Genomic DNA, 121,896 nt, shown 5'->3' on the forward strand with positions numbered 1-121,896 from the left:
ATCCTATTTTCAGCTCATTGATATTTCTGTAAAATCCCTCGTTCTGAATGAAACCTGCAATCAACAAGACTCAATACATCAGCAGCAGGGGCTGACGACGGCGTGGAATTCCTTATCGCCGTGCTGACCGACAGAGCTCCACGTGCCAAATAGCCATTGACGGCAGGTTTCAGTGCGTTTAGACAGCAAAATGTGACAACCTCTCCCTGCTTGTCAGTGCTTGGGCTGGCTCCTCAGTGGTGCAGTGCTTGGGCTGGCTCCTCAGCGCCCTCCCCCCTTGACTTCAATAGACCAAGGGGGATCTATGCCAGCCCTTTATTTGCACCTCTTGAAATGTATTGGTTCCTTTACAGACGCTTTATTCTCCCGGAATTGCTTTAGCTAGTGAGCGCCAAGGCAGCAGTTTTCAGCCACGGGACGCACATTCATATTGACATATTTTTATTCGACTGTTTTAAATAGATTTTGCATAGACGTGAATAATTTATAAAAAGCCGCCAGGAAAAAGTTTTCCCTGATCCCCCAGTCCCTCCGTGAGCAAATCTTAATGGAACCAACCACTGCTGAGTGTTGGGAAGGAGGCTGGCTCGGCAAGTGCTATTGTGTCCCCGGAGTGGGTCTCTGCACAGGTGTCCTCAGAATGGTGGCGTTTGTAAAATAGTTGACGTCACGTAGTCATGGAAACCTGTTAGTCCTGCCGGTAACTAACCACATGTCCAATTTTGATCTCTTTTGTAGTTCCTCTTAATTACAGCTGAGGGGTGCGTGAAAAACCCGGCGCTGGAGCAGCCCTTGCTCTGGGATCAGCCAACCCAGAACTGGACCATTGATCGTTTTGCAAATGCCGCGTGCTTCCTGGCCCTCTGGCAACCATGCGGCACTCTGGGAATGTCCAGGCCCTCAGTGACTGGGGACAGAGCTGGTCCCCTGGAGGTCACTGTTCTAAACTGGGCACAGGTGAGTAATGACCCAAGGTCACTGATATCAGATCCAGAGCCAATGGGGAGCCAGTTGGTGGTCTCAGCCCAATACTGACCAAACAGGTGTCCTCAGAACATAAAGTCACCACAGCAATTGACTCCAGTCACCATGAGGGCTGAGGATAAACTGGACCATAGAGCTGAGCAACCTGCTTTCTCCTGGTGGAGCTCCCTGCAGGACTGGGGCTCAGATCCCTTCTGAACACCACCCACCACTCTGTTCCCGGCCCTCTGCTCACTGGGGCCAAGGGCTAGGAACAGTAACAACATTTAAATTGCTGTTCTACCCTGTAGATCTGTCCCAGTGGGGGCTCAGGGTCAGAGCCACTCAGCTGAAGGACGGAAGGTGTTTCTGTGAGCCCCCTGGAGCCAGCCCAGCTCTGAGAGCGTGATCTGGATTCTCGTGCGCACCGTGCAGCACGTCCGCAGTTTGCGGTGTTCCAGTTACACGGGTGGGAGCCCAAGAAGGGCGGCCAAGCTGCACAGAGGCCACGGAGGGTCTAATTTGCCCTGCAGAACCTGTGATGCTGGTGATGATGCACGAGATGGAGAGACCGTAGCTTGGCTCTCTGAGCCCAGAGCACTTGGCAGGACAACAGCTGTTCACTTGTATGCCGAGCCCAGAGGGTTGTGGTGTCAGTGAGGCACAGGGACCCCATAAGGGTTTGTACAGACATGCCGGGACCTCATCAGCGCTGTCTATCAGGGCAGTGAGTACAGAGATTCCTGAGCACTTTAGATGACTTAAGATTCCTGTAACTTTAAGATTATTTCGACTGTCAACTCTTTTGGCTGGGACCATCCCTTTGTTCTGGGGTTGTGCAGTGCCTGGCACGTGGGGGCCCCTCAGCTTTACCGCAGTACAGATAATCAATGGTAATAAGCATCACAACTCAGCCCAGCAATTGGGTCAGGAAGAACTATCCTGAGAAACCCTGGGTCAGGAGAGCCGAAAGTGCAGTGGCAAGAGCTGTTCTGCCACTAGTGTAGCAGTGTCCTGAGGAACCCTGTCTGGTCAGTGCGTGGAGGAGCCTGCATCCTGCCCCCCATGTCTGAACAGAAGAGGGATGCCCCAACACCAATAGACGTCTCCATGCCACAAAAGATGCCATGATCTGAGTTTCTTGCCAATCTTCTCCCTTCTCCCATCCCTCCCACCCCAGTTCTACTACAGTATGTATGAAGAGTTCCCAGCTATTGTCAAACATCCAGCGAGGGCTACGGTTACAATTCAACCAATAGTGAAACACCAAGGCAGATCAGGGCAGCTGCATCCCTCTGCATGGAGGTCATAGGGCAGGGGCCTGCACCACTGTCATTATTTCAGCCATGGAAGAGGGCAGGGTCTGGGTGGCTAGAAAGGAAGGTTGCTGGTTACAGCATTCGGGTTCCTTGGCCTTCAGAGAGCCCTTTCTTTATCCTATACCTGCAAAGCTCACAGGGCTGGTTCCCTCCAGGAGAGAATTGAGCCACTGAAGTCAAACTGATCATGTGCTTCTTGTCCAACTTGCCACCCTCTTCTTGGATGCTCCCGTTTTCAGCCGGTTTGTTTGTGACGGGTGTGGGGTCTCCGTCTCTCACAGAAAGGGCCTCCCGGCTCAGTGGAGCGATCTGGCATGCTGAGCTGTAATGATCTCTCAGCACAGTGTTCTGTTATGGTAAAAGAAAACAAGGTATTATGCAAAAATAGCCATTGTGGTGCTACGCTTCCATGTATTGCAGGGGAGGTGATGCAGGGGGAGAGAACAACCAGGATTCCTTAGAGAATAAACAAATCAAGAGAGGGTTTGTCCTTTGAGCTCTCCCCAGGGATTTGGGGCAGTCACTGTTCTCTAAGGAGCCAGTCTGAGAACCCGTGTACCAAAATCTCCCACTGATTTCCACTGGCATTTTGGGGGTTGTAGGTAACCCAGGGCTGGTAACACCTTAGTGAAAGCACAGCTGCTACAGCAGTTCATGAATAGAGTCCATGGTCTGATTGAAGAGAGCGCAGGAGATGCTGGAACAGACGAGGTTGGAATATCAGTGGTTAAATATAGCTGATAGACAAGAACAAAGGCAAACAAAATATAGGTGACAATGCAGCCGAAGTTACTGAGGAGCTGCAAACATACCTACCACTCCTCCCGCTGTAGCAAAAGATTATATCAGGCCAGGCCCTCAAGTGGTGCAAATCAGCATAGCTCCATTGCCCAGGGATATTTTAAGGAACTAGACCAGCTAATGTAAGAAACATGAGACCTGTCAATCCTATGTTCTCATATAGTGCAGCAGAAAATATGGGGAGGAAGGGTCAAACCACAGCCATTACTGAAGCTAAACTCCCATTGATTTAAGTGGTGGGTTTGCCTGAGTAAGAACTACAGAATTGGATACAAGAGTGTAAAACTGGTAAAAATTATCAATGTGCCAAAGGGCCTATTTTCCTTTCAGTGTTACTATTTCGAGACGGGCTTTGCACTGCGGTAGGAGAGTTTATAAGCATTTACATCCACCATTCCACTTCTCTCTCTGCAAAATATTCCCTGAGTTATTTGTTTCTCAATGTCAGTGTTCCCCAGCACTGAACCAAGCCACAGAATTTATGTTGGTAATAAAATTTGTCATGATGCCAATCAAATTGCAAAAAGTGTAATGACCTTTTATTATAGTGCAATCCCTTTCCTAATAACATTTGCTCTGCAAAAAAATTATTTTGCTTTCAGATGGTTTATTGGGGGCAGCCCATAGCCCTTTGCTACAGAAAGAAATAGGAAGAATGTAAACCTAGACAGACCCTTAAAGGATAATGCAAATAGAGAATTCTGAAAGTTCACTATAAGAACTGGAAACACGTACACACCTGCTGGTTTATAATGGTGCCATGTTTTTTCATAATCTGAGTAAACACAGTGCATTTTGGGTAAGTTTATTTGTACCTTTTGCAGCCTACCTAGTAAAATGACTAGTCATTTTAAAATAAGTCAATCATAACTTCGGACAGATTTCCCCTGGAAGACTGAATTGCAGAGTCTTTGAAGTTATTATAATGTGTCCATTATTAGTAATGTAAGGAGACTGTTGCTTTCTAACAAAATCTACAAAGAATGAAGCCATAGCTGTTTATCAGACAGTGTGAGAGCAAAGTAGAACTGCTGCTTCTGATGAGAAGTAATGCTAGGTCTATGTATAGATACATCAATCCACGGTCTTTACGGAACCTGCCACGCCAGCCCTGCCCATGATATAAGCAGGAGCAAATGAATGTAGGATGCAGTGGTCAGGCTAGCATTGAGAATACATTTTCACTTAACCTGAATTGTTCCAAATCTACCTAACATAGCAGGAATGATGATGATAAATCTCACGCTCTGCCTTGTAACAGCTTCACCCTGCACAAGAGCACAGTGTACGCCTGTACTGATATCAAACCTCTATAAAGAGAACCTGTTAAAACACCAGCACTATAAAGTTGGTCCCAGCATTTCAGTGCTATGCTCTAAATGAAATGCTTCCTCCGCTCCCCCTCCTGCCTTTGATCAAAGGATGGGTCTTTCTTATGGCTCCTCTCTCCTGGTGTGGATTTCCAGGCTGGAGGTGGAGAAGCCCAGTCAGTGTGACACTCCCCTCCTTGGAGCTGTCATGAACAATAAAAAATCCTTCCCTTCTCAAACTTCTTCAGCTTGAATCCTGCAGGATTTGCATCAGAGGCAGAATGTCAGAGCAGAACTCTCCAGTTCAAGGGGATAGCCTTCCCAGGCAGGATATACAAACAAACCCCAGCCACACTGCCAACCCTGTGTTGCTCATGACCCAAACGGATTCCCGGGACAAGTGGAGCAAAAAAATGGATTTTCTTTTATCAGTGATTGGATTTGCTGTAGATTTGGGCAACGTCTGGAGGTTCCCTTATATCTGTTATCAGAATGGAGGGGGTAAGGACACAGCTTTACTTTTTTAATTCTCTTCTAAAGAAAATAAAATGGCTTTTTATTTTTCAATTTTTAAAAATTTATTATTTCTTTCTTTTGTTTAGCTGGTTCTTACAGCGTTTATTGTGAACCCAGAAAGTGAATGACAAAACTTCTGCTGGGATTTGTCTCTCTTTTCTGTTTTACCAGTTCTTATTTTAAAGATATTTCCAGCAACGCTGATCCTCATGAGATTAGAGGTGTGAATTTATGAATATGGGAGGGGAAGTGCAATTTTTTTGATTAATATACAAGTTTTTTTTTAAAAAAATGGAAAATGACGAATGGGACCAAAAAGATCAAATCCTGTGTGGTTGTTGTTAACTTTGCAGTCTTCCCAGTCTGTGAAACTGATCACTTGGGATGGCTTGCACACTTGGGATGGCTTACATTTTAAGATCATCATTTCAAATGTCCAAAACATCCTTGCTTTACGATTACTGTGCAGGATTACAGGTGTAGGGCTAGCACAGTTATGGGCTTGAAAAATAAAGGCAAAGAGCTCCTTAAGGAGCTGTCCATGGTACTAGCCTTCAGAACTAAATAAACCAGACTTCAGTAGTTCAACCAATTAATTAAACATTCCAATTATTTCTTCCTGATAGAAATAATTACCTGAAAGTTCAAGACAAACCAGAATCCTGATTTTAGAACAGGTTTCCAGCAACTGATGAGCAAACAAACTGTTTTAAATAAACAAGAGTAGAAAAATCCTTTTTAAGAAAGTGAAAATGTGGAAATGAAGACTTTGTGTTGTTTGCAAAAGGCACAGTGGATTTAATTGCCAAAAGCCATGGGCATTTGGGTATCACACCTTAATGCATAGCAAATTAGAAAAAAATAATTAATGCCATGCTACACACTGCAGGCTGGATTCTGATCTCAGTTTCAGCCACGTAGATCCAAAATATCTACACTGAAGTCTATGGAGTTATTCTGGATTAACCCCCGTGAAACTGAGGGCAGCCATCAGTTCCTAGCTAGTCAATTTGGCCTGAGCATATTTTCCTTAAATGTGCCAAGTAAATATAAATGTAAAAGCCATTTAATAAAACTGTCAAAACAATCACAGGGTGTCTTAAATAAAGGAAAGAAGAGGAAATGGCACAAAGAGAGAAGTAGAGAGAGAGAGAGCACACATCAGATATGATTGGTTCGTCATTTATGCTCCTAATATACATTAATAAAAGTAATTGTGTTTTAACTAGCTTTCCTTCCCCCCAGACATTCTGCTTTTATCATACAATAGAACTTACAGAACTATTTGCAGTCTCATGAAAAGGCCATTATCTAAGCTCTCCTTCCAAGACCAACCCTCTGCTTTCATAAAAGCCAGTTTCTGGGCTTCTCTCCCTCAAGAAAATTGAGTGTTGTATAAGTTGTTACAGTTGTGGGCTGCAAGTTACCTGCAAAGTAAGAGGAAATTCTGTCCACTGTGAACACTTTTCTTTTTTTATTAACATTTAAAACACTCCTTGAAAGTAACGACTAGCAATGTCAGCTAGCACAGTCTTGTTTCATTCAGGAGTTTGCAGCCTTTGCTTTCCTTGCACAGAGAGGTGCGCAGCATTTGTTTTCTTCCTTGGCAAATTATCAGATTTTATAAAGAGCAGGATAGAGAGACTGTCGTGAACCAGGTCTCAATCATTCTATGCCTCTGTTTGCATTTCATGCAGCTATTTCTGCTGACTTCCAGTATGATGCACGTGAATTGCTGCAGCACTACTTGTTGGGGGGTTTACTGCTCCTGGCAGGTTATCAAATACATATTTCAAGCAACAGGCTGGTTAGCCTAGTTTCTAGTTGCTTTAAGAAGTGCTCTGGGGTCCTAGTTGTACATAAAAACATAAGAATACAAGAGCGGCCAGACTGGGTCAAACCAAAGGTCCATCTAGCTCAGCATCCTGTCTTCAAACAGTGGCCAATACCAGGTGCCCCAGAGGGAATGAACAGACCAGGAAATCATCACGTGATCCATCCCCTGTCGCCCATTCCCAGCTTCTGGCAAACAAAGGCTACGGACACCATTGTACACAGGATTGTTTGTGCCTCTCCAATCTACAGCTGTAAAGGGTGGAGTTACAGTCACTGAAAACAGCCAGTCATTAAACAGCCTCATCCCCCTTTGGCCTAATGGACACTCTGACACCGCTGGGGCTGATAGTGCAGCTTTAGTGACTAGTGTGTGAACTCTGTGGTCAGAAATCCTGCTGGGAAAGGGTGACGTGGCTTCTACAAAAGGTAGTCAGTGGCAGCGGGTGCTAGTGTTTGGGCACGGTATGCCAGTTTGTTCCTGCTCAGTTGTCGCAGTTTGCTCATGCTTGAAAGGACATGGTCAGAAGAGAGAGCGTGGTTTTGAAGCATCCTTCCCCAGGTTCCCAAGTGGAGCTGAAAGAAGTGTGGGGCTGCCGTGTACTTTGTCAGGGTGCTGGTTGTTGGCTTTCTGCTGTGCACAGCATAGGCTGGCAGCCTTCCCCTTTCAAACCGTTTCACTTTCCCGTTCTCTTGCCCTTGCCTGACGCCACTGAGTTTTGGAGTCAGGCTTTTGACCCCATGAGGGAATCTATAAGCCCATGCTCCTGTGCACAGAGCTCCAAAAAGGGATGGAGCCAGAGCTCCCCCCTCCTCTTACCCTTCTGGGGAGTAATAAGCTGCATCCTGCACAGGTTCAGCCTTTGCAGGCCTGGAAGCTCTGGGTGGCATTCTGTATCTGCAAGGTACAATGCTTCCCTTTGCTTCCCCTGCTCAGCACAGCTCCGCCCTGCCCCTCACTCTGGGCTGTGCCAATAATAACCAAGCTCTATATCCCATCTGCGCTAGTGCCCACATGGCAATGCCTGTTCTGATTGTAATTGAAGAATTCAGAACAATTCTTCCATTCTCCTCCCCCTTGAGACCCAGCATCATCGGTTACATCTGCAACCTCACGTTACCACCACTATGCTTTACATTACAGTTGTGCTCAGGATCAGGCCGCGTTGTGCTTGGGGCTGTACAGACATCTAGCACGACACTGTCCCTGTTGCTGGCTGCTGCGGTAGCTCAAGCCAGCCTGAAGTGGGGCGATGCTGGGGATGAATAGCCATGAATTCCCTTGGGATCCAGGTCACTTTCCTTCAGTGCCTTCACTTGCATGGATCTGACACCACTGCAGCCTTTCAGCTGCTGAGCAGGCATCTTCGCCCTTGTCCTCTGGCTTTCTGGGGGTCAGTGTGACAGTGATGTCTTGGAAAATGTGTTTAGTGAGTCCTTGTTTTATAGACCAGGCCAGAACCAAATTACTATGGTGAGAGGCTGTTCTTGGATTCCCAGGCTGAGCCTGCAGTTGCAGGAGGCTTGGATAGTTCCAAGAAGTAACCAGATTTCTGGATGCTGATGCAAGCAGGAACCCAACACCTTTGCAGGTTCACCCCCGCCTAGTCACGTACCTTCCTGAGCAGAAGGAGTTAAATGTCCCTTGTTCACATTCACAGGAGCTCTGGTGATGCCCACATCTCCCTACCTGACCCCTTGCCAGTGGCCATTCATCCAAAGGAAAACCCCACATGTGCACTGGGTAGTATAAAACAGCCCTTTCCTCAGGTATAGGACTTTCAGAGAGAGGAGCCGTGGGGGGTAAATTAACTAATCCCAGTAGGGTAATCTGATGAATAGAGAAAGCAGTTCCAGTTAGAAATAATCCAGTGGGCACAAGTCTAGCCCGAGTAATTACTGCATCGTCATGAATAATGCAAATTACAGCATTAATTATTGAGTTCATTGAGTGATGATACATATTCATTTGGATTTTCTACGTAGAGCCTTTAAAACCTGAAAGGTGCTTAATATCTTATTCTCTCCCTTCTGATTGTCTGCACGGCCCAGTGTTACAGCCAATCCATCTGTTCCTGGCTAAAAGGGGCCCCTTTATGTACAAGTAATGACACCATCGCACACAAGCTTCAGAACATCCAACCACTCATAAACGCCAGTGTATTACCACAGCTCATAGGGAGAAAACGTTGATCCATTGGCTCCGTTACACACACGCATGTACCCAGATAGTGTTGTCGAGAATTTGCAGTATGTCTCACAGACACTGAGCCCACTCAGTAAACGATCTCTCATCTACATTCCCACATATTGCATGGAGGACGGGCCAAATCCACCTTTAGTGTAACTCCACCAACATCAAGTCCCTGGGGAGCTGGGGGATCGGTACATACCTACCTGTTTGCAGGCGGGTCTGCTACATAAATGGGTCCCTTGTTGTCAGCATTGGGATGCTGAGGTGGGCTCTGTAGGAAGAGGTTTCTTCCAGTGCTTCCATGAGAGGTGCAGAGCGCTTGTGCACCCAGTCCTGTATCAGTGGGGTAGCAGGAAAACCACAGCTGCAACTTCGGGTTGAAATCCTGGCTCTGCTGAAGTCAATGGAAAAACTCCCATGGACTACAGTAGGGCCAGGATCTGAGCTCAGGTGCCCACCCCGTGCTCAGAGAGGGGCAGGATTGGTGACTCCGTCCTGGAGCCTGGACATGCTGTTTCAAATAGATATTCCCAACTCATCTGGCTGGCTTGTGAGTCTCCCTTTGCTGCTGTGGATGCCATGATGTTCTGTGGTAGCTTTGGCTCTCTCGCTGCAGGGGCCTTTCTCATTCCTTACACGCTGATGGCCATCTTTGGAGGAGTACCTCTCTTCTACATGGAGCTGGCCCTGGGACAGTTTCACAGGACAGGAGCTATCTCCATCTGGAAACGCATCTGTCCCATCTTTAAAGGTAAGACACCTCACCCTGGAAACTCAACATTCACTTAGCATTAATGGGTTGTGTCCTCTGCTTTGCCAAACTGAAAGAAATTAAGGTAAATAAGAGTCCTGCTGCAGGTAGGTACGTTCCCTTGTGAGATGAATTTGCAGTAATATTATAGCTCACAGATAATGCCTCTTCCATGTCGCAACTGCCCCTCCCTCCCTGCACACAGAGCCTTGCAGCACACGGCTGTCCAAGCTCCCCAGCTCCCTGACCCCACTCCCGGGACCTCTTCCCCTTTCCACAACCTTTTCCCTTGCTCCTCTTAAAGCAGCAGTGTCCAAAATATGGAAAACCACAGAAATAAGGTAGCTGTCACAATAGGGCAAATTCATCCCAGATTAACTGGCCTGACACAACTAATGCTACTAGCAGTGCCTGGGAATAAAGCCCCGATCCCTGGAATCCAGTGCTCTGTGTACAGCTTTCACTCAGTGCCATGGAGTTACGCAGGGATGCCATGACTGATGTGGAAGAGAACCAATACACATGGACTGCCTGGCTCCCAGGGATCCCATGATGTGCTCCTCTAAAGACTTTGCCCTTCTCTCCACACAGGCATTGGCTTTGCTATTTGCATCATCGCCCTGTACGTCTCCTTCTACTACAACACCATCATCGCCTGGGCCCTGTACTATTTCTACTCCTCCTTCACTGGTACCCTGCCCTGGACAAGCTGTGACAATCCCTGGAACACCCCCAACTGCACCAACTACTTTGGAAAGAGCAACGTGACTTGGACCACCTTCTCCAAGTCGCCAGCGGAAGAGTTTTATACGTAAGTGTATGTAAGTGAATTATGTGACTGGGCTAGGGGGAAATCTCTCGCTCGTTGGCATCCAATCACCACAGCGCCTCAGCACGAGGGCCTGCTATGCAGAGTAGCAGAAGGAATGAAACTTGGCATTTCCATTCAGGCACACACATAATAACACTGCTTTATATTTTCACTTGGGACTCTCAGCAAGATTTACAAACATGGCTCCTGCTGCTCCATGCGGTGGGTAAATCCTATTACCCACATTTCACATACAGGGAAACTGAGGCATAGACCGGTTACGTGATTTGCCAACCCGAGGCCCTTATACATAGTGAGCCAGGGACTGGGTGAAGAGCAGCATGTAGGAGTCCCAGTTCTCGGGTTTCAGCCTTACCGTCTCAACCATGGTTCTTACAGGTCTGTCACAGCTCAGCAATGTTCCTCCTGGGGAAGGGCATTCTGGACTGTGCATGCCCAGGGAGGGTGTCAGATTTGACCATTACATCAGCCTCCCAGTGGACGATGGCTCAGCATTCCCCTCTCTTTCTTGTATTAGTGACTAAGCCGCCAGGGGTTTTTTGCCACAGGAGGAAGGTCCTTGAGATTCAGAAATCCAGTGGCCTGTATGACGTTGGCGGGATCCGCTGGCAGCTTCTCCTCTGCCTTTTTCTCCTCTTCACAATTGTTTACTTCAGCCTGTGGAAAGGAGTGAAAACCTCAGGGAAGGTAAGGAGGGCTCCCACACCTGTTCTTCCTGTCAGCGTCTGAATGTTTAATAACATCATATTTCAATGCAGAGGCATCATACAGCTAACACAGAGCCTGGTGCATTAACCCTCAGGGCCTGCCGTGTAGATACACACCCCTAGCGCTCTGCATCTCACAAGCAAGCACCTCAGCAGAGGAGCTTGGTACAGCGCACTCACTGCGCTTGTGATCTGCTGTAATGGATGGGACTCCCTGGCAGAGCGGGGATTGCACATTGCCGAAGGTCTGCCTCCCAAGGATTGTTCACACATTAAATCTGGGAGTTATTTCTGTAATAAACACATGTGAGAATCCTGGCATCTGATCCCTGGCAATCTGCAAATAAAGGAAAAAAGGCAAAATTCATCCAACAGATTGTAACTCATATCTGCTCTGCCATCATGGCACAGTCCATAAGAAATGCAGGTGGTTTTCTCCTGCAGTCTGTCTGCCTCATGTCCTCACTGCCCCAAAGCTTCCAACAATGTTACTCACTCCAGTCCAGTGCTAAATACAGTTCCTTTCAACAATTTAAGGTGCCCTTGAAACTGGGCACTCCTTGTGTGCCAAACGCCACAGCGGGGTTCTCTCTGTACACTATACTACAGTCTGCAAAAGAATAAATGGGAAGCAGAAGGAAAAAAACATACCTCCTGGACTGATTTCCAGCCGTGCTGAGTAGAGTTATGCAAATAACTGATATTTCGGTTCAATGGCAAGTAAAAAAAAAAATTCACTCCAACCCCAAAATTAAATGTTTTGAATTTTTCAGTGAATCAAAAAGCTGAAAAAAAATCATGTGGGGTTGAATGAAATGTTTTGTTTGATTTCAAGTATTTAAGGTTTTGTTTTAATTAAAAAAAAAACAACAAAATTGAAGGAACTGTCAAAACAAAAAGTCATTTTGAATTGAAAAATTGAAACATTTTGACTTGCTCAGAAGCTGTGTCTGTTTTTTAACTGAAACAATTCAGCCAAACCAACACAAATTCCCCACACATTTTGGTGTTGCCGAATCTGCATTTTTCATGGACACAAGATTTTGTGGAACGCTTTGGCTCGCTCGTTCGGCGTGCCCACTTGGAGTCAGTGGGGGCTCGGCACAAATCAGGCTCCAGATAAGCACATAGCATAGAATGTTGTTAGGATCAATTAGGGCAACCTCTGTTCCGACTGTTCTATCTGAATGATCAGTGCATGCACAGCCCCTGAGCAGCAAACTTCCCTCACCTACTCTCAGGTCACACCTGGGAATGCACAGGTGTAAGATCTCAGTCTTGCAAAGACTAAATTTGGTCATCTATCCATTTCCCTACCAAAGTTGTTACTAAGTCCCCCCACAAGCTGTATGTATCATCCTTTCTCAGCAGCACAGCAGCACCTGGGAGGCGTGAAATTCTTTCCTACATTTGCCAAAGGCAATGAGCGAACCCATTCTAAGCTGACCGCACTACTGATCAGTGAGCCAGGGGCAGAATCCAATGTCACTGAGGTTTGGAGAGTCATTTTCTGACCCCCCAGCTGAGCGATCATCCAAACAGTGGCCACTAAAACTGAATTCCATTCATCTCTCACCAGCTCAGACACAAAGATGGGAGGCTGTTTGACACAGAGCGTTGGTGACGACCCTGCAAATATCTGCATTAATTCTTTGCTGGATGTGACCTAGAGGAGTGGCCGGTATCTGTCTCTCCTGTCACTGAAACCCTTGTCTGGTCTCTCCTTCCAGGTGGTGTGGGTGACAGCTACACTGCCTTATATTGTCCTCCTCATACTGCTGGTTCGGGGAGCTACTCTGCCAGGGGCTTGGAGAGGGATCGTCTTCTACCTCAGACCCAACTGGGAGAAGCTCATGAGCACTGCTGTAAGTTACACCCAGCAGATGCCCATCACAGGCTCTGACCTGCTAAGGAGCACTCCTTGCTGCTGGAGGTTTGTTATATTTAGTGATGTGTACAGGATCCACCCGAGAGCCTGGAGGATGCTGAGGCAGGTTCAATGCTCCGTTTCATTTTTATATTTAAAACCATTTATGTGACGTCAGAGCTGGCTTGACAGCCCTGGAGACATCAGGCCTCTGCCTGTCTATCCCAGCATGGACAGACACAGGGTAAATGCCACACATGTCAGCCCAAACTCAACAGTCTTGGCTACATGAGGGACAATCAGAGGTGTAGGATCTCTGCCAGCACCAGCCAGGCTGGAGGCTGTTGTGTTGACTGGGCACAGACCTTCTTCTGCCACATTGCCTTGCCCTGCTCTGAGTGTGACATAATGGTAACGGCGGCCTAACTACACTGCCCTTCCACTGCTGAAGCCACAGGCTGGGGCTATGTCATGGGGGGCCTTAAAGAACATAAGAACGGCCACGCTGGGCCAGACCAATGACCCATCTAGCTCAGTATCCTGTCTTCTGAAAGTGGCTGGTTCCAGGTTCTTCAGAACAGGGCAATTACCAAGTGATCCACCCCCTGTCATCCAATCCCAGCTTCTGGAAGTCAGAGATTTAGGGACACCCATGGCATGGGGTTGCATCCCTGACCATCTTGGTTAATACCCATTAAGGGATCTATCCTCCATGAACTTATCTAATTCTTTTTTGAACCCAGTTCTACTTCTGATCTTCACAACATCCCCTGGCAAAGAGTTCCACAGCTTGACTGGGCGTTGTGTCAAGAAGTACTTCCTTTTGTTTGTTTTAACGCTGTTGCCTACTAATTTCATTGCGCGGCCCCTGGTTCTTGTGTTATGTGCAGGGGTAAATAACACGTCCTTAGTCACTTTCCCCACACCAGTCATGATTTTATAGACCTCAATCATATCCTCCCTTAGTCGCCTCTTTTGTAGGCTGAACAGTCCAGTCTAAAGGCAAGGACAAAGACTTCTAAGCAATGTGGTAGAGAAGGGGGGACTCAGAGGGAGGGGCTGATGTGATCAGAGCAACCAATCAGGGAGATGACGCTAGCAGCAGTGTTAAATGTGCTTAATGTGACATTAATTGCACCTGCTGGATCTCCCATCCTCCGACATGATGGTACATCTGCTGTATACACCTCAGCAAGCAACTGCCTTTAAATGCCACCCCAACCCTCCCAGCTGCCAGTGCTTGCGGATTCATTTGGCAGAGACTCCCAGCGCAGATCTGAGAACCAGAGAGTAATGGGTTCATTATTCCTTCAGAAAATAGAGGCGCACTGGACAAGCTCTTGGAAATGTAAATCTTTAATTGAATTACCCATCTCATTTGCCGTCAAGTGTTATTTATGTTGTGTTTTCGCCCCATCTTTGTAAAGCTGGCCTGACAATAGACTTCCTGTCTGTAATTACTGCAGAGCTGCACTTGAGAATTTTCATTAAAGGTAATCAGGGATATACTTTCCAATTAAAACCTTTCATAACAGATACACGGCCAATCATGCTGCAGCCATCACGTTTTCCAGGAACTGTGAGCAAGCCACTGTAGCTGGATGCCAGGAGAGGGTTTGGGTGCGCTGCAGTTTCACATCCTCATCCCTTCTCTCATCCTGATTTCTCTGCTTAGATTGCAGCTGAATTAGGTGTCACTGCTCAAGTTCTCTGCTACTAAATTACCCGTGGAAGTACACCTGCTTCCCTTCACCCTAGAAGAGCTGTCTCCCCAACTCCTCCTTGTGTCTGGGGTCTCCTTCCAGGAGGAATTGGGGAGCCAGGGCAAGCAAGGGAACCATATCCAAGAAACAGTAGTCAGGAAAATGTATTTAAATAGGGGTCGCCAATGTGACACACAACCCCAGGGCTCGTCTGCACTGGGACCTCACATTGTGTTAAAGCCGGTCCCTGAGCTGCATGGGATCTATTACATTTACACACATAACACCCGTCGGCACTGCGAGAGTGGTGCAGAGGGGCCACAGTGTAAACAAGAATCTAGCATGGAGCGTTCAGCACTGAAGCAGCTGGTTGCTCCCTGGGGCTAACCACGACCTGCTGACGTGATATCCTGCCTATACTCGGTTGCGTGTACCATGTTAGTTACCACCACTCCTCTGGGCCACGCTCCAGAGTGATGTAATTGCCCAGCGCAGACGGGCCCAGCGAAGAGCAGACACACATATAAGGCACAGTGCCACAGGCACCCTGGCCAACCTGGAATTTTTTCTGCTCTTTCAAAATGAGGCAAAAGGCAAATTTCAGAAACAGATGGTTAGGCCTGCACTCCATTACACACAGCCTGGGGGTCAGAGAGAACGCAAGGGAGCTGACCTATTTGTGGTGCCCACATTCACACCCCATGCCGCTGTCTCCCTGAGAGCGGGAGGCGGCCTGTGTGTGTTTGGGAGATGGGCTTCCTGGCCGGATCACGGCCCCTGGGATCCACCCATTCTCCTGCCTCTAACCCAACATCTCTGCTTGTTTGGCCAGGTTTGGGTTGATGCTGCTGCCCAGATCTTTTTCTCTTTGGGCCCTGGATTTGGTGTTCTTCTCGCGCTCGCCAGTTACAACCATTTCAGCAATAACTGTTACCGGTAAGAAACCGCGGACTCTGCCCTGGCAGAATAGCCAGAAGCAGGGATGTGAGCTGAGCCTCCCATGTGCAGCAGAACACACAGAAAACTCCCCCACATCTCTGCACAGGCTAGCACGGGGCAGACTCCCTCCCGTGGGCCTGCCCCTTGTCCCCTCTTCTTGCCTGCAGATGAGAATTCTAGTCCTTGGGCTCCTCACTGCCTCCGGTGCAAATGGGAGAGCCAGAGGAGCAAGTTCTTAGAACGGGGTCCCCAGTTCATCTCTGCCGGGTATAAAGGTGCAGGTGCAAGTTTTGAAGGCACAAATTGCCCCTGCAGAAGGGCGGCTGGGCCTCTGCCTGAGCAAAAATACCCCTGAAAGTGCCAGGCCTATGTGATCACGCAGTGCGCCCCGAGCCACATCTGGCAGGACAGTGAGCCCAAGCAGTGGGATGGGAGCCTCTCCAGCTTCCCTCCTGTTCCCATGCACTGGGGGGAAGGGTATCAGCAGCCACTGCTCTGCTGCCTGGGAATGCTGCTTCTAAGCAGTCAGGCACCTTCTGGAGGATTCCCAGAGGGCACTGGGGGCTTTCATGGGATTGCTCAGCTGGGTGGGTCTTAGAAATGTCTCTGCCTTCCAGAAAGAACTGGTTTCTACGCTGTTTCTGCACATATCAGTAACACCCCCAACAGGCAGGGCCAGCCGCCCCAAATCACTCAGTGCTCTCATCCCAGCACCAGGGGAGACCATGCTGTCGCCTGGACAGAGGGCTGCCTCAAACCAATTGTCACTGCAGGATCCAAACTCCCAGATGTGCAATCTATGGGAACCTTCCTGAAAGAGGAGTGGCCAGGCACGCCGGAGCGCTAATCCCAGCTCTAACAGTGTAAAGCCTACTCCGTTCTGCACAGAGCAGGAGCAGCCCTCTGGCTCCTGGCTGGTTGTCAGTGTCCCAGAGACTGGACTCCCCAGGTGCAATCCAAATCCCAGCACTTATGCCTGTGGGTGCTCTACCCCCTGGTGCTTAAGGAAATTCTGTCTGGCTCTTTGTTCATTCCTAAGTAAGCAGAGTTGTCCTTCCCAAACATGAATTCTGCCTCCAGAGCTGGAAGCAGCAGCAGTCCTGGCCACTCAGGTGCATGGGAATGAATCCCTCTTGTGCCTCATGAAGTGAGCAAACTGAACCTCACGTTTACAGCTCTTACTCTTTATGGTTTCTTTGGGGAGGGGGATAAGGGGAAGGCTTTGGGCCTCTGGGTACTGGGGCTAGAAATGCAAATGCAAAAACAGGTTGTGAAATACCTTGTCCTTCTAGTCACCCGCTCCTGTTCTGCCTTCCAGAGACGCCATAGTCACCAGCGTGGTGAACTGTCTGACCAGCTTCCTGTCAGGGTTTGTCATTTTCACAGTGCTGGGCTACATGGCTGAAATGAGAGATGTGGAGGTGGAAGATGTAGCAAAAGATAAAGGTTTGCCTCCCTTACACCTGTTAGCCTTGGAATAGCCCTTCCCCTTAGCCCTGGCCAGCTGTGGATATCAGCAAGCTGCCTGTCTGGAGCCATGCATTAGGGACTGGAGGGTGAAATCAGCGTACTGAGCATCAAGAGCTGAGTTATGTCCCTTGCTTTGCTATATGACCCTGGGCAAGTCACTTCCCCTTTCTGTGCCTCAGATGTCCCCATCTATTGTAAGGAAAGACAATTCTCACCAACCTCACAGGGCTTAAATGATATGTGTCAGTACAGTGATCACTGCATGAACGTTTAGATTCCAGACCATGACTCAGGTTGGAGCTTTCCTAGAAGTGTCAAAGCGCTGGAGTCACACAGCTGCAAGTGGGGGCAGAATATGTCCTCTGCAAGCTAACAAACGTGGGGTGGTGACTACAGAGACAGTAATGGCCAAAGTGAAATGATTAGACTAAGCAAGAGCGAGGTCAACTGGGCAGTGGAATAACCTGCCACAGGAGGGGATGGAATCCCTTGCAATCCAGGAAGGGAAATCCCAGACTGGTAATGCCTGGCAGGGATGAGTAAGGGCAAGATTTTCACAGACATTTATCTGCCACTCATGCCTTTGAAAATCTCCACCTAAATGTTTTTCTGGCATGGGAAGAAAATCATCATGAGCAGAAGGCAGATGCCCTGGGGCTTTCATAACACAGACTATTTTCATAGCAACCGGATGGAAGGAAATAACCTGATGTTCCCTTCTAGGTCCGAGTCTCCTTTTTATAACCTACCCTGAGGCCATCGCAAATATGGTGGGTTCTACCTTCTTCGCCATCATATTCTTCCTCATGATGATCACTCTGGGGTTGGACAGCACGGTAGGTACTTTGATTTCCCTATGGGGCGAGAGCAAAATGATCCAAGAAAGTCATGATTATATGTTCCAGACCCCTCGCTCCAAGAAGAGTTACTTTGGAGGGGGCAGGAACGGTAACAAAGAATATGCCGTCTGTACCTCTCTAAATATGACCCAGGTATGGATGAACTCAGCATGTCTTTGATTCCTCTCTGTTCAGTAAGGGCCTGATCTTGCTTCCCCCAAAGTCCACGTGAGTAGAATATTGGCTTCAAAAGAACTAGGACTGGGTCTTGAGCAATACTCCCTGCAAGCTGTGGGAGCAATGCATGCTCAGCAAGTTTCAGGATCAGGCCCCATTGCTATTTGGTGTTGCTTGGCCTATCAATGTTCCTTACAAGCCCCCAAGATGCTAGAAGAACTCAAGCTTTGGTAGAGCTGGTTAGGAAAATGAGAACATACAAAAGTGTAAAAGTTTTCACTAAAAAAAAGGTTTTCATGTTCTATAAATTTCATTTCATCTGAACATTTATTATAAGATTTCATGATTTTTTAAAAAATGTGAAAATAAACCACGGTGAACCATGGTAAACCATATTCCCCACAGTTGATAACATCTGTGCAGGAAATTGTAAATCAAACCCTGGGGAAGGGGTTAATTTTGCTCTCTATTACATGAACCAACATACACATTAATGGGATTGCACCAAGAGCAGAATTTCACCCTGTGCTTTATTTTTCTGGCTCACCCAAATGTCTTATCTGGCTGCTTTTGCAGTTTGGAGGCCTGGAAGCAGTGATCACAGCGGTAATGGACGAATACCCTCACATCCTAGCAAAGCAAAGGGAGCTGTTCGTACTTGGCCTCATCACCATATGCTTTCTAGGCTCTCTCACCACTCTAACGCACGTGAGTAAGCCTGAGCCACATTAGATGCCACCTCCTTCCTCTGCAGGCCCAACATCACAGGCTTTGCAAAAAGTTCAGCCATGAAAACTGGCTACAACGAACATAGAGCCCAGTTCAGATAATCGTTTCCAATCAGAATGACTTTGCATTTGTCAACATTGAATTTCATCTGCACCACCCAGTCACCTGGCTTGGGAAGATCTCTCTGGAGTTCTCCACAACCTTGTCCACCCTCAACTGGCTTGGTTAATTTTGAGTCACTTGCAAATTTTGCTACCTATGCCATGTCCCAGATAATTAAAAAGCATACTAAACAACAGTCCTAGCCCAAACCTGAGGGAACCACTATGGGTTTATGCCCATTTATTGCTATTGGTTTTGTTTATGTCTTTTAGCCGGTTCATAACACGGCTGTACCCCTCAGCCCAAAACTAATTATTTTTCCTTGAGTGTGGGACTTAGTCAAAGGCTTTGAGAAAGTCAAATAAGCTTGATCAACTGGCTCCCCATTATTGGCTATTTTGCTGACACATTCAAAACATTCTAGTCTTTTGAAGTGTCCCTGTTTTCCTTTTCAGAGCCCATCCTGCTTTGTTGGTATGTTCCTGTTAGGTGAGGGGCGGGGGTGTAACAGAACTCTTCTCTCCCTTGTTTCACATCTAGCTCCTCTTAACTTCTCCCAGCAGATTCCCTTTACTGACTCCCTCAATCAGTCAGCTCCATGACTGGCACCTGAGCCCATACCTAGAGAGAGAGAAAAAAGTCTCCCTCACTTGCTTCTTAACCCCTTCCCGCCCAAGGACCACATGGGGCTTGTTGGTGTCAGTGTGAACAGAATGCTTGAGAAAACTAGTGCAACAGAAGTGGCTAAAGTTCAGCATTGCACTTCCCATGTAAGAGCCAGTACAATCACAGCCTGCTTGTGTTTGTCATTCCAGGGTGGAGCATATGTTGTCAAACTGCTGGAGGAGTTTGGTGCCGGCTGCTCAATTCTGGCAGTGGTGTTACTGGAAGCAATAGCTGTGTCGTGGTTTTATGGTAAGGAGAAAAAAATCCCTCTCCATCACTAGGTTTATATTATGCACCAGAATAACCTACAGTCATGATCCTGCAAAGACTTACACGGGTGCTTTACTTTATGCACATAAGTTCCAGTGACTTCAATGGACTCCTCATGTATAAATGTTTATATGTGCATGAATCGTTCAATGGCTGGGGCCAACAATGACCACCTATATGTGGAGCAGTTCCCAGCACTTTCATGAAATTCTTTCAAAATAAGTCCTCTGCTCCGCATGTGCTGCCTGATTCCTCCCTGCTGTGAGAGTGACACCATGTCTGTGATTTTCCTGCCCCCCATACAGGAATTCAGAGGTTCTGTAATGATGTCAAAGCCATGCTGGGCTTCACCCCAGGGATATTCTGGAAGGTCTGCTGGGTTGCCATCAGCCCTGCCTTTTTAGCAGTGAGTATATTTGTCCCAAGGAAAAAATTAAGTTTACAACTTTCCTTTAACTTTCTATCAAGCAAGTCCCTCTCTGGGTTGCTGGAGCTCTGGCATGCAGCCTGACTGAGCCTGTGACCCAGAGATGCCCATGCACAGTTTCCTGTCCAGTTCATGGTGACAGAGAAAACCACTTGGATGTGTCAGGGAGAAAGACTGCTTATGGAAAGTCTCCCCTTTGTTTGTGGTAGCAAGAAATCAATAGGAAACTCTTAAATTGAAAAGGGAGCATGACATGCTGTCTGTACTCACTGAGACTGCGTATTTGTCAAACAAAAGGCCATAAGGTATATGCTCAGGCTCATAAGAGTCTATGTACCATGGGCCAAGCTCACAGATGGCAGCTGCAATTCAGTTAAAGTCAACACAATCATGCCTGCTTACACCAGCATTGAATTTGGCCCTATCATGTCCCCCTTATAAAATAAAGCTGTTGACACTATAGACTGCAATGTACTGTGGCTTAACCTGCCAAGTTTGCTATTTTAAATGCAACTCCAGTGCTATGCTTTGTACTGGATCCATCACCTTTGAAGTGCTAACCTTTCACTGGACTTCAAAGAATGCCCCATCTGTAAAACGAGGAGGATATTCATATTACCTACTTTGCACAGGGAGAGGGATTGTGAGGATTAATTAACATTTTAAGCACTTCGAGATTCTAGGTTGTCATCAAGGCAGAAGGAAAATGATTTAGTTATACCAATCAGACATGTGACTGGAGTGCAGTTTTCTTCATCTGATGAAACCCCACAAACAAACTAGATCAGTGTTAGGAATATAATTCTGGGAAATGTCAGTTTAAAATCCAGATTGGCCTTTGAAGATTAGATTACAAATAGTAGAGAAATAAGAGCATCAAATTAGGCTGCACAATAAACTTTGATTTACAGTGGGATTGGTGAGATGTTGTACACTGATTTGATTTAATTGGAGAGCTGGTTCAAGGTGATGCTAGTATAATCATGAACAAATAATTCCAGGAGGAAAAAACCTAGTGATGCTGTTTTAAATGGCTTTTTATCACAGTGTGATCTACCACCACTTTCTAAATTCTCCCAAACGCTACTGCCCCTCCAGTCTGCATTTTATTTTCCTTTCTTGCCCTTGGAAGTTTTAAACAAACTCCTAGACTTCCAAGGCGTGTGTGTGTGTGTGTGTGTGTGTGTGAGAAAGAGAGAGTTTGCAGTGAATGTTCTGATGGTGCCATTAATACAGCAGTATCTGTTCACATTATAAGTAGCAAAGTATCACACTGAAATCACAGCTTCTCCTCCAGCAGCAAACACTAACAAACTAGAATTTCTAAATTCAATCCCAGGCCGTTCCCCTTTAATAGGAGACACTGACAGTCTGCAGAGCAGTTGTAGTTGCTGAGCTCCCACCAGGCTGCATGAAGCTTGTGTACAAAATACCACCCATCTATTAACATTCCTGGGGGAGTGGCACAGGGGACGGATCCTGAAATGCAGGCCCAGTAAAGGGACACTCCCAGGGCAGTCTGAATGGGATAAGTCTGGTCTCAGTCAAATTCCTGGTGGACAGACGGCCACATCACAAAACCAGCCTCACAGCTGGCACCTTATTGGCAGTGCAGGCAGAGAGGCCATTGGCTGAATTGACCCTGGAGACTGAACTCTTCTTAGGTCAGGGAGCAGGCACATGGGTGGGGCAGAATGAGGAAGCTGGCACTGCTGCTGCCTGGCCTGGAACAGTTCTGGAGAGAAAGACAGTGAGTCCGTCTCCAGGATTGCCAGCACAGGACCTTCCCTAGCACTAAACCCATTTGCAAATGTACCTAAAAGACATTAAACTCATAAAGCCGAGGGCTAAATAATCCACCCTAACTGATCCCCTGGGAATTCAATGAGGTTACACCAGGGATGAATGTACCCCCGTGTGCTGGAGGAGCTGGCATAGTACCTTGCACTGCAGAATGTCCCATGACTTGCTGGTGGAAGGGTGGGGGAGTCCTAGCTGGCCTAAAAGGAATCTGCCTAACCACTGGCCTCTTTAGCTTTTCATCGTACAGACGATTTGCCACATCGTGTGATGCAGTGCAGTGGCACATGTCATAGGAGGAGCCCTGTCCTTTTCTGACATTTCCCTAATTAACCAGTTCCCTCTTCACAAGAGACACCAGGCCAGATTCATCCCTGGTGTGAATCCACTGAAACTGGCTGAGGGGTGGTTGTGGAGCATGTGACTTGTTGCGCTGTTCCGTGAATGTGCTCACCTGATGTTGGTTGTGTTATCTGTTAACAGTTTATAATAGTCAGCTCTCTCCTGGACCAACCGCCGCTCATGCTGTTTGACTATCGCTATCCCGAGTGGAGTATCTCAGTGGGGTACCTAATAGGAGCATCGTCCTTCATCTGTATCCCTTTCTACATGGTGTACAAGCTGGTCTGGACTCCTGGATCCCTTAAGCAGGTCAGGAAGAGCTGAGTGTCACGCATCACAATCCTGTGTGGGCCAGATATTGTGGGAGCCAGTGTTCGGTGCAGCACATTTTGAAAGACTTGAAAGGGGTCAAATCTTCAACAGGCCGGCAGGGTCTGGAAGCTCTGTAGAAAAGTTCTGCTCGTCCCCTAGTGACTGTGTTCATGTGGCAATTATATCATGACAGATGAACTGGTTTTAAATTGGCCCAGGCTAGCACTGTTGGCCTGCCCAGCTTAGATCAGCAACAGTCATTTTAAAGCCTTTCTCGAGGCCTGGCTAGGGGACCATGGGGCCACATCTGGAATATGGATCTAATGGTTATCCCTGGTCTACAATGGCCAGAACTCCTCCCTGGTGTACCCCATTGACTTTAATGAGTGAACTTCGCCCACTGGGTTTATATTGCATTAGCCTGAATCTTTCTAAAACCATGAGGACAAGCAGTTCCCCTAACAGGCTTCAATCCCACATCACACTGTAGTGACCAATCTGAGAGCAGCTCAGTAGGTTCCAAAGTCCCTCACTCCTCCTCAGCTGAGGGAAAGACCCCATCTCCCAGCCACAGGGCTCCCGCACCTCACGCACAATTACATCAGGGGCCGTCCTGACAGAAGAGAGGCATGTCAGCATTAACCTGAGAGCACAGTGCACCCGCTGAGCTGTTGTGCCATCATTTGTGATTGGCTTAAACTGCAGCAGGCACCATGGTGCCATCAACCACGTGAGAATCACAAGGATGTACCCAGGCTTCTGGCATTTCAATGGCATGTGAGAGAGGCAGAGAAACTGCCCAGCTTTTGTCCCAACATGGCACCAGTTACATTAGCCACCAGAGCCATAGGTAACCCCTGGCTTTTTCTTTGCTTGTATCCTCTAGCGTCTAGCAGTGTGTATTCGACCAGAGAAAGCCATACGAGACCAGCAAGTGGATTCAGTATGTATGTCATCAGAGCCATAGTCCTACGGAGCACACCAAGGGACATTGGACTGCTGTTCAGCTTTACTGTTATTTACCAAACCAACTAAGAGACAGGGAAGAGAAAAGCTGCCATCACTGTTTAAACTGCTCCCCTGCTTCTCTCCCCTAAGAGTTGTACACACTGGCCAAAGCTCACCACAGGGTGTGGAGAACACACCTAATCCACCGTCTATGGGCCGTGTCCTCCTACCATAGCAGCTGTACACAAACCAGCACCTCCATAAAAGCCTGTACTGTCCTGGTCTTAATAATGGGCTCGATCCAATCCCCATTGAAGGCAGTAAGAATCTTTCTGCAATGAGAGCTGGATTGACCCTTATACATAAAATTTTAGTCTGAGTGGAAGCCTGATTGTAATAGAATCACAGAGATGTAGGACAGAACGGGACCTCAAGAGGTCATCTAGTCACACACCCCCATGCTAGTTTGGCAACACCATTTATTAAGTGGGTTGTGCTCCCAACTCCCCTATGACTATGCCATTGGTAAGCCCCAAAGTTGCTTATTCTTCCACATCTGCACCGCCTGCTTAAATGTTAGTTACACCATTGCAGATGTGGTTCAGCTTCAGTTGAGGGCACAACAGACCCAACAGAACCGCTGCCTTTGGAAGCACAACAATTCCCAGGACCCAGTCTTCTGCCTCCTTGTCTCTGTTACAGCGCATCTGAGCATTCCACAAAGTGGAGCTGCTTGGATTGCCATGCCTGGATGTCCCTGTAGCCATGGGGAGAACCACTGGTTGAAACTCTATCCTGTGTCACATTTAAACCTAAATCCACTTCCCTCCCATCACTCTTCAGGATTTTCCCAGCTGGGTTTCTTGTTATCAAGGAGATCTGGTTTAGAGAAAGGGTTTGCCCTTCCTCCTCAACAGCCCTTCCTCCTCCGTCCTGCAGTGGGGTTCGGCTGCTACTTCATTAACATTGCGCCACGACCTGGCTGCTAGATCAGACAGGTGCAGACAGTGGACTGTGAAGGAGGAACCTGTTCTTCACACACATGTCAGGGGAAAGAACAGCCAGGTGGGGAGAGTAAATGGATGTGTGTGTACATAGTCTTTTTTTTTTCTTCAATATTCTGAGCCAAATTCAACTGGCAACCAGCATGGTAAGTTCCATATTAGATATAAATTAGCCAGAAAATAATGGTAAGGCGTAGAGGAATGTAACTTGCATCAACACGTAGGCAGGTATGCAAACCTAGAGCTACTGACATGCTGAAGGAGCCCAGGAGTGTGGTGTATCATCGGAGAAACAACATAGGAAAGCATAAGACAAGGAGAGCACTTGATGGTGATCACAGTTACCCTTTCTACATCCTGAGTAATTCCACTGACTTCAGTCAAACTGCTCTAGTTTTACAGCAGGATAACTAAGATCACAATCTGGCCCAAAATGCTGCATGCCAAATCAGCACAAGTTACCCTCCCTTGCAACTGACATGCATTTGCTAGCCCCTGACACAGTATCCCCTGAATGTGGCAGACAGACTTCCGTGGGAGGTGCACCTGGGTCTGGTATCAAAGTCCCCTTTCAAAGAGAAAACAAAGCACAAGGAGCAAGTATAACTCACAAAACAAGCTCCTCTCATTGTTCACTTGTTTGAAAGTCATGATGCTGAATTCAAAACCACTTGGGTTCTAGCTACACGTGGGATGAATTCCTTATTGCTAATTCTGGTTCTGAGATGACACCCTAATCCTTTGGGCCACACAAAGAAGGGACACATAGCTGTGAATACAATTCATGAATCATTTATAAATGCTTGCAGTCTCCTTGTTCAAACGTACTAAATGTGGCGTGCAAAAGCCGCATGACTGCTTATTTAACACGTGACTGATGTGGAAAATAAATGTGACGTTGAGTGTTATGACATAACCCTAGTTGTGGATGTAGAATCTGAAGTTTTGTTTTCCTAAAAGCAAAATGCCGTCAGATGATCTTAGAATACCTCACTGGGTTTTTTTTTGTTTTGTTTTGTTTGTTTGTTTTGTAAGTGTATTAAAGAGTTGACTAGCTTCTACTGTGGATCTAGATTTGGACGCACTACTGGTCTGCGTGGGTTTCATTGGGGAAACTGTGTGTGTTAGAGATAAATTGTGCCATCACATATCTATAACCCTGCTTGCAGTTGCTGCTCTGCCTTAGCACTGAAATAGTATTCTACCAAAATCAAAGCCAGTTAGGGAAATTCTATTTAAAGGTGAACCACAAAGCTTTAATCAGCTAACTAAACATGCCTGGCATAACAACACTTAACAGCTATGTAGTACGCTTTTCTCCATAGATCTCAAATCACTTTACAGAGTCTCAGAATCCCCACTTTACAGATGAGGTACAGAGAGGGGAAGTGACTTGCCTATACAGAGCCAGGAACCGATCTCCTCACTCCCAGTCTGGTGCCCTGCTGAGGCGAAGCTCAGCTAAGATCATTTCCCTTTTTACTAACCTTCCAAGACCTGAGTTCAGGGTTCCATATTTTATCCTACGACTGACAACATCCTAGTTACCTAAAACAGCTCTCCCTACACTGCAAGAAGTGGCTGGGAGATCACCAACTACAGCAGAAGAGACAGCATCGCTAGGCTTAGTGTGGTACGTAAAGACCAGAATGCTCTTTAACTATTTTCTTTTAAAAAGTAAATGTAAGAAAACCTATCAAAACCTAGGACTTTGTAGTTATCACTATGTTGCATTTTGGGACTCCCTGAAATTCCACAATGACAGTGCGGACAGAATTCAGATCCTCCTGCTCCAAAAACTCAGGTCCCTACAACTTAGGCTAAAGGAGAATCTCCATTAGATGTTAGCAGTATAGGATCTATGACACTCAGTTGAGCAGTTCTGAATCCATCCAGTAAGACAGCAGTGGTACACATGCTGATTGAACTAACCTCGTTATCTCTAGCTTGCTTCTTGCTTGCATATATATACCTGCCCTGGAAAATTCCACTACTTGCATCCGACGAAGTGGGTATTCACCCATGAAAGCTCATGCTGCAAAACGTCTGTTAGTCTATAAGGTGCCACAGGATTCTTTGCTGCTTTTACAGATCCAGACTAACACGGCTACCCCTCTGATACTAGGGTTATATTGTTACCCAGACTACATGTTCATCCCTGTGGGAAACTTTTCTTTTATCTAGCCTCTGCCCTTGTACAGAGTGTATTTAATCTGCAGAACAGGGTGCATTTAACTCCTTTACTGGGACTCTGTGTATATAGGTGTTTCTACAGAGTCCATCACAAAATACCCACAACTCCTCTTCCACCAAACTCATTCTTGTCGGTGCCGACTTTCCTCTGCGCAGCTGGTGGATTACGCTTGGATCCATGCTTCATGGCTTAAGCCAATCACTAACTATTAGAGATCAGGAGGAGACCTAATGGGGGGGGGTGGAGGGGCAAATGATCCCATAGCTGCTACTGCAGGGTTCTTACACCTTCCTCTGAAGCAGCTAGCGCTGGTCACTGTCAGAGACAGGATGATGGATGAGATGGACCTTGGATATGACCCAATCTGGCAATTGCTATGTTCTTAAGTTTCTGTGAATGTTCAGTAGCATTCAACCTGGGTGTAGCTGGAATTTTCAGCAGCACAAGGGATCTGTTCTACCTGCACAGGGCAGCCAAGAGATTAAGTCCATGCCTTTCTCTTTTAATCCCATCTCTTCTGTAACCTGTACCATTCCCACAGGTTACAGATAAACTGATTGGATGGAGGTGAATAGTTGTAAAGTTAGAGAAGGCATCTATCTTCACTCTGTGTTTCTGTTCACACAGATTGCTTCATGCTCTGAGTAATATCAAGATATGGTGGTTCACACACAGGAAATTAGAAATGGAGAATAAAGTCAGGATAAAACTAAAAAGTCTTAGAAATCTATATGGATTCAAGCTGTATCAGCCTTTTGTCTGAACACATGCACTTGGACTGTTGCTTCATTTGCCTTTATCTGTGTAAAAGGTACAGAGATCAACAGAAAGGAAATTGAATGCATCTCTATCCCTGTCTCCAGCCAGTAGGTTGGATATAAGAGTGGTTTCTATCGCCTTGCTGCTTTCCGAGAAACACAGTCTGCCTTAGGAAAACTAGCTCCTTACCTCAAAGGGTTGTCTCATTTCTTTAGATAAATGAGACAAGCTTAAAACTTCCCTTGACACAACCCGAGTTTATCGGTATCATGCTGTCTCCTTACAACCAACTGGCCATTTTTTACCAGAGCTGGGCAAGTAATGCAAGAAGCAATGCTAGGAATATGCATTTGGATTTTTTAATGAATTTGCTTCAGCTGCATTCGTGTCCTTTTTGTGCTTGCTCCCCATAGACCTTTAAGCCAGTGCATTTTACTGGCAAAACAGTCAAGGAGAGAGGAGGCTGAAGCCACATGCGCCAATACCGAAAGAGATGGAACTCAACATAGGCAGGCGGCAGCTACTCGCGCTCTCCTCCAATCTAGGGTCAGAAACAACAGGGTGTGACTTACCAGAGTCGCATATGCCTAGCACATGTAGAGGCCCTGTGAAATAATAGAACAGACTAATAGAGCAAGCTCACAAGAATGACCTGCAATCAACAGCAATGAGCCACGCACAGCCTGAAGTCCAGCTGATCAGAAGGGGAGTGAAAGTGAGAGAGATGAAGACTAGGGAAATGGGAGAAAGAAAGAAAAGGGAGGAAGAGGGACGGGGAATGAGGAAGGAATGAAGGGGAAATGGGAAAGGAAGGAAATGGGGGAATGAGGAAGAAAGGAAGATGGAGGGGGATGAGAAGGAAGGAAGGGGGAGGGAAGGGGATGAAGAAGGGAGGAAGGGGGATGAGAAGGAAGGAAGATGGGGGATGAGAAGGAAGGAAGGAAGGAAGGGAGAGGGGATGAGAAGGAAGATGGATGGGGGGATGAGAAGGAAGGAAGATGGGGATGAGAAGGAAGGGGGAAGAGGGAGGGAGGAAGGAAGGAGAGGGGATGAGAAGGAAGGGAGGGAGAGGGAGGAGGGAGGGAAGGGAGAGAGGGAGATGAACGGGATGAGAAGGAAGGAAGAGGGGAAGGAAAAAAGGAAGATGAAGGGGGATGAGGAGGGAAGGAAGGAAGGTGAAGGGGGGATGAGGAGGAAGAGGGAGGGGGATGAGGAGGGAAGGAAGCGGGAGAGAAGGAAAATGAAGGGGGATGAGAAGGAAGAAAGGGGGAAGAGGGTAGGAAAGATGGAGGGGGGATGAGGAGGTAAGGAAGATGAAGGGGGGTGAGGAAGAAAGAAGTGGGAGAGAAGGAAGGAGGATGGAGGGGGATGAGGAGGGAAGGAAGATGAAGGAGGTGAGGAGGAAGAAAGGGGGAAGAGGGTAGGAAAGATGAAGGGGGATGAGGAGGGAAGGAAGCAGGAGGAAAGGAAGGAAGACGAAGGGGGGTGAGGAGGAAGGAAGTGGGAGAGAAGGAAGGAGGGGGATGAGGAGGGAAGGAAGGAAGATGAAGGGAGGTGAGGAGGAAGGGGAAGGGGGAGGGGGATGAGGAGGGAAGGAAGGAAGATGGAGGGGGAATGAGGAGGGAAGGAAGATGAAGGGGGGATGAGGAGGAAGGAAGCGGGAGAGAAGGAAGGAGATGGAGGGGGTGAGGAGGGGAGGAAGGAAGGAAGATGGAGGGGGTGAGGAGGAAGGGGAAGGAAGGAAGATGAAGGGAGGTGAGGAGGAAGGAAGCGGGAGAGAAGGAAGGAGATGGAGGGGGGTGAGGAGGAAGGGGAAGGAAGGAAGATGAAGGGAGGTGAGGAGGAAGGGGAAGGAAGGAAGATGAAGGGAGGTGAGGAGGAAGGGGAAGGGGGAGGGGGATGAGGAGGGAAGGAAGGAAGGAAGATGGAGGGGGAATGAGGAGGGAAGGAAGATGAAGGGGGGATGAGGAGGAAGGAAGCGGGAGAGAAGGAAGGAGATGGAGGGGGGTGAGGAGGGGAGGAAGGAAGGAAGATGGAGGGGGTGAGGAGGAAGGGGAAGGAAGGAAGATGAAGGGAGGTGAGGAGGAAGGAAGCGGGAGAGAAGGAAGGAGATGGAGGGGGGTGAGGAGGGGAGGAAGGGGGAGGGAGGCCGGGGAGTGGGAGAGCGGAGCAGACAACCCAGCGCCCCGCCCCGCCCCGCTTATCCGGGCCGGGCCGGAGGCGGCGGGCGCCGGGAGGATGCTGCGGCGGCGGCGGGCGCGGCCGGGCTGGGGGCTCGCGCTGCTGCTGGCGCTGGCAGGCCCGGGATGGGCGGCGGGGCCCGCGGAGCGGAGCCGGGCCTACGCCGTGCTGCGGAGACAGAACCTGGGTAAGGAGGGGCCGGGCCGCTCCCCGCCCTCGGGCCCCAGCCCGGCTCCCGCCCCGGGAAGGGCTTGTCGGGCTGCTACGCCCCGGGCGGGGCCGGACTCCTGGGTCCCGTTCTCCGCCTGGCTGCGTGACCCTGACAAGCCCCGCACCCCGGGGCGGACGGGCCTTCTCCAGCCGCCCGCGGGGCTCGGGGCTCGGGGCGCCTCTCCCGGGAAGGGGCGGGAGGCGGCTGGGCTGGTCCCAGGCTCCGGGCAGGTAAGTCGCCTGTGGAACCGGGCCTTGAGGCGCGCCGCTGTCTGCCCCACAGCCCCTTGCAGTCGCCAGGCCTCGCTCGGTCCTGGTGATCGCCCCGCTGAGCTGCCCGGGCTGGGACCTGCGGGGCAGGGGCCTGGCACCCCCTGAGCTGCGCAGCGCGCCAAGCCTTGGGGAGCCCCATGGCCCGTTCTGCCGCCCTCCGGGCCCCGCGGGCATGTCCATGCCGGGGAAGTGCCGACCCTCTCGCAATAGGATGTTTCCAGTTTGGGGGATTACAGGCTTTGATATTTTTTTCCTTTCAGAAAATTGATTTTGTTTTGTTTGTATTTTATTATACATATAAAATAAAGTCAAAATCCAAACAAAACATTTTGCTTTGGACTAAAGTAATTTTCTTCCTGAGTTTTCTTTAGTAGAGAATGTTGAATTTTGCAGGGTTGAGTCCTAATTGGGATGAAAACATATTGGAAAGTCTCAAAATAGTCCACAAAACATAACTTCTGTTCTCCACACAGCTGTAGCACTGACCCATTTTTCACAGTGAGGAAGGAAGGAGAGGCCAAGGCCATGCTGGTGGGTTTTCCTCTCCCTAGCTGTGAGGAAAACCCACAGCTGCTATTGTCGTCTGCTATTTCCTCTTCCCTTGTGGCTGCTAGCGCCAGAGCTAGCCTAGACAGCCAAACGTGCTGCTGATGATTTGATTGTTAAACCTCTTGAAATGATGTAAGCCTCAATGGAAGACATCAGAAGGTCCTGCAGAGCAAAGGCCTAGGTACAGCACAGGCACCTGCAGGGCAAGCTCCCCTCACCCTGTGTTGCAATGTGCCCCCAATTCTGGAGAGACCAACTCCAGTGGGTGTCTTCTATGGCCTACTCCTTGATATCTCTGAGATGGCTGAAGTCAGGGGACTCATATGTTGATGTCCGGTTCTGTGACATGGGCGGCAGCGGTTGCTCAAGCTGTACTGAGAAGAGTCACACTGAGGAGCCAGATATGTATTTGGTAAATACATACAATCTGCGATGGACAACTTCCCCTTGTTGACCTCACCTCAAAACCTGCAGACTCATCAGTCTGTGCCCTGGGGGAATACAGTCTAATGTTCTTGAAGCTGGATGATGTAAATCACCCTTGACTGACTGATTCCTTCAAGTTCAAAGTTCTGATATTTACAAACTATGGCAGGAGTTCCTTTGTAGGTTTGTGAGCAAGGGAAACACCATATTTTGACATTCTTGGAACAAAATGTTTTGTTTCCTTTTGAAATAACATTTTGTTTTGTATTGCTTTTATTTTGTATTAGATTTTATATTATAACACTTAAAAGTCAAAAGGAAATTGAAATGTTTCAATTGACCTCTTTTTTTTTTTTAATTTTAATTTTCTATAAAAATTTTTTAAATTTTCAGTTTTTTTTCCTAACTGGAATGAAAACAAATTTCAAAATCCTGAAAGCCTCCATGAAATGGAATTTCCATTCTCCACACAGCTCTGCTTATCTCCAAGTGGGTGTGGGTAGCAATTGCAAACTGAGGAACAGGTTGGATAAGTGAACCTGAGTCAGCCCTATGACAAGGCTGGTCTGGTTAGGAAGGGTCTGATGTATCCAAGGCTACCCCAGCCTAGGTTCTCACCTTCTGCTGAAACAAAGAATGTGCCTACCTAGGGGAGTATCTAGCTTGCTGAGGGGAAGGTGGTGTGTGCATGCACCACAGAGCTTCAAGTGGGGAGGAGATGGGGATAGCTCAGTGGTTTGAGCATTGGCCTGTTAAAGTTAGGGTTATGAGTTCAATCCTTGAGGGGGCCACTTAGGGATCTGGTGCAAAAATCTGTCAGGGACAGTACTTGGTCCTGCTATGAAGGCAGGAGACTGGACTCAATGACCTTTCAAGATCCCTTCCAGTTCTATGAGACATGTATATCTCCTTTAGTGGTTGCAGGCCCACTGTGGGTTGTGATCCTAAGAACCAGGGCCGGCTCTAGACCCCAGCACGCCAAGCGTGCGCTTGGGGCAGCTTGCCGCTGGGAGGGCAGCAGGCGGCTCCGGTGGACCTCCTGCAGGCGTGCCTGCGGAGGGTCCGGTCGTCCGGCGGCTCCAGTGGACCTGCCGCAGGCATGCCTGCGGCGGAGCCGTGGGACCAGTGGACCCTCCGCAGGCACGTCTGCAGGAGGTCCACTGGAGCCGCGGGACCGGTGACTGCCAGAGCGCCCCACGCGGCGTGCCGCCCTGCTTGAGGCGGTGCAATTGCTAGAGCCGCCCCTGCTAAGAACCCCCAGTGCCAGCCAACAAGGGGGTTACAAGAATATCTTGATTCTAGTATGTACATTCTGGTTCACCAAAGACTGTTGTAAGGTCTTAAATGAAAGCCAGGATCACATTAGTCATTAATGTCATTATTAGTTGTATGTGCAGATATTATGCCAAGAGTTATGCATGTACACTGAAAATGTGTTTAAAAACCTGTATCAAGGCAAAGTTGACCAATAGGTTTTCTGTTTGACACATTGGCTGCACATCTACATACAAAATCAACAGGTAAGAAGCAGGACAAAGGAAAAACACCTTTTTTACCATCTCTGAGTACAAACAAAGAACTTTGGGAATATAAGTAGAAGACAACAAGACCTTTATCCTGCATCTTGAAAGTAAATGGTCAGCATGTTTACATTCATGAAAACAAGATCTCTGCCTACCTTGGTGGAAGATGTTGAAAAAGACTTTGGGTTAGATAGATCTTCTTTAGACAGTAGGTTAACATGTTTAGTCTCTAGAAAGAGTGTTATGATTTTGTTTTATATGTAACCCTTTTGTTTCCATTATTCTTACTCATTATCTCTTGAATCTTTGGTAAACTTACCCTCAGTTTCAGTAGAAATGTATCTCGGTGCTGTGATATTAAGTTATGATCTGATTGTAAGATGAATCAACAGGGGCAGCTCTAGGGATTTTGCTGCCCCAAGCACGGCAGGCAGGCTGCCTCCGGCGGTTTGCCTGCGGAGGGTCCGCTGGACCAGCGGACCTTCCACAGGCACTCCTGCGGGAGATCCTCCGAAGCCGCAGGACCAGCAGACCCTCCGCAGGCAAGCCGCGGAAGGCAGCCTGCCTGCCGCCCTCGCGGCACTGGCAGACCGCCCCCTGCGGCTTGCCCCCCCAAGCACGTGCTTGGCGTGCTGGGGCCTGGAGCCGCCCCTGTGAATCAGTCAGGCTGGTGGGTTTAGGGACTGGGGTGCACCTACAAGGTAAAGTAAGGGCTGGCATTGCCCAGAGGAGATTTTGTTCAGGTGGCTAACAGGCTGGTGGTGTCAGGGAGCTGATACTCAGTTAAGGGCAACAAGTTTCCCTCTCACAGAAGACAGGCAGGCAACAAGGAGACTCGCAGTCCTGGGTACCCCAAACACCATCACAGGATTAGTAACTGAAATTCTTCTTTAGCTCAAGTAGCTCTATGGGTTGCATTAGGGGTTGTCTGAGCCAAAGTTTTTGGGTTCTATCCCTCATGCCCACCTGTGTCTATATAGCTGAGACCCCTGCTATTCCATAGCCTTAAAATTCATCCCTTGTTGCAGAATTGGGCTCCAGAATCTTTGATTTCATTTAAAAAACAGTTTCTAGCCCTCATGGTTATTGCAAAAATGACCTCAGAATGGTAAGCTGAGACAGTGCTGTTTTCCTGAGTTTGAAGATGGCCTGAAACTATAACCTGGAGAGCCGTGAGCTGCCCCATTCATCTAATTAGGTGGGGACTCTGGAACCTAAAGATATGTGGCATTCTGAAAACTGAAAATGTAGAGATAGTATAAGACTAGATTTAAATATAAAAATTACTCACAGCTGACGTACTGATGGATTTTTTTCACTCCAGTTGCATTCAATAAAAACTCCATTCTAAAAATATATTGAAGTTGTCACAGAATTGAGGTCCAGTTTGCTGCAGACAGTGTGGGTGCTTGAGTAGCTGGTGACTGTCTGTATACATACAGCCATGGATGCATTAATCTAACAAGCTGTGTCTTACAGCTGCCCAGTTTATATGTTTGGCAGATCTGGTAGTCCCAGGTAGCCCTGATCTAGAAATGCAGTAGTTTTCATCCTCCTTGAGATGGTAGCAATGGCATCGGGGTCACTGGAACTGGAAACTGATCTCCCCAAGTTTGGGATCCTCTCAGGGCCAGGCCTGTTCATCCACACCAGTGAGTATCCAGCATAAGCATCCCATCTTGTTGCTAGTTTAAACAGCAGTTAGGGGTGAGTAGAAAGTCTCATCTAGTTATCAGATTAAAATCAGAAGTGAACAAGGGAACAAAACTATTGTGGAATAAAAAGGATGCCAGCCGCTCAAGTTGTGTTCTGTTCTTATCTCTCTCTGGCTGTTGCGTACATTAGATGAAAGGTTTCTGAAAGCAGAAGCCTTTGTGTTGTATGTGCCAGTGAAGTAATTTTAAAGTTTCGTTTGAAACATTATCTCTAGGAAATACATTGTTGATAAGGAGATGTTCTTCATGTGACAAATTGTCTAATAGCAACAATCAAATAGACTGTGAAAAAAATGAGCATCTGAAAATGAGAGCAGCAAGTCGGGAGGAAAGATAATATGCTAGTAGTGAGCAGGGGAAAATACAAGTTGGTTATAAATTTTCAACTACGGCTGTTGGAGCCTGTAGGAGAACTAAGTGTATGTTACGTGCCCATAAAGCTTCACCTGTGAGGGAAGGAGGGGATGGATAGGATTTTCTAAATTGGGATGACCATATGGCATTATCCAATAATTAAATGCACCCCCTATTATATGGATTAAAAAATGGATAACTTGTAGTTCTCTAAAAGTAATCGTATATGGGGAACCAGCATTCTAGTGGTGATGTTTCTAGAGGGGCCTAGTAGGGATCAGTTCTTGGCCCAGTGATATTCAATATCTTTTCCAGTGATGTGGAGGAAACCGCAACACGATTGTTGGTAAAGTTTGCAGATGACACAAATTGGTGGAGTAGTAAAAAAAAAAAAAAAAAAAAAAAAAATTGTAAGGGCAAGTCGGGTCTATAGAGCCATCTGGATTGCATGGGAAAGTAGGCTCACTTGGGACAAAAAGAGGGACTGTGACTCTGAAAAGGACTGCAAGGTTGGGGATCGGGAGGAGGGTAGTCCTGGTGGATAATCAGTTAAACTTGATCTTGCAGTGTGATGTGGTATCTGAGAGCAAATGCAATCCTTGGCTGTATACGCAGGGGAATATTGAGTAGAAGTTAGTAGATGTTATTACAACTGTATTGGGCATTTGGGAGACTGTTACTGGGGTAGTGTGTCCAGTGCTGGTGTCACCACTTGAAAAAGAATGTTGACAAATTGGAAATCCTTCAGGAAAGGGCTACAAGAATGATTCGAGGTCTGGAAGACTTGCATCACAGTGAGAGACTAAAGATCAGTCTTTTCAGCCAATCAAAGAGAAGGTTCAGAGGCGCTATGAGTATCTACTGGAGAGATTTCTGGTAGTAAAGGCCTCTTCATTCTAGCAGACAAAGACACAAGATCTCATGGCTGGAAGCTGAAGCTAGACAAATTGAGGCTAGACACAACGTGCAGATTATTTAGTGTAATTAGCCATTGGAACAGTTTACCTCGGGTATGGGTTCATTTTATCACTTGAAGTCTTTAAATCAAGACTGGCCCTTTCTAAATTCTATGAATTAATAAGTACTAAAATCCTGCCTCTGGCCACCCACTCTCAGTAATCACACATTATTCCAGATGAACTCAAACAAGCAGCAGTTTATTTTGCTTGATAACGCTATCAAAAAATACAAGCAAGTGTTCTAAGGCAAGTGGGTGGTGGGGCATGTTCAGAGTGACTAATGGCCCATGTGTGTGCACCAGGCGTACGTTTCACAAACACTGGTGAGGGCAAATGTTCACATGCAGCTTTAAAAGGGTGAAAATCTGGCCAGAAATGCAAAGGCAAATTAAGGGGGTGGTCCAACTCCCATTATAGACCAGGGAAAAACTGACTTCACTGGGAATTGAGTGATATCTAGGGACTCCTGACAAATTCACAGCAGGACCTTTGATGTCACCAGTTTGGGATATGATACACTAAATCGGAAGATAAACATACACCCACGTAACCTTTTCCCTCTTATATTTGCACCTATTCAACACATGCCATTTCTTCCCTCTTGCAGTGCTCATGGGGAGCATCTTCAGTATCCTGTTGATCACCATGATCCTGATGGCAGTATGCGTCTACAAGCCCATTCGACGACGGTAGCAGAGCGGGAAGAATCTGAACGGATTGGTCACCTTCCTTGTGGAAATTTTGAGATCAAATCCCTGGCGCTCGAAAATGACCTGTGCTGTGCAGCAACTGTAAATCCAGCCTGATTTGTAGTCTGAGTTCTGGCTTGTAAACGACTACAGTTGCTTAGTAAAGAGACTGTGAGAAGTATTTTTTTTTCTCTAACATGTAATGTAATCAGTTGTTTCCCTTGCAGAAGCATGCCTACAACTGCTTGGCTGCTCTCAGACACCATAGCTAGAATCTGAAAATCTCCTCCCAGATCTCTAGCAATTAGTAGCTCAACTGAGGTCTGTCTCTTCAAACATGGATGCCTAAAATTAGACACTTAAATAAATGTGGCCTCAGTCTGGCAAATTTTATGTCGGTAACTAATTCTAAGCACTCACATTTGAAAATGTTAGCTGTGAACTTCATTTAGTATTTGGCCTAACTCTGATAGGAAAGGCTAGGAATATGTGAAGTATTTTACTTTGGTATTGCCCACAGGAAGACACGACCACTTAGACTTGCTGTATTTCTGAATTCTGTTCTCAATTCCTGGGTGGGAATGTGACATGAGTAACCCTCGTGATACTCCTTAAACACAGCCTCTAAGTGATCCTAACATGAAAACAATGTACTTTAGATAATGTGGTTCACGTGACATTTTTGGCAGCAAGGCTGATTACAATTTCAGCTGTTTTGAATGTCGAAGTTTTCTCAGTCTAGTCTGTCAAATACCCAGTGGACTACAGTGTGGTGGTATCAGAAACAGAGTTAAATGGAAAGCTTATAACTTTTTTGATTTGTTCTAAAAATCACAATTTTGCAAGCAGGCAAGTGCATTGGATTCTGATGTATTGATTGGTTTTGCAGTCTTAAGGAATGGAACTCTCCACTCAAGCATGAAGTCTATCAGGTTTCTAGAGTGAATCTTATAAAAGTCAGTCAAAAGACAAGGGCTCTAGTCATGAACTTGGCTTTGTAGGGTTGGCCTATGCACACATTTGAACTGAAATAAAAGTGTGAATTAAAACTGATTTCATTATTTTGGGGGCATGTTGGTTTGTTACTGACATTAGCTGCTTTTATTCTGAAATAAGTGTCTACACTCAGACTTACCAAAATAGCCATGTTGGTTTTTGGAATCCGGTCCAAGTTTTTTTTGTAGACCAGACCCCAGGGCTGAACAAATGTTCATGTCCTTAACTGTGTAATAGGTTTGGGCTCAGTAGATAAAATGACTAACAGTGTAAACTTCAGCCCCTTAGATATTTCCAAGAAAGTCAGTCAGGGTTGAGAGCCTGCTTTAATAAGATTGAGGGACTGTCACTTTCAAAACCTTGTGGAAGTGTTGTGTGTTTAAGTTATGCGCAGCTCTGTTATGTGCATTGTACGTGGTAACTGTTTACAGTGGGAAATCCCACTTGCACATAAATGCTGCTATTTTATTTTGCACTGGTATAAGTGTTAGTTGGATTTTTCTTGTTTGTTATTTAACAAAGGACTGCTTTGGTGGTGGTAATTTATTTTAGAATATTTTAATTTCACATGAGGAACAACTCCCTGCATCTCTCTTCTATTGTTTTCAACTTTCTATTGTGGCTTACGTAAGTAACAACTGCTGGCTCCATTTTATTTAAAGGGGTGATGTGATGGCTGGTGAAAGAAGTGATGACTCTTTGCTACTTGTCTGTATTGTAATAAGATGATGCCCTGGTGTTTGTACCCTGCAATTCCCAGCCTTTAAGTAAAATTTGAGCTAAAGTGAGAGTAAACTGGTGGTAAGTTTTAGTTCTTGCTGCTCCTTTTCAATTTTGTAAACTGTATCAGCCGAGTCATCTGTCTACTCCGTCTGTCTTCGTTTCACCTAAGGTTACACTTCCATCTTCGCTAGTGTGGCAGTGAGGGAAAGTCCAGCTGCACTCAAGGTTATAGGCTTGTAGCTACAAGTCTATATCTGCTTGCTTGGAGTGATATTTTTGTTTACATTCCCCACTCCCAGCTACCTCCCTCGTTGTACAAATAAAAAGCTAACCCAATGAGTCTGTCGTGTGTGTACAGATATTCTGCACGTTATAAACTCTGCCACAGCTCTGTGGAAGGACTTGGCAAGCTGCCCTGCAGCCATTACTGACAGTCACTCTACAAGCAGTGACAACCCCAGGGTGAGTGAGGATTACCAGATAAGACCTTATGGGCTCATCTACATAGGGACACTCAAGAAGGTGAAGACCACATTAACTAAAGATGTGAAGTTACTGTGTGGAAGTTGAAATGTAGGAAGCCCTTGTATGGATATTTAGAAGTAAAGTGGCTTTAGTTTGTTGTAACTTAAGTCACAGTGAACTAAGCCCATGTCATTTCTAAGCCACAGTCAAGTAAGCCCACCTACAGGTTCAATTCACTTTAACTTCACACTTTAACTCAGTCACTTTCCTGAGTGTCCCCATGTAGATGAGCCTTAAGAGCTTTTTAGCTGTAACAAGCTACAATGTGGCCAAAATTCTCAAAGATGTCCACTATTTTAGGGTGGCATGTTGAGTGGGCTTGGGACAGCCAGGGTGTGAGTTTCAGAGCTAAGCACCTACAACCTCTTGTGACTGCATTTGGAGTACTCAGCACTGGTGAAAGTCAGGTTCTTGGTGGCTCCAGTGAGGCACCCTACATTAGAAAATGTGTGAATTCTTTTCCAGGAGAAGTTGGAGAACATTCATCTGCAGCACTGCATGACAGTCTATCCCCCATGGTCACCTGTGCTGATCAGCTCGCTACACTGGCCAAACAGGAAATGAAATTCAAAAGTTTGTGGGGCTTTTCCTGTCTACCTGGCCAGTGCATCTGAGTTGAGAGTGCTGTCGAGAGAGGTCATAATGGAGCACTCTGGGATAGCTCCTGGAAGCCAATACTATCGAATGGCGTCCACACTACCCCAAATTCGACCAGCAAGGTTGATTTCAGCGCTAATCCCCTCATCAGGGAGGAGTACAGAAATCGATTTTAAGAGCCCTTTAAGTCGGCAAAAATGGCTTCGTTGTGTGGACGGGTGCAGGGTAAAATCGATCTAACTGCTAAATTTGATCTAAACTCGTAGCGTAGGCCAGGGCTCAGAATGTAACAGCACTTCTGAATTTTTCTGTTCCTCTGGCGCAACATACGGTACTTGCTGTACATGTTGCCCTCAAAACCTACCTGTCTCCCTTGATGGGCTCGTCCTCTCAGACTGTTTGTCTGAAGTATACTGAGGCTGAATAAGTCAGTACCCTGCTCACAGCTCCTACCAGAATAAACTGAGGAACTACAGCCCTGATTCAGCAAGGCACTTAAGCAGACCTAACTTTAAGCCCTTGAAGTAAATGATACTGAATGCGTGCCTAAGTACATACTCAGACCCTCCTGAATCAGAGTCTTAAGTGAATTACAGTTGATCCTGCTAATAATAATTGTCCTGTTCACTATGCTTTCCTATTGCAGTCATCAAAAGATAGCAATTCAGACAAATAAAACTTAGTTAGCTCCCTAATGGTAGACTGAACTCTCCCCTACATCAATACAGTAATGCAGCAACTGCACATCTTCCTGATACTTTCAGGATATCTAAATGCAGTAGAAAAGTGTCCATATTAAACTGTTCAGAAGAAATTACAAATATACCTAAGTGCTTGAAAGACAGCAGAATAGCACCAACAATTTGTCCTAAACATTTAGCCTCATTTTCAGGGACAATTATAGGCCTAGTGTAGATCACATGGAGATTCAATCACTGTCAAATTACAGCATGAATTTTAAGAGCAGAGTTAATCTGGATTTATAATCCATAAAAGATGGTTACAGCTTTAATGATTCATAGCTTTTTAGAGAATGGTACGTACTTTCTAAATAAGCTCTGTAGAAAGTGAGAACCACGTAAACTATTCATAAATATATATTTGCCCTTTTAAAAAAATGCTTCTGTAAACATCAACTATAATATGCTCTACTTTACTGTTCTACTCCTATCGCCTTCACATACAAGGATACTTGCAGATCTCACACAAAAGGACTATATTTCTAAGGGTCTAAAATCCTTCTCATTTACTCGGAGAATATTTGTACTATACAAAGGGTTTCAAAACAGAAGATTCAAAGTTACCTATAAATGTCAGAAAATGTCTGCATGGATTATATGTGTCAGTTTTAAACTACTTAATAATCTTAGATCAACACTGCATATTTGATAGCTTTGTATATGAAAATGTCTCATTTAAGCAAAAAAGTACATCAAAAACATAGAAAAGTTAAAAAAAATTTAAATATCAGACTTCAGTTACTGTGCTTCAAGGTAGGAGTTATTAAATCATTAATATGCACTGTGGTTTCAGACAGCTGCACAGAAAAAGAAATGCACTGAACAAACAGGCATTAAACTCAAAAAAATCAAACTGTGTGAATGAACTAGATTTATATCATTTAGAGGAAGCCTTTAACAAACTCAGGAGAACCCAAGGCTTAACAATCTTTGATTTGAGAAAAACAATTTCTATCCCAATAGAGCAAGGAACTTCGCTATTAGAAACATGCAGCAGCCACACAAGAAGTTGTGATCTGTTTTTTTTAAACACCGTAAGAACATACAGTGAATTACATGAGCAGGTTACCCAGCTGATGCTTTTACTAATTAGTAACTAGCATTTAAAACAAAAAAGCTAGACAGATGTTAACCTTGGACTTTTTTCAGAGGAGGGATAGTAGCAATTTTCCACCATGACATTCAATTGCCTTAGCCATGAAACCAGTTCTCTCCTGGCAGTTCCCTGCCTCACTCATCGCCTGCCTTTGAAACTTGGAAAGTTCAAAAATCCTGAGTCAGACCCCTCCCAAAATTATGAGACAGAAAAATAAAAATAAAATTGTTTTTTGGTCTGTTTTTGAACCCCCAATATGCCTGGATGACAATGACAGAGAAAAGCGATTTGAGTTCTCACCAGAAAACCCAATTCAAGATCAAATTCTAGATTTGTATGAAGTGCTGCCTCATGGTACAGCACCTCCAGTTTCTCCCCAAACCCCAGAATCCTAGTTTATTTTGTGCCCTTTGCATGCCAATCCTTGCAATTAGCTATGCCATCCCAACCTTCGTCTCAACTTTGCCCACCCCCCAGCTCATCACCGCCCTTCCTGCAGCTCCAGGGGTTTTTCACCCTTCCATTAGGGGGAGCTCCAGGGGCTTATCCTCTCTTCCCCTTCTCAGGCCTGCTGTTGCAAGGATGGAGAGGGGCAGAGCAGACTGATCCTTTGCTCACAGGGGGAGCAGAGCTGCTGGGCTGTTTCTGCTCCCCCTCTCCGGTGCTTTGAGAATGCGGTCAGCTGGCCCCTTTCCTACCCCAGAACTCCTCTGGCTCATGAGAGAGCTCTGACCTGCCTCTTGCAAGCAGCCCTCATTGGCTGCTCATCCCAGGAGGTGGCAAAGTGGGGAAGGAGAGGGAGTTCTGGACAGGATTGAGAAAAATCAGACAAGTGCTAGAAATTGCGTCATTGTGTGAGTGGCCCCAGCAGGGGCTAAAATAATGTTACAATTAATTCAGAAGTGCAGGCACTGCTAGTGTTCATCTCCTCTTTCCAGCCAGTCCCGGGCCCAGTCGTTTCCTAGTCAGATTCTGTCCCAGCACTCCAACCCTCCTGATCCCAGCTCCTGTCTCAGTCCCCTCCACACATTCCACGGAGGGTGTTTTCTTTTCTACATTCGCTGGGCACCCCAGCAAGAGAGAGTCTCCCTGGTCTCAGCTCTTGGGTACAGACAGTTCCACTGCAGTCACTGGTGGAAGTAAATGCAGTGAAAGTCCTGCTTAATTCCTTTAGCCCAAGGTAAAAATCAAGCACACTCAGTGCAGAGAATGTAGCTGCTAATTAATGACAAGCCTCTACTGTGTATGTAGGAATTGCTGTTTTTTCAGATGCTTATAACCTGGGCAAATTTGGCCAGATTTTGCCGGGAGCAGCAAGTATCACAGCCCAAGCCTACATCCCTGCTCCAGAGCATGGCAGCAGTAGAGCTGCTCAGTTAAATGATTTTAACAGTTTTACCAACATTTCCCCCCTCCCACAAGCTTGGTTCTCAAAAAGCAATGAAGCTTAAAAAATAAAACAGTAATTTGGCCTGAGGCAGACACCAGGCATGGTAAGTTTCAGTCCAAATGGTCACAGTTGTACAGCAACTGAAAACAGCATTTTATAATGGAAAGTATTCAGCAACCTGACCTATGGTTGTTGGTGCCAGCTCTGCCTAGAATAAAATTTATGTGCTTAACAAAGAATTATTATCCCACCAGCTTCCACTCCCATTTGGGAAGATTCTTCAGTGAATAGGAAGCAAATACACATTTCGTTTATGGTGACCAAAGCACAAAAAATAAATTGCTGGGGGGAAGGTGGGTTTGAGATCTTGTTTTTCTATTAGTAATCAGAATGCCAGACAAATGCTCTTAAAGGGAGCAATGCTCTTTATTTCCACATGAGGAAAAAAAAACCTGAATTCTTGTATCTGTTATTTCACAACTTGTCACAACGCTAACGAAAGGCTTTAGTCCCTCAGGTAGGTTTGACAGTTACAGCAATTCTCTTTTCAAAGAGAGGAGCAATAATTCCAATGTATAGCTGCTTATGGGTAAGCAAGTGACAGTGTTACTCCTAATCCCAAATAAACTATTTAGGGATGAAGTCAAAGTTTTATGAAATGCAAGCTGCATAGTCTGAAACAAACATGGCACAGATTATACTGGCACAAGTGTGCATACAAGGAATTTTAATCTGATTGCTACATAAACAATGGATGATTATATGGTATACAATTGAGTTCTAAATTACCTTTTACTGATTATGATCATGTCAATTTTATTGCAAGTTAGACTGGTTAATAGTATGTCACAGAGCCAGAGGCAGCCCTGTGTTTTGCCTGAGTAACAAATGCAGGATAAGACCACATGTACCATAGGTTTCTTTGCACTTCTGCCAGCTATAAGTAGGAAATATTGCTCAGTAAGATGTTTCACTGCAATAAGGCTTTCCTATGGTTGTACAGTCTGTACTGGAGGAGTGCATTTAACAATCACAGCATGTATGCTGTGTACATTTACACAAGAACAAAAGAACTAAAAATATATAGTATGAATAAAGACCTGAGAAAACTTGGTAAAAATACACTCCTGTATTGCTAATGATACTATTCCCTAAGAGTGTAATTGTATTGACTTGGTTTGTCTTAAAAATCAATAAAAAGATTTAGATAAAAAATATGTATTCACATGAAGGATTTACATTTGACTTTTAAAAAGCAATATTTATATTTCCCTTTGAGATGGCAGAACTTACTTATAGGCATACATTAAAATTTCATCTAATTTCTCTGTATGAATTCAGCACCCTACCTCCAAATAAGTGTAAATTTCTTTCACAAAAAAAGTAAATCGATCTTTTAAAAAAGCACCTATTTCTATGTATTTCCTTGCTGTCTTCTTTGATTGTGTGAACTAAGCTGGTCTTGAATCACTAGAGAAACCTATATTTGAATGAACAGGTAGTCCCTTTTCAAGGGAAAAAAAAAACTTCTATTAGCTATCTTTTTTGCCCTTGGCCAGAAAGCATTAGTTTAATCTTGAGTGCACCTTTAGCCTGAATTAACTCAAGTTTAAAAATCAACCATATTGATAAGCACCGCTGCATTTTAAATGCTCAGGAACTGAAAAGAGAAAATATCCTTAGCCATGTGCACCCAAACCTAATGGAAACCACTCGCTGGAGTGAAAGACTACTTCACACATTCTCCTCTCTATTTAGAAAAGAAACAGGGACTGGCATTCAATTACTAGGAAAGACTGAACAGATTAATATGCCTTTGGTAGGTAATAAGGAAGTTTCTCTTCTGAACTCTCTATGTATCAGGTTCTCAAATATCGCTGTGCTCCTACATAAAGAACTGGACACCTTGCCTGGGCTATATAATATATTTCTCTCTCTCTTCCCTTTATGAAATTTTTGAACAGGATATGGCCTGGGAGCCAAATATAGCTCCTGGAATTCTACCACAGCCCTCACCTTTAATCATGGAGGTAGCAGCCCATAGAAACTACAGGTGTCCGCACACAACACGCCAGGGCACTTGGGTCAAGCTAGAGAACTGCATGCCCAGAGCTGTAGCATCTCTGGGCCACATCTCTATGTTAAAGGTGACAAGGACGTCCTCTACTTATGCAACCCAAGAGTGGTCCTCAGGCTCCTAGCTACTGCAGCCCTCAGTGTCACATACATTGAGGCACCTCTCTTTTAGAGGTTTGAAGGAGGAGTCTATTTTTCTGTGAGAGAGCGCTGCAAAGCTTGTTGAAATTCTTCCTCCTCCTCTTCACGACGCCGTTTCTCCTGCTCCTGCTGCTCTCTGACAGACAACTCCATGGCAAGCTGTAAGTCTTTATCAAAACTGGAAGACTCATTTGGAGTGCTAACATGGGGAGTACTTGAACTCATAATATAGCTCTCCTGAAGTGCCCTGGTGAGAGAGAGAAACAGTTTCAAGAGCTGAGAGGTACATATCCCATTTGACTTCATTTTCTTCCTATCAGTTTTTGAGCAAGGTCTCCAAGAGACTCTCCAACTGCCAGATAGCCTCCCTTTCCTGAAGGGGAAGAAAGCAATCCCCAGGACAGCTACAGAGAGGATTGTGTTCTAGGAAGTAGTCATGCAGTTTCCAAACATGAAATCCATTTTTCTATGAAAGTTCCTGAGAGCCTGCTATCGAAGATCTGCTCCCTAATGGCTGTTTTCAGCAGCCTCTAAATGTGCACTCACCTAGTTTATAAGCACAACCTTCTGCATGTACAAAGCTGATAGTGAGATGATATTCTTTATGCATACACAAATGCTTGTTTGCATCTGCAAGAGGAAGAATCTAAGATACTGCAATCTATTTTCAGAGGGCCATTACAAATTTGCTCCTAAATTTGTAGGTAACAACAGGTAACTTAAGTTTGGGAAAAAACAAAAATTCTCAAGTGTCCAGGGTGTGGTAAATAAGTGTGAGGACACTTGTTAGAGGGGTGACATTAGCAGCTGTTGCAGGAGAAAAAGAGAATCTTCAATTCTGGTCTAGTTAGATAAAGGATCCTTTGTTCTGAGGGTGCTCAAGGGCTGGTCAAAGAAATCAAAACTCCAATCCTTAGACTGATCTAGCAAGGCCATATTCTACTATACAAGGAGAACAAGGAGTTTGGTGGCACCTTAAAAACTAACAGATTTATTTGGGCATACGCTTTCGTGGGTAAAAAAACCTCACTTTTTCTTGAAAGCTTATGCCCAAATAAATCTGTTAGTCTTTAAGGTGCCACCGGACTCCTTGTTGTTTTTGTGGATACAGACTAATACGGGTATCCCGATACTATACAGGGAGACTTGTTTGAGGTTCTTCTTGGAGACTAGCAGTACCACAAAGCATGTGATCTGGGGTTCTGTTCTTCTGCTGTGCCTTGCCTTATATGCCAGAGTACCGCCAAGTAGGAGAACACAACGTGCAGCATGCCTGTGGGCTACTGCTGGAGGTATTTACACTCTGGCCCAAAAATTTGGCCTATTGCGTTTAAGAATTTTAGAAAAGTTGAAATTACCTTTGATACTGTATATTAAAGTCCTGTGCATAAGCAACTGCTCCATTGGAATGCATTCCTAAGGCTTCCTGGGGAAAAGGGCCACAGTGATTCAGGAATTAGCAATGCAAGTCATATTTGAAAGTCATTTCTAAGTCAGACATGAATATCTCATTGATATTTGCTGTGACAAGTTTCAAAAACTTTCTGTGTTTAGATTCTTTTGAAAACTTCAGTATTACAGGGATCTGTCATCCATTCCTGTAGAAACTATAAATACCTTGGTATGAGTTTAGAGACGTGTCTTTCTATATACAGCTCATGTTAAAATAAAGAAATATTGCTTTGGTGGATAATATAAAGCTGAAACAAGAAGCTAACTCTGTATTAGGTGTACAATTACTTTGGTGAACTGGTACTTCATTTTTAAACTAGCCAAGTAAATTTTTCCAAGTCAAAACCAGGACTGAGGTAAAAGGAGACATACTATACTGTATCTAGAAAAAGAAAGAACATTGAACAGCTGGCAGTACAGACTTACTTTATTCCCACTGGACTCCAACAAACTCTGCCGAATAGCAAACTGCATTATTTCATTATCTTCATCTTGCACACGCACGTTCCTACCATCATGTTGAGTGTGATAAGATTTGGGGATCTCAAACACAGACTGGTCGACCTCAAAGCTAGAGGCTGTAGAAGCTAAAAATATAGTTAAAGATATACTGTATTGTACGCTTACAGCTTGTTAATCCAAAAATCAACTCCCAAAGCCCACTTTCAATTACATAAATAAGCCAAAACAAGACCCCAAGAACATAAGAATGGCCGAACTGGGTCAGACCAATGGTCCATCTAGCCCAATATTCTGTCTTCCAACAGTGGCCAATGCCAAGTGCACCAGAGGGAATGAATAGAACAGGTAATCATCAAGTGATCCATCCCCTGTCACCCATTCCCAGCTTCTGGCAAACAGAGGCTACGGATACCTCAGAGGATAGTTTTGCATCCCTGCCCAATAGCCACTGATGGACCTATCCTCCATGAACTTATCTATTTCTTTTTTGAACCCTGTTATAATCTTGGCCTTCCGTTCAGATGAACCACCCATAGTATATCCATCATATGTGAATGGGGTCCGGAGAGGCTTACATAGCAGCCAAGGTACAGGAATAAATAGAACATAGATGAACATGGTGCCAGCAAGTTTTGCAGCAGGGAAAACCGACATGTGGCACCAAAGAACTAAGCAGGCTACACTGAACTTTGATAAGTAAAAACAAAAGAGAGGCAAGTTTGCCAAAAAGTTAAGAAACACGAAGTGCAGCCAACCTATCACTAAGGCTGACGACTCCTAGCAGAAGAGTTTGTCAGCAGCTCACAGGGGAATGCATTATACATCTGCAATGTTGTTTCCCCACTATTGTGCACACCCTCCCCATTGTAGCCCTTTCTATATAAGCATGGAAACAAATCCATCGCTGACGATTTACCATTGTACTTCTTTCATATGCAGTATTTGTATAAATGATAAAGGCAAGAACATTAGTCTCCAGTACCCAAGGAGTTAACCTGGAACAGGCAATTGAGTGGGGGTTTTGAAGTGAGAACGGTTATTCTGATTGGTGAATACACATTCCAGCCACTTAGATATTTTACTACACATATGGCTTTCCAGATCAGTTACAGTAAGAACTACAACCTACTGTAGTCTCTTCAGTTCAAGCCGTACAGCCTACGGGTTTGCTTTATTCTATAAAGCCCATTGCTAGGAAGTACACAAACAAAGCCCTCACATAAACCCACCAGAGCTTTACACCTTCTTACCCAACTCACACTCTGCACCTTCAGCAGTTTGTGATGAAGTTTCCTCAGCTGTCCTGCAGCCATTAACATTTTCAAATGTAATTCGAGCATTAAGCACATGAAACAAGGGAATTTCTGTAAATGGAAGAAGTACAAGATTTCTGTGACACACAGCAGAGCCACACACTTTTCCACAGTTACAGCAGCAGCAATGGGGTTTTTATACATGCTTAAAGAGATAAATTTCACAGATGTTATGTAGCCGCACAGTGAACTGCACCTCACTTTACCACAGAATAAAATGTCAGTGGTCAGTTTGTCTCATAACTTAGCATTGTGCAAGTGAAGTTTTTAGACACATTATATTCACAGAACAGTCAACCAACCCACCTCCCCACAATACACCCAGTGCTGATCACTGCCCTGCACTCTTCACAGGGACACACCTTGATGTCATTCGGAAGTTGCAGCTAGTGTAGAATGCAGTGGTGGCCCCTTTATTAAGCCACAGCTCTATGAAGAGAGCATATCACACCTTGCTTCTTGCCTGCAGTGGCCACCTCAGTGAAGTTTAAGATGATGATTTTGACCTATAAAGCCCCAATTATTTGAGTCCCAGCTTTGTGTGGAGAGAGGTGGTCTCTTGAGATACTGAAACAGTTGCAGTTATGCAAGGCACTAATGCTAATAGACGGGACTAGCAATAACTAGTTCTTAGCAACCTATCTTTGCCTTTGGAATTCACTTCCCCGCTTGGTCCTTCAGAGTTTAGATTTAAGGACCATCCAGACAGACGGTAAGGCTCAGCTGTTTTCCCAGGTTCTCTGACTGGGAGATGGGTGGGCTGACAGGTGGCATTTTTAGGAACTGAACTGTATATTAATTTTTGTCCCTGTTTTTAAACTTTTGTGCTGTGGTTGGAGAACACGAATAGAAGCAAAATGGAAATGAAGAAAGAGTCTAAGTGCAAAAGATTGCTGAACAGTACCAATTTTGACAGGAAATCCAGGTGGAAATTCCAAAGTGATGAAGTCTTTAAGTCTAGCAAAATGAGCACTAGCTCTGGCCATCAGATCAATGATTGGAGTGACCTGCTCCATGAGAGAGAGGGGGAATTCTTCACACATCCACAAGGTTGCTTTAAACCTGTAACAGCGAGTTATACATGAGGATATTAGAAGAGTTTTCACTTTTCTACTATACATGTGGCAAAATACACATAGTATTAGGCTGATGACAATACCACTAGGGTTGGAAAATGAATTATATGGCTCTGGCACATCCTGGGATACATAGCTTCTTTTTGAAGCTGTGGCCTAGCTGAACTATAACCCAGGTAAGCAGTAAGGACCAAGAATAATTACCATCTGAATGGCTTAGAACACATGCAGTGAGAAGGTGGTGTCAGTCCAGTTTCCAGCAGAGAGATGTGTGCATCACAGAAATCAAACCTCATAACTGTCCCACTTGGAGGTCTCAGAAGCTGAAGACCGAACTGCACACCCAGTCAGACTTGAGGCACAGTATGGGAGAAACTAGTGTTGGCACTCTCCATGTTACGTCTGGTTTGCTGATAGACTTCAGCCTCCAGAGCCCTCAGACAGACTGGCACCATTCACTTGTATAAAGGGTAGGATTTTACTAAATGGTCCACATTCACCTAACTCTCCTCCCACTGGTTTTATAGGGAGCATGGGCAGGCCAAGACTGAGTGCTTTTGAAGATGCCACCCTTAATTCAATCCCCACTCCCTGCACAAAATGAATTGTATTAGACATTTACAATATGATTTCTAAAAGCAAAACACTGGAGGAGAATCAAAGCAGGTAGACCTCAAACAGGAAGAGTTTAAGACAAGCATTTCAAGTTATACATTAACATTTCTCACTTCTGTGTTCTAATAGTGACTTCTTTGGGTCTTCCTATGTCTCTATCTTTCAGATCGAACTTCGGGTCAAAATATTCCTCCAGAGTAATGGCTGTAGGGTTATTCATTGTGGCATACTCTGTTTTGAGGTCCTGTAAAAATAAACAGTACATAATAGGTAGACATCAACCCCTCCTACAGAAAGCTTCAGCTGGTATCTCAGATTCTAGTGCAATCTAAGTGACAACTGCATAAAGCAGCACATTTCACCTAAATTGAGAGTCAGCAGTGAAATGAACACACAGATACAACAGACTAAAAGACAGATCTATACATTAATATAGTGCTTTTCATGCAGATTGTAGATCTCACAATGCTTTACGAAGACAGGAGAGTCTACCTACAAAAATGTAGCCAAACTAGAATGGTGTAAGGATTTAATATGTCAAAGTTAGAAACTATGAAGAAGAGCTCTGTGCGGCTCAAGAGCTTATTCCTCTCACCAACAGAAGTTGGTCCTATAAAAGATATGACCTCACCCACCTTGTCTCTCTAATATCCTGAGACTGACATGGCTACAACTACACTGCATACATAATATAAAGCAGTCCCAGGCTCCGCATTATTCAGAGCAGCCAGTATTATGGCGGGGACTTCAAATTCCAAGAAGGCCAAGTACCTAAGCAAGATCCTTAGCAAAACCCATGGCAGAGCCATCAGCTGGTAAATCAATTACCTACTCATCTTCAAACCCATACAGATGTAAAAGCATTTTCTCTTATGCAGGGCTGGTAACATCAATAATTCACACTCTGAATAGAACCCAAGGACACCTCCCATTTCTCAAAGTTGCTATATGCTAGCGTGCTGCTGCAGCATTTGTACCCCCTGCCACTTCTTTGTAGTGCTGGGTCACCAGTGAAACATCATATCTTCAATCCAAAACTGCTGCAGGTCTGCATGTTTACAGTTTCAGTACATTTGGTTATTCCAGTTTTCTTGGGGTGTGTGTGGAGGCGGGGGGTAAGAACAGAAGCCCATGTTACTTCTCAACACTGCGTGACTGCTTTTAAAGTCAGTGATGAGAGAAAGATTTTACTCACCTGCGCACCATACTCATGCTCTACAGTACCAAGAAAAGATTCCAGTGGATTTCTGTCAGCTTGAGAAAAAAAGATAGGGAGGGAGAAGGAATAGGCTCATTAGCAGAGTTAATTAACACAGAAGTGCACATGCATCCATCTCAGGCTCTGTGACAAGGGAAGCCCCAGCTCCATAGTGAAAAGAAGATGGACAGAGCCTTGTTTGCTCTGCTCATTCAATGGGGGACAACAGTGGCGAGGCTGGTTTTTGATGAACCCTTTGCTAGAAAAGCCCAAGATTTAAGAATAAAATAGGGGATGGGATGATGATTTTAAGGACACTAACATCAGGGGCATCTAAAATGTATCACTGTCCACCATGCCTGTTTCTGGGAGTGTCTGAAAACTGCTGAGAGGCAATTGTTCCCCCCCACAAGATTATGGTCTTGTTTCCACCTTCTACTATAATCTCAATATGCACCCCAGAATTAAGAGTACAAAAATAATGCAGACATCTTATAGTTTTTACCCAGGTAAAAAGAACAGCTAGGAAGTGAAAATACAGAGGCTTTCATGGCAGAGAATATGCAGGGACAGAAAATGAAACCATGGGGAAGGGTACCACTTTTTGCGGCTTTAGAGGAAACTCTGTTGCTAATTTTCAAACACGTTTTCCCAATAAATAGAATCAAAACTACAGAGAATCATTCACACTTACATTAGAACTTCAGAGAGCCAAGTAATAAGCCACCTCAAGTATACAGCAATTGGAATTAGCCTCAGTGGGTTCAGAGGCAAGTGAGAGTAACCTGCCTGGTTACTCTTCACCAGGCATGTGTTGTGCACAAAGGTTATGTCCTGCCTCTTTGTACAAAGATCTTAACAAAATGTTCTATTTAGTTTCCTTTAACCTATGGGAAATTACCTTTATATCTTTTTTTCTCTTCTTCTGTCAAGTGTTCTGTTCGGATTTTTGTGACTACATTCACATTGTTTGCCGTATAGACCTTTAAAAAGGATATTATTATCATCATCTATCATATGTATTAGTGTCTTGCCTAGGGGTTCCAGTCATAGACCAGGGCCCACTGACAACTATTAAGGATAAGAAAAGCAGCATCTTTAAAGATATCCAAGCAACAAATTCAAAAAGTTAAACCAAGAGGCAGAGGAAAGAGGAGGAACAAGAATCTGTCTACCGTTAATGCATCAGAAATCAGTAAAACATGATTGTGTGATCTGTCTATTTATCTCATTTTTCCATTAAGTGCTGAAAATGTTACAAATATGTATTGTTATGTCATTACGTTGACAGAGTCCCATGCTAATGCTGAGCTAGACAGCCATCTGCTGGGCAAGCTGCTAGAATCAATATAAAAATATCTATCCAAGAATCCATTAACAAAGGAAAACTAGCTAGCATGAGTCATCATTTAGGTCCAATCCTACAGCAGCAAAAATCAAAGGAGTTTTGTCACTGACTCCAGTGAGAACTGGGTCAGGCCCTTTCAGAGACTCTTGGGAGAAGATACAGGTGCTTGCAGACAAATTTCCTGTTAATGAAGTTGGTTCCAGCTGAAAGATTGGATAGGCACTTTAAACTGAGGAAGTGTAGAATCCCCCATTTGTGTGTTAATTTTGAGGGAGGAGGAACAGGGAAGAGCAGATAGGCTGCGGCTGTGCTCTCTTTCTACTTAAGAAGTCACTGATAAGATTCTGCAGATGGAATTATGCAACAACTAGAAGGAACTCCAGCTCTCACGGGTGCACGCTCATACTTAGGAGTGGTTCCGCAGCAGTGATATGATTCAATCCTTGTTGGTTTGACCCTAAGCAACCAGAGGGGCGAGAAGGTTCCACTTACGGTACCAATTTTTTGACCATACCAGAGCTTCAAATGAATTCAGTTACACATGGGTCGATTGTACAGGTTTAAGCCACTACACTTTAACAAAAAAACAACAACAACAAAAAACACCCAAAACCCCACCACATTAAAAGAACAATAAGTCTGCAAAGACCTACACTCACAAGTCAAGAAATGCCAGAACCTTAAATTGGCCCTCTTGAGCATCTACATTATGTTACAATTTAATTACATGGTCACATACCACCCGGGATGGAAGGTGCTTATTGAATGGGAGGCTATTCATTGTTTATTTTAATCCTCATTTAATGTACAGTAAATAATGCAGTAGACTATATACCATCCAAATCCTTCACCAAACAAAGGTAACTTAGAATTTCTTCATACGTTTTCCGTGATTCTCTCATTGCAGTATCTTAGTTCTTTACAAAGATTAATGAATTTATCTTAACAACCCTGTGACCTGAGTGGGCATTACCCCCATTTTACACATGGGAATCTAAAGCACAGGGCAATTAAGGTCGGAAACGTCAACAAATTTTGAGTGCCCAATTTGACAAGTCAAGGAGCTGATTTTTTAGAGTACTTAGAGAGTGCTATGTTCAGAGTACCTCTCCCACTGACCTCAGTTGCAGTTTTGAGTTCTCCGCTCTTTTGCAAAAACAAAAACAAACAAAAACTAAATAAAACCTCTGGACATCAAGATAGGCACTTGAAAATGAGGAACAGTTAGTGACTACCAGTGAAAAAGTTTGTTTACTTGACTTGCCATGTGATGCTGTGGACTCTGTGACAGAGGCAGGGATAGAATCCAATTCTCCAGAGTGGTGTTCAACCGCTTCAGCCTGTTTTCTCTTCCTGCAGTTCCCTGCCCTCATTCACCACGAAGTGGGTATTCACGCACGAAAGCTCATGCTCCCAAACGTCTGTTAGTCTATAAGGTGCCACAAGACTCTTTGCTGCTTTTACAGATCCAGACTAACACGGCTACCCCTCTGATACTATTCTACACAGGTTCTTCTACCATGCTCATCACCATAGTATCTGAATGCCTACAGCAATGTGACTAATAATGGGCACATAACTGGTCCCTCATCCTCTCCCCAGAGGAAGGTGTGCGTGCAGGGGACGACTGTGTTTGGAATTTTATAATACACACCCCTACTGATATATTTATTTTAGAGAAGGCAAGGTCAAAGTAGTACACTTGCACTGAAAATGAAAGGTGGTGAGATTTGGACTGTCCTTCGTTTCTGGGAGAGTTCATTCCACAGTCTTGGGGCAATCCCAAGAAAGCTCTGTCTACTGCACAGATGCACTTTACTCTTATGGTAGAAAGTTACATTGTGCCAGAGGAGTGGAGTTGTCAACCATGGTCTTCATCCCAGAGCTTGAGTTATCTTTTAGAGACCGTGGGTCCAGGCCACTGAGTACCCTGAAAATAAGGACCAAGACCTTAAACTTGACTCAATATTTTCTAGGACGCTAGCACCAGAAGCTGAGGATGGGTCTGATGTGTTCACAGTGTTGCTGAGGAGACATGATGCAGTGTTCTGTATCAACTGGAGTTTCCTAAGCACTGAAGGCTTCACGTGCAGGAAATAGTCCAAACGGCTGTAGTCCAAATGAGGTGACAAAGGCATATATAATGAGGCCAGGTCACTGTCCACCAGTCTCCTAGCCAATGGGAGATGGTAGAAACAGTTACTTGCATATGCTGCTATGACAGAACTTCACATCAGTGATGAATTCAGGAGTCTCCTAAGCTAGAAGACAGAATTGACCAATTGTGGGTATGTACCTTCAAACAAAAAGTGACTGGACCAGGGCTGTGAATCATTCAAAATGCCTTCCTCTGCCCACCAGCACAGCTTCTGTCTTGCTTCTGTTCAGCTTCAGCCAGCTGTTCTTTGTCCTTGGATTTCACCCAAGCCATAGGCAGTCTTTGTGGCAACGGGATGGGCATGTGGTGAAGGAAAACTAGAGCTCCATTATCCGCATATTGGTGGCACTGGAGTCCATGTTGCCTTACCGGCTCACCTAATGGCTGCGTGTAGATGATGAATAGGACTGGAGAGAGAATTGATCCTTGTGCAGCTCCACAAGGGAGGGGTCAGTTTCCCATCACTACTCAAAGGATGCATCCCTCCAGGAAGAACTTAAACCATTTTAAACACATTACATTGACTGCTACCACCTTTCTCAGGAGAGACAACAGTATCTTTATATGGTCAACAGCAGCGAATGCTGCAGAGAAGTCCAGATGAGAGTCAACATTTCAACAGTGAATGAGAGATGACAGGTGGAGTGGGCATGGGATGGAAAAGGGCTTTGAATTGAAGACAAGTAGCTTACATTTGATGCCAGAGAGAAGGAGAACTAGTGGAGGGATGCAAATAGATGGGGGCAAGGTGGTCAAGGTGATGGCTGGTAAATTATCTTTGCAGCAAGATTCTGAATGGATCTGTGCAGGGCAAGATTGCTTTTGCCAAGACGAGAAACAAGGATTTTCTATTAACAGCAGATCATGCATTATTCCCGATTCATTCCCAGAGCACAGTCCACCTTGTGCACTGGATCTTGCAGAAAATAAATGTAATCATGTAATTTTAGATTAATCGTCATGCATATGCACAAAGACAAATTAGGGATGCAGAGGCCTTACCTATGGCATTTCCTAACTTCTGAGTGCTTGACTTTGCAACCTTAATGTTTTTAATACAATTTCAGTTTTGGGAAAGCTTAAGCTGGGGGGGAGGGGAAGTAGAGATTCAATCATGTTTAAATATATTGACCCTCCATATTGGTCATCCGCAGAGTTGGGATCTTCAGCTCAAGTAGTGGAAGACTCTGCTATGGATCTACTGGAGTAACTGGAGCAGAAGAAGGTTATTATCTTCTCCTAGACCTGCCACTAGAGCGGATGGAGACACTTTGCTAGCGGGTTTCACAGCTACTTGACAGACAAAGGAATGTAGATACGCAGAAACAACGAGCTCAATTCTAAGTTCTGGAGAAAGCATTCTCTAGTGGTTATACCATTCTGCCTTTCTCCCCAGCAGTCTCTCTCTGTCTGCTTTTGCTCCTACCTCCACCTCCTGAGCTCCTGCCCCTTTATCTGCTACAATCTCCATGGTGTCTGTCATCCGATGTTCCCCTCCACCCCTTGCAGCTCTCACCCACAGACACTCCTCTTGCTATTTGGTACCCTCTCCAAGACTTGTCACTCCCAAAACAGATCTGGTGGCAAAACCACAGAAGTTACAGATACCAAAGCAAGCTATAAAAATCCAAGATACACAGGGGATACAGAAGATCACAATTCTAATTCAATTAGCTAGGAGATATCTTAGTTGTAAATAATTGGTTTTTACCTTTGCTTCATAACCATTAACACCTTCTGCTTTCTCTGTCCTCCATACCCAAAATCCAGATGTATTTCTGATAAAGAGTAAACACCACAATTATCTATGCATTTGCAGTTTATATTTAGCCCCAGGCCGCTGTTTTCCCTAACAACATTTCACCTGAATAGTGCTTTGAGAGGTACCAAAAGTAACAGCTCTAGAGAAAAGGTGCAGCAACAACATAAGCTGTCCCTGCAAACACCAACACTCTTTTCCAACACAGGACTCAGAGTATTTTAATTTCTGTTCACATTCAGACTTTGCCTTAATTGCAGAGACCAATGAACCATGACTTTAGTTTGTGATGTGAATGCCTGACCAGCTAGGAATTGGGAGTTTCTGGAAACCATTGCATCATTTCTATCACTATTAACTTGCTGAGCTTTATTTCAACTAGCAACGTGTAGCTGACAGTTGGGGGACCTGGACTGGTAGAGCTGAAGAAACATTTATCTATGAAATGTCAGGTAATGTTTTCAAACGCTCCTAAGTCCCATTTTCAAAATGAATTTAGAAACTTAGGAACTTAAGTCCCATTGAGAGTCTGTGAATCTTAGAACTTAAAAACTTTAACATGTTACCCCTTAAGTACATCTCAGTATTCAAGAACAAAAAAAACAAAAACAAAAAAACCCAATCTTTACAGATCTAGTGGAATCAATTAGTGAGCTTTGATAGCTGCTGTCCCTCAATGGCTGCAATTCTGCATCCATGTTTTGACAAACTCTTCTTCCTTGCAGTAAAAAACCAAACCAAAACAAAATCCACATCTTCCAGCAGTTATAACTGCTTTATAGCATCCCAAAAATGTGCAGCACAATCGAGATGCTTTCTAGATAAAACAAGCTCCTTTGACCATACAGATTAAACGTCAGATAAACTAATGTAACAAAAGGAGGAATACGGTTATAAGTAGTTTGCTGTATTCTCTAATTGATAATATTTAGAAATATTCTTATAGACTTATATGATTAAACTAAAGCCAGAGTAGAATGAATAAGTCAAGAAAAGCTGTAAACCCTACTATTGGTTTTTCAATACAGCACATATGCTTCACAAAATAAGCAGGAACCACCGGTACATATCTGAAATCAGAAGATATAACCCTTGCCTCACTAATATGGGAAACCATATCTTATGGTGCAAATAGACTTCACACCAAATGGAAATTGTTTGCCAGACAAAAAGTAATGAGCTGAGAGGTTATAAAGTGTCTATACGGAACAAGATAGGCAGTTATTGTTACATCCCATATTATTTTTAAGATACATATTGCAAGACTTTTAAAAACTACATTGCAAGTATAATAATCTTGCATATTTCATATCTGGAGGATTTATTCATTAAGAGAAGCTTAAATACCTTACCTTTCAAAAGCAATATTTTTAGTATCAAGGCACGTATTAATAATTGGAGACGTAAGGCGTCTTTCCACCTCCTTTCTTTCTGGCATCACAGAGCCCAAAGTCAGACGCTTCATTTGTTGAGAGATTTCAAAACGCTCTGTCGTGACAACTTTGTCATCATGGTTTATCTCAATTAGTTCTGCCCAGCCTCCAGTATCTGTTGAAAGGATATATTTTATGGAGTACAGACTTCAGAACAAACCTTCAGGATGAAGAGCTGACCAAGACACACACTATAGACTAAAGTGAGGATTAAAGCTGCCTTGCAAAGTTTTAATCACTCACTTACCTAGGGCAAGTTACTAGACACCAACATGGTAAGGATGTGCAAGCAGACTGTGTGCCTGCCCAAGTCATTTTTATGATAATTTTGCATAATGGAATTAAGAGACTCTAATAATGAAGCTTCAGGCCTCCAAGAAGAAAAACACAGTGGATTTCTTTTTTGTTTTTGTTGAGAGTGGGAGAGAAGGGTAAAGTCAAGTTCTAGTGATTCATATTTGCTCCAGAAGATTTTTCTTAACAGAAAGTCCAATCACTTTTGCTTAGCCCAGTGACCTGATAGCCCAGAAAATGCATTTCCCAGCACAAATAAGTCTGTGAAAGCATGCAAAAATAAAGCTTATAATTACGTGTGTCCTTTTAGTAACACTAGGAATCTGTCAGGGTAGTTTGCGTACTAACTGATGATCAATGAATCAAATGTACTCAAGCATTTACCTTCTCCCTTGAAAATTAAGCTACGTTTCCCTCGTTCCCAGCTCATATTTTCAAAGCCCAATAATGTGATATCAACGCGTAACTTAGCTCCGCTTTTCCAGATGCGACAGGTATCATTTGGACACACTCTGGAAACGAGTGGAACTATAAAAGAAACAATGACACACACACATGCAAATATAAAAATCCTTAACAGAGAGGACAAATGTAGGAAGACTAAACTCAACCAGAAGTTATGTGCTTGGTGAAAATGTTATGGTCTCTGTTATGCAGGCCATAAAGTAGATGATTATAATGTTCCGTTCTAGCCTTAAACCTATGAATCAATGTCTAGATAACAAAGAACAGAGAGATTATCAGGACTGATTCTTGATTTATTGATTAACACAATAGGGAAACGAAACATGAGAACAGACCAGTGGCCTGACGCAATTTTGTATCCTGCCTCATGCAATGGCTAAATATGTAGTGGTCTGGAGAAAGTCAAATCACCTGTAATGCTATTTTGCAGTGTAAAGGAATAAGTTTCCTGAATATTTTATGTCTTGATGCATAATGTTTGTGTAACTGTCTTAACTTATATGTATCCCAAAAATCAGGATGGCCTTAGAAGAATCTTCAGCACAGTACTCCTTTTTTTTTTAAAAAATATTTAAACAAGAGATATTTGAAGGAAGGGTATAGTTTGTGCAGCAGGCTAAGGTGGTCAGAAGCAATCTTCAAGACTTCAGAGACTTTTTGGGTTGAAGGAAAAAAAATATGGGTTGGGAGAGAGTAAGGGCTTGACAATTGTGTTTTCTTTGCAAACATACTTTTTATTTCAGCAATTTTTTAAACTTAGAGGTAAGAAAGATGTAAAAAATCCCCCAAAAAACCAAACTTACCCCAGCTAGTGAATTCCCATTTCATTTCCACATAAAAATCAGAAGTCTAGTGTAGAAACAAAGTATTCAAATGAACCACCAAGGGAGAGAACACTAGATTAATATTCAGTACAGCATGTCAAATGTACATTTTAGAAACAAGCGAAAGTAGAGGTTTTGAGATGCTCCTGATAGAAAGCACAATGAAACCAACAAGTATGAATTTTACATGTGCTGATATTTGTCATTTAATTTAAATTAATGGGCACAGAGTGTAACACTGTTCCGCAACAGTCTAATGCTATCATTGTTTTCTACTGAATTACTCTTCATTTGTTATTCTACTACAAAAGCACATAACTCTCAGCCTTTGACGTAAGAAGAATAAGCATCCTCCTCCAAGACCCGAGATCATTAATAAAAACAGAGAAAACTCCATAGTCTCCCACATGATTATGTAGAGCCGATAGGCACAATTTTGAACTGAATAATGCATCATCCTGACTTTAAAGTTGCCAATTTAAGTCAACTAGAACCAAACTAACAATTCGTCCAGCTGCAACTGACCAGCATGCCATTCAGGTCTCACTAAGCATTTACCTCATTAATTTTTTGGAGTAATTCAGGAACCCCTCCAAGTGTTGCAGACGTTTGGTGGTAGTCTCGATGCTGCAGTATTAGGTATGCCATCTCTGGGTCTCCTGTGCTTACAGCCTCATGTAAAACTGCAAGAAACCCAAACACAGGCAAGGTTTAATATTAACAAAAGCAAAGTGAATGCTGCAGCCACATCCCACGGTCCTAAGGTGACATTTATAGAGACAGATTTTAGACCCTCAATGTTTAAGGTGAAAACGATTAAGTGCCTGTGAGCTGATCTCTTACCTGTCCATCCCTGTGCATTCTCTTTGGTAACATCTGCCTTGTGTCGAAGGAGGACTTTGGCAGACTCTATATATCCCAAGGAAACAGCGAGGTGCAGCAAGGTCCGACCCCGTGGATCACGCTGATCGACATCCTGTTGAGTAATCAAGAGTTAGTGCAGCTTCAGCATTAGCTATCAAATGTAAAATCAGAACACATTTAAGAAAGTTAAAACAAACATTTTCAGCAATAAGCTGTAATCACTCAATATGTATTCCTACAGAACAGTTTGTTGCTTGGAACCACTTATCCTACATGACTTGCTTTGATACTGCTATTGAATTGCCTTCTTAAAAGCTTGATCCTACCGCCCTACTGAAGTCAAACAGGAGTAGAATTGGGCACCATAGAAGTGATTGTGGTAAGGGAGGTATGTGTCACCATGACAAGAAAAGGGGAGGGAAATGAGAGGGAGGAAGAGGGGAGAAACAAAAACAAAAACATTCTAGATTATTCCTTCCCCCTCTCCCTCCCCCTCTCCCACTTCTTTATGAACAGTTTCTTTTAGGAGGAGTAGACAGTGCTCCATTCTTTTTATTTTGTACCATGGGCAGTCACCAGTTAAATGGCCACTGGAGGGTGTAATGGAAGATATCCAACATGTTGGAATCAGCAAAAAAATGTAAGAGCAGGTGACAGTTTACAATGCACATTTTGTATTTTTTTGGTGAGAATATGGACGAACATGACAATTAAAAAAGCATCTATTTGACTGACACACAGAACAATGAAGAGTGAGTGCATTCTCTACAAGTCACTAAGAAATGGAACTACACAAGGCACAAATATCCAAAACATGCAAGCACAACATACTCATACCTTACATATATTTTTCACTACTAGCTTTAGAGATTTGAAACAGAAGAGCATCTATAACTAAAGGAAAATGGGAAAAGTCAAGAGTGGGCTCAGAAAAGAAAGTTATTACATAACTTAACATGGTTATTTGACAGCATTATGTTTAAAACACCAAGTAGTGAACATAAAGGAATCTGAGTTAAACCATCCTCATCTCATTGCTGCAGCTCATATGATCTTCAATCCTACTTTCTCCAAACTGCAATGCCTATTGCAGTGACCAAAATATAAAGGACTTTGGAACCGTCTTATCTCAATTTCTTTGCTACGATTATCCTGTAGCTGTATATTATAGCCATTTATCATTTCATATGCTGACTATATCCAGCTAGAGTTTCTTTCCATCCCTCAGACCCTATCAAAGCACATCCGCCACACACAGCAAGCAGTTTCTCCTGAAGATGTAAGAGGAAGTGTACTCCCAGAATGCCTTTTAAAACTTTCACTTAAGAGAGATGTTTCTAGGCTTGATGGAATATGTCTTTCCAACCCTTCATATGTTGTCTGTCTTCTTGTATTATAAGCTCTTTGGGACAGGGAACAGGACTACAGTGTGCACAAACAGGGCTTTATGCATTGTGGGTGATACCAGAATACAGATGATAAAAATAAACCGAGGCAGTAAAATCATATTTGTTGTTACAAGTGTTTATTTTAATACTGCTATAACCTTAAAAGAGAGAGATGAACACCCCAACCAAGGGTTCAATAATATCTATAGAGAATCCCTTGGTACAGACTGAAGATTATATGAATTAGAGACAGTAACAGCATTCCAAGATTCTCAAGAAACAACACAGGTATGCTTTAAGCCAATATTAGTGTTTCATAGTGTACAACTGGAGTTGTGGATGACCATCAGGATTTGTGTCAGAAGGTAGCATTAGCTGATGAGTTCAGAACACATACTCACTATCTCAGGCACAATACAAGCAAATAGGCTATGCTTCTACCAGTGTGTACCCTGCACTACTGAACCTCAAAGTTCAATCTGTGTATTCCTAAAGCAGCTATAACCATAGTACCTGAGTTACACTAGCATGTTTATTGCTTGGGATTTGATGCAGATTTTTGAATGTTTCTCCTACTGCCTTTCTTTTAACTCTGGTACTTTCATCACAGCTCTTGGCTGACTACAGGATTTTTGTGTTCTCTGTTCTACAGTGAGCCATGATGATCAGCTATTTTCTACCACAGTTGTGGTTCTGTATTCTAAAAAGTGCAAAGCTGCTGGGCTCCTATGTTCTAAGGCAGCCAGTGAAGCTCAGAAGACTACACTTGAAATAAGCCCTTTGTGTTTTAACAAGGAAGGAAATTACTGCATTGACAATCTTTGCAAAGAAGTTATCTTAACACCAGATCAGTACTAGGGGAAGGAAGATAATGGCTCAACACAATATAAAGAAAGAAAAATAAAACCCCTCAATTTTCAGTGAACTGTTGGCTCCCTGAGGGTGCCATTCTGATTTAAAAAAAAATCAATTTGTGTTTCATCTTCAGCAGTAGCTGACATCCCTTCTGTGTGTTGGTTTCCTCCTCTCTCTCTCCCCCCAGCTAGGTGGTACTTATCTGCTGCTTTTCTGGCAAAAAGCATTAGTGCCTGTCACATCTGCCTGTCTTTTGGCCCTGATTCAAATGATTTCTAACATTTTCCTGACAGCTACAGAGTTTTTTACAATCCATCTGTATCTCTCTCAATGCCTTGAATCTGGCTATATTGAAAGACAGTCAAATATTTAATATGCAGAAGTTGCATGACAAAGGGTATATTCTCTGTGCCTTCCTGAGGTGATCCCCTTTTAATCACAAAGAGCTGTAAAAAACAAACAAAAATAAACCCCTAATAAGTTTAACAAAGAGAAACTTAACTAAGATATAAAGTTACTTTCTACGTCCTCACGTCACACAAAATGCATATAGATGATCTATTATCTTGATCTAATTATCAGTCCATCATGTCCTGTACTGTGCCTTGGGCAGTTTCAGAGGAGGACAACCCCTATCTCTACAAGAAGTCACTGCACCACATGTTGGTCTGGTGCCCATTTTACCTTGCCTTCCAGCTCTTTATCCAGCTGTTTGTAGTCATTATTCCAGACTAAGACGTGCAAAGGAAACTTGCTACGAGCCTCGCATGGAGAGCTCATCTTGCCACGTATTAGAGGGCTCAACCCTCCCTGGGGGGGTGGGGGTGCCTGCCCACTCTGATCTCCCCCTCTTTGTTTCTCACAGGGCCCTTACCAAGCCCCTCAGCCCTAGCCCCACAAGACTCTCTCCCCACTGACTCCCACCCCCTCTGGTGCCTTACAAATACCCTCCCCACATCAACCCCCCTCGAACAACCCACATGCCAGCCCCTCACCCTCTGCTCCCCCAACAGGCTCCAGCCACCAGCCCCCTCTGCCCCCCCCCCAACAGGCTCCAGCCACCAGCCCCCCCTCTGCGCCCCCAACAGGCTCCAGCCACCAGCCCCCTCTGCCCCCCCCAACAGGCTCCAGCCACCAGCCCCCTCTGCCCCCCCAACAGACTCCAGCCACCAGCCCCCTCTGCCCCCCAACAGGCTCCAGCCACCAGCCCCCTCGCCCTCTGGGCCCCGCTCCCCTACAGTCTCTCCCCCTCCCTCCCGCGGTGCTCCCGAGCCCCCTCCCCTGACCTCTCACCCTACCGCTGACCTTTCCCCTCTGCTGACCCCAGCCCCTCGCTTTCCTTCTCTCCCTAGAATGTTTCACACCGGCCAGGGCAGCGGCCGGAACGAACCACTGGGCTCCCGGAAGAGGGTAGGCGCCCGGCTCCCACAAGCCGCTCCGGGACCAGTCCCTTGCCCCGCTAGCGAGCCCGGGGGGGGGAGTTACCCCTTACCGCCCCCCCTTCTAGCAGGCAGATGGACCCTTCCTTCCCCCAGGCTCGCCCATTGCCTGGCGGAGGAAAATACACGGAAGTGGGCGCTCTTCCCCCGCCCTATCAGGGCATTGGTTTCGCCTGAAGGCTCCGTAATCAAGTGGGGGGGAGTGACCCTTCCTAGTAGTTCCGTGCGGCCGAGGTCACCGTTTTGGCTGAGGGTTGTATCACGCACTGACTCCCCGGCCGCCATCTTGGGGTAGGGCAGTGTGAGGCTCCCCCAATCCGTTTCGTCTCGGCTGCCATCTTTGGTGTGGGCAGCAATGCTCTCCCATCTGCAGACACAAACCGTGCGTGACGGCAACTTCCTTTCTACCCGTGCGTCTCAGGTTGCCATCTTGGAAGAGGGCAGCTGGCCAGCCTGGGCAGAGCAGAGCGGTGGTTCAGACCATTGGCTGTGGTATTGTGTCTCCATCACTGGCCAGTGCCTTGTTGCTTCAGAGATTGGGTGCCCTTCATGGCCCTCAGACACTTTACTATTAGGTGCTTTATACATAAGATGGCAATAGAGAACTGGCTGGATAAATGGGTGTGCAGTCTGGAGACAGCTAGATAAATGGGCAAGTATGGAGATAGACTGATGGATAGATTAGTACATATCTATAGATTGGGCGACGGGTAAGTAGGTAGGGAGTTAGATAGCTGCCATAGGGTGAGACAGCTAATACATATCATATGGTCAGTTGGGCAGATTTGTACATTTGCAAGCAGACCTCCCCCTCCCCATTCTAGCCCCCTATTAACTGGCCGCTAAGCTACAGCAAGAGGGTGGATCCTCTACTCTTCTCTCTACCTAGTGCAGGGGTTCTCAAACTGGGGGTCGGGACCCCTCAGGAGGTCACGTGGTTATTACATGGGGGGTTGCGAGCTGTCAGCCTCCACCCCAAAGCCCGCTTTGCCGCCAGCATTTATAATAGCGTTAAATACATAAAGAGTGTTTTTAATGTATAAGGGGGGTCGCACTCAGAGGCTTGGTGTGTGAAAGGGGTCACCAGTACAAAAGTTTGAGAACCCCTGACCTAGTGGTTACAAATGATCAGACAGATGACCCTCAAGGTAAAAGATGGCAGCATTGTTAACACTTTAAATTTTATGGTAAGTCTTGCAATATTTTTTTTTAACTTTAAGGCCCAGCTCTTGGAAACAACTGAATACATGAGCATTCCAGCTGTCATTTTTAATAAGTTAGTTTTTAGCCCTCATAGTTAGTGAGGAAAGCTTGAAATTGTGAGCCAAGTGAGCCCTAACAGCTTGAAAACCAGAAGACAGAATCTAAAGTTCATTGCCAATTTTTGCATCTCATTATTTTTGGGGTCTAACATAATATTTGAACAGTTGGGCTTGGTACTGCTGTATAGACAAAGGCAAGTTTATATAGTAATTATATAAGTTATACAGCCCTGTCTGGGATGGTTTAGTTGGTGTTGGTCCTGCTTTGAACAGTGGATTGGACTAAATGATCTCCTGAGGTCTCTTCCAACCCTAATCTTCTATGATTCTATGGTAGAACCTCCCTACTTTGCTCTCCTCCTTCTTTACCATGTGCTCCTGCTTATGGCGGTAGACAGAGCATCTCAGAGAGCGAAAAAGGTTAGGGGGACTAGCTTGGCCTTGAGTCAGCCTTTTCCACCCACCAGTCTGGTCTCAGACACCCACTCCCTTCCTGACTGCAATGATGGTGCCCCTGTGCCTTGGTGACAAGGAGCCTGTGGGATTTGCCCTTGCGCATGGTCAAATGCTGCTCTAAGAGCACACAGAGTTTCCTTGGGAGCAGTGGATGCATAGGTTATAATTTGTCTCTCTAATGTTAAAGTAGACATAGGAGGGCTCTGAGGCTAGTCTGTTTCTGGGCCTGTTTCTGCCAGGAGCTAAAATGGTGTCCGAGCCCGCTCCAGCCCTAGCCATGCCAGGAAGTAAGATGGCGACCGCCGCCTTGGCGGCCTCCCTGTCACGTGACAGCCTGCTGCCTGGCTTGGTGAATGGCGCTGGGGGCGTAGCGAGCGGCGCTGGCGTACGCCTGGGGCGGCCCCTCAGTGGGACCCGTTAGAGCGGCAGGAAGAAGCGGCCCCCGCCCGCGCCAACATGTCGAAGCGGCTGAGGAGCAGCGAGGTCTGCGCGGACTGCAGCGCTCAGGGTAGGCGCGGCCGGGGCTGAGGGGGATGGGCGGCCCCGAGGAGCCCCGTCCCTTGGGACTCTCGCTCCGGGGCCTTCCCCACGGGAGCCCGGGGTCCTGGCCGAGCCCTGCCCGGGGGCGCGAGTTCGCCACGCCCGGCCCGGCCCGGCCCGGCCCGCGCGCTGCACCTGGACCTAGGCCGAGCCCCCGGGGGGCTGCGTGGCCGGCGGGCCCTGCCCCAGGCTCACGCCCCCGGGCAGCCGGTGGCGCAGGGCAGCGGCGGGCGCCTCGGGGTGCGAGCGGAAAAAGCCGCCCTGGCTGCGAGCAGCAAACAGGAAGCCCGGTGCAGAAGTGGTGCAGGAGCTGAGCGCTGTGCGCTCCTCGCCAGTGACAGCGGCTGCTCTGGAGCGAGGAAACAAGCCTGGTCTTTGCATCATTCTGTGGTGACAGGAGTGTCCTGCCCGGGGCTGGAGCCTGGGCGCCCCCGTTTCCGCTCCCCGGGGCCGGCAGCACCCCGGCACCCTCTCTGCCTCCAGCCACGAACCGTGCTGCGTGCCCCTGTTTGAAAACCATTGTCGAGCCTGGCTGTCCTAGGACTGTGTCTGGTTTGTTCTAGTGTGGACATGGGCTTTTGAAATACCTTTGGTGTATTCTGGGCAGGGTCTGTGTTTATAGAGTGTAGGGCACAATAATTGGGGCCTCTGAGCACTATTGGAATATAAATATTGATATAGACTAACATAAACAAAAGAGGGTTTCTAGAATGGTTTCTGATAACTTGCCTGTACACTGAAAATGGTTTTAAACAGTTTCTAGTTTGGGCAAGGGCCATCTGGCCAAATCACAAAACTAGAAATCAGTAGATGTGGGTGCTGCTAGCCCGTGGGGAAGGGATAGCTCAGTGGTTTGAGCATTGGCCTGCTAAACCCCAGGGTTGTGAGTTCAATCCATGAGGGGGCCACTTAGGGATCTGGGGCAAAAATTGGTCCTGCTAGTGAAGGCAGGGGGCTGGACTTGATGACCTTTCAAGGTCCCTTCCAGTTCTAGGAGATTGGTATATCTTATTTAATCAGTGTGTATCACTTTTGGTGTGTCACTTCCCCGCTCTGCCTCTGTGAAATGGGAATAATACTTTTCTACCTCTTGAGTATTGATGGGCTTAACTCATCAGGGTTTGCAGTGGGTTTTAATTTGTTGGATGAATGGATGGTATGGTAGAAGTGCAAAGTATTAGTGTTATTCTGACACTATGTCACCCAGACTTCAGAGAAACATAAACTAGTTATTCACTTACCAAAAAAAAAAAATTAAATGTAAATAAATACATGGAGATATACCTATCTCATAGAGCTGGAAGGGACCCTGAAAGGTTATTGAGTCTAGCCCCCTGCCTTCACTAGCAGGACCAAGTACTGATTTTGACCCAGATCTCTAAGTGGCTCCCTCAAGGATTGAGCTCATAACCTTGGGTTTAGCAGGCCAATGCTCAAACCACAGAGCTATCCCCCACATTGAAGTTGCAATTGTAGAACAGGGCAGCCACCTTTCCATGCCCTTCCAGAATGTGGACCTAAAAGTCCCAAACTGAAATGTTAGAAAACTAGTTTCTGAGTTAAGGACTCCCTGTTTATGTCACCATACACAGTACTACTATTACTAGGTAAAAATTTAAAGAAAACAATTTGCTAAGTTGTTGCTCCTGTCTCATTTCTTGACATTTCAGTCCTCCAGTTATGCTCTAGAGCAAGAATTACTGCTTTAAAATGATGCTTTGGTAAAGTTTCTTAATCTTGAGGAACCATCTCTAGAAACAAGAGCTTGTAGCTCATTCAGCCACTGACATTTCCAGAGAAGGAAGTGAAAGGGCATATTGGACCACCAGCTTGTTAGCCATGGGAAGCTGTTTGGGTGTGTGCTTGGGGGAGCTGTTTAAATATCAGTACTATTGTAGTCATTCACAACTTCAGTTTACTATCAATTTCAAGTTTGAAACATGAGCTGTACAATGATACCAACATCATTTAAAACAAAATTATTTGGTGGCTCAGCTACTAACATTTAGATTGTAAATTCTTTGGGACAAGGACTGTCTCTTTTTTTGCATGTTTTTAGATTTTTAGCTGCAGTGATTTAAATAGGTTGGGGGGGGGGCACGCAAGGCTGTAGCAGCCAAGTTCAGAGAGAGAACTTGTAGGTAAGCAAGATAAGGTGAAGGTCTGAATGAAAACTTTTGTGTTGTGAACAAAGAGGGAAGGCCAGAGGAGAGTGTTTGTGTGTATGTGTGTATATATATGATCAGCAAGATTTAGGCCTGGTCTGGTAGACTGGAGAGACTGGAAGGATGGTGGTGTCGTCCCTGGTGATGGACAGCTGAGGGGGAAAAGGGTGGCCTTTCAAGGCAGGGAGTGTGTGGGGTGACGACAGACAATGACTTTAAGGGTCTAGAACAATGGTTCCCAAACTTTAACAACCCGCAAATCCCTTTCATTAAAATATCAAATCTTGCGAACCTCTTCCCCTCCCCTCCCCAAAAAAATGGATATTTCCAGGGATTTTCTCCTTTGCCTGAGCATAAATTATTGAAGAAGTGATCTTGGAAATAATTTGATTTTTATGTCACTTATTATACACTATTTATTATATTATTTATTTTATTACATTATGAAAACGGCAACACTCTTCCAAGATTTCATTTTTGTAGCTTATATCACTTTGATTAAGCTTCCTACATGTTTCATCAAGGAGTTCCAGACGTGAAACAGCATGAAGGTATTTAAGAAGCCAACTCAATAAAGAGTTCCTCCCACAAGCATTCGAGTCTTGAGCAGTCCAGGCAAACAACGCACGACTACAACAAAGCTTAAACTTGTTCTGCCAGGAAGTCATGGTCACGGGGCTCGGGCTGCTGTGCCCGGGATCCCTAGGGACGGTTCTGTCCGCCATTACAGAATTTTTTTCTGAGAACCCCCTGATACATTTCATGAACCCCAGTTTGGGAACCACTGGTCTAGAATGAAACTTCTGAGTCTGCGAAGTTACACCTTACTCATCTCACAATTTTAAGTATCAAGTTTAAAAAATAAAATGTCTAACAAAATTTGACGGAAAAACATTTAGTGAGATAAATCTTGTAAATTGGCATACTTATATAATGTAAAGAATTTGTTGCATTGCTAATTCCATGAGTGAACCTCCATTTAAGGAGATACAGTCCAGATACATTACCCTTTTAAACATGTTTCCATACATATGTTTATAATCCAACAGAATATTAAAATGGGAGAATTTAAAAATTGATTTACTTTGTGTTTGCTGTTCCTTTTTACACTTTTTTTTTCTGCTTAGATCAGGGGTTCTCAAACGGGGTCAGGATCCCTCAGGGGGTCACGAGGTCATTACATGGGAGGTTGCAAGCTGTCAACCTCCACTCCAAACCCCGCTTGCCTCCAGCATTTATAATGGTGTTAAATATATTAAATAGTATGTTTAATTTATTAGGAGGGTCGCACTCAGAGGCTTGTGATGTGAAAGGAGTCGCCAATAAAAAAGTTTGAGACCCACTGGCTTAGATGTTTATTAAAGACTTTATTTCATAGTCAGTTTCACTTCCTGACAATTCAGTCAGTGTATTGTGGGTATGCCAAGCCATAGTAGTGTTGCCAAAGCATAAGCAAGAAGCATAATCCTGTGGGATTTGTTGAAGGTAGGTACAGTTTCCCCAGGATAGGGCTTTGGTGTGTTCAGGAGTTTATCATCCATGTCCATTCATTATGCCTGTACTGCAGAGATTGTATGAGAAATTGAATCATAGAATCACGGGACTGTAAGGGACCTCAAGAGGTCATCTAGTCCAGTCCCCTACACTCATGACAGGAGTAAGTATTATATAGACCATCCATGACAGGTGTTTGTCTAATCTGCTCTTAAAAAATCTTCAGTGATAGAGATTCCACAACCTCTCCAGGCAATTTATTCTAATCCAATGATTAGAAATAGTGTAGGGCAATGTTTTAATTTGTTGAGGTTTGTAAAACCTAAAGTATAGCTTTAAACTATGATGGATGCATTTAAAATCTTTCAGAATACTGGAAATGGTAACATTTCCACCAATAGTATCACTCTAACAGGGAATGCCTCTAAAATGTTACACATTTTAAGGGTGTGCACTCTAGTTGACAGTGTCCCTTTACACATATTTCATGCTTCTTTTATATCTGTGTGTGAGTGATCTATAATTTCGAAGGCTGTGTTCAGAGAGGAATTGTGCTTCATCAAGTCAGGTTAAAATAACATTGAAGTGTTAGCTTTTCGCATCAGATTGTTCATAATGTACCATACTACTGCTAAGTTTAGAAATCACATCAAATTTGTTGTGCTGCCTTGAAATATGTTAATTTCTACAAATTCAGATCTCTTGGTCTCTTATAGCACAAGACTCTTGATTTGTAAACTGAATAAAGCAATTTTGTAAGTAGATTTAAACATTAAACTAGCATCAGAGGGGAAAAAAATCTGTTGACAGATGTTGCTCTTCTAACATTACTTTCATTTTACAGTTGAACTAAATTGAGCTCAGAACTTGGGTAATTCCTTATGAGCTTGCACGAGGAATGACTCTGAGGGCATGTCTACACTGCAATTAAAACCCCCCATCTGGCCTGTACCAGCTGACTCAGTCTCGGGCTATGGGGCTGTTAAATTGTGGCGTAGACATTTGGGCTCAGGCTGCAGCCTGGGCTATGGGACCAAGGAATCTGAGCTGCAGCCCTGAGCCCAAACAATCTACACTGCAATTAAACAGCTCCTTGGCCTGAGCCCTTGTCTGAGCCAACTGGCACAGGCCAGCGCTGGTGTCTAATTGAAGTGTAGATGTACCCTAAGACACCAGAATTTTGTCAGTAGTGAGTGATATTATCTGCTCAGTTTTAGTGCTGCTCAATAAAACTACTCAAATATTTAAATGGTCATGGTAAAAAAAAAATTAACATTAAATTATTTACCTTTCTTACAAATAACATAATAAATTGTTAAAACTGAAGAGTCTCCACAATCAATTTTACTTTCCTCCATTGTAATTTACTCTCTGCATTTTATTCAGCTTGAATAGAAAAACTAGATTAGTGAGTTTCTACTTGGTTTTGCTTGAGAGGATTCCTGCACTAGTCCAGTGTTTTTGTATCTGAATTGCCCTATCTAAGTTGGCTTTTTGGGCCTCTTTTTGGCATCTTTCCTGCAAACCATTATGCAAATATGTAACTGTACTTATGAATAGTCCCATTAACTTCAATAGGGCTACTTATAAAGGTGAAGTTATACACATACATAAGTATTTGGAGGATCATGGCCTTAGGGGCTAACTGAGAAACCATAATTTGGAAGTTTTGTTTTAAAAATATTTAAAAACGTATGCATTTTTGTTTTTTCATTTACATCTGCTCAGTAACAATTCTTTCTAAGGAGTACCCGAGCATCATAAATAGTCTTTCCTTCTCAAGCTGTTGTGATTCATACTATATTTGTGTTTTGTGCTGTGATTTATTTGTCAGGCCAGTGATCCTCTCAAAAGAAAGACTGGAATTAATCACTAGACTGCAATGCACAGAAACTCTGAACATCCCAAAGTTTTGGAATAGTAATATAAGGCTGGAAGGGACTTTTGAGAGGTCATCAAATCCAGCCCCTTGTATTGAGGCAGGACCGGTAAACCTAGACCCATCCCTGCAGGTGTTTGTCCAACCTGTTCTTAAAAATTTCAGTGATGGGGATTTCACACCCTACCTTGGAAGCCTATTCCAGAGCTTGACTAACCTTATAGTTAGAAAGTTTTTCCTAATATCTAATTTAAATCTCCGTTGCTGCAGATTATGACCATAACTTCTTGTCCTACCTTCAGTAGACATGGAGAACAATTGGTCACAGTCCTCTTTATAACAGCCCATAATGTAACTGAAGACTTATCAGGTCCCCCCTCAGTTGTCTTTTCTCAAGATTAAACATTCATATTTTTTGTACCTTTCCTCACAGGTCAGGTTTTCTAAACTTTTACAATTTTTGATGTTCTCCTCTGGACTCTTTCCTCTTTGTCCACATCTTCCTTAAAGTGTGGTGCTCAGAATAGTACAAAGTACTCCAGCTGAGGCCTCACCAGTGCTGAGTAGAGCAGGACAGTTACCTCCCGGGTCTTACATACAACACTCCTGTTAATACTCCTCAGAACAGTATTAGCAGTTTTTGTAACTGCATCACATTGTTGACTCATATTCAATTTGTGTCACCCCCAGATCCTTGTCGGCAGTACATCACCACCTAGCCACTTATTTCCCCTTTTTTTTATTTGTGCATTTGATTCTTCCTTCATAAGTGAAGAACTTCATGGTTATATTTACTGAATTTCATCTTCTTGATTTTCATATCAATTCTCCAATATTTCATGGTTGTTTGGAATTCTAATCCTTTGCGTCAAAGTGCTTACAACTCCTCCAGTAGGGATGTAAATATCAGTTTAAAAAGTTAACCAGTTAAACAAAATTATATCATTTAACCAGTTAACCATTAACTGAGGTCGCTTTGGCATGGCTGGGGCTGGGGTCTTTCCAGCCCAGCTGGGGTCCCGCTGGCCTGGCCAGTGCAGGGCCGCCAGGATTAACAGTTATGGTGGGTTAATGGTAAGCCTAATGCTTACCGGTTAACTTTTTACATCCCTATCCTCCATCTTGCTGTTTTTCTACAGATTTTATAAGCAGATTCTCCACTCCATTAGCCTAGTCATTAATGAAAATATTGAATAGTATTGGACCCAGGACTGACTCCTGTAGGATACGCCCTCCCAGTTTGATAGCGAACCATTGATATTTTTTGAGTATGGTCTTTCAACCGTTTGTGCTCCCACCTTATAGCAATTTCCCCTAGACCACATTTCCCTAGTTTGCTTATGAGAATGTCATGTGGGACTGAAAAGCCTTACTAAAATGAAGATATCACATCTACCACTTCCCCCCATCTCCTAGACCAGTAACCCTGTCAAAGAAGAAAATCAGGTTGGTTCAGCATGATTTGCTCTTGACAAATCCATGCTGGCTAGTCTTTATAACCTCATTATCCTCTAGGTGCTTACAAATTGATTGTTTAATAATTTGTTCCATTAACTTTTTAGGTGTCGACGTTAGATTGATCTTTAATTCCCCAGGTCCTCTTTGTACCTATCATTAAAAAGGGGAACAAAATATTCTTTAACCTGTGATTTTCCTATTTTTGGCTTGTGTTCCTTTTTCCTTGGTGTTTATATTAATTGTGTTAAATATCTGGTCACCATTAACCTATTTAGTGAAGACTGAAGCAAAATAGGTATTAAACACCCCTGCCTTCGTGATGTCATCAATTATAAGCTCTCCTTCCCCTCTAAGTAGAGGATCTACACTTTCCTTTGTCTTTCTGTTGCTCCTAATGTATTTAAAGAACCACTTATTGCTTTTTATTTGACATGTCCCTTGCAAAGTGTAACTCATTTTGTGCCTCAGCCTTTCTGATTTTGTCCCTGCATGTTTATGCTATTCTTTTGTACTCCTCCTTAGCAAGTTGTCCATCTTTTTTACTGTTTGTAGGATTCCTTTTTGATTTTCAGATTATTAAAGAACTCTTGTGGAGCCACATTGGCTTCTTGGATATTAACAGCCTTAATAAAATTAGGGCTTTGTGTGTAAAAACAAAGCAAACAAAAAAGATAGTTTCATTTCTGTATCTTAATGAAAATAGAGTCTCGGGTGACCAGATTTGGAGTTTACCTGTACTGAATTTTTCAACAACATGAATGAGGATTCCAGAATTAATGTGCGCGGCTTTTCCCTACCTGATACCAAATGGTTAATGTCACACACATCTACTAAATTGTCAGGTGCACCAGGATTCTATTATAAAGCTTCATTTGTGCTGCTTAAGTGTACTAAACATTATGGAGTAAATTGGAGTTACTACCACAGTTAATCCTTCACTTCTTGTGTAAGTTATTTTTTTCCTGGCCTGCCTTTCTCTCGATGTAATTAATAATTGTTAATTCTAGCTTCTTAAATGCCTTAAAATAATAATACTTTGCATTCTGTAGAAAAGTGCAAGTATTTTGTTCTTCTTTGACATAATGTGATTTCATATGTGCTTTGCCATTATACGTCCTATTTTGTATTATTTTACAAATTCACTTTTCAAACTTTGCAGGCTACGTCGATCACATCATACTTCTTGTTTTGAATTGCTCTGTTGTGTTCCTGTAAGCATATTTTGGCCTATCTCTCTGGCTTCCTTGAACATCTTACCAGCAACATGAACTTAACTGTGGCTAAAACTAGGCGTTGTCTATATACAAAGTTTCACCAGTTTAACTTGTGTCTGTTTAAAAAAATGATTCAGTTAAACTGTGTGCGCACAGGATTTTGCACTAATTAATTCAATTTTTAAACCTGGTTTATATCCATTTAGTTTAACTCACCATTTCCTACCTCACACTCGCATCACTCTGGAAATTTCCTCCACGTGCATCTGACGAAGTAGGTATTCACCCACGAAAGCTTATGTTCCAATACTTCTGTTAGTCTATAAGGTGCCACAGGACTCTCACTCACATCACTGTCCTCCAAGCCACTTGAATTTAACTAAATCAGATGAAGATTATAGTTTATAAGGCCAGAACGGTTCACTGTGATCCAGTCTGACCTCCTGTAAGGCAGGTTTAAATTGAATTAACAGGGTTCATGCAGCTTTTTGCACAGTCTGTCTAAATCTGTTTAAAACTGCACCTTTAGGGTACGTCTAGACTACTCGCCGTATCGGCGGGTAGCAATCGATTTCTTGGGAATCGATATATCGTGTCTCATCTAGACACAATATATTGATCCCCAAACACGCTCCCGTCAACTCCGGAACTCCACCAGCGCGAACAGCGGTAGCGGAGTCGACAGGGGGAGCCGCGGACGTCGATCCCGCGCCGTGAGGACGAGAGGTAAATCGATCTAAGATACTTCGACTTCAGCTACGCTATTCACGTAGCTGAAGTTGCATATCTTAGATCGATTCCCCCACAGTGTAGATCAGCCCTTAGTTAAACTAGTGCAATTCTGACTATAATGAAACTCCTCAGCCCTTTCCTTTCCTTCTCTGCCTCCACTCCCACACACTCAGTCAGAACCCATTATCTTCCCTGTCACTCAGGCCTGTAATCTGGGGGGCTTCTTTGACGCCTCCCGCTTCCTTGCCTAACACATCCAGGTGTCGTCTAAATCCTGCTGCTTCCTCCCCAAACACTTTACAAAATCAAACATTTTCTTTGAGTCCATGTTGATAACTCTCATTTAGACCCTTAGCATCTCATGATTTAATGATTACGTCCATCTTCTCTCTGGTCTCTAACACAGAAGCAGCTAAGAACATGATCTTGGCCCATCACTTTGATTGTGTCAATCCCCTGTGAATCCTTCCATTGACTCTCCTGTTTTCCACTGTATCACATTTTAACTCTGTTCTTATCACATCACTCCCTACACTCTGCCAATGACTCAAGGCCTTAAATGCTTATTTGTCATCTGCCACAAGCTTCTGCTTGCTTTTGTCCATACTGCTCCTCATGCATAGAATGCACTCTCTGAACTATTCAGGGAGGCTACTGTCTTCTCAATATCATTACTCTTGTACTCTCCCCTCTTGGTAGTTCCACTTGCAATATTTTGTTTCAAATCAGATTGCAGGCTCTTTGGGGCAGGGACTGTCTCCTGCTGTGTGTTTTTTACAGTGCCTGAAATTGATTGTGTTCTTTGGGTGCAACAGCAATAAGAATAGTTACTATAGTTAGCAAGCAGAATGCACGTGGTCTTTGCACAGTAAACTATGCCCTGTTAAAAATGTTCTCCAGTTACAGATATTCTAACATCTGTCTAAGATGTGATGTGGGTATATTTTGTTTAGTGTGTATACTGCTTTGAAGTGTCCACATATGAAATATTCTGTCAGTATAAGCTGTAGTGATGTTCAGATAAGGATAGCTGTAGGAATCGACATACTCATATTTACTTTAAACTGTTTAAATTTTATAGCCCTTGCTATTTTGAGCAAAAACTTGTTTCTGTATAGTTGATAGAATATTAATTCTCTGAAAGCTGACCACGTTCTGGTTGTCCACTTGCTGGCTTTTGGTCTTTTGAAACTTCGTACTATCTGAAACAGAGTCTTAAGTACTTGAGTCTGAAAATCCTTGGAAATAGTAGTACAGTAGCCAAGCTTAAATTAAAAAAGAATCTTGCTTTTTATCTAAAACAAACTTTATGTAAACATAAGAAACAAAGGAGGGCTTGTACATTTTGGAAACTTCTAATGTATCTGAAGAGAGGAGAAACACGAGGAACTGAAATGTTCTGTTTAGATATTCAGTATTTAAAAATATATTGCCGTTTTCACTGATTTATGTTGAAGAGCATGCTGGCAGCAAAAAGCTTAGTTTGTTAATTAGTTCTAATTATATTGAATGATCTTGTAAATTAACTGGCATGAATTAGCTAAATAACACAGGTCATCATATTACCTTTTTTTGAGTTTTGTTCTTGACCAGATGGGTTTACTGTGAAGACAAACACCTTGTTTAAACATCATAATCTTAAAAAAGTGGTGTAAGTGAAGAATCCCATTGGCACATGTCCTGGGGGGGTAGTCTTTCTTTAAAACTTAACACAGCTTTATTTTTAGTGGTGAAACTAGCTAAACTGTAAATAATAATTGTATTGGTTTTACTAAACTTATCTTGCTTGCACTACCACTAAAAGGAAACAGCATCTCTGACCTCAGGCTAAATTGCAGCTTGTTTCATGTGATGCTAAAGATGCTATATAAAATACATAATCCACTTCAAAAGAGTGACATGTACATTCAGTAAAAAGAAAGTGTGTATTTCCCATTTCCCCCTAACCTTTGTGCGTTTGTCTGTTAGTTTGTGAGCCCTTCAGGACAGGGACCATTGTTTCTTGTTTGACCTGAAAGTGCCTGGCACATAGTAGGGCACTACCATAAACCAATAATAAATTATAAAAATAGGAATTGCAATTTCAGAAGTAGATTGGGAAATGGGTTAGTGACTTCTTTTGAGACCATATTGGAATACAGAACAGGAGTTTCAAGTGACATACACCTTTAGTATGTGGGTAAAGATTGTAGGGATATACTTTTGTCTGGTTTTTCTCACATACCAGAATGGCAGCGCAATACCCTAGGGAATTGTGACGTCTCATGATGGTCAAAATCATTCCATAGAACACTGAACATATCTCATTGACCGGCCTAGGTGTCTTTTACTTAGTCTTACTATGGGGAACTGTTGATAATGAAACATGCTGTGCTATAACATTAGATGATTACTGGCTTAGCGTAAAAGTAGCATTGTAAGGAATTGTCAGTGTGGCATTTAATTTTTGTTTTAACCAGTTCTTGAAAGTAACAGCTATATTTTGCTCTTTTGTCTTACAAAAGTAGTGCCTCTTATTTGTATATTAAAATAAAAATACATAAGAATACACTGCAGATTTAACAAGGCAGGACTTAAAACTTTGAGCAATAAACAATAAATACAATACTTATTATTTATATAGTATTTTGCATTTAGAGATCTCCAGGCCCTTTACAAAGATGGGATATGTATCGTTATTCCTATTTTACAGACAGGAAAACTGTCACATTAATAATTATAGGATTTTCTATGGCACGCCTCATTGTAGTATCTGAGCACCGCATGACTGTAATGAATCTAGCCTCATAAAACTCCTGTTGAGGAAGGGAGGTATTCTCCTCACTTTATAGATGGGAAACAGATCAGAGTAAGTGGGTTTTTTCCTCAAGGTCCCACAGCAAGTCAGTGTCAGAACTTGAAACAGAACCCAGATCTCCTGAGTCCCAGTCCAGTGTCTAACCACAAGACCCATATTTCCCCCAATATCTTGAGGCCCAGGGAGTCTGACTTTCCCAAGTTCATATAGCAAGTAAGTGATGGTAGATCCAGGAATAGAACCAGTTACACCTGATTCCCAGTCTCGTGCTCTAACCACTGGCCCATGGTGCTGCCCATATTATAATAAATATACTTGCTTCTCTTTTCCAGACCCCTGCTGGGCATCTGTAAACAGGGGAATTCTGATTTGTGATGAATGCTGTAGTGTTCATCGGAGTCTAGGACGTCATATCTCTCAAGTGAGGCATCTTAAACACACACCATGGCCTCCAACGTTGCTTCAGGTAAAAGCTGAGGATTGCTTTCTGATGAGAATCGGAAAATGCAGTTCTTAGAGAATTCTAATTACTAAACTTTCTGATGGGGAGGGTTGCTTCATTAAGCTCTTCTTAAAATAGATTTCTTGGTTTCTGTTACATTGCTGTAATACATTATTAAAGTCAGTGTTACCTCCACATTTTAAACTTACTGTTAGGGCAAATTCAGAGCCTGGGGTATAGCTAAAATTTCCTTGGTTTTGAGAGTTAACTTTTGTCTGTCTGTCCAACCGGAGTACTGCAATGCCTCCACTTCTACTCAGATTGTCAGGTTGTAACAAGCCTTTTTTTCCCCAGCGCTACAGATGAGGTCTGTTGCTGTGGCTATTTAGGAGAATCTAATTCTAAGCGCCTGCCCTTTCTGCTTTCATTTCTTCTTTCTCACATGTTCTCTATTTTGGGAAGCCTAAAAGATCCTCTGGTAGCTACTTTAGTGAAGCCTTCTTGAAAAGTTGCTTTGCTCTTTCAAAGTTTAAATTTACTTGAGGGTATGTCTACACTATAGAGACTGTACTAGTATAGCTACATCACCACAGCTATGCTGGCATACCCCGGGATTGTAGATGTAGCCTACACTGGTGGAAGGGATTTTTTCCACTGGTGTAGGAACAACACCTTCCTGAACAGTAGTAGTATGTGTCTACACTGGGGTCTATATTGGCATAGCTTTTATAGCTACGTCATTCAGCTTTTCACACCCTGACCCACGTAGCTATGTCGACCCGAACTTTTAAGTGCAGACCAAGCAGTAGTGTTTGTGGGTGAGAGTTTGTGGACCATCTGCACTTGCAGCAATAATAATAATTTGACTGGCATCTGCAGGCCAGTTAACAATGAGTAAAAATTGCATGATTTTCCATTTCTTTGCATTTTGCATATTGTAGCAGTTCTCGGTCAGAACATATACTGGCATGGACACTGATTATCAGACATGTATACAAATATGTGCCTGTGAACAGTTATTCCCAAAACAAAGGCTTTCTTCTAGTTAATTTAAAGGAACTATCCTTGCTCAGTATAGGAATCTGGTATACACACGAATAGATCTGACATTCCATTTAGGGTACAGAAACATGCAAATGTGTTGCCATTCTCATTTACCTCCATGTGAGCCTGTCCTTTTTTCTAAATAAAAACCACAAACCAAAGGCTTCTGGATGAATAACTTAAAAAGTGAGATGTTACTTTGTAGCATGTCTGGATTCCAGCACTTTCACTATGTAAATGTGTATGAAATTAAAATAAAAGTGAGAGTTAGATTAAGATTCAGGCAAATTATATTTTATTTTAAAAATAAGTTTTAGATTGTATGTGTCTGATTTGTCTCCCTTTCCCCACCCCAAAATGCACACTACCTCTCTGCTCTGTGCAATGGTGCTACTTTCTAAGTACAGAAGACAGCACTCTTCTCGAGACAGGTGGCTGCTGCTTTTAACAGCAGAAGATCCACAGCTGGGAAGAAACCAGTCCATATGTCTCACCTGCACACCCTCAAAAAGATTACTCCCAGCCGAAGTGAGGAGAAGCCACCCATGCTTTCAGTTCCTACGCAGTAGGGAGGTCTGAGGAGACAACCAGTTTCCTCTTAACCTATATCCCTACAGCAAAACAAAGAACCTGTGGGGAAAAGAGGCAAGTGGATAATGTGCCAGTTCATGGAATGTAACTGGTTGATTGATCTCCCCAGGAATTCTGCCCATCTCTCCTTCATGGCTGAGTTTGGGTCTCTTTGGGTGAACAAAGTCTTCTGGTGCAATTTAAAGCAGCATTAGGTGTCTGCCTTCAGGTAAATGCTGCCTTCCCTGCTTGCAATATAATCTGCGAAACTACTTTATTTTTAAGGCACATCCCAAGATATTCCAGGTGCCATACAACAATAAAATGAATAGAATAGGTAAACATACATGATGAACCTCTTCTTGAACTCAAATTGAGGGGGAGGCTCTTACTGAAAACAAGAGCTGCAGCAAGCTTAACTGGGCTTTGGGACTCGTACAATCTAAAATTGATAATGGAAAATATAGACGAAGGAACATCATCCTAACTCACTCTCTCTTTAACAAAATAAGTTTTGACACCAGCTGTCTTTTAATATTAATAAAAAAGTAAAAAAAAAAAACAATCCCTTTCCTTGGCAACTTTCTGGAGTAGCATAAAAATGCTCTCCACTTAGGAAATACCATCTGTGAGCTGCTCTGCCTGTGCAGGTAGTAATACAATACTTAATGCCTGTTGCACACATTTTGGGTTACAGATGGTTGAAACACTGTATAATAATGGTGCTAATTCCATATGGGAACATTCTTTGCTGGACCCTGCATCTGTTATGAGCGGAAGACGCAAAGCTAACCCACAGGATAAAGTGCAGTAAGTAGAATGTTTATAAAATTCTCTGTCTTCAGGAGCCCCTTTATAAAAATGTACCTACTTTGACTAGTTGTGAGAAGGGCAGCAACAGATGAGTAAAAACCTGATCTTGTATCGAGTGTAATCAAGGACATTAAAGAGTATTGCTGATGTGAATAAATCTGAGAAAACCCAGTCTCCTTTATTCACTGACTTAACCCCTGATCTGTGCTCACAGTAGAGGAGATGTTAAATATTCTCTGAAGTATCCTTGAAGATCACTAAGGTTTGGGTTTCAAAGACTATGCTGAAATGAGTGAAGAGGTCTTTTCATTCTCTTGCATCATGTGCATCAATAGTATTAATGTATCATCTGTGGTCCCAATTGTTGGGTATTGATTTTTTTTTTAAATCTTCTCTTATATGCCTCAGATGTCATCTTTTCCATTTCTTTATCAGTATTTTCTTTCAGAAGCTCAGCTAATTAGTTTTAAAAGCACAGTTTCTTATCTGACTTTGTATATTAGTTTAAGTTGTTGATCCTGAGAGGTGCTGAGCACCAGCAGCTTTCAGTGAAATCAATTGAAGTTGAGGGTTTTCATAACATTTCAGGACAGGCCTTAAGCTTGTAAGCAGGATAATTGAAAATAGTGAAGTAACTTTATTACTTTTAGAGTTGGTCAGAAATTTTCACCAAAAATCTCAATTTTTTTCCAGCATTCTAAGGGTTATTGTCTGAAAACAAGCATTTTCAGTTTTTCTACGAACCCCAGCCCTCCTCCCCCCAAAAATTTTGTTGTTGAAGAAAATAACATTTTCATTTTTATCAAAAAATTTCCCTGGGAAAGAGAGAATTTCACTACTAGCTTTAATTATTTTGACACTATTTTCAGTAACAATACCCTTCAACGGGGAATTAAAATCTGGATTGAATTATATACCAGATGACAATATTTCCTAGTGTCTTACACTGTCATTTGCTCTATGCAAAAATCAAATCTGTTAGCATTCTGTATTGAAATATGCTATGTGCTTTAATTTTATTTATAAAAAGCCAACATTTATTTTGCAACTCCTTTGCTTTGATTTCTTCTTACAGTCCCAACAAAGCAGAATTCATTAGAGCTAAATATCAAATGTTAGCATTTGTTCATCGCTTGCCATGCCGAGAAGATGACAGCGTTACTGCCAAGGACCTTAGTAAGGTGAGTATTGCTTTCTTGCAGTTTGTGGACTGAAACAAAATAGCTTGCAGTTGTCACAAGATACTGTAAGACTGATACCTGAGTAGACTTGAATTACTCTGATCTTAATATGAAAGATAACTAGTATCTCCGTGGTACTGCATTTTTGTGTATACAAATATATTAAGCATTCAAACTTAACCTTGAAGGGAAATATTTTTCAACAGTGTCTGATTGGCACTAACAGAAGTTATATATGGATGTTAGAGAACCACAGGCCTCAAGTTAACTGACACACCTTACTAGAAACTTTTGGAAAGTAAAATATTCAGTGGCTATATAACTAGTTTTTTAATATCTGTTCCTAATACAGTGAAGATTACTTTGACTCATTGTTCTTGTATAGACAAACTTTTAACATACTGTCCTTTTTGTTTTTCAGCAACTCCATTCCAGTGTGAGGACAGGGAATCTGGAGACGTGCTTGAGATTACTCTCTCTAGGAGCTCAGGCCAACTTTTTTCATCCTGTATGAAAACCTTTTTTATTAGCTTGGTGTTAGATCAATTTTTAGTCTGTCATTATATTTATGTTGGTTTCAGCTGACATACATTTTATATCAGTCACGTATTCAGACCTGCTGATTGAACATAAGCATGTGTGGTTTTTAATGACTTTTTAGGAGAAAGGAAACACCCCGCTTCATGTTGCTGCCAAAGCAGGACAGACTTTACAGGCAGAATTGTTGGCAGTCTATGGTGCTGACCCTGGCACACAAGACTCCAGTGGAAAAACTCCAGTTGACTATGCAAGGTAAATGGCTTTGATGTTTTGATTTTTAGTCTTGATTTTTTTTTTTTAATAAAATGGTAAATTATCACCTCTCCCAGGTTCTCTGGGTATCCTGACAGACATTTAATTTCACAATTAAATCTCAAATGAGTGCTTTTCCCAGGATAAAGTAAATGCACACAGGACAAATAAAATATCTCCAGTCTTCAACCTAAGGGAACAGATTGGCCTTGCAGGGTCTCAGAAGGGCTTTGCTCTACCAGCTAATGGCTCTCTAGTGTCGGTGGGGACTCGATTCCAAATTCCCTACCAAAGAACACACTGCAGGCAGCTTCCGCTCTTTTGCATCAAGGGAGCTCCAGGGGCATGAGTGCCTGTATGATTTCAAGTGCAGCAATATGGCAAAGGAAGATGGACATCTAAGTAACCAGGTCTCAGATAATACATTATTTATTTGTATTACTATAGCAAGACCTAACATGCATTGTGTGTATGAAATTACAGACAAGCCACCAAGCTAAGGCTGTATTCCAAACAATTCCAGTAGCAGCAAGATTCAGAAGTTGTGCAGTCTCAGTGCTTGGATTTATTTATTGCTTTGGAAATGGTATATGAGGAGACACGGAGGACAGAACAAGTCTTCTGTGGGAATCAGATACCATGTACCAGAGTTGTTGCCACTGTTGTTATTCCAGTACTAAACTGGACATGGATGGTTTACCATCTCAAAAACTGCTCAGAAAAGACTATTGTGCCTGTTTTGGATAAATTGTTAATCAGCTTCTCTAGCAGGTAGATAAGCAAAGCTATTCCAGAGTACTCAGCAACTCATTTTGAACAGATAAGAAAAGTCTTATTCCCTTTTAGTATTTACTTCTGAAGATTCTCTTGTGATTCTGACACCCTTTGGAAAAATCTCAAACACATACTAAATTGAAAATGTTGTTATGATCTGATGTTGTATTCATGATGCTAAATTTAATATTTTCAGAGCAATTTTTGAACCTTTACATTTTATAGCCAGTGAATCATAAATGAATGCCATTTTCTGTTTTATGTCTAATAGACAAGGAGGGCACCATGAATTGGCAGAGCGCCTTATAGAAATTCAGTATGAACTTACTGACAGACTAGCGTTCTATCTCTGTGGCAGGAAACCAGGTGAGTACAAAAAAACTATCCCAAAAAGTGTTATTTTTCAGATAGTGATTATTTGAACATACAAACTAAAAAGAATATTACACTCATGTCATTGATGTTAACACTAGCCCCATGAGATCATTTATAAAAATTCTCAAGCCTGTTAAAAATAGGCATGAAATCATAGAACAGCAAAGGAAATGTTAGTAGCTTAAATTAGAGATGGTACAATTAAAATTTGAATTACATTTTTGAGTGTTGCTAGACAAAATGGTAAACTAAAATCCCCTTTTTGTTGTAACAAAACATGCATTCTGTCTCCAATACCCCATGCTCTGTCTGGTAGGGTCACAAGGTACTGGATGATTTAAGTGACAGAATCTGCTTAAGAGCTACCGAAGACTACAAAAGAAACTATCATGGAGTGAGATGCAGCATGTTCCCACAGCTGGCTAAGAGACAGGAGACAGAGTAGGAATAAATGGTCAGTTTACATCATGGCAGGAGGTTACAAGGGTGTCTCCCAGTTCTGTGCTGGATAAGTGGGTGAACAGTGAAAATTTTCAGATGTCACACAGTTATTTAGGTTAGTCAAGTCCAGAAAGAACTAAAGAACTTCAGAAGACCCAAGCAATCTACGTGAATGGGCAACACACTGGCAAGTAAAACTCAATATTGATGAACGCAAAATAATGCACATTGAAATGAAAACCTTAAACTACTCATACGCCTTTCACAGCTCTAAATTAACCATCAACTCAGGAAAGGGACCTGAGTGTCATTGTAGACAGCTCAATGAAGACCTCTGCTCAACTTGTGGTCAAATAAAGTGATCTAAGGATACATAAGGAATGGGGTGGAGAATAACATGGAAAATATGCCATTATATAAATAAATGGCGTGCCTCACCTATATTCTGTACTACTGGTCACTCCATCTCAAAATAGATGTTGCAGGATTAGAGGGTGCTCAGAGAAGGGTGACAAATTATTAGGGGCAAGGAAAAAATCATAGAGAGTTTTTGGGATTGTTTACTTTAGAAAGGAGATGAATAAGGGGAGACATGATGAAAGTGTATAAAATAATGAATGGTCTGAAAAAGGTAGATTTTGAGCTTCTGTTCTCTGAGTCTCACGATCCAAATGCAAGGGGATGTTTAGTGAAATCAAAATGTGGCAAAAGGAAATACTTTTTCAAATAACACATAATTAAACTATGGAACTTCTTGTCACAGGATGTCATTGAGGTCTAAGTCTTAGTATATTTCACAAAAGGATTGGATATTGACATGGATAACCAGACTATCCAGCATTGTTAGTTAATGCTAACAAATTTTGGAAGAAGCCTTATGCTTCAGGGCTTTAGACACTCTAACTGAGGGGGATTAGAAGGAAACCTAATGTGGGAGGCCAATCATCCTGCATCTGCTAAATGCAGATTCCCTCTCTGCAGGTTGGAGAGCTAAGATCTGTGACTTTAAACAGTCTAGTAGTAAAACAAATATGTTGTATAGTCTAATAAAACTGAGAAATGTAGGCTAGTAACAATGGTTGTTTGAAACACATCCTAAGTATTTTAACATTTAGCTTAACTCAATTTCAGATCACAAAAATGGACAACACTTTATTATACCTCAAATGGCAGACAGGTAAGACTGCTGATTGAATAGCATGTATTTGAATAAATATCAAATAATTAATAATTGGGACTTTAAATTTTTGAATTTTCTGTTGAAATATCTTTCAACTCCCTTGTCACTACACTGTGTTTATTCCTTTTTTGACACGTTTGGTTCATCATATGAGATTTTCTGCTTTAGTATTTTAAAGAATCTGAGGAAAACTAGAAAAGTAAAAGTGTGTGAAACTTATTAGTTAGGTATGTGAAAGAAAATGCACAAGTAGTGTTGGAAAGCAAATTGGATTGATAATATCAGTAATTACTCTTGAACTTGTATCCTGATACAGCACTGTAAGACTTATATTTGCAGGAAAATGGTGTCTTTTCTAGTAAGCTTTCTGTAGTGTTTGCTGTGCTAGTGATAAGAATTTAGGAATGTAAAGGTCATGTTTGTTTAAAAGAAATATAAAGAGTTAACATATCATAACAAAGGCCATATATTTTTCTTTTATTGCTGTGCAATTGGAAATAAGACGGCTGTAAGTAACGACAGACTTCAGTTTTTTTGCAAACACACTAATGAATGTAACAAAGTTGCTTTAAAAAAAACTTTAATTAAAACCAGTTAATCTTCAGTTAGATATACAGGTGATGAGTATAGTTTTGTACAATACTTTATGGTGCAGTAAGGTCTTTTTCCATTAATAGTAATACTTAGCTCTTATGTAGGACTCCTCATCCATAGGTCTCAAAGCACTTTACAGAGCAAGGTGAGTTTCTGCAGCCCAGCATCTCACATTCTGGACATCTGGGCTGCTTTGCTCTCTCTGCAGCTCACTGAGGTGGAGTTTTGGAGCTGAGTGGTCAGGCTACACCCCCTCAGTTCTTGTTAGCTTCCTTTCTCTGTCTCCATGGCAGCATTGAAGAACAATCAAGGGGGAACAAGAAGCCCAGCACTACATGCTGAAGCAATGCAAATCACACAGTGGGTGGAGCAGTCTCCCCTTTCCCTCAAGGCAGCTCACATAAAGAGAGACCTGAACCAGAAGGCGGACTGGCTCAGCAGGCACAAGGTGAACAGCTCCGAGTAGGGCCTGAATTAGGATGTCTTAGAATTAATCGTATGATCATTCGGCCTGCCCTCAACCAGCTTATTTGTGAACCATGTGAAGACACTAGAGCACTTTACCAGGGAAGTGGACCCCAGATCCATGGGAACAGAAGCCCTATTGCACTGATGGGTAAAGGGTCTGCTCTGTGCATTTCCACCCTTCCCATTATTAGGGAAGATGGTCAAGAAAATAAAATGAGAATGGGAAACCCACATTGGATGAGGAGACCCTGGTTTTGGGACTTGTTAGGGCTGAAATTGGGACTGCTGCTACAAAGCTCCGAATGGGACAGGACATCCTCCCATGAGGTCCTTCTGCTTTATCTGAACCTGAACCAGCTGTATCCAACAGTCTGGCTATTGAAAGGGAAGCACTAGTATCATTGACTCTGTCCTCCAAAGTCATCAGAACACTTCTTTCTCCTAGAAGAGTATCAACCTTGAAAGCATACTCCTCTGTCTGGACCAAGTTTTGCATCTGGTGCCAGGAACATGAAGCAGACCCAAGAAATTTGGGAATTCTGGCTATCTTGCGTTTTCTCCAAGAAGTTTTTGACAAAGGTCTCCAGCCCAACGCTGTTACTTGTCAGGTGTCTTCCCTTGGTAGTGTGATGTTTTCAGGATCCACAGGTTCTCTGACAAAGAACCCCTATATAGCCAGATTCCTTAGGGAAGTGCAGTTAGCCAATCTGGTGGTTAGAACTCTTTTTACCAAGTGGAACTTGCCATTTGTACTGAGAGCCCTGACAAACCCTTCAAACCACTGATGTTAGTGTCACCATTTTATTTGTTCATCAAAACTTGTTTTGATAGCCATCACGTCCAACAGGCAGACATTGGAGCTGGCAGTGCTCTCTATGCAGGAACTTTGCGGCATGCTTCATGAGGACAAGGTCGTGCTCAGAATTCCAAAATCATTGGTCCCGAAGGTGATCTCCTCTTTCCACGGTTCCCAAGAGATGGTTCTACCTTTATTCTGTCCAAGGCCATAGCATCCCACCACAGAGAGGTGGCACACTTTAGATGTCAGAAGGGCTCTGAAAATTTGCCTTGAACAGAGTCCACAGGAGATCAGGTGCCATGTTTGTATCCTTCAATGAAAGGACTCAGAGCTTTCATTTCTCTATTGGTAGTGGATTAGACTATGCATTGTGGAAGCCAGAAAAGCATTGGAGATTCCAGTTCCAGAATGTTAAGGCATGCTCCATGTGATCCCTGGTGACCTCATGGACAGAAAGAGTTAGTGCCTCCACAGCAGAGATTTGTAATGCTGGTCAAATGTTCCCACCTTTATTAAGCACTATTAGCTGGACTTCCTGTCCTCTACAGAGGCATCCTTTGGCAGGAAGGTGCAGCAGATGGTGGACCAGAAATGATTGCGCCCTTTGAGCAAATATTCTTATAGATGGGGATGGATACTGTTTTCCTTTTTCTGCCCTTTTCTATAACATTCTTCCCAGACATCAGGAATTGTGGGAGATGCTGGGCTGCAGAGCAGGAAATTTCTTACCAATAATTTCCTTTCTGCTAGCAGCATTTCCCACAATTGTATCCACCCTGGATGGCTCATGAGTCGAAGATCAGATATTAAGTGGAATCATTAACATATGACACTCTTCCTTGGTGTAATGTAAATAGTTCATTATCTCTGTAATATTTATTTGTTAGTGATGTTATGCGGGTTTTACAGCGTGGCAATAACTCATCTGGAAGCAAGCAGAAACTGAGAGGGCATGGCTGTGTGGCTCCAAAACTGTGATTCGCCTCCGTGAGCTACAGAGAAAGGAGAGCAGCCCAGACCTAAAGAATTGTGGGAGATACTGCTAGCAGAAAGGAAACTATTGGTAAGAAATTTACCTATCGTAAGTCCCATTTTACATAGGGTGAAACGGAGGCAAAGAGAGGTGAAGTGATTTTGTTCAAAACCACATATCAGGTCATATGGCCTGCAGTAGAACTTTGGTCTCTCACTGCTGTATAGTGGCCTCTCCACTGGGCATTTCTTCCTCTTTATCCTCATCCAGGAGAATTGCTTGCAGGAACTTACCCAGAGCCTTCCATCAAACTACCTTATTTGAGTCTTTCCTTCACAAAGTTCCTTGGAAGAAGTTCTACTGAAAGGATTTTGTGTCTGTGCTGGGTGGGTTCCACCCAGTAATATACAGTGAGCTCACAATTTGTTGATTTTCTGGGTCTGGGGTTTCCACATTAAGTTCTGTTTTTGTTCTAACCACAAAGTTTGCAATTTGTGTGTCAATCTTGAGACAGGAAGCTAATAGCAGAGGATTGCTCCATAGTCAGTCAATACAATACATCTTGTGGGTGATGTTGAGATGAGGCCTTAGTGCTTTAGCGTATTTATTCACCTGGTGGTACCCACCTTTACCACTGATCAAGTAAAATAATCCTTGTGGGTTTATTACAGCTTTTCATTAGTTGACAGGACTTTTTTTTTTTTTTTTTTTTTTTTTTTTTTTAGGGCATGGTCAAGAGTATTTATTTTTAAACTTCCCTCTAGGAGCATTTCAGTGTCCTATAACACATTCTGCCTCTTTAGATGTGCAGGATTGTCATTTGGAATGTTAATAGCCACTTGATTCTGTGTGTCCTGCAACAACTATGTACAAGAAATCCAAGGACAACCATACCTATCTTCATAGTAACCACCCCAAACACACCAAGAAATCTGTTACCTACAGCCAGGCACTCTATCACAGTCCGGGATATACACCTTAATGCACTCAAAACTATCTTCACTAAACAAGGACGCTTTACCAGAGAAGTAAATCGCATCATGGAACAGGCCGCCCAAACATCCCAAGAGAACCTGTTTCAATACAGAAATTAAACAAAACCCTCTCCAACCACACACCCCTACTTGTCACCTTCAAACCCACCCTGGAACCCCATATGGAGTATCATCAAAGAAGTACAACCCATACTTGATGGGGACCCTATTTTGAAAGAAATCTTTCTTGAACGCCTTCTTCTGACCTTCAAACAACCCCTCAGCTTCTCCAACCTCATCATCAGAAGCAGCTCCCCACAGACACACCCGGACTCACCAATTCAGAACAGCACCAGGCCTTGCCAGAACAACAGATGCAAAACCTGCATCCATAGCTCCATTGCTACAATGATTGTCGTCCTCCCACAACACACCTTTCAAGATCCATGGGTCCTACACGTGCCTATCTCAACATGTGGTGTACCTTATCTGGTGCACTAAATGCTCCAATAACAACTATGTGGTGAAACCAGACAATCACTATGCTCTCAAATAAACTCTCACAGAAAAATGATAAAAGACAAAAACACCCTGTCACATGTGGGTGAAAACTTGTCACAAAGCGACCCCTCTGTATCTGACCTGTCAATCCACATTCTCAAAGGAAATCTGCACATCTTCAAAAGATGTGCCAGGGAGCTTAAATTCATAACTTTGCTAAACACTGAAACTCATGTCTTTAAAAAAGACACTGGACTTACATATTGTTGTAATAAGCCATAACACACTAACCCCTCTTTTTTTTTTTTTGTTTTGTTCTGTGACTACAGGGGTGGTAACAAACCACTTCACCTTGAATGGTCACTCAGAACAGTGTTTCTCAACAACCAGTCCCTGAGATCTTCCTGACACAATTTAGGAAGGCAGCAAGCTGGTGCCTGGTATCAAAAAGGTTGAGAAACACTGCCTTAGAATATGTGCTAAGTACTTATGCTAAACTATCTGTTCCATCTCATGTTTAGTTGTGATGCTAGGAGTGCCTTTCCCAGACCTGAAGAAGAGCTTTGTGTAGCTCAAAAGCTTGTCTTTCTCACAAACAGAAGTTGGTCCTATAAAAGATATTATCACACCCACCTTGTCTCTCTAATATCCTGGGACCAACATAGCTTCAGCAACATTGCATACATGTACCTGAAATGTAAGTTAAACTCTTAGGGCTTTTCTACATTCCTGATGTAAATCCATGTGTGGATGCACTCTTCAGAATAAGAGCATCTGCATATGGAGAAAATCAGGAATGGTTAATCTGCCTTAAATTTACCCTCTGCCTTATTCTAGATTAATTTTCATGTGTAAACAAGCCTTTAGAGTTTGAAAAAATGTGTAGTCTTTGTAACATTCCAAGAAGTGTCAAATGAAAATGAACTGACTTTTTATGGAGAAACTTAGCAATAAAGAATTGCTGTTCATACTGACCTATTCATTGTTGTAGATATAGTGATCACTTCTTGTTTTCATAGCAGTCTAGATTTGTCTGAATTGGCAAAAGCAGCTAAGAAGAAGCTTCAGTCTGTAAGTAACGCATCTACTTAACCTATGCTATGCCACATGTAGTCTTAGTAACATGGCAAACTTCTGTACTTCATCTCCCAAGTTGTTACTGACTATAATGCAGTGTGGTTTTTGTTAGTTCCTGTCTATACAAATATCACTTCCATATTAACTGATACATTCAAAGGAGAACATGGAAGGAGACTGAAAAAGGCATGAGGGGGAAATAAAAAAACCCCTCAATATTTGCTGGTGGATGGGAGATTAAGTTTATTTGTGTTTAGGAAGAACTGCAAGTAAGATCTGTGATTCTGCCTCTCATTAATAATGTTATCTCAAACTAATGACCTTTAATTTTATATTATCTCATGCCTTCATGTGTTCATACATATACTGCATGCTCAAATATTATTTTATTTGCCATTAACTTTTTGAGAAGTTAGAATAGCTGTATTAGTGTTTGCCTGATACAATTGCCTTTAATACTAGTTCATCTAGTATCTTTTTTTTAAATACTTTCCAAACCAATTTCCTGCTTAAGACAGGTCGAGAATCTATTGGGCTTGCTCTTAATACCATCAGTGTTCCCTCCGAAGAGAGAATTTTCAACTATTTCAGTCTGACTTTTCTTCAGGGGATGAAAGTTTAGTAAATTGGGGAAGAATGACTTTTGAATCATTCTCTTATGCAGTAATGTGGTTTTCTGCAAAGATTATAGTGATGGCAGTGAAACTTCTGATTAAACTAGGCAATAAGTCTGGAGAACAAAATGCAGTATAGGAAAAAAGGATTTCAGCCGAACACAAACCCTCCAAAACTGAACCCTATCTCCACTTTAAACCCACTCAGTTAGCAGGCATTACAACCTTGCACGTAAATGTAGATGTACACTTGCTGACTCATTGTAGCGGTTGTTAACTCCACCCAGGACATAAGGTTGGGAGTAACTCTTTGGCTAGAGAAGGTCTTGGGCCAAACAGCCCTGAGGGAGGCTGAGGAGCAGCCCTGCCTGGGAAAGTGGGGTGATTTGGGCTGGGATTTATTAGTTTCTTTGTAAATGAAGTCGGATCCCAGGAAGGGTATTAAGTTGACTCTGCCTATTTGTCTTGTATTGGAGGAAGGAAGTAGGGCTGCATTCACTCATGCATTTTTACAGTTTTTAATTAGCAATTTATATTACAGGCCACTGTGAAGTCCCAGGGTCTCTCTACCTGAATAAAAATACTAGAATAACCCTGAAACCTTGGTTTACACAATCTCAGATCTCTCATTCCAAACATAAGCATCTCTCTTGAACTGTTCACATTAAGAATAAATTCTGGAACAAATAATCACTACTTAAGCCTGCTCACTTAATCATAGAAATGCCTCCCTCTCTCCTCCCCCAATATATTATTATTGGAAGGGCTGGGACTCTCGTGAGGTCAGGAAAAAAAGTCAGTTTTCCTTTACCTGTACTGGCCGGCTGAAGAACAGGCCTGATCTGTCTAGAGCAGGGGTTCTCAAACTTCATTGCACCGCAACCCCCTTCTGACAACAAAAATTACTATATGACCCCAGGAGGGGGGGTCTGAAGCCTGAGCCTGCCAGAGCCCTGCTGGGGGTAGGGGGGAGCTAAGCCAAAGGGCTTCAGCCCTGGGCGGGGGGCCTGTAACCTGAACCCCGCTGCACAGGGCTGAAGCCCTTGGGCTTCCCTTCAGCTTCAGCACCAGGCAGTACGGCTCAGGCTTCAGCAAATCTAACGCCAGCCCTGGCAACCCCATTAAAATGGGGTCGTGACCTACAGTTTGAGAACCGCTGGTCTAGATCCAGCACCCAGCAGGCTCTGAAGCTGCTTTGGAAATTGAACAGCTTCACTCTGGCAGTCAGTCAGTGCTTCCTGGACGGCAAAAGTAACAGATTGTCTGTCTCTCGAGTACAGACATGCACATTTGCTTTCTGCAGCATAAGAGATTTTGTTTATTGTTAGCTAATCCTTAATTACTTCACTCTTATTTTTAGTTAAGTAACCACTTATTTGAAGAACTTGCCATGGACGTATATGATGAAGTTGACAGGCGGGAAACAGACGCAGGTGAATAAGGCTTTCTGGAATATATATGTAGTTAAATTAAAACTTGAAATGCTGTGTTACACATAAGGTGCTAGTTCTACTAAATGCTATGGGTGAAGTAATTTTTGTGTTTAGGAGTTGATTGGTACTTAGTTTCTACTACATGTAAGGAGTGTTCAGTTTTATATTGTGGTATAAAATATGTTTTCCTAATTATTTTACTGAGTAGAGAACTCTCAGAAAAAGCAGTTCCTTTGACTCTGATTACGCTTTGTGTTGAAACTGTGATCTCTTGACCTAGTTCAATGAGTAGATGCTTCACGGGGTGAAGCTGCTCCAACACTGGCTCTTTTTTCTCTGTAAACAGTTTGGCTTGCTACTCAGAATCACAGTACACTGGTGACTGAGACGACGCTTGTCCCTTTTCTTCCTGTAAATCCTGAGTATTCTTCAACACGGAATCAGGTAACTTATCTTGTTTGTGAGTGTTACAAAAGAATTTTATTAACGTAGTTCAGGTGTTTAGATTAATAAACTGCGGGGAAAGGGACACTCCACTTAAAAGAGTTTACAATAGTTTCACATTACATCTGCCCTGATTTTTTGGTTTTACAGTTACATTTCCCTAATTTTTTAAAATAAGTATTCCTCTCCCTTATTTGAATCTTTCACAAAGCAGGGGAAACTGAGTAATCAGCTTACCATACAGGGAAAATGATGAAACTGAATGAAACAAAGTAGGGAAAAATAGAGGCACTGTTTCCCATATCTTTCTGTTACAGTAATCTTGGGTGTTACTTGTAGCAAGTGTGTGTGTGTGTGTGTGTGTGTGTGTGTGTGTGTAACTATGATTAAGCAGATGGTGACGCTTCAATTTTTTTGCAACCAATGTATTTTAAGATAAGGTACTATATTAATGTTAATACAAAAAGTTAACTATTGTAAACGTACTAATACTGCTTCTAGGTAGTCACCTTTGTATGCAGTTTTTATGAAAACAAATGTTTGCAGGAAATTTTTAAAACCCTGAGAATGGGGTTATAATATAAATACAAAGAGGTTTAATTACAGTGCACAAATGCTGTTACTATGTATCTGTTTTGCCAAGAAATTGCTGTGTCCGTAAATGGTATCCTATGTAACTTTTTGCATCTTGTTCTATGTTTTAGGGAAGACAGAAACTAGCTCGGTTTAATGCACATGAATTTGCTACACTAGTTATAGACATTCTAAGTGATGCCAAGCGAAGACAACAAGGGAATCCTGTCACTGGCTCTAAAGGTGAATATGTTTTTGACTAATTGTCTAATATTCTATACTTGCTGTGGTATCACCGAAATTACAGTTATACTAATTCATTATCTAGAAGTACCTCATGTGACTTGATCATTTTTTGAAATGAGTAAACAAATTTAAGTCCATCGCTATAAAGCGATGGGTGTATGATTTGATTGATGTAAAGAGGCCAGTAGTGTTTGCTGATGACAGTGCATTTGAGCTCAAGAGTAATGCTTAATTATAGAAGACTTGAATATTACGGGTGATATTTCTAACAAAATGGACTTGAGACATGTACACAATCCAGAAGTGTCCTTTCTGATGGTATAGAACAGCATTTTGTGGAATTCCCCAGGTGGCTTCCTAAGTCTTTGGAGACCAGAAATTCTATAACTATATCTCTACCAATCAATGGAATGTTGAGTGTTATAGGGATTATGGACATGTGTCTAAATTTGGGACTCTGCTTGAGAACATGCTTTAGAACTTGCTAAGTGTTAGGTTGCTTGCAAAGGCTCACTTTCTGTGCTGTTTGAGCGTATCTGAAGTTCACTGATATCAGAGTACAACCATTTAAAACAGCAATCAAAAAGTAACACACAGCTGTAGTTCCAACACTGGAGATACGAAGCAAACATTTAAATACAAAAATATTCTCTCTAAAGAGATGCCAAAAGATCATATTTTATTAAATGATTTCCCTGTATTACCTAACTGAATAGTGATGTAGATATGTTGGCAATATCATTCTCTTTTGTACCTTATTTTCTTCACTGTGAAGTGTGTTAAGTTAACTCGTAAACCTTAATTCTCCTTAGTTACTTGAAGTTACCTAAATACTTCAAGGAGGTCAAAGGAATAAAATTAAGACTGCAGAATTAATCTTTCACTGCTACTGTAGATTTGGCTGTTGTAGGCAATGATGATCCAGTCACACTAGGTGGCGCTATCTTAATATTTTTCTTTTTCTGCTAGAAACAAAATATTTTTTCTTAACATTTCTCCTCATGTTTTCTTTTAGTCTGCTTGAAGTTCTCTTCTGATATTATTAAACAACATAAACCAATTCTGCATACAAATCCTAAATTTAACTCATTTGTTTACAGAAAATGTGGAACTGATATTGAAAGCTATCAACAGTCAGCATAGTAGTGAGAGTCAAGATAACGACCAGCCTGATTATGACAGTGTTGCATCAGATGAAGATACAGATCTGGAAGCAAATGCAGCAAAAGCAAATAGGCAGAAGGTAGGTTAAGTAATGATATAGGCTATTAAACCCCGTTCTTGCAAATACTTATGTACTTTCTTACATTGAAATCAATTGGAGAACTCATGTGAGTGAAGTTAAACACATGTGTAAGTGTTCATGAGATTAGGGCCTCAATGATTATTTCAACTCCATTTCACAGTCGCTTCCCACATTCTATAAAATCTCTATGCAGGATCAGAAATACGATTTAAAACATTTGTAAGTGAAGCATTAATAAAACAGTTCTAAAAAGGAGTCCCTTATAGAATTTATTTTATTTGGAGACAAACTATGGACCCAATAGCACAAATACAGAAGCACTCCAGCAGTTAGTGTATTATGTCACTTGGCTTCTTTCATCAGAATATCTCAAAATACTCTAAATTAAATTTCACCTACATATCAATGAGATAGAAAGTACAGATGGATAAATGAACGCTGAGAGATTAAATAATTCCTGAAAATAATCCAATAAGACAGAGAACAGGGAATAGAACGTAAGAATCTTGGCTTCCTCACCTGCTCTAACCCATAAACTAATGTGAATAATAAGAGCCAGAATATCAAATACTAGTCCATGCATACTTATCAAAATCTTTATTAAATACCATCCTTTTCTTGTTTGAAATCCCAAGGCTAATATTATTGCATGTAAATGAGCTAAGAATTCATTGAGACCAGGTTTCTTCTGAGATAGTCCATAGCTTTAGTTGTGTAAAGTGTGCTCTTAGGTTGTTGTTACTTTCCTCAGTGACTCATGTGAAGTCAGTTTTGGAAATCTGTTAAAATATTGCAGTTTTGCTTCCTTACGGTAGACTGTCTGTCTTATAGGTATGGTAAGTATTTGATCTGATAATTGATTTTATTTATAGAGCCTGGATTCAGACTTGTCAGATGGACCAGTGACAGCACAAGAATATATGCAAGTTAAGAATGCTTTAGTGGCTTCTGAGGTAAAGATACAGCAGTTAATGAAGGTGAACATCAACTTGAGTGATGAACTGAGAACCATGCAGAAAAAGGTAACAAGTATAGTAACATAAGCAAAATTAAAATCCTATAGCTAATGGGGTTAATTTTTATATAAATATAAAATAAAGGACCATGTGTAAAGACCAGTCAAAATATTTTGAAAATTAGAACTATTTTGGAATTGATGTAACAAAAATGAAAATATCCATGCAGAGCGAACTCTTAATGTTTCATCTTTCATGGAAGGTGTTATTGGGAACTGTTTAGTTCAACCTAATTGATTTTTCCTTATTTCCAAACCATTGTTTAAAAAAAACTCATTCCATTGTCTTGATTCAAAATGAGCAATTGTTTGAGGCTTTGGAAACAGCTGATAGTAGACGGGCATAAATTGCACCTTCTGCTTTCTGTTAGGTCAGCTATTTAATCCAATAATAAGGGCTAGTGCTTATACGCATTTTAAAAGTCTCTATTGCCGGCAAGACCAATTTAGCATATGTTAAAAGTATACATATGTCAAGTTTAAAGCCAGGCTACCAGACCTTCAAATCCTAGTGGTGACAAGGTCACTGTGTCCCAACAGGCCAGTAACAAATACAGTACATCACATGCTTGCAAATTAGTTGTCTTCATCAAACTAGCTATAATGTTGGTCTACATGTATGCTAAGATATCTGCTAGGTTTTAAGAAAACATAGACAACTTTATGGGACGATCACCACCAAACAGAGTGAGTGGAAGCTAAGGTTCAAAAGTTCATTGCAGGGGAAGAAAATAGAATTGTTGAAACTGAAAATGGAAAAGACCCACTAGATCTCTTGGTGCATAAACTTCCTCTGTCTGCAGGCTATCAGTTACTGATACTAGAAAGTCATTAAGATTCTAGAATTTAACTAGTTGCCTGACATTCAAATAGATGAGGGTAAGATCTAGTACCCAAAACATACAGGATTAGTTGTATATTTTTCAGTGGGTCATTGTACATGTGGATTCCTTTTCAAAACCTATAATTGCTTACTCTCAGTATTTGTTGTTGGTTTTATTTTTTTGGTCTGTTCTTTATTCTGGATTTGTCTGCCATGCTGTCCTGTCTGCTTTGTCAGAAAGAGATTCCATTAATTGACATAAAACCAGTCCCCCTTGAAGTTGTGCAGGTGTGGAATGGCACATAATTGTAACTGCAGTATTCTATAATTGTAGAGAAAAGCAGAGCTGCTGTCAAGCTACAGTACTGGAGATGTCAACTTTCCTAAGGTAGCTCAAGAGTTATCGTAGAACAGGGGTTGGTGACCTTTCAGCAGTGGTGTGCCGAGTCTTCATTTATTCACTCTAATTTAAGGTTTCGCGTGCCAGTAATACATTTTAACGTTTTTAGAAGGTCTCTTTCTTTAAGTCTATAATACATAACTAAACTAGTGTTGTATGTAAAGGAAATAAGGTTTTTAAAATGTTTAAGAAGCTTCATTTAAAATTAAATTGCAGAGGCCCCTGGACTGGTGGGCAGGACCCGGGCAGTGTGAGTGCCACTGAAAATCAGCTCATGTGCCACCTTCAGCATGCCATAGGTTGCCTACCCCTATCATAGAATATCAGGGTTGGAAGGGACCTTAAGAGGTCATCAGGACCAAGCCCCAGAGAGATTTTTGCCCCAGATCCCTAAATAGCCCCTTCAAGGATTGAACTCACAACCCTGGGTTTAGCAGGCCAATGCTCAAACCACTGAGCTATCCTCCCCCCTCCTGATCAATGAGGACTAGAAAGATTGTCCTACCTGCTTTCTCTAGTGTCCTGGCATGATGCCACTGTGCAGTGCTGCTGCTTTCAAGAGCCTGGAGTGTTTGTGGGCCTCTGCACTATTAGGATTTAATACAAGTCTAATTCATGGCTTGAGAGTATCTTCAGCTTTATCCCGAACCTGATAAACTGAGTAGCTGGGACATGGTTTCAAATGTTATTGTCCAAGTTGCTCTCTCACATAGCAGGTAACAGCAGATGCAGAACACATCTGTGCATACAAAGAGGGCAGTTACCTGTTTTTGCCTTTGAGATCTCTGTTGGAACCCAAAATTTATAGAGGAACCTAATACATCTTATGGGACTTCTTTGCTATTTTTGCAGGTGTCTTGATTAAGCAGCTGTCTGCATCATTTGAATTAATTTTTGGTTTAGAGATAAATGTATGCTTTAAGGAACCTAATCTTAGATAAAGCTTTTGCTGTAGGAGTGGGGTATCCATTGTACATTAGGATTTTAGTACATTGATACAGCATAGTGGGAGGAGACAGGGACAGATTTTCCTGTGCAGCAGATGTGGGGCATAGCTCCCTCATTCTGAGGATCAGTTTGTGCTGGCCCCAGATCCAGTGATGTTTCGAACAGCTATGGGGCTGCACTAATTTGTCACTGGCTTAGTGACTTACACCAATGACAGCTAGGCATAGCAAAGCTCACAAGAACAGCCATACTGGGTCAGGTCCATCTAGCCCAGTATCCTGTCTTCTGACAGTGGCCAATGCCAGGTGCCTCAGAGGGAATGAACAGAACAAGTAATCATCGAGTGATCCATCCCCTGTCACCCATTCCCAGCTTCTGGCCAACAGAGGCTAGGGACACTATCCCTGACATGGCTTCTCCACCTTACCCTCTGCGCCAAGGGGATAGATGGCATAGTACCTAGCTACAGTAGCTTTAGGCCAATAAGAAGTTGCCCTATGCCAGGGTAGTTTTCTGCTGGCCATTTGTGGTCAGAATCTAAATGTTTTGTAGCACCTGAGCAGAGCAAAGGAGCCAGATCTCATTTGAGAATATGGCCCTTGGTCTCTTAATTGGCATAGGTTTATTTGATTTTTTTTTTTTAGGCATAGATTAAATTTAAATATATAAGCTAAAAATTGTCTGTCTGGTATAGTTGGCTAGTAGCATGATATGTATCTGATTTCTCACACTTCAGTTACTTGAAAAGGATAAAAGCAGAAAAGAGTCTATAAGGTGCCACAGGACTAACAGATGTAGTCTATAAGGTGCCACAGGACTCTTTTCTGCTTTTACAGATCCAGACTAACATGGCTACCCCTCTGATACTTGAAAAAGATACCAATTAAAGAAGAGGCGAGCCTCTATTGATGTATGTCACTTATGGATGGGTTCTCCTTAAATCGAGTGAAAGGGTGTTCTTATGAAAAACAGATGACTTTCTGACACATGGGCACTTGTCTGTGAACTTAAACATTGATGGTGGTGAATTGATCTGATATGACAATAGATGAAAAACAACAGACAGCTGAAATTATACCACACCTGGTTTATAAAATATGTGGTGGATAAATAAATGGAAAAGGCGATTGTGCAGCATGGACCTGCTTGATTGTATTAAAATGTCAAACTTTTAAGGAGTAGCATTGCTCTTTACTGATCCTTAAATCTTAACACACAATACATGGTATGACAGACTGCAGAGTAGGAAATGGCAATATTTTAAATGGCTTCAGGATGCTAGTCAGAATCTTCACTTATGGGTACTGGACAGTGTCAGGCAGACTACAATTTTACAGCACAGACTGATTTTCTTGAAGGTTCACATGATGCAAAGCAAAATGCAAGTAAATACCAAAATTGTGACTCCTAATGAATGGCCATCAGCTGTCTGAAACCGTATGCTCCATCTGTTGTTTGAGAAGATGTACATAATATTTAAATATTTTCAGTTTTCTTCATGATGTGTTAATATAGCAAACTTATTCTGAGAAATTTTTTTCTACAACAAAATTTAAATTGCTGCATTTTTCCCCACCCACAGATTTTAATAATAATCTTGTTGGCTTCTTTAAGAAAGCAGTAGCTGATATCCTGTTTTCATAAGCTTAACTCCACTGTCCTCTTGCTTTGCAAAGCAAGCTCTAGTTTTCTTTGTGCTGTATCTGTGGTATCTGTGCTATAATTTTAGCAGTTGCATATTCAGAGGCTTTATTTAAGTCATCTTTATGTTACTGTAGTGACTTTTTGCTGAACTGGAGTGCTTTGCTTGAAAAGAATTTATTTTTCTGTTGTTCAAACAGCCTTCGTGGTAATGAAAAATTTATTTAAAAATACAACTAACCTGGAAATGGATCTTATGCTTTTAACTGCAACAGCCAAATGTAAGATCCAATTTGACTTGCATCCCAACTAAAATAATAGTAAGTTGAAACTGACACTTATAAACCTACCAGACCTGCAGTAAAATATTTTTGTCTGAGCAAATGAAGTAGATTTTAAAGAGAATTCCATTTAAAAATAATAATAAATCTAGTAACAGCTAGATGGATTTTTTTTAAGGTGACAAGCTGTGTTTGTATATTCAGTTTGCTTGCTGTAGAAAAACAAAGTCCCACTGCTAAACATTTCTTTCAGCTTCAAACACTACAGAGTGAAAATACGAACCTCAGAAGACAGGCCACAACCCATATATATCAGGTCCAAACTGGTTCTGAATACACAGACCCCAACAATCATTCTTCTTTAAAGCGACGACCATCTGCACGAGGTAGCAGACCTATGTCTATGTATGAGACTGGATCGGGTCAGAAACCCTACCTCCCAATGGGAGAAGTCACATATCCAGAAGAGAGCATAACAAGACTGCAGCCTTTCCCTCCACATGTAAGTAAAACTGCTGATGCTTCTGCTCTTCTTTGTATGTTCAGCTTTTTCTATTGCAAATCTGTTTACTTGATTATTTACCAAAATCTCTAGACTGTCTGCTTCCTAGTAAAGTAAAACAGTAAGAATTATCACTGTTTGCTGTATTAACATGTCTGCAGGAGCTTGATGGTTTGAAGAATAAAAGCTGTAACACAATTCTCTGATACGTAAATTGAAGCTTTTGGCTTCTGCTCAGCTATTTCCTTTAGCCACAATATATTTGCCAATATATGCATGCATGAATGTTTCAAAAGTAGGAGAGAAGAACCCAGAATTTAACTAGATATAGGTGTAGTTTGTGGATCTCTGATCTTGGGGCATACAGGTATGTGCTTATATGTAGAACTTGCAAGCCTTTTGAAAACAGTAGGATTGAACTTTACTGAAGATCACTTATGCTACATCAAAGCACCCAACCCTTTCTTGGAAGAGAGTTTACTTTCATGGATCTCTCTTCAATATACCTTTTCGTTATTGTCTCTTATTTTGTTCGTTTTTAATCTAGTGTTCACAGCCTAGTTTTTTAGGTGTCCAAGTCTGTCCTGATTAGTACTTTCCTAAATTATTAAAGTTCCAATAGTGTGGTCAGCATAGACACTGATTCTGCCCTAAGGAACTTGCATTCTAGACTGACAACAAAAAATACACTCAAGAGTTCATTCTTTATCGTATCTTTTTTAAATTGCCAGAGGCAGGGGGAAATGTGTGGCAGTGTTTTTTGCTGACGTTAATCAGGATTTTAAGGCTTTGTCAGTATGTTGTCTGTGAGGCAGCACTATCTTGTATTCTCCTCAATTCCAAACAGTAAATGCATTTGAAATAGACTGTTTAATTGTTTGAAAGTTGAAATTTCTTTCCTGGCTTGAAAAAAGTGCCATGTGCATATAAAACAAAATGCTTCGTGCAAGCAGTAGTCATGAATGTCTGAAGTATTTTACAAGAAGCGCCATTTTGGTAGATGATGCTGAACCATCCGACATTAATGCCACGAGCTTGGATGTTTTTCAGTCTGATGAACAAGTATGGGACTTCTCAAACTGCTGGAAATAATAAAGGGCTTATTAGAAATTCAAACTAGATGATAAAAGCGATACCATCATAGATTATGTTGACTTGCTGTGAAAGATTTCAGTATAAAATCAGTTCCTGCAGCAAGAAATGTCACAATTCTTTTGTACACAGCAATTTATTCAAAGTGTAAGAAAGCTTCATAGGTTCCTGAAACTTCTCATTTGTTAACATCTTGTTGGTTTAGAACCAACAGTTCTAAAGCATTGCTTTCTTGTGAAACTTGGTTACAGAAACATACTTTTTTTTTTCTTTCTTTAAAATCTTTCTACTGAATCGTAGTGGGATATATTAGTTAAATGAATGCCTTTGCAGAAGCAGAATTTTAACTTCACATTTTGGTGAATGTATTTGTTCACTTTGGAATTCAACACCTTTTAATACTGATACCAGAAGTAGCTTGAAGAAGTCAAAGGCATTTTGCCAGAGTTACAAGTCCAGTCTAGCTCAGTAAGTTTTCTCAGTCATTCTGATCATGTCATCTCTTTGATTATCCAATTTTTAAAATGAACATATGTTTAAAAGTTATTTTCAGAGTATTTGTGGGGTTTTTTTGTTTTCCCGAGTGTTTCTCTCCCCTCCCCCTTTTTTTTTTAGATCGGGAGGAGTGCGTTTGTGACCTCCTCTTCATCTCTGCCTTCCTTCCCCTCCACGCTTTCCTGGTCAAGGGATGAAAGCACACGAAGGGTTAAGTACCTTCTGAATTGGTCTGTTACCTGGAGGAGGTGACCATCTCCCTTGAAGCCTTGTGCCTCTGTCCTTTCCCCTCTATCTGCTAACTGATCTTCATCCCTGCATGAAGCAGCACTTCATCACTTTGTTTCTTTTGCCACAAACTATGGATACACTTGCTTCACTCTTGTTTAACTTCACACCAACTAAAATACCTGTAGCATTTAACACCATGCACAAGTTGCTCCAGATCACTTATCCCACAATATGCTATTGAAAATGAGCTGGTTGCTGAAGAAAAGTAGTTTAGCAGGCACTTGCTGGCTCACGAAATATCAGTATGTACTTTTTCTGCTGACTAAAATGCATTGCATGGGACACAGGTATGCTCAAAGGGTTAGTAAAAGCTATGGAACCTGTTACCTCTAGGGGTCACCACTTTGCATCCAGTCCACGTTGGTACTGATGGACAGAGATGTTACTTTTTGACAGCTGTCAAAAAGTGAGTGAGCCCTTTGTTCAGTTATATCAGACAAGCATCCATATCACCCACCACCTCATTTAACATTGTGTAGCCCTTTTACTGGTGGTACTGAAAGAAGCAAAGGCTTGAATGGGCCTGGAGACTCATTCTTAGCAATGCTCCTTTTAGGTCAGGGTTAAAAGCACATTCATGGCACAATGTAGAGGAAGCTTATATTGCCGATGCCTGAGAATCAACAAACACTGGTTTCTAGGACCTTACAAAAGCAGTGCACTGACTTTATTAAAAAAAAAAAAAAGCCATTGCATTATGGGATTTTAATTGAACTATAAAAGTCTGTGGTATTCCAAAGATACCTCTATTTGCATTGTTTCTGACTCATGAATGAACAATTTTGGTTCTGAACTACAGAACTGGAGGGTTCATCGAGGCATTATAGTCTAGATAATACTTAGTCCTGTCATGAGTGCAGGGGACTGGATTAGATGACCTCTCGAGGTCCCTTCCAGCCCTGTGATTCTATGATTATGTACGTTTTTATGAAAACATTGAAATGTGAAACACATAAGTATGCTATATTCCAGCAGTTCTCAGACTGTGGGTTGAGATCCCGAAGTGGGTCGCAAGCCCATTTTAATGGTGTTGCCATGGCTGGCTTACACTTGCTGTGGCCTAGGGCCCAAGCCCAAGCGCTTCAGCCCTGGGCGGCAGGGCTAAGATTATAGACCCGCTGCCTGGGGTTGAAGCCCTGGGGCTTCGGCTTTGGCCCCCTGGCCTGGGGAAGTGGGGCTTCGGCTTTGCCTCCCTCCCGGGATGGCAGTGCAGAGAAGTTTGAGAACCCCTGCAGTATTCTCATCCTTGTTATACACTGTTCCACTGCGGTCTTAAATCCAAGCCAATGTGAGGACAATTAATAGAAGCATAGAATGAAGTATCCTCACTACAAAATCGCAAGGTTAGGGATGGTTGGCTAATTGAACAATCTGATAACAGTAGACTGGTCATTCTTTTTTATAGACTTTACATTTTGTGTGGGATCTTAGAAATATTTCTATGTATCCAAAAAATTGCAGAATAATGTTATCTGAGCAAGCCCCAACTACAAGGTAACCATTGTATAAGAACTGTGCTTTTAACAAATAAATTCTTGCTACACGTTTATTCAGCATATTTCAGAATAATTTATCATTTGAAAACTGATATCTTTTACACACTCTTTGAGCAAGATGAAACATTCGCATAGTGGGTCATCATAGTGAGTGAATTGCATTTCTCAACTGCAGCTTGGATCCGTAGTTAAGTGTCTTTAATGGATGTAACTATCATTGCTATATATTACTTAATCTATTTGTATTCTTCCTATACTTTTATGTCTGTTTTATATAAAATATATTTATGGGTAGTTTGACAGAACCCATTTTGTAGTATTGTGTGTTATTGATTTAAGCTCCACTTTTCAATATTAAAGCAGGACTTTCACAGGAGCAAAACTAAAGGATAAAAGCATTCGTAGATGACTTTTTAAAACATGGCTATTTTTGGAGATACCTTTCTTTAAAAAGACCTTCTCTCCCTTTTTAGCCCAACTGTTCCATGTGTCCGATACTGCAGTGAAATCACAATCCTGTAGCTGACACTGTATCAGTCTGTTTCTTTGGCAGCTATGCAGTGTCTCAAGTCAAGCTTTATTATTTAACAGTTGAACTGTGAGGAATAGGGCTTTGTATATCAACATTTTGAGGATTCATTTGCCTTTCAGTTGCTTATTTTTTTTAGCCAGATATTTATTTTCTTCAGCATGAAGGTCCCTCTTTAAAACCTCAGAACACAAGTTAATTTTGACTACAAGTGACATGGTGACTTCTGCTCAATCTGAAAAATACTCGATTTACATGGAATAGTAGCAGATGACAAATCTTTAAGTGACCTGTCTTCCTTCACAGTAAAGTGTGAATTGCAATTTGGGTACAGTTAATTTATCACTGGAACTAAAAACTTGCTTAGATTTGTGGTGTGTGTGTGGGGCGGGGGTTAATCCTACCTCACATCTCTAATTCCAATACTAAAGCTAAATCGTGGGTTTTTTAACTGGCTGTTTTTGTTTGTGACCAGAGTGTTCAGCTTTGCCATTTAGCAAAGTTTCAGTCTGTGTACCACCTGATAAATAAACGCCATACAAATGCAATTACATACAGCTTTCTATTGTCAGAGTGTGCTGAGCATTGTTTTCAGATTCTGTCTTCTCTAGTTACCTTACTAGATGTAATCTAAAGAACACCACAATTTAGGTTTCTTTCTATGCAAGGTAACTGTAAATTGGATAGAAATTATTTTAGTTTGAGTTGTTCAGAGCAGGGACTGTCCTTTAGTGCTTGGAAAGCACCTAGCACATGGGGGCACCTCTGTAACTAAGAATAATAGAAAGTGTTGTCTATCAGGCTTAGCCTCATTTGTGCGTGATATAATGGAAAGTGCATGTTAAGCATGCTGATTCGAGCCTTCCTTTAAAATCCATCACTGGAGAGTCCCTTGATCCTCTCTCTCTTTTTCTAATAAAGATCAGTGGGAGGTTAATGTGACTGCGAATGAGGAAATCCCATAGCATTGTTGGGATTGGTTTTACTTCAGTTCCAGGATCTGCACTGTGCAGTAAAAGACCAAACCTCATAGTGACATTAACGTGGCATGGTGACATAGGTGGGAAGGGTATAATTGTCTGTTCTCTAGAAAAATGTGTACTAACGTAGAATGCCCTGGCCTGGGCACCACTGAGGGGAGTTGTAGTTGGTAAGTTGCTGCATCTTTGCTGTTCTTTGGTGTCAGGCCCAGAAGATGAGAATAAGTAACCTAGGACTGCTGTTTGAGGAAGGAGGGAGAGAGCTCCAGAGTATACTTCCCTTTCTTGCTTTTGCATTATGTCTTCCAGTTCCATGGAATTATTTTGGAATTATGTAAAAATCCCAAGTTGCAAACTTTCCATGGATATGAATTCCTGAGATTGGTGTGGTTGTGAGGTATTCAGAACAAAAATCATTGGGATGTATATTCCCTGGGTATAAACTCTACTGGGAGCTCACAGAAGTGGTAGAATAACTCGTTACCTGAAAGGTTACAGGGAATCTAATGAGGGAAACTTCCTGAATGTAGAGGACCATATGATGGCCTCCAGGGATACAAATCCCAAGTCATAAGAATACAAGTAAGAATACAAGTAAGCTCAGTTATTGCTGTCCCTCTGCTCAGGGAGAAGTATGCAAGTGTGTCATTGAGGAGGGTTAGAGGCAACTATACCCAATAAAGCAGTAATAGGTGATGTCCCCCTCTTGCCCATAAAGTGGTCATATGTTGCATTGGAAGACTAGGACTTGCGGTTGTCTGGGAGTTGAACTAATTCAATTTTCCAACTCCAGGCTTCTGCAAAAGCATATTTGCTCAGTCATTTGAAACGGGGTGGTTGTCAGACTCCAGAAGTGATCCGAAGATCATTGTGTGGGGTCCCTTTTGAATATCCTGGGAACAGGGGCAAAGTTTTCTTGGGGGCAGGAAGATCCTCAGTGGCAAGTAGCTGAATGTTGGGTTATGATGATAAAGAAGCAGAACCCCTGCTCTGTAAAGCTGATCAGCTTGTAATGGTTGGGGAAGAACATTCCCTGCTATGTCAAGGTATAAAATGTATTTTAAAAATAAAATACTTAATGTACTTTATGAAGAAACTAGCCAGGCAAGAAACTTTATTTCTTGTAGGTGAAATGGAAGAATAACCTATGGTATTTAACTCATTTCAGCATTGCTGCTGCATATAGTGATGTAAGCATACATGACAGCTGTCAGTGAGAGAAATTAACAAAATCTCAGCCCGTAAGATCTTAGCCTAAAATGTGTGAGTGAGTATAACTTAGCACTGAACAGAGACTAATGGCCATGACAGCTTGAGCTTGTAAAGTAATGTAGGACCTAAATGAAGTCTTGTGCAAAGAGAATAAACTAGTTTACCCAGAGACTAGTTCCCTGGCGAAGTTCTTGACCCTTTCTCTTTTTAGGTACTGTCCTTAAACATTTCTTTATTCTTTGTAGGCATCGAAATTAGAGAAACAGAATAGCATGCCTGAAAGTGACTATGATAACCCCAGCCCCAGTTTGGAGTTGGATGAGACGGGGTATGTCTTATTACATGAATGAGCTAATGTTTGTGTCTGTATAGTGTCTGAAGACATAACGCTCTAGTTAAGTGCTAATAGAAACTGCTCTGTAGTACAGTGACCACTGCAACATGCTTCTTTTTTTCCCCAGGCCAGGTAGGAAAGGAAGGCAGAGAAGTATCATTTGGCAGGGGGAAGGGTCTATCCCCGAGAACTCAGATACAGATGCAACCCCAAGTTCCACTTTGCCCAGTACAGAAGATGTTATTCGAAAAACTGAACAGATCACTAAAAATATCCAGGAGCTGCTGCGAGCAGCACAAGAGAATAAGCATGACAGGTAAGAATTAGAGTCTAAGTGCGCTGGAATTTCCGAGATTAAAAATATAATAAAATGCTTCCACGTGTAGAGACTTTAATTTCTTGTAAATGAATCATGTATGGTCATGTGTTCCCTTGGTTGCGAGGAGCAGCAGCAAAAGGACATGGAACAGGTTCTCTCCATGGAACACTTCCTCGAGACTTGGCAGATATCCCTGGGAGCAGCTGCTGTTTGGAGCAGTGTCTGCTCCCAGTCTGCCTGCATCCCACTCCGTAAGAAGCAGTACAAGCAAGGGGCAGTGTTGGGAGATGGCTCCCTTGCAAATCCTGTTGCCAAGAAAGCAGAGGTCAAGGGACCACTGCAGAGGCCTGGGGACAAGTGGGATTTACCCATGGATCCTCAAACTACACAGGAGTTATAGATCAGGGCACCTAGAAGGTAACATTCAGCAGTAACTGAGTGTAACCTCTGTGAAACAGCTGCAGTCAAGGATTTGGCCCTTAAACTGCAGATGGTTTTGTTTGTGTACATAATTGCTATGTTCTCTGTAATAGGGGCCCTACCAAATTCATGGCTGTGAAAAACACATCATGGACCATGAAATCAGACCTCCCCCATGAGATCTCTCTATTCGGGCAGGGGGAGGAGGAGAGCAGGGCTATGGGTGCCCCAGATGGGGGCTCCTACCATGTACTGTGCTCCAGCTGTTAAAGCGCCAAGCTGGAGCGGGATGGGACTTCCTCTTCCCTTGCCTGGCCACTCTCAGGGGTAGATTGGCCCCATCTCGAGGTACCTCCCTCAGCTGCAGGAAGCTCTGTGGCTGCGCTGCCTTCAGAGCTTCCTGCAGCCAGAGGAGGTTCCCGGAGGTGGTGGTGGGTCTGATCTCCCCTGTGCTGCTGGGAGCACCGCAGTCGGGTAGTCCTGGCTGGGCTGGGGAGGCACAGGATTTCCTCTTCCCCTGTATGGCTGCTTGGTGGGGGGAGAGATCATGCCCACCGGTGAGTACCTCCTCTGGCTGGCGAAAGCTCCATGGCTGCACTGCCTTCAGAGCCCAATGCTGAAGGCAGCACAGAAGTGAGGGTGGCAATCCCACGACCCCTCCCCCCCCAACCACTTTGTGACCCCCTCCCACAACCCCCCAGGCTACAACACACTGAAATTTCAGACGTAAATATCTGAAAATGTGAAATTGACTAATTTTAAAACTGTTAAATTGACCAAAATGGACTGTGAATTTGGTAGGACCCTTGTATCATCTGTTTTTTTATAGCAATAGATAAGCCATCAGCATAAGCTGTTCTGAACTGTTAGAGTAGAGCCAAGAACTAGATAGGCTTTTCTCAAGTTTGCCAGTGCTAAAAATCAAAGTGGCCTATTTATCTGAACATCAAATTGGTACTCAACCTGAGCTTCCCCCCATGCACTCTGACCTGACAGTTAACTTTGCCAGATCTCCATGAGTTGTTGGTAATGATTCTTCGTGGTGCATCAACTGCAGGTGGTTCTCCTAGGTAGTTTTTTATAGGCATATAATGGCAGGTATATCATAGGGCATGTTAGTGCATTCCATGTTAGCACTGAGAGGTCTTAGGCTCCAAATAAACTTCTCTTCTCCTGTGGCAGTTCTCATATTTGAACTGCAGTCACAGCCTCAGCGCTGAAGGACTATACAACACCTTACCCATGAAACCAGCTAACTACCCTCGTTAAATCTTGCAGCTCATCTAGTTCAGTTTCTGAGCTCCTTGCCTGTTTTTCTCAATTGTGGAGGTAACAGCTGCATTCTGGGGGCCACTTGTGCTTCTTCCATGCTTATTTACTTTGTTTGCACTTTCCTTTGGCTAGGTGGGAGATGCACGATGTTTCCTGTGTGATCCTGGGTGGAGAAGTCAGAGTGCGTTTTCTGACTGAGCTCACTTGAATCAAAATTCAGACTTAGTCCCTTCCATAAACCACTCGTATTGTTTGCTCCCAGGGTTCTTACAAAGGGGAGATGCAGTAAACATAAAATTTAAAATAAGAATATTGGTTATTTGTATATTTTACCAGTAACAATAGTTGACACACCAAAATCATCTAGAATAAAGAACCCAGGACATGTTTTTCCCCTGCTAAATTGAGTGAAGATACTTAGTAAAGAATACTTTAATCCTTCCTCATGTTTTCTTGTGCCTCAAGTTAAGGGAGCATTTTTTTACACAAGGGACATGTATCTCTTTAGCTCTGTAAATGAAACAAATTAAATTCATAAATGCAAATAAGAAAAATGAACAGAGAAATCTTTTGAAAGAAATAATGATTAGCCTTGCAAAGAGTCCTCTTCTGTCCCTTCTTTGTTATAGAAGAAAGATATTACATAAGAACGGCCGTACTGGGTCAGACCAAAGGTCCATCTAGCCCAGTATCTGTCTACCGACAGTGGCCAATGCCAGGTGCCCCAGAGGGAGTGAACCTAACAGGCAATGATCAAGTGATCTCTCTCCTGCCATCCATCTCCATCCTCTGACGAACAGAGGCTAGGGACACCATTCTTATTGAAGGAAAGGCTTTAAGAGATCAGAGTAAGGAACAATTGTTTGGTTATTAATGCAGTGTTTCTTCTGTGCCACAAATGGAACATGTTGGTTACCATACTTAGGTGAACGTGACCCTCCAAAGCTCTTAATCACAAACGAAAATGCAATATTGTATTGTATTGCATGGCTTTGCCTCAGATGTGCTACTGCTCAATGCATCACATAGTAGGGACAAGCTATATGGGAAAATAATGGAACAAAACTATTCAATTTAATTCTGATATAAATAAGGCTATTTAGAGAAGTCCCATTGCAAATATATTGTCGTTTAATTGAGCTTCTGAGAACTGTAATGAGATTGCTTCCAAACTTTTGTTGGGAATATTGTAAATAAAAATGACTTGCCACATGCATAATCTGAACATGAATGTTAATTGTTCTTCCATCATCCTAATGAAATTCCTTCCTTTTTCTCACTTTTTGTTCCTTTTCCTGTACTCATCTGTCTAAATAGACCATTAGAGCGTGCAAGCATGCTTAAGCTCAGACATAGCCTCGGCTGTTTCAGTACCCTGGTTCCATGGGCTGAGAGAGCTCCCCTGCAGCCTTTGACCCATCAGCAGCCTGATCCTACCTCCTGGTACTCTGGCCTCTGTCCCTGCCTTCCAGGCACAGTGTCCTTTCTCTTTTTCTCTGCTGCCTTTCCCCCCTCATGCACGTTCAACACCGGGTGGTTAGGGGTTATGCATGAAAGGCTTTAAATGATAAGAAAACGTATAAGTAACAAGTACTAAGAGTTATGGGGCTAATTCTATGTCCTGTGAAGTTAATAGGAGCTTTTACTGTTGACTTCAGTGGGAGAAAGGTCAGGGCCTAGTGGTAGAGCTAACAGAGGCTTGAGGTTTCCCTCCGACAGCCCTAGCTTGTCTCTCCATTTTGGTCATTGTCTATCAAAATAATTTGTTGTTGCAGTGTCCATGCACTGTTACTGCAGAAATAGCATTATTTGCATGACCCATAACACACAACATTTATTCTTTTAGTCTAATAACAGTTGGTTTATAGTGAATACTAGAGCCTAGTTTCTAGCTTGCATAAATTACTATCAAAACTAAATTTTTTGTTTTAATAAGTAATGGCAACCCAAAACTTCAAAACCTGGCCAAAATACTGTTCTGATCTTCAATGCCTACTGCATCTGAGATACAAAACCTGTTTAAAGGAAAGTTTAAAATCCAGTGTTTATGGGCTGTGACTTGTCCCCAAGTTTTAATCCTTAACACTATTATGGCCAATCATCAATATCAAAGTGAGAGAAAGGGTTACAGGAAGTCTTCAGAAATTCTCTGCAATAAGAATTTTTTCAATTCCCTAAAATGTGTGTAGATTTAAGAAGCCAATTGAGTCGCACTATAACCTCTAATGTCTACCCAGATTTTAGTCAGTGTGTTTAAAAAAAATTTTTTTTAAATCATCATCTAGTGAGAAGTATCATGTTGTGTCTGCACAGTTTGTACACTAGGGCCCTGGGGTTGCTAGATGCTATGGTGATACAAATCATAGTACTAATAAGGTACTTAGAGTTTGAACTACTTATCTTACATCAGTAGAGGCTTTCCTCAAATATACATTGAAAACTTTGATGCAACAAACCCAAATGGCCTGGAAATATGCACCTAACTATTGCATCTCTAATACACTCTTACATTCCGTAATTACTGGGGCCTGTTGCTATGCCATGGAAATCAATGGAAGCTTAAACTACATCTTTTTTCTTGTTTTCTGTAGGTTTCCTCTACTATTCAGTGTGGCTCATGGAGAGTAAATTGGTTATTAGCCCTACTCTCCTTTCTAGTAGAGCAGGGATTGCTACAGTACGCTTTTGGTAAAAAGCTAGTGATGGTGGGAAGTCTCATTTTGTTTGGAAGAGCCCATGGGAATGCAACACACACAACCAAGATGTCCCCCTTTTATAGCATCTTTCCTGCATAACTCAAATGACCCCTCAGTGTGTTGCTTTCCTTTTTAGTGTATCTGTAATTTACATGTGGGGTTTTTTGCATGTTCAGTATTGCAAGTTAATTGAATAAAATGATTGTGATTTCAGTCTGAAAGTGATTTTTAGATCTAGAATTGAGAGATTATGCTAAGGAAAAATATTCTTCTTTTGAATGGTACTGCCTGATAAACTAATTTTAAAAATACTAGCTTAAGGTCTGAACTATACTAACTATCCTGTAGATTATTATCTTAAATGGAGTATTTGGAAAGTATAGGTTTTAAATGTAGACTTTTGACAGAAGGCTAAACTTTTTACAGGCTTCAGGTAACTTTAAAATTATTGACCAGAAGCTTCTCTTTTGAACAGAGATCAATTTTAATTCTAATTTTTAAATATTTTTCAGGGTCTAAAGCAGAATCTGTAAGGATTCTTAAAATCTACTTTTGGATTATTAGTTAGCACTTCGTAATAGTTCTGCTTAACAGAATAATTGAAAGTTTAGCCTACATGATGCAGCCTAAAAGTAAACATTAACTATGATGAAATGCATGTATTTTACCAGTTGCTGTCTCTTGCTGGTTTTGTGTGGTACGTGTTCACCGTGTGTCTACATTCACCAGGCATTCTTCATTTTTTTCAGTTTGCCTTAGATGAAGTTTTACAGTCTTGTAGTTATACTTCACCAAAAAAGTGAGGTGTGCATCCTGAATAAGAATTAGGAGTTACATAACAGCTTCTCTTTAAATTGGTAATCTTTGATTTATGCAATGAAGAATGGGGAAAATTTAACATCCAACAATACTGCATTGACAGCCTAATGTTCATGATGGACTGTCAAGTATGGAAATAAATGTTCTCTAAAGTGAATTGTTTCCTGGGCCTGTGTTTTCACAGCAAGCTAAAGAATGCACAAGGGTTAACCTTTGACCCTGAGAAGCCCTGACAAGTGACATGAGTTGAGATTGTGTATACTGTGCACTAGAGAGACAGGGTGGGGAAGTAATGTCTTTTATAGGACCAACTTCTGTTGGTAAAAGAGACAAGCTTTTGAGCTACAGAGTGCTTTTCTTCAGGTCTGAGGCCTTGGCTACACTTGCAAATTTGCAGCGCTGCAGCAGGGTGTGAAAACACACCCTCTCCAGCGCTGCAAATTGCGGCGCTGCAAAGCGCCAGTGTGGTCAAAGCCCCAGCGCTGGGAGCACGGCTCCCAGCGCTGTACGTTATTCCCCACAGGGAGGTGGAGTACGGACAGCGCTGGGAGAGCTCTGGGAAAGCGGCAGCGCTTTGAAGTGCAAGTGTAGCCAAAGCCTTAGAGAGGTATTCAGGGTCACAGCTAAATACAAGGTGTAACAGATTGTTTAGCATAGTAGTTAACACGTATTGTAGTGCATTCAGTACCTCCCACAACACACCTTTCAAGATCCATAGGTTGTACATGTGCCTATGACATGTGGTGTACCTCATTCAGTGCATTAAATGCCCCAATAACAATATGTGGGTGAACCAGACAGTCACAACACCCTCAAATGAACTCTCAGAAAATCAGACAAAAACCCCACAGCACCTGCAGGCGAACACTTTTCACAGAACGATCTCTCAGTCCTCATCCTCAAAGGAAACCTGCACAACATCTTCAAAAGATGAGCCTGGGAGCTTAAATTCATAACTTTGTTAGACACTGAAAATCATGCTCTTAATAAAGACACTGGATTTATGGCTTATTACAACAATCAGGAACCCACTGTGACAAAGTTCCTCCTCTACCTTGGTGGGTCCTGCACTTATTTGGCAGATTTGCTCACCTCAGTGATCTTCCCCACAGTCTGGGTCAACTTCTCTTGTGTCTGATCAGGAGTTGGGAGGTTTGGGGGGAACCCGGGCCCACTCTCTACTCCGGGTTCCAGCCCAGGGCCCTGTGGATTGCAGCTGTCTAGAGTGCCTCCTGTAACAGCTGCATGACAGCTACAACTCCCTGGGCTACTTCCCCATGGCCTCCTCCAAACACCTTCTTTATCCTCACCACAGGACCTTCCTTAATGCTTGTATTCCGTAGTCCTCCAGCAGCACACCCTCTCGCTCTCAGCTCCTTACGCCTCTTGCTCCCAGCTCCTCTCATGCACTTCCTCTCCTCTGGCTCCCCCCTCCCTGACTGGAGTGAGCTCCTTTTAAAACCCAGGTGCCCTGATTAGCCTGCCTTGATTGGCTGCAGGTGTTCTAATCAGCCTGTCGGCCTTAACTGGTTCTAGCAGGTTCCTGATTACTCTAGTGCAGCCCCTGCTCTGGTCATTTAGGGAACAGAAAACTACTCATCCAGTGACCAGTATATTTGCCCTCTACCAGACTCCTGTACCTCACTGGCCTGGGTCTGTCACATCACTAACCCCCCTTTTTTGTCCTATGACTGCAGAGGTGTTAACAGGCCACTCCACCTGGAATTGTCTCTCTCAACGTGTTGTAGCTGTGTCAGTCCCAGGATATTAGAGAGACCAGGTGGATGTTGGTAATAACTTTTTATTGGATCTTTTATCGTCTTCAGTCTCCTGAAGAAAAGCTCTGTGTAGCTCGAAAGTTTGTCTCTTTCACCAATAGAAATTGGTCCAATAAAAAATATTGGCTCACCCACCTTGTCTTTCTAGCATCCTAGGACCCACATGGCTACAACAGTACTACAATATCCTGTGCACTGTCAGTTTCTGAGCCTTTGATCTATCTTTATGATGTGTGTTTCAAAGCTCAGTTGGGAGATTACTGGTGAAAATGTCTGTGGAGGTCATATACCTTAGATATTGCTGCTGAGCATTTGAAAATAGCTTTATGCAGATTTGATGTAAAAGGTAAATAGCAATTCTTTTCTTGGAGAAACTCTGAACTTCATAAATGTAACCAAAGAAGATCATTTGTAGGAAAGCAGTCTGCACTGGCTACCAGGGTATGGACAAGGTGACCCAGTAGGTCTCATTTCTAATTTTGATGATCCCAAATTGTTGACAAAATATTATTTGTGTAAAACTTAAACGTTTAAATAAAAGGTTTTTTTTTGTTTTTGTTTTTTTAAAGATTTTTCAGCTCCACTTCCAAGGTTAGTATATATCTAAATCTGCATAGATCTTTCACTTGGCAGCTTACTTACTTAAATCTTTTACTAAAGTTTGGTTTCATAGTACCTTGGGGCTTGTACAGAAAATTCCATTCTTAAAATAATAGCAGATTAAATCTGATCTCAGTCTACACGCACAAGAACGTGTTTTGTGTTTGTTTTTTTTATTGTCAGCCCTGCACACTCAGCCTGGGATCTGAGAGTCACTCTGGGATCTTAGATACACTTGTGCAGTCCTGATGTCTCCAGTTAAAATACCCTTCAAACTGCAGAATCTGGAACTTTTATTTTGTGCCTGCAATTGTCTTCTAGCTGTTTACTTACACACACATACACATACACACACACACATATATATTTTTTTAAATCTCTGACATGTTACGTTTTGAACAGGCTGATAAACCCCTCTAGAACATATTGTGCCACTTCTGTCGGAATGCAGAGCCAAAGTCTAAAATTTGAATGTACAAATCATGACTTTAGGAAATGTCAGTCATGTACACTGATGTGCCATTTTCACATTTGTAAGCATGTATTTCCATACTTGAGTACGGATTAGGATATTAGTGCTGGATACAGGATAGTGTGTGCAACCCATTACTCCTTCCCCCACAAACCGTGTTAATCTAAGAATAGTTTAAAACTTTAATTTACCTAATGCAAAGCTGTGAAGTTCTTGCTTTTCCTGAAGTTGTTTGTAGTACAGTGTGGTTGAAACACAGATTTGTACATAATTTACTAATGAATGTTTCAATGGGAAGCTTCATCAGACTTATGTGTTGCAGAGAATCTGCTACAGTTGTGTTTGGAGGCTGTGCTAAGACAATGTTAGAAGATAATGTGCCATTCTGTTAACTGGTTTGCTTTTGGAGAAATAGTCACTAACTAATTGAACGTCAAGAAAATTCAATGTGTTTGCTGCTTTTGAATATCTTTTGCATCTTCTTGCAGTTATATACCATGCTCGGAAAGAATACATGTGGCAGTAACAGAAATGGCAGCCTTGTTCCCAAAAGTGAGTCGCTTTATTTCTTCAGCAGTGGCAATGTTTCTCAAATGTATTCTGCACTCAGTCTTACTCATTTTAAGGCTTTGTGACACAAGAACCTTTAAGGGAAGTTGGTACAATGAATGAAATATTTCTGATTGGACATTCTGATTGTGTTGATTTGATAGGAAAATCAATAAGGAAATTTAAAATTCCTAAGCTTTCGCTCCTTTTTGTATTTCCCAGTGGTTCTTCCCTGGGTTTAGATTTTTTGCAATGAACAAAAAGCAAAAGGTGGATAGATAGGAGGGAGGAACGTTACTTTCATCAAGAGGAGGATCTTTGTCAGGCCTTGCACCTTTGTATTTGTCACCATGCCAAGTGGGTGGGTAGTTGGTACGCCTCAGGTTGGTTGAGATGAAATGCCCACAGTTCCCATAGGCCAAGGACACTTGCATCTTGCTTGAACAGCAGTGGAGCTATACCAGAACTTTGCTTGACCTGTCATCTCGTGGTCTTCTCAGGTCCTTTATAGGCAGCTTCCTGGGAGCAAATAATTATCTCTGGGTGGGTCTCAGTGAATTCCAAAGGGTCTGCTTCTGCCCAATGTCTTACCTTGCCACAAGATGCCCTACAAGCCCGTCCTTTCCTGGCCTTTGGTAAGGAAAGAGCTACTGAGTCCAGGCCACCTTGCTACAGTATTAGAGCATTTGCAAACATGCTCAAAGTCATCCTAAAACAGTTGCGTATAATCCGTGCTAGCTCGCTCAAGCTTTGTTTGCTTTTCCCTTCCTAGAAACCCAAATCTGAGCTGGTAAGGACGTCGCTGCGGCTGCTGACATCTAGTGCCTACAGACTCCAGTCTGAATGCAAAAAAACCTTGCCCATAGAGACCTGCCCTACCACGGACATCCAGCTGGTCACTCAGCAAGTGATTCAGTGTGCATATGACATTGCCAAGGCTGCTAAACAACTGGTTACCATCACAACCAAAGAGAACAACAACTGAGTCCTGCCGGGTTTTTTAGTCTTGGTTTTTTAGAGATTGGAGTTTAAATTTAGACATGTAACTTTTCAAATTTTTACAAGAAAACTAAGGGGGCAAGTTAAACTTTTATAAACTCAGTATTATTTTTGCATGTTTTCTAACAGAACTTTCAAAGATTAATTTAACCCACTGCCTTATTTTTGTGCCTGTGTTGCCAGTTTAATTACAGAATTTAGTGTGTTGCAAACAGCTGTTGAGCCAATATCACATGCCAGCATTGTATCAGAGGTTCTTATAGGAGATTCCTTGGAGCTGTATTCTGCTTTCGGATATTGCACACGCACACATAACTCTCATTGAAGTCAAATGCGCATATCAAAGGGCAGAATCTCGCCTTTGGTCTGTACATCCTTGAATTGCTCTGCATGGTGAATCCCCTTGAATAACAAACTCTCAGCAGGACAGTGGACCGTGAAGGCTGCAGGAGTGTAACTGTTGAACAGTCAGTAGAATGAAGTTTTATATAGTCTTCCTGAGAATTGAATACAAAGTTTTATTCTCTGTTCCATATCAGCTGTTGTGCAGTTACCAGTCCCTAGTCTGCTGAACCTGTAGTAGTTGTGGGCATCCAAACCTATTAAATGTTAACTATACAAGGTCTTTGTCACTTTTATCTATTTTGGAAGGAAGCATGAGATTAAGTAGTTTCTTTTAGTTGTCACTATGCCACTAGACTATAGATTTGATGTTACTTTAGAAAGGCATTAGTGGTTACAACCCATCATTTTCCTTTCTCTGAAAAACTCACTTTGAAGTTTCCCACAGCATTTATTCCCATTTTAGTGTCCTCTTTAAGGCAGTCTTGTTTGCAGCAGTATTGTTGTTTAGTATCTTTTTAGATGCAGTTTCACTAAAGAGTTCTGTGATTTCTTTAAAATGGAAGATAAGAGGGCCAGTTCAAAAGAAGCCATGCCTGACACGGTACATCATAGCTATACCTCACTGTAGTGGAATGTGAAAAATACACTTTTTATATAGTACCTCTCATGCCAAGCTTCCAAAAACTACAAACTATATACAGGTTGACACCTACCTTCAGGGTCACCTTCAATACACAACCCACCATGTGCTAACCAACCACTTTAATGTATTCCCTAGCTAAGTTCCAGTGCTTTTTTTCTTTAAAGATCATGGGTAAAATTTTCAAAACCACCTAAATCCTCATTTTCAAGGATGACGCAGGTACTTAAAGAGCCAGAGTCTTACTGACAGTCGGTGAGACTTGGGTTCCTAAGTGCCTGTCACCTTTGAAAATGTGGACTTAAACTCCTTCGTCAAGTTCTTTGAAATACATGACCTCATGCCTACTGACCTGTTTGACGATCACTTAAAGCACTGTTCTACTTGCAAGTGAACCTGTGAAAATGAGATTGGCTGGCTACAAACAATTTGTTCAGTTCATATATAAAAAGATGTTTTTCCTGTCTACCAAGGTCCTACAACCTCCCCCGGAGATCTACACGTCAACTGTTCTGATTCGTATGTAATCAGTGATGAAGATTCAGAGGCACTCAATGACACCTGTACAGTACCTATATCTGCAGTGAGTTAAACAGCTGAGGGCAGACTTTGGTCTTGCAATGGGAACTTAGTTAACTATCATGTTTTGTGATTCTCTGTAGCTGTGCAGATGCTGTTGAGCTAAAAGGAAGTAGTAGTTTGAATTATTTTTGTTGTTGAAGTGAGAAGATAAGACTCTGAATGCAAAGAGGGAGCAGATATGCTGTAGTTCTTCGTTATTGTTTCTAACTATACCAACACTTTTTACATAGCTATTTCCCAGTGATGCTAAACCATCAGATAATGACTGGATTATAAACCCTGGATGTTGTACATAGTTACACGCATATAAAAACATGAGGAAGTTTGAACTCTGAAGGCAGGTTTTCCACCATGCTAACCACCTTCCCTTGTTATAAAATACTCCTACAATTCATAGTTTCTTCTGGAGCCCCAAAAGCCATAGGACCATACGCATGCAGTTTGCCATGTTAGTCTTCTCACTGTGTTACTGTTCAAGTGTGAGATTACAGGTAAACTGGTCAAGAGTCACCATATAATGTTTTGTCTGAATATATAAATGCTAAATTTATTTTTCACATAAATGTTTGATTCAAAAACACTCGATTGTAGGAGGCTGTCTACTGTTTTGTAAGCAGAGTCTGCAGTATTTAGTTTGTTAAATCACAGTTCTTTAGGTTGGTTTTTTTTGGTGATAAAAATTAGCTGTGTTTTAGGTTAAACAAAAATTAAACCTTCAGAGGTTCCTTCCTTTTCAAATTATGTGTTTGTATGTATATATAAACACTGAATAAGTGCCATAATATTGTTGGATGCTGATGTTGTAATTAACTGCCTTTTTTAAAGTATTGTACTATTTTGGGATTAAAAGAAAGTAGGTAGGGGATAATCCTGTTGCAGTCTGATTCATAAATAATTTATCCTGTCCCCTCTCCTGTATCTAGCACTGTCTCTAAGCATCTGGAAATGCATTTAGACAAGGCTGTGATTTGAATTGTAGAGAGGTATTTTTAAAACCTATTACCAAAATTAAACCACTCATCATGCATTGTATGAAATAGAATAACCCCACTTAAGAACTTCTTTGAACTAGTACAGTAGGAACATGAAGCATGCTATTTGCTAATATCCATCAGGACATCACTACACATGGTTTTTACATATCCTGTTTCATGTTTTCTAAAATTTTATTCAAGGATATCAACTTTTTAAAATGCTTGCTCGGTGCCAAAACTGGAAAAGTCCCTTCAGATGAATAACTGTACATCTTTCCTTTGTTGGTGGCAAGTTTTGCAAGGACCCGATTCAATTAGACTCTGGCTTGATGAGCTATACAAGTGTGGCTAAAGTGTAACCCACTTCACATTCTGTATCTAGATATCTTTTTAAATGTCAAACATCAGTTTTATGGTCCTGTTGGTAAGCTGCACCTTGTCTAAATAGTTCTGTTCTACTTACATATTGGTCATAGTAGCACGTTATTGCACTAAGCAGTTATACATCTGGTGTGATATCTGCAGATATCTTATGGTACTTCCTTTCAAGAGGCCAGCAGGACAGAGGTGCACTTTATGGAAATGGCACTTGGAGCAAAAGCTGACTCTACTCCAACCAAACCCTGGTTAGCTCAATGTATTAATCTACTCCATCTATTGTTGGTGTTTGCCAAAGTAGTCAATTGGGCCCAAAGCTTGTGTAGCATTACGCTTTGGATTGAGTGGCTGTGTCTGCACTGCACTGTAAGCCAAGGGTTTGAGCTCGGACTCCAACCTACCCCCAAATTGTGCTAGCCAAGGGTTCCAGAACCCGGGGGGTCAAGCCAGGACCCAGGTTCAACCCCTATTGCTTTGCAGAGTAGGCACAGCCCTACTGGACTTGTGCTCTGGAGCCTGCCAAAAGTACCCCACAGGCTGACTTTCATTGTCCTCTGGCCAGTCAAGTTTGGCAGATGGTCAAATTCCCCCACGCTGCATCATGAACAAAGGGCTAGATTAGCCACCTTTTGGAGGGTGCTAGGACTCAGGCCTGCATAATGGAGTGTAGATGCTGGAGCCCCCTGTTGGGACCCAGCATTCAGCCATTCCTAACCTGTGGTTATAAACAAGTGTAGATGCTCAAGGTACATCTACACTGCGATGAAACCATCTGTGGCTGGCCTGTATCAGCTGACTGAGGCTCACAGGGCGGGGTCCCAGAGCCTAGGCTTCAGCTCAAGATCAGATATCTACACTGCAATGTTTGTAGCCCTGCAGAGCTGACAATGGCCAGTGTGGGTATTTTATTGCAGTGTAGACAAATTCTCCAGCCCTAGGTGAACAAACCCAGGGTCTGCTAACTCAAGTTCTACTAACCCTGGTCTTACATTGCAGTGTACACATGCTTTGAATGGCTGCAGGGCAGGAGCTATTAAAATACCTGGAGTAATTTAGGTGCAAAAAGATGTGGGTTTTTTCCTGTGGCTGGAACCCCACTTTCAAATAACTTGTATGTTTTCCCTCTTGTGCTTACAGAAATGTAATCCTTTCTCTACAAAAATGCTGCACAGGAAAGTGAAAATGCCTTTTTATGAATTTGTATTTCTGTCCATTGTACTCATGATTTAGCCTTTAATGTTTACTGTATTACATAAAATTACTGTACAACCCTTTAAGTGTTATAAAATTGTTTGGGATTATTTGCCTGCTACTTATGCAATAAACAGGCTTTTAAAGTGCTTCGCCTTTGGCATATATGGGCCAAATACAAAGTACATACAAGATGGTACTATAAACAGTGCAAAGGGAGTTCATCTCTGTGTAACTAATGCACTGAGAAGCAGTGCGTATTTAAAATAGATGAATTAACCATAGTTCTTTGTTCTTTATCCTGGCTGGTCCTAGTTTTCCTGCCATCTTCTGGTATATGCACATCATCAGTAGGCCAAATCCAGAAGAGAGAGAAGCTACATGCCAGTAAG

At 42.7% G+C, this 121,896-nt stretch overlaps 4 protein-coding genes across 9 annotated transcripts; 3 read left to right on the plus strand and 1 right to left on the minus strand.

Moving 5' to 3' along the window:
* The first annotated feature begins 4,674 nt into the window (after nt 1-4,674).
* LOC123351117 (sodium-dependent serotonin transporter-like) lies at nt 4,675-24,528 on the plus strand. The gene is made up of 14 exons (XM_044990326.1): nt 4,675-4,894; nt 9,553-9,687; nt 10,279-10,498; nt 11,068-11,206; nt 12,957-13,091; nt 15,629-15,732; nt 17,054-17,181; nt 17,929-18,041; nt 18,798-18,929; nt 19,868-19,967; nt 20,294-20,394; nt 22,699-22,866; nt 23,756-23,812; nt 24,520-24,528. The coding sequence occupies exons 1-14, from the start codon at nt 4,675-4,677 to the stop codon at nt 24,526-24,528; spliced, it is 1,761 nt and encodes a 586-aa protein (XP_044846261.1).
* A 5,449-nt stretch (nt 24,529-29,977) lies between these two features.
* C16H12orf76 (chromosome 16 C12orf76 homolog) lies at nt 29,978-38,836 on the plus strand. Its single transcript, XM_044990328.1, has 2 exons — nt 29,978-30,142; nt 36,572-38,836. The coding sequence occupies exons 1-2, from the start codon at nt 30,013-30,015 to the stop codon at nt 36,655-36,657; spliced, it is 216 nt and encodes a 71-aa protein (XP_044846263.1). The 5' UTR covers nt 29,978-30,012; the 3' UTR covers nt 36,658-38,836.
* A 2,127-nt stretch (nt 38,837-40,963) lies between these two features.
* ANKRD13A (ankyrin repeat domain 13A) lies at nt 40,964-63,337 on the minus strand. 2 transcript variants are annotated; one of them, XM_044989384.1, is made up of 15 exons: nt 63,126-63,337; nt 60,178-60,310; nt 59,893-60,017; nt 59,314-59,359; nt 58,430-58,573; nt 57,671-57,866; nt 56,271-56,337; nt 51,955-52,036; nt 51,051-51,109; nt 49,969-50,099; nt 49,069-49,226; nt 48,111-48,215; nt 46,816-46,976; nt 46,296-46,363; nt 40,964-45,184 (listed from the first exon to the last, which is right to left on the minus strand). In XM_044989384.1, the coding sequence occupies exons 1-15, from the start codon at nt 63,219-63,221 to the stop codon at nt 44,986-44,988; spliced, it is 1,770 nt and encodes a 589-aa protein (XP_044845319.1). In that variant the 5' UTR covers nt 63,222-63,337; the 3' UTR covers nt 40,964-44,985. The 2 variants fall into 2 exon arrangements, with proteins under 2 accessions (XP_044845319.1, XP_044845318.1); XM_044989383.1 differs by having other exon boundaries at nt 40,968-45,184; nt 48,102-48,215; nt 63,126-63,336.
* Nucleotides 63,338-65,961: 2,624 nt separating this feature from the next.
* On the plus strand, nt 65,962-121,653 carry GIT2 (GIT ArfGAP 2). Of its 5 annotated transcripts, XM_044989381.1 has the most exons (21): nt 65,962-66,106; nt 78,210-78,343; nt 80,631-80,743; nt 81,822-81,927; nt 82,349-82,435; nt 82,589-82,719; nt 83,765-83,859; nt 85,441-85,486; nt 90,818-90,869; nt 92,850-92,922; nt 93,269-93,366; nt 94,071-94,182; nt 95,286-95,428; nt 96,304-96,453; nt 100,793-101,041; nt 102,749-102,838; nt 107,382-107,464; nt 107,598-107,786; nt 115,344-115,365; nt 116,335-116,398; nt 117,168-117,325. In XM_044989381.1, the coding sequence occupies exons 1-21, from the start codon at nt 66,055-66,057 to the stop codon at nt 117,179-117,181; spliced, it is 2,103 nt and encodes a 700-aa protein (XP_044845316.1). In that variant the 5' UTR covers nt 65,962-66,054; the 3' UTR covers nt 117,182-117,325. The 5 variants fall into 5 exon arrangements, with proteins under 5 accessions (XP_044845316.1, XP_044845313.1, XP_044845314.1 ...); XM_044989378.1 differs by lacking the exon at nt 115,344-115,365 and having other exon boundaries at nt 117,168-121,653; XM_044989379.1 differs by lacking the exon at nt 115,344-115,365 and having other exon boundaries at nt 90,821-90,869; nt 117,168-121,653.
* The last annotated feature ends 243 nt before the right edge of the window (nt 121,654-121,896 follow it).

Source organism: Mauremys mutica, chromosome 16 (assembly GCF_020497125.1).
Source record: "Mauremys mutica isolate MM-2020 ecotype Southern chromosome 16, ASM2049712v1, whole genome shotgun sequence".
Lineage (NCBI taxonomy): Eukaryota > Metazoa > Chordata > Testudines > Geoemydidae > Mauremys > Mauremys mutica.

Excerpts from the sequence above, each read along its gene's own strand:
- GIT2 (XM_044989378.1), top strand. The coding sequence starts at position 66,055 with ATGTCGAAGCGGCTGAGGAGCAGCGAGGTCTGCGCGGACTGCAGCGCT. Across the intron at positions 85,487-90,817 it reads ATACCTCAAATGGCAGACAG|CAGTCTAGATTTGTCTGAAT; the intron begins GTAAGACTGCTG and ends TTGTTTTCATAG. Across the intron at positions 95,429-96,303 it reads CAAAAGCAAATAGGCAGAAG|AGCCTGGATTCAGACTTGTC; the intron begins GTAGGTTAAGTA and ends TTTTATTTATAG.
- LOC123351117 (XM_044990326.1), top strand. The coding sequence starts at position 4,675 with ATGTCAGAGCAGAACTCTCCAGTTCAAGGGGATAGCCTTCCCAGGCAG. Across the intron at positions 13,092-15,628 it reads AGAAGCTCATGAGCACTGCT|GTTTGGGTTGATGCTGCTGC; the intron begins GTAAGTTACACC and ends TTGTTTGGCCAG. Across the intron at positions 18,042-18,797 it reads CTCTGGGGTTGGACAGCACG|TTTGGAGGCCTGGAAGCAGT; the intron begins GTAGGTACTTTG and ends CTGCTTTTGCAG.
- C16H12orf76 (XM_044990328.1), top strand. The coding sequence starts at position 30,013 with ATGCTGCGGCGGCGGCGGGCGCGGCCGGGCTGGGGGCTCGCGCTGCTG. Across the intron at positions 30,143-36,571 it reads GCTGCGGAGACAGAACCTGG|TGCTCATGGGGAGCATCTTC; the intron begins GTAAGGAGGGGC and ends TCCCTCTTGCAG.
- ANKRD13A (XM_044989383.1), bottom strand. The coding sequence starts at position 63,221 with ATGAGCTCTCCATGCGAGGCTCGTAGCAAGTTTCCTTTGCACGTCTTA. Across the intron at positions 51,110-51,954 it reads AGAGAAAAAAAGATATAAAG|CTGACAGAAATCCACTGGAA; the intron begins GTAATTTCCCAT and ends TTTTTTCTCAAG. Across the intron at positions 50,100-51,050 it reads AGCATGAGTATGGTGCGCAG|GACCTCAAAACAGAGTATGC; the intron begins GTGAGTAAAATC and ends TTATTTTTACAG.